Source organism: Eleutherodactylus coqui, chromosome 2 (assembly GCF_035609145.1).
Source record: "Eleutherodactylus coqui strain aEleCoq1 chromosome 2, aEleCoq1.hap1, whole genome shotgun sequence".
NCBI lineage: Eukaryota > Metazoa > Chordata > Amphibia > Anura > Eleutherodactylidae > Eleutherodactylus > Eleutherodactylus coqui.
In genome coordinates, this window is record NC_089838.1 from 135,953,947 (window position 1) to 136,064,828 (window position 110,882).

The following is a 110,882-nucleotide window of genomic DNA, read 5'->3' on the forward strand; positions in this document are numbered from 1 at the left end:
CATCTCATCATGTGATCTTCCTGTTATATTTACAGATGGGGAAATGCTATAGTAATAAATCTGTATATTTGCTTATTCCCTGAGTCATGCAATGATGTTTATTTGCATACACTGAAGAATAATTTTAGCAAATGTTTCACATTTGACCTGCACTAGTTTTATAAATCTTCCCCAATTAATCATGCTAAAACTTTCTACATTACCTACAGCAGAAGAGTATGGTGAGGCGATTGTTGTATTCCAGATTTTAGATAGGCGAGAGTTATATATAATAAAACTCACATGTGCAAATAAGGAAGATGGATTATTCCATCTTTCTTATTTGCACAAATTACCCAGGGGAGCATGCGGGGCCTTATAAGTCTCCTCACTCACTTCCTAGGTGTTTTCACATCCCTTCGGGGTGCTCTCCATGGGGAGAGACAATGCCCTCCCTTTCCTCCGACCCACTCACCCCCTAGTTGTCTCCACACACTTTCTGGGTGCTCTCCTTAAAGAGAGATGACACCCCTCTTGACCCACAAAACTTACATAAGACCATTTAACCACAGAATATCTTCAGTGTTTACAACATCCTTGACAGTTTGCATAAAAAGTATAATTATGCACATTCTATTTTTTTCCAATACAATCTAAATGTTACTCATATTACTCATTTAATGCTAAAAGTACCTGCAGTCTCTGTTCTACAGCCACTGGACTTCACTACAACCATATTTAAAGGGGTTGTCCCGCGCCGAAACGGGTTTTTTTTTTTTTCAACCCCCCCCCCGTTCGGCGCGAGACAACCCCGATGCAGGGACATAAAAAAAAAACGCTCAGCGCTTACCTTAATCCCCGCGCTCCGGTGACTTCTATACTTACCGGCTGAAGATGGCCGCCGGGATCCTCTTCCTCCGTGGACCGCAGCTCTTCTGTGCGGTCCATTGCCGATTCCAGCCTCCTGATTGGCTGGAATCGGCACGTGACAGGGCGGAGCTACACGGAGCCGGCATTCTGCACGAGCGGCCCCATTGAAGATAGCAGAAGACCCAGACTGCGCAAGCGCGGCTAATTTGGCCATTAGAGGCCGGAAATTAGTCGGCACCATGGAGACGAGGACGCCAGCAACGGAGCAGGTAAGTATAAAACTTTTTATAACTTCTGTATGGCTCATAATTAATGCACAATGTACATTACAAAGTGCATTATTATGGCCATACAGAAGTGTATAGACCCACTTGCTGCCGCGGGACAACCCCTTTAACTCATCTTGGATAAACCCTTTACATGACCTTACAGACTGAAATATAAAATGAGTCATCTCTTTTGACTAGCATTGGAGTCATTCCCCTGACCAGTCTTAGGCCTCCTTCCCACGAGCGTGACGGGCTCCGCAGCGTAATATTCCGCTGTGAAGCCCGTCACGGCGCCCCCCAGAGCCCCTATACTTACCTGCGGGAGATAGCGTGAAATCGCTTCCCCGCCCACCGCCGCGCGTCACCGCCCGTCACCGCCCACCACCGCCGCGTCACCGAGCGTGTCACGTGACGCGGCCGGCCGCGTCATTTGGCGTCAGATGACGCGCGGCGGTGGGCGGGAAAGCGTTTTTTCACGCTATCTCCCGCTGGTTACAGCGGGAGATAGCGTGAACGGACGGCTTCCATTGACTGCAATGGAAGCCGTCAGTGCGTACAGCCCGTCCTCACCCGCAGAAAATAGAGCATGCTGCGGGTGAGGACGGGAGAAATCGCGGTGCGTAATTCCGCGGTGGAATTACGCATCGTGAGCATTGTGCTATTAGGTTCAATAGAACCTAATAGCTGCGGGCAACGCAGCGGATTTTCGCCGCGAATTACGCGGCGGAAATCCGTTCGTGGGAAGGAGGCCTTAGTCTTTAGTTTTTCTGTGGTGCAGCCAGCATACCAAGTATCAAGTCATACCTACTTTTATGGGCACAAGTAGGAGGACATTATCACAGATTTTAAAATATTTCTATTTTTATCTAAGTATGCTAACGAGCTGCATATATATTCATTATTCTTTAGGTCTGTCCAGTAATACAGTATACTTGATAATGCAACACTTATTAGGTCCCATGGATGTAAAGCTTCGTTTTATAAAGATCCATATTAGATTGCTATGTAGTATGAGTATCATCAAAGAGAATACTAACATTTACAAAAATATTTGAGTCCAAAGATCTCCGTGCCATTTCTACAATAGTTATTATTCATAATTTTGACACAAAACAAAACACAAGTAATCAGTCATTCACATGTGGAACCTTGTGTATTAGTCAGCGATAATGTTACGGACATTTACTAAAAGTCAGCAGCATCCGGAAACCTGAAATTACATAGTACAGACAATACTACATTCTAATATCTGAAAATAAATGTGCATTGTACAGAAAGGTCTATGCACACTAATGTAGTTGAACAGTATTTTCCCAAAATGGGTCATCTGAATACCATATGTAGCACCCTCAAGCATTAACCATTTACTATGGTATGTTAATATAAACTTTTGAAATGACAGTTCCAGCAAAATAGTTTGGATTAGGCGGCTCACAAATTCAGATTGCAAACAACTGTGATACTACTTTATTTGGATGGATGGAATTGGGATGTTAAAACAGTGCAATATATGAATATTACTATAGCAGGTTTTCGCATGACAGTTTTTGCGTTCAGTGTTTTGGGAGCCAAAACCAGGAGTGGGTCCAAAATATGGAAGAACTGCCAATATTTCCATTTATACTTTCTCTCCACTCCTGGTTTTGGCTCACAAAAAACTGAACTCAAAAACTGTCACGTGAAAACGCCCTTACTATGTTTATTACGGTAGTGGCATTTGTACTATATGAATTGTCCTCGCTTGCCTTCTGCATCCAGCTTTTTACCGCTCTGAGCACCCGGCTGTTATACAGCCGAGCACTCTGAGCAGAGGATGCAGAAGACAAGCGTGGTGTACCCACTTGCCTTCTGCATCCAGCTGTTCCCTGCTCCGAGTGGCCAGCTGTTACACAGCTGAGCTGTCTGAGCGGAGGATGCAGAAGACAAGCGGGATGTCACTGCTTGCTTTCTGTATCCAGCTGTTTCCCGCTCCGAGCGCCTGGCTGTTATAGAGTCGAGCACTCTGAGCGGGGGATGCAGAAGAGAAGCGGTTACCCAGCCGAGCACTCCGTGAGGGGTATGGAGAACAGAGCTGGACCACTCTGTTCTTCATTCCCCGCCTGTCATCAGGGAGAGGGATACAGCTGAATCAATGGTATCAGCTGTATCCCGCTGTGAATCCCTGACAAGACTCATTGTTGTCTTTCAGAACGCTGAAAGACAACGATGAGCGATGGTTTAACAAAAACTGCATGATATCAGTGAAGTTAGACACAACGATTATCACTCAAAAGATAGCTTTGAGCGATTTTTGAGCGATAATCGTTGTGTCTAAATGAGCCTTAAGGCACATTGATGACGAAGCACATAATGATTTCAGATGCTATTCTCTATGATGTCTTGATAGATACAGTAGCTAGATACAAAACAAAGGCACCTATTGATGCGGACTACAAAACAAAGGCACCTATTGATGCTGACTAAAGATAAGTAAGGTAAAGTCACCTGGTGCAAGCACCGAGTCGTGACCGACTCCTAAGGTGATGTCACATCATGACTGTTTTTGTGGGGTGGTTTGCCATTGCCTTCTTCAGTCATCTTTACCTCCAAGCAAGCTGGGTACTCAGCCTTCCATCCTTCTGAAGTCGGTAAAATGAGTCAACCTTGAGCCGGCTAGCTCCCCGCATGGTTCAGGTAGCCAGCTCAAGGTTGACTCAGGCTTCCATCCTTCCCAGCTTTGTAAAATGAGTACTCAGCTTGCTGGGAGTAAAGATTACTGGGGAAGGCAATGGCAAACCACCCCGCAAAAACAGTCTGCGAAGAAAACGTCACGATGTGAAGTCACCCTAGGAGTCAGTCATGACTCTGTGCTTGCACCAGGGGACTTTACCTTACTTTAAAGATACAAGAGAACTTACCAGTAGACCTCAAACTAAGGGCTTCTTCACATGGGCGTGATTTAGTCCCGTTATGTGAAAGTGATAATCACGGCTGCATAACGGGACAAAATGAAACCATTGATTCCAATGTCAGGGCACGGGTCGCATCCTGCTGCGTGAATCTTGCAGTCGGAATCCAACCTGGCCGTAGGCATGAGGCATAAAAGTCTTGTTTCATTTATCTCAGTTTTCAAATACCTTGTCAAAATACCTGCAATATTATATCATGTAGATGATAAAAATGATGTTTTTTTGTGATAACTGTTTTGAATTGTCATACAATTTCACAATGAATTTAAGAATAGGACAATCACAATCTGCTGGACAAATTGCACTGTAGGAAACACAAGCCACATATAAACTATTTTACATTTAGGAGTTTGAATGTTTTGTGCAACCAATACCCTTATGCCGTGTTTAGAGGGAACGATTACCATTCAGAAAAATGTTCACACGTAGAGATGAGCGAGCACCAAAATGCTCGGGTGCTCGTTACTCGGGGCGAAATTATCGCGATGCTCAAGGGTTCGTTTCGAGTAACGAACCCCATTGAAATCAATGGGCGACCCGAGCATTTTTGTATTTCGCCGATGCTCGCTAAGGTTTTCATGTGTGAAAATCTGGGCAATTCAAGAAAGTGATGGGAACGACACAGCAACGGATAGGGCAGGCGAGGGGCTACATGTTGGGCTGCATCTCAAGTTCACAGGTCCCAGTATTAAGCCACAATACCGGCAAGAGTGCCCCCCCCCCTCCCAACAACTTTTACTTCTGAAAAGCCCTCATTAGCATGGCATACCTTAGCTAAGCACCACACTACCTCCAACAAAGCACAATCACTGCCTGCATGACACTCCGCTGCCACTTCTCCTGGGTTACATGCTGCCCAACCCCCCCCCCCCGCACGACAGTGTCCACAGCGTACACCAAATTGTCCCTGCCCAGCCTTCAGCTGCCCTCATGCCACGCCACCCTCATGTCTATTTATAAGTGCGTCTGCCACAGGAAAAGCAGGCACACACTGCAGAGGGTTGGCATGGCTAGGCAGTGACCCCCCCATAAAAGGGGCGGGCCGATAGTCCACAATGCTGTACAGAAGCAATCAGAAATCCAATCCTGTGCCACCTCCATCTGGAGCTGCACACGTGCGCATAGCAATGGGGAACCTATGTGCCACACACTATTCATTCTGTCAAGGTGTCTGCACGCCCCAGTCAGACCGCGGTTTTTTATAAATAGTCACAGGCAGGTACAACTCCGCAATGGAAATTCCGTGTGCACCCACAGCATGGGTGGCTCCCTGGAACCCACCGGCGGTACATAAAAATATCCCATTGCATTGCCCAACACAGCTGAGGTAGTAATGTCGTGCTTAATGCAGGTGGGCTTCGGCCCACACTGCATGCCCCAGTCAGACTGGGGTTCTTTAGAAGTGGACACATGTAGTTACAACTCCCTGTGGACCCACAGCATGGGTGGGTGCCAGGAAGCCACCGGCGGTACATAAATATATCCCATTGCAGTGCCCATCACAGCTGAGGTAGTAATGTCATGTTTAATGCAGGTGGGCTTCGGCCCACACTGCATGCCCCAGTCAGACTGGGGTTCTTTAGAAGTGGACAGATGTAGGTTAAACTCCGTGTGCACCTACAGCATGGGTGGCTCCCTGGAACCCACCGGTGGTACATAAATATATCCCATTGCAGTGCCCTACTCAGCAGAGCTAACGTCAGATACAATACAGGTGGGCTTTGGCCCACACTGCATGCCCCAGTCAGACTGGTAATATGTACCTTAACAGTAACCTCGTTGGTGGTAATGTGGTGGTGACTGCGGACCTAGTAGCGCGGTTTTATGTAGTTGGTTTTCGGAATGTGGCTAGGATTAAGTGGGCCGTGGCGGGGGGATGGTGGTGGTGCTCTCTTGTAGTGTCGTTAAAGGTGAAATTCTTGGACTGCCACCAGACGGACCAATGCAAAGGTATTTGCCAAGAATGTTTTCATTGTTGGAGGAGGAGGGGGATGTTTTGGAGGCACTATGTGTCCTCTCCACATGTCCGTGGTTATATGCACCTTAACAGTAACAGCGTTGGTGGGAAATGGCCTCGCCGCCATCATGTCTTTGTGAAGCCTCTGTTTCCACACCCCAGTGACATACCATTAGCTGCGGTATAGGCAGAGCCCAGAATTATTAACATTTCAGCGGTAGTATTCTGGACAGGCCCCACTAACATATCACTAGCAGCAGTATAGGGGGAGCGCAGTCTTAGTTCCATTTCAGTAATAGTAGCACTCAAGACAAGCCCCAGTAACAATTCCGAAGCAGCAGTTTAGGGAGATAACAGTCTCTTTCACATTTCAGTAGCTGCAGTATAGACAATGCCCCAGTTACATTTATGTAGCAAAAGTGTAGGCCAACCCCGCACACACTTCTATACCATCAGTGCAGGCGAAGAACATAGAAATTACAATGATTACACTGTAGGTGAGGGCCCCAAAAAATTGGTGTAGCAGCAGTACTAATGTACCTCATAAAAAATTGGCCATGCCCAACCAAGATGGCAGGTGAAACCCATTAATTGCTTTGGTTAATGTGGCTTAAGTGGTATCTAAGCCTGGAGGCAGCCCAGTTTCACGAAAAATTGGTTCAAGTTAAAGTTTCATCGCTTGTAAGAGCATTGAAACGTATAAAAATTGTTTGGAAAAATTATATGAGTGAGCCTTGTGGCCCAAAGAAAAATTGCCCGTTCGGCGTGATTACGTGAGGTTTCAGGAGGAGGAGGAGGAGGAATATTATACACAGATTGCTGAAGCAGAAATGTCACCGTTTTGGATGGTGATACAGAACGATGCTTCCATCCGCGGGTGCAGCCTACGTATTGCTTAAGTATCGCTGCTGTCCGCTGGTGGAGAAGAGAAGTCTGGGGAAATCCAGGCTTTGTTCATCTTGATGAGTGTAAGCCTGTCGGCACTGTCAGTTGACAGGCGGGTACGCTTATCCGTGATGATTCCCCCAGCTGCACTAAACACCCTCTCTGACAAGACGCTAGCCGCAGGACAAGCAAGCACCTCCAGGGCATACAGCGCTAGTTCAGGCCACGTGTCCAGCTTCGACACCCAGTAGTTGTAGGGGGCAGAGGCGTCACGGAGGACGGTCGTGCGATCGGCTATGTACTCCCTCACCATCCTTTTACAGTGCTCCCGCCGACTCAGCCTTGACTGGGGAGCGGTGACACAGTCTTGGTGGGGAGCCATAAAGCTGTCCAGGGCCTTAAAGAGTGTGGCACTGCCTGTGCTGAACATGCTGCTCGATCTCCGCACCTCCCCTGCTACCTGGCCCTCGGAACTGCGCCTTCTGCCACTAGCGCTGTCGGAGGGGAATTTTACCATCAGCTCGTCCGCCAGGGTCCTGTGGTATAGCAACACTCTCGAACCCCTTTCCTCTTCGGGAATGAGAGTGGAAAGGTTCTCCTTATACCGTGGGTGGAGCAGTGTGTACACCCAGTAATCCGTAGTGGCCAGAATGCGTGCAACACGAGGGTCACGAGAAAGGCATCCTAACATGAAATCAGCCATGTGTGCCAGGGTACCTGTACGCAACACATGGCTGTCTTCACTAGGAAGATCACTTTCAGGATCCTCCTCCTCCTCCTCCTCCTCCTCCTCAGGCCATACACGCTGAAACGATGACAGGCAAGCAGCATGGGTACCGTCAGCAGTGGGCCAAGCTGTCTCTTCCCCCTCCTCCTCATCCTCCTCATGCTCCTCCTCCACCTCAACGCGCTGAGATATAGACAGGAGAGTGCTCTGACTATCCAGCGACATACTGTCTTCCCCCGCCTCCGTTTTCGAGTGCAAAGCATTTGCCTTTATGCTTTGCAGGGAACTTCTCAAGAGGCATAGCAGAGGAATGGTGACGCTAATGATTGCAGCATCGCCGCTCATCACCTGGGTAGACTCCTCAAACTTTCCAAGGACCTGGCAGATGTCTGCCAACCAGGCCCACTCTTCTGAAAAGAATTGAGGAGGCTGACTCCCACTGCGCCGCCCATGTTGGAGTTGGTATTCCACTATAGCTCTACGCTGCTCATAGAGCCTGGCCAACAGGTGGAGCGTAGAGTTCCACCGTGTGGGCACGTCGCACAGCAGTCGGTGCACTGGCAGATTAAACCGATGTTGCAGGGTGCGCAGGGTGGCGGCGTCCGTGTGGGACTTGCGGAAATGTGCGCAGAGCCGGCGCACCTTTACGAGCAGGTCTAACAAGCGTGGGTAGCTTTTCAGAAAGCGCTGAACCACCAAATTAAAGACGTGGGCCAGGCATGGCACGTGCTTGAGGCTGCCGAGCTGCAGAGCCGCCACCAGGTTACGGCCGTTGTCACACACGACCATGCCCGGTTGGAGGCTCAGCGGCGCAAGCCAACGGTCGGTCTGCTCTGTTAGACCCCGCAGCAGTTCGTGGGCCATGTGCCTCTTCTCTCCTAAGCTGAGTAGTTTCAGCACGGCCTGCTGACGCTTGCCCACCGCTGTGCTACCACGCCACGCGACACCGACTGCTGGCGACATCCTGCTGCTGCTGACACATCTATATTGCGAGACAGAGGTTGAGGAGGAGGAGGAGGAGGAGGAGGGTGCTTTAGTGGAGGAAGCATACACCGCCGAACATACCACCACCGAGCTGGGGCCCGCAATTCTGGGGGTGGGTAGGACGTGAGCGGTCCCAGGCTCTGACTCGGTCCCAGCCTCCACTAAATTCACCCAATGTGCCGTCAGGGAGATGTAGTGGCCCTGCCCGCCTGTGCTTGTCCACGTGTCCGTTGTTAAGTGGACCTTGCCACTAACCGCATTGGTGAGGGTGCGTACAATGTTGCGGGAGACGTGGTCGTGCAGGGCTGGGATGGCACATCGGGAAAAGTAGTGGCGACTGGGAACTGAGTAGCGCGGGGCCGCCGCCGCCATCATACTTTTGAAGGACTCCGTTTCCACAACCCTATACGGCAGCATCTCAAGGCTGATAAATTTCGCTATGTGGACGGTTAATGCTTGAGTGTGCGGGTGCGTGGCGGCGTACTTGCGCTTTCGCTCAAAGACTTGTGCTAGCGACGGCTGGACGGTGCGGTGCGAGACATTGCTGGATGGGGCCGAGGACACCGGAGGTGAGGGTGTGGGTGCAGGCCAGGAGACGGTAGTGCCTGTGTCCTCAGAGGGGGGTTGGATCTCAGTGGCAGGTTGGGGCACAGGGGGAGAGGCAGCGGTGCAAACCGGAGGCGGTGAACGGCCTTCGTCCCACCTTGTGGGGTGCTTGGCCATCATATGTCTGCGCATGGTGGTGGTGGTGAGGCTGTTGGTGGTGGCTCCCCGGCTGATCTTGGCGCGACAAAGGTTGCACACCACTGTTCGTCGGTCGTCAGGCGTCTCGGTGAAAAACTGCCAGACCTTAGAGCACCTCGGCCTCTGCAGGGTGGCATGGCGCGAGGGTGCGCTTTGGGAAACACTTGGTGGATTATTCGGTCTGGCCCTGCCTCTACCCCTGGACACCGCACTGCCTCTTGCAACCTTCCCTGCTGCTGCCCTTGCCTCCCCCTCTGAAGACCTGTCCTGAGTAGGCGTTGCACACCAGGTGGGGTCAGTCACCTCATCGTCCTGCTGCTCTTCCTCCGAATCCTCTGTGCGCTCCTCCATCGCACTTACTGCCCTTACTACTACCTCACTGCAAGACAACTGTGTCTCATCGTCATCGTCCTCCTCACCCACTGAAAGGTCTTGAGACAGTTGCCGGAAGTCCCCAGCCTCATCCCCCGGACCCCGGGAACTTTCCAATGGTTGGGCATCAGTGACGATAAACTCCTCTGGTGGGAGAGGAACCACTGCTGCCCAATCTGAGCAGGGGCCCGAGAACAGTTCCTGGGAGTCTTCCCGCTCCTGAGCATGTGTCATTGTAGTGGAGTGAGGAGGCTGGGAGGAAGGAGGAGCAGCAGACAGAGGATTCGGATTTGCAGCACTGGACGGCGCAGAACTGTGGGTGGACGATAGGTTGCTCGAAGCACTTTCTGCCATCCACGACAGAACCTGCTCACACTGCTCATTTTCTAATAAAGGTCTCCCGCGTGGACCCATTAATTGGGCGATGAATGTGGGGACGCCAGAAACGTGCCTCTCTCCTAATCGCGCAGCAGTCGGCTGCGATACACCTGGATCAGGAGCTCGGCCTGTACCCACACCCTCACTTGGGCCTACGCGTCCTCGGCCGCGTCCACGTCCTCTAGGCCTACTCCTACCCCTCAGCATGCTGTATTACCAGTGATTTCCCAGGCAGGAAATAAATTGGCGCAAGCCTGCAGGCCAAATTGAATATAGTCAGTGGGCCTTCCCTTTAAAAAAAAAAAGGGAAAAATTCTATCAGATAAGAAATGTGTTCCACAGAACTGCAGTGTTATATGAAGTGCAGCAGAGCGGTTATTTTTCCCAGGCGGGAAATAAATTGGCGCAAGCCTGCAGGACAAATAGAATTTTTCCCTTTTTTTTTTTAATGGGAAGGCCCACTGACATATATTATTGATTGAATATAGTCTTCTGGCCCTGCCTACACAATTCTGTCCCTGTAGTATTACTGCAGGGCGCAATGCTCTGCACAGCCGATTTTGCAAAAAAAAAAAATGCAACACTGCTAACAGCAGCCTGCACAGTACTGCACACGGTTAAATGTGGCCCTAAGAAGGACCGTTTGGGTTCTTGAAGCCTACACTCACTCCTAACACTCTCCCTGCCTAACCACCACTTCTGTCCCTGGACTATTACTGCAGGGCGCAATGCTCTGCAGACAGCCGATTTTGAAAAAAAAAAAATTGTGCAACACTGCTAACAGCAGCCTCCACACTACTGCACACGGATAGATGTGGCCCTAAGAAGGACCGTTGGGGTTCTTGAAGCCTACACTCACTCCTAACACTCTCCCTACAGCAGCTCCAACACAATAGCACTTTCCCTCAGCTAACTCACAAGGCATCTGAGGCGAGCCGCGGGAGGGGCCGACTTTTATACTCGGGTGACATCTGATCGCCCCAGCCACTCACAGCAGGGGGGTGGTATAGGGCTTGAACGTCACAGGGGGAAGTTGTAATGCCTTCCCTGTCTTTCAATTGGCCAGAAAAGTGCGCTAACGTCTCAGAGAGGAAAGTGAAAGTAACCCGAACACCGCGTGGTGCTCGTTAAGAGTAACGAGCATCCCGAACACCCTAATATTCGCCCGAGCATCAAGCTCGGACGAGTACGTTCGCTCATCTCGATTCACACGAGCTAAACTGAATGATGATCGTTCAGTTTAAACGCAGCCAACAACTGAAAGACTAATGAGAATTGCGCCCTTCTCGTTCATTATTCAGTTTCAGCCACCATAAAAATGGCTGAACGGTTTGTGCACTTATCATGCAGTTTAAATGCTGAACATTCAGAGTTTCACACAGGAATGTGAAATACTGAACAACGACACCTGCCCAAGCGCGGACGAGCTGGTTATGATGTCACCAGCTTGTTCGCTTGGCCAAACAAAAATCATGAGATTCTCGGCCCGTGTAAAAGGGGCATTATTTAGGCCACTATGAATTAAAATAACTGAACAAAGCTATTGCATTTAGGTTGTTGCTGGAGATGCGCTAAATGTATTTTTTATCACACAATATCCATGTAGTTATGTTTAGAATGGATTGGCAAAACTGTACTGTCAAAAGTCCACTAGGAGTATATAAACCCGTTCTACAGGTGGGATTTGTTAAAATGGGAGTTTCTTGAGGTTATGATAGGCCATTATTCAGATGTTAATTCTGTGACTAAAATCATAATAAGACATAATCATTTACAAACAAGCCATGTACAGATGTATTTTTCTTTAGCTTAACTCTTGGGCCCAATCTCCATAGGCGGATTTGGTTTGCGAAATCCGTGTAGAGCACCCGCACAGAAGATCAGCAATTTAAGCTGCCCTTAGAGAAGCATTGGCGTCCGCAGCTGAATTAAAGCATGCAGATTTGTTTTGCGGATCTTTTGATACGGAAAACAAATCGCAGCATGCTGCATTTAACTGTGGTTCCTGCACGGATAGCTTGCATTGAAGTCAATGGAAGCTGTCCGATCTGCAGCCCGCCCTCAGCATCAATTCCATGGGGAGAGCAGGAGATTTAAAAAGAAAAAATCTGTACTACGCATGTCTGATGGCGAACCATGCGGACCATCCACAGTGCAGATGTCCCGGAAGAATAGAGATCAGTGTACCTGCCGTTTGCAGACACGAATTCACAGGGCCGCGGGCACGGTCAGACTCCGCTGCGGGCTTCTGCATGTGGAATCCAACCCGTCCGTGGACATGAGGACTTAAAGGGGTTGTCCAGCGAAATCAAGTGGGGTTATACACTTCTGTATGGCCATATTAATGCACTTTGGCTCATATTTAATGCACAATGTATATTACAAACAGAAGTTATTCACTTACCTGCTCCGTTGCTAGCGTCCTCGTCTCCATGGTGCCGTCTAATTTCAGCGTCTAATCTCCCGATTAGACGCGCTTGCGCAGTCCGGTCTTCTCCCTTCTGAATGGGGCCGCTCGTGCCGCAGAGCTGCTCCTCGTAGCTCCGCCCCGTCACGTGTGCCGATTCCAGCCAATCAGGAGGCTGGAATCGGTAATGGAACGCACAGAGCCCACGGTGCACCATGGGAGAAGACCTGCGGTCCACCGTGGGTGAAGATCCCGGCGGCCATTTTAGCAAGGTAAGTAAGAAGTCGCCGCAGCGCGGGGATTCGGGTAAGTACTATCCGTTTTTTTTTTTTTTACCGCTGCATCGGGTTTGTCTCGCGCCGAACGGGGGGCCTATTGAAAAAAAAAAAAAAACGTTTCGGCGCGGGACAACCCCTTTAAGGTGACATAATATCATGGTATGCTGTGCTGTCAGGATGGTTTATTTACACTTTTGAATTAGTTCACAATGGGTTTTGTTGTGTTAAGACAAGAGAACAATAGCTTTTTAAAGGGTTAAGATAAGATAACTTTCTGCACTGTTCTATCACAATCAAACTAAGATTTGCTGCATTTGTATTTTGTTCTCCATAAACATATTTCGGAATAAAGCTAAACAGATTTAATATTCTGTGGGATGTTCATTATTACTGTGGATTCTATGTTGACAAAAAGTGTGGATTTAGCATCACTGAACTGCAATGGGGCTAATCCACATGCAAATTAATGGCAGGAATCCAAGTTTCAGCAGTGGATGATCATCAAAGTCCACATTGAAGTAGCCTAGTGCAAATCCTGAAGTATGAACATACCTTTACAGTGCTAATTACTGTATTCCATTTTCTCTTGATTAAAAGAGAATGAATGGGTCATCATATTTTTATTTATGAAATAGTGCTGAACAATATTCTGTGCACAGCAGAGTTCATGTGTTCGAATACAGAGCCTGAAGAACAATCATTGCATTCCAAAGAATCTAGGACCAATAGGACACAATCATGGCACCAGTTTCCCATGGAATTTAGTTTTGGTCAACTTGTGGTCATTGAAAAAAATAATTGGTACTGGTGTATCTTGTCTCCACCAGAAGAATGGGTGCAGACATAGGTTGGCCTGGTTGAGTTGTAAGGGAGGGCTTGTTGACACAGACAACAGAGCTCCCATCTCCCCTGCCAAAGACGCTGCTGTCAGTGTTTCGCCACCCATGTGCCATGCTGACCCCGCTGCTGCTGTGAGTCTCCCATGCCAAACCTGCTGCCTGTGCTCCCTGGGCTCTGTGACTGCCAGCTGCCATCGGTTGTCTATCGGCTCCCTCTGCCCTGCCATCCCCGTTCACATCTCCACTGTCACTCTGCTCCTCCAACCCCCCCCCCACCCGACCCCTGCCATCCTCCGCTCACGGCCCCGCTATCACTGTGTCCCCCAAGCCGTGCCGTGTGATGTAGCCATGCTCCCTCACTCTCCCTTGCCACTGTCCTCCCCTCTATGCTTCTGGCTGCGGTGCCAGTGGCCTCCCAGGCCACCACTGTCAGTCTCTTCTCCAGGTTCCCATGCACCCTCCTCACTCTCCCCCGGTGCTCTGTGCTTCCGGCTGCCACCCACTGTCAGTCTCCCCTCCGGCAACTGCGCTAAGACAGAGAGCGGGCCTGCCTTCTGGGGTGCGACGACAGCATGCCATATTGCAGGGAGGCCAGCGGCAACACAATTACAGCCGGGCCCATTGCCGGGAGGCCAGCAAGGAATCCGTCTCCACTCATTTTTGTGGTGGAGACAAGATACACCAGTACCGAAACAAATACTGCCTATCGATACCTTTCTTAGAGGTAATGTATGCTCACTGGTGGAGAAAGCTAAGCTACCAGTACATTTTACATGTATAGGCCATATCTACCATGGCCTATCTGTATTAGCATCTCTCTACCAGGGCCTGTAGAGGCATGCCTCAATCAGTTGAACCATCTCTATGACAGAACGAAGACTATCATCTCTCCTTAAGGAGATAACTAAAAGGTGATTGAGGAGACTTATAAGGCCGTGCATGCTCCTCTGGGTAATTAAAGCAAATAAGGAAGATGGAATAATACCTCTGCAGCGCCACCTATTGGATGCCAGCATTCCTTCAAACCAATGTCAGACCCCTTAACCCCTTCCCGCTCCAGGGTGTAAGTTTACATCCTGGCAGCGGGTTACTTCCTGCAACAGGGCATAAACTTACGTCCTGGGGATAGCACGAGATCCTCCTGCAACAAAGATGGTGCATCGGAGATGCGCCCCCCGCTGTTAACCCCTTCCCTGACACGATCTATGCAGATTGCGGCATGGGAAAGGTTCGCTCCCTCTGTGAAGTTGCCAGGCTCTCGCGATATAATCGCAGAGAGCCCGGCTGGTTGCTATGGCAACAGAACACCGGATACCGGCGTCCTGTATTGCCATAGCCTGTGATCGCTGTATAAGCGATAAGTCCTGCCATGCCTTATCACAGCGATCATCAGTGCTGTGCCTTAAGTCCCCCAGAGGGACACAAACAGTGTAAAAAAAATTATAAAAATGTACAAAAAAGAAAAATGTAAAAGAAAAATAAAAAAACTCTTTTTTTGTGCTTTTTGTCATATTAGAATAAAAAAAGGTAAAAAAAATTAAAATACCACAGATTTGGTATCATCATGTCCGTAACGATGCGTACAATACATTACACATGCTTTTGACTCCGCACGTATAAAAAGCGTTACGAAAACGCTAAAAAACTGAGGCAAAATACTAATTTTTAGTGTTTTGCCTCCCTAAAAACGCAATAAAAGTGATCAAAAAAGACGTATGTACCCCAAAATGGTAACAATAAACTACAGCTCGTCTATCAAAAAATAAGCCTTTACAGAGCTCCATACATAGAAAAATAAAAAAGTTACAGGAATTAGAATGCAGCAATTTAGAAAAAAAAAGATTTCCAAAAAAAGGGGTTTTATTGCAGAAAAGTGGAAAAACCTAAAAAAGGTACTGGACCGCAGAAAAAAAAGATTGTGTCATTTATGCTGCATGATTAACGCTGTAAAAACAAATCTATGGCAGAATTGATGTGTTTTCTCTCATTGTTATGAAAAAAAAATAAATAAAAGTTTTACAATATAGTCTATGCACCCAAAAAGGGCACCATCAAAAACTACAGTTCACCACGCAAAAAACAAGCCCTTATACGGCCGCGTCGATAGAGAAATAAAAAAGTTATGACTTTTGAAAAATGGAGATGAAAATCCGCCAAAAATCGTTGCGTTCTTAAGCCCAAAAGAGGCCATGTCCTTAAGGGGTTAAAAAAGCCTTTGAATGGATTTCTGGCTTGGTTTTCAAATCCCAATTATTGTTTTAAAGACCTATTAAAAGGGTCTGACATTGATTTGAAGGAATGCTACTATCCAGTAGGTGATGCTGCAGAGATATTGTTTCATCTTCCTTATTTGCATATATTACCAAGAGGAGCATGCATGGCCTTATAAGTCTCCTCACTCACCTCCTAGATGTTATCCTTAAGGGGAGACAATACCCCTCCCGACCCACATCATAGGCCTCTCACTAGCCAAGCCAGAAACTTAATGCACACTGATGAGAGGCAAAAACCTTGAAACAGCTGTCTGTGTATGGATTTCTGGCTTGGTTTTCAATAACCAATCATTGTTTTAAAGACCTGATTAAAGGGTCTAACATTGATTTGAAGACATTTTGCCATCCAATAGGTGGTGCTGCAGAGGTATTGTTCCATCTTCCTTATTTGCAGAAAGAAGACTAGCACAGCTGTATAATGGAACATAGCATACAAGTTACAATGCATGCCTTTAGAGAACGTAGGCAGAGAAAAGAGGAACAAAGTTATAAAGAATCAGTTTAATATCCAAAATAGGTTTGTGCGTTGTAAAAGCAGCTCCTCACTTTATTAAGGCTTTAGAGTTACCAAATTGTTTTTTGACAACCGTGGTGGTCTACATACTTTCTTTCTTTTCATTGTGAAATTCCACTATATCAGTTTCTTTAGTGTTGATATGTTCTAGCAAATGCAACACTTCTTCAGTTGAACTTAGTAGTGTGCTTGTAGATGAGCTGTGTTCTTCTACAGAAGCTTCATTCGCTAAAGACAAAGAAATCGGGATATTTTGTAATGATGTCTTTGGTGGTTGTGCGTTGGTTAGAAAATTTTGTGTTGGGAACACGGTTTCACTCCACCTATGGGAGGATTTCTGCTCTTCTTTAGTAGTCGTTCTTGCTTTTGTTTCTTCTACATTCACTTGTTTCTTTTCTGGAACTTCTTGGTCATTGTCTTTGGAAAGAGGCTCAAGAGGTGACTGTTCAACGTTTTTCTCTTCATACTGACTGTGGTCTGCATTTTCTACTTTATATGTGTAACCAGGTGAACTTGACTGCAGCTTGACATCATTCTGTACTACTTTTTCAGAAGCTGTAGTAACCACAACTTGAGGCACAGGTGAGCTAGGTGTATTGCTATTGTCACCAGAGGGCTGCCTTTCTGATGTGTTTGATCTGCTAGATTCCCGAATAACAGATAGATCTGCCCTAGGTATGCCCAACTTTGCATTTCTATCAGCAGATTCACGTCTTTTAACATGTAATAAGTTGGGTTTTCGAGGAGGTACATCATGGTAACTTCCGATATATGTTGGTTCAACAGGGAAAAACATATTTGATGCATCACTTCCTTGTCGACTGAGTGTAGATCTGTGAGGAGACTCGGGATGTTCATGAACACTTAAAAACCTCTTTACTCTTCTTAAAACAGAAGGTTGTCTTCTGTGTTTTTCTTCATCAAGAAGCCAGTCTTCACGTAGAAAAACAGCGTCAGGAAGTCTACAAAAAGCAAAAGGATGGAAGTTATTTTCTCCTGCATTTTTGGAGATTTTATTACATATGGCCACTGACATGCATATGCTAAGAAAGCAACAGGAGCAAAAGTACGCATGGACAACCTCTCAATCCCTTTCATATTAGAGCTGCCAAAGTGATCAGTTGTTTGCCACAGGTCCAGCTCCCAAGACCTAAGCAAACAGCTGCAGACAGGTTGACATTTGTAGAATGTAGTACTACATGGCAGCCATTCAGATGTGTTACATGGACATCGAACTTGCACCAGGGCAAGAGCCACTACTTGTTAATGACTCTGCTCTCTAGGTAATAGAGATGTGACCTGAGTGAGGGACCCTCCTTTATGACATCAATAAGCTGTAATAGACCCTATGAATAGAGGATGTTGCTGAAGAGTCAAGACACAAATAGAGGCAAAGAGCTGAAGAAGTAAATAGAGAGGGGTCCCCCAGTCAGGATTCTCATGTATTAGCCAGATAGCTCACTTTAGTGGACCTACCATGTTAATGCATTACATGGATAGCACATTGATTTAAATTAGAACTATGTCATGCTTACATTTCAGGTTGGGGGAGCAACAGAGAAAATGAACACCTGTTGCCATGCTTCCCTATAAACTACAGCAGCTCATTGGGGAACCTAGCAGCAAGACAACTTATCATCGGGGGCTACTTTTAACAGAAAGGGGTTGTCCAAAGCAGAAATCAGTATTAATGTACCTTGATGCCACTGGAAGCTGGGGGTTTGACATGAGGAATGCCCCTCTCACACCCCTAGCTCAAGGCAGATAGGTTCTAGCAGCACACTGTGTGGATAGATTGTCCCAGTGATGGAGCCTTAATTAGTCTGAGGGTTACAATACTTCTTAGGCTGACATTATTACCTGTAAATGCTGGCATGTTACAGCTGTAACATGGCACCATTTAGATGTCATAATGTCAGCCTAAGAAGCATAGTAAGTGTCAGCGTAGGCTGCAGCCTCAGTGTTCCGTCCCGGCCGCCTGCTCACCTGTCAGTTTGCTGTGATGCCTCCCTCACGTGCGCCGGCAGTAATCTGTGTTCCGCCGGACAAATTACAGCTGTGTGACCCCACGGCGGTGCACCCATGCGGCCGGCCGCTGAGCTCTTATTTCTGTGCGGCGCCTCATTCCCGCCCAGAGGTGTAATTTGAGGCTCCTGGGCTGCAATCTGTAGCATGCCCCTCATTTACCATTTATAACACTGGTGTCTTTTTTTATATGACAGATGTGCCTTTAGCTCACGGCGAGTGCCTGCTACCTCTGCCCCCTATATAGCTATGCCCTTGCCAATAATGCAATACATTAAAAATCAATTGGGTTTTCCAATATGCTACAACATTGGTGATAGTAGAGGATGACATAGATATTGAAAAAAAACAAACACCTTTCTGCTGCCATGCTGCTCCCCCACTGTGCTTTTACTCAACTGCTGGTTGTTGCCTTCTGCTCCCGTTCTCCATCCACTGCTGCTGGGTCTTTACATCAACATATTGTTGTTTTTCACTCTCATTGTCATTTTTTTCTTGTATTGTTTAACATTGCTATATTGTCTTTTTGTTCTCCATCTTGCTGCATTCTATATGCCTCTTTTCTTCGTTGTACTAATATAGGCATATTCATAAGTTCAGCGCTCCGTTTGTACATTTTCGCTTTTGCATTTCATTTATTCTGGTAGGCTAGGGTAGTGGACTACTTACGGTTGCAGCTACTTGCTATATACTTCTGGCACGGGGTTATACGCTCATATGCCAAAATACATTTTTACAGATACTGGTAAATTGAAACATATCTATGTATTTTTCAACACAAACCCTGGAGACCTTTTTTAGTTAAAGGGTCACTGACCTTTCAAACAACTTTGTGCCAATGGGATACATGGCAAAAGCGCAAATCACTATTTAGCTAAGATAACATTTTTGTGCTGAAACTTTTGTCTAAAGTGATGGCCCCAGGGTCTCCTTTACCTCTAATTTGCTGTACACTGCCTACTGTTAAGTGATGCCTTTCTCTAATAAGGCAGGGAACAGGAAGAGAGGTGGGGTGATGTCTCATGCCACTCATAGAAGTCTATGGGGAGTATGGTGCAGACTGCAGCTAATGGTAGGTGATCTACTGTCTTAGGGCTCCTACCCACTAGCGTTTTTTTAACACTGCGATATCGCTGCGTTTTTTAATGCAAATGTCAATGGGACTTTCTAATGTTAAAATCGCATTGCACAAAAATCACACAGCACAAACTTGTGATTTTTGTGCAATGCGATTTTAACATTAGAAAGTCCAATTGACATTTGCGTTAAAAAACGCAGAGATATTGCAGGGTTAAAAAAAACAAAACTAGTAGGTAGGAGCCCTTACAGCTTCTGAAATCACAACTACACTACTCAATACTGCTATCATCCACAATGCTGTAATTTCTCTGTGTGTGCTACTGAGAGTTAGGGGGCAAAATTAGTTGTTTTCTCTAAATGCAGTCTATTGGAAACATCACAACAGACGTCTCCTCCCACCAGCTCAGCGACAGTTGAAAATTACAGATACAGCCTGAAGGGGGAAAAATTGGAGAAAAATGTAGGATAGTATTCATATAATGGTCAGAAATAGTACTATGTCTCATGTACACATGGCAGCCATTTCTGAAAAGTCAGGTACGCTTTAATTTTGGAGATGGAAGGAATATTTAAAATGAGGATGTGCAATAAATTTTGATAAATATGTAAGTCATAACTGCTACATAGTAATAATGACAGTACAATGAGGGCTCAGTCACACGGGCGCATCAGCGCCCATGTTACTGCAGGAGGAAGACGGCCGTACCTCAAGACAGACGTCTCTCAGCAGCGCCGGGAGAAAGAACATATGACCGGCTTCATTGCCGGTCATGTGTTCTTTCTTCAGCACTGCAGAGAGACGTCCGTCTTGAGGTACGGCCGTCTTCTTCCTGCAGGAAGGGCTAAGTCACACGGGCGCATTGCCGCCTGTGTACGGGTGCAGATGCGCCCGTGTGACTGAGCCCTGATACACATTAAGTAAATGTAGAGTCAAGTAATAATAGTTACCCCATATCAACTGTTGATCCCAAAAATGAAGGAATACAGTAGTCAGCAGCTGCAAGTGTGTATGGTGGGCGTAAATCAGAGTCATTCCAATAGATGTCTCTGTGCAGTTTTGGTAAGTTCATATACATTTCATCTACAGCCAAGAGAGAAACCTACGAACAAGAAATATATACCAGTTCATTTTAGTCAATATATCCATTTATATAACTCTAACCTATTTGACAGTGCTGTACTAGATTGTAATCATTCACAACAGTTCCCAGTAGGACTCACTGTCTAATCTTCCCATCACACACATACATACATACACTAGGACCAATGTGTTTTTTTTCTATGTACCATGATGCCAAAGTACCTGAAAAAAATCATGATCAAATACAGAAGCGTAACTTGAAGTTTCTGGGCCCCAATGCAAAATCTGTAACAGGGCCCCCATCTATAATACTTTATTCATAGTACTGGGCTCCTTATATGGAGAAGAGAGGCCTTATGGGCCCCCCAAGGCTCCTGGGCCTGGGTGCAACTGCATCCTCTGCATCCCCTATAGCAGTGGTCCCCAACTCCAGTCCTCAGGGACCACCAACAGGTCATGTTTTCAGGATATCCTATGGTAAGAACACCTGTGGCAATGTCTCAGGCACTGACAATAATGACATCACCTGTGCAACACTGAGGAAATCCTGAAAACATGACCTGTTGGCGGTCCCTGAGGACTGGAGTTGGGGAACCCTGCCCTATAGTTATGCTAGTGATCAAATACAATGGAAGCAATACAAATTCCATTAAGGTAAGGTTGCCTTCACATCTGCGTTTGAACCTCTGGTAGGACGTTCTGTCCCAGATCTGGCACAAAATACCAGAAGAAATAGGCTGCATGCAGGGCTTTTTCTCCTGGTAAAATGCCGGGCAGCTGAGCGGAAATGGAACCGACCTCATTATAGTCAGTGAGGTCTAATCGGTTCTGTCATAAGACGGAACCGCTCGGCCAGGGGATTCAGCCTTCCTGCTCCCCTAACAGAGCAGGAAAACGGAATCCCCGTTCAGATGTCAAAGCAGCCTAACAGATACAAACAAATCAGAGTCATATATCACTGTATTAAAAATTACATATTTTATTAACACATAAAATCAAAAATATAAAATGTACACAAATACACATTGAGGTATCAAGAGAACTTGAATACTGTAGGCAGTGATATGCATTATAACATGTAGTAAATATTAAGGTGCTATACAACATGATGGGATTACATATAACACCTTGATAGTTCACCCCACTTGAAGTACAATTTAGTTACTTATTTTAGAAAGACAACTGCATCATACAGACAATTAGCCAAAAAAGTGATTAGTGTATAAATAACGTGAGCCAAAGAATGAACGACAAATAAGAATTGTGCGCTTCCCATTCGACGTTCAGTTTCAGCCGGCATAGAAATCATCATCGGCTCGTTGGCTTCTTGTTGCGTTTTAACACTCATCATTCAGTGTTTTATATAGTAATCTGAAACACTGAACAAGAAATTCATGATTCCCAATGATGATTTGTCTAAACAGGCTGCACGTGTGAGAATGAGCTGATGGTGAAGTCATCATCTCGTTTGCTCGGGCAAACGAGAATAGTGAGTTTCTAATTAGGTGTCACAGTCTCTCCTCTTTATGGTCCTTTTACCTGGGACGAGTTGTCGGGCAAACAATGACAGCTCGACCCAGTGATGCCCACTCCTGTGTTGTTACATAAAAGCGAGTAGGCAGGCAGGCGGAATGCAAGCGCAGCGAGCCAAGGAGTGTTCTCCCGCCACCCGCGCCCATTCACAGTAAGCAGACAGTCAAAAGTGAACGACTGCTGTTTACAATGAACGGCTCGTTGTTCAGTTTTCTGCATGCCAAAACTGAATGACTGAATGATTCTAGTTCAGTCACTGCATGCATTTACATAGGATGATTATTATTCAAATTCCCACGGGAGCGCAGGATTCTGAACAAATCTTCCCGTGTAACATGGCCCTTAGTTTAAGAATTGCACTATGTGGACAAAGTGCCTAATGCATAATGTAATTGGTCCTATTTTCAATGCAATGTTTGTGCGCCCATTCAGACGGCACGGGCCCCACGCATATACACAGAGGCCGCAATGCCATTGCCTCCCCTTCCCTCCCCCTCGCCCGCTTACCTCCTCTCTCATTCCCTCCAGCTGTTTTCAATGGGAGTGGGCAGGATGGGGGCGGAGCTAAGCACCCACCACCTTCCCGCAGCTAGCAATAAAAAGAGGCAGAGCGAGGCCCCCTCCCATTGCAAACATCCGGGGGGGGAGCAGAGAGAAGGAGAGAAGAGGGAGGGAGTTTAGCAGTCACCTCCCTTCTCTGGCCGCTGTCATTGGCTCCCTTAGGAGTCCATGCAGTGGCCGACGTATTCCGGCCTGAAAGATAATTCCAGGACTATCTTTCCAGGCCGGCATGAAAGCGCCCGGTGCTATATTGATCCAGTATTGAGGGTCAAGTTTGTGTCCCTTTTTGATGAATTCCATTAACCCCTTCCTGCTCCAGGACGCACATTTAAGTCCTGGAGCGTCTGAGTATGTATGAAGAGAAGTCGCGGGGCGACCTCTCTTCATACAGCGTGGGCAACAGCTGTTTATTACAGCTGACACCTGCAGGCAATAGCTGCAATCGGCCGTACAGCCGATCGCGGCTATTAACTCTTTAAATGCCGCTGTCAATTCTGACAGTGGCATTTAAATCCCCCCCACCCCTGTACGGCCCAACCGTGGTGAAATCGGGGGAGGCATATATTTATTTTTAGCCCCACTTCAGCACTCTTCAGCAAATCCAGCAACCTGATTGGTTCCGATTCACAATTCCAGCAACCTGCTTGGTTGTTTGGCCGTCTATGTGTCATGGCAGCCAGGGGCCTTCTGAAAGGTCCCAGGGCTGCCTTGAGAGACTGCCTGTCAAGCCATCCCCGTGGGGTGGCTTGATAAGCTGCCTGTCAGAATGCAGTATGACGTAATGCTAAAGCAGTACGTCATACTGCAGTAGCGATCCATGCATCGCATGTTGTAGTCCCTCAAGGGGACATAAAAGAAAAGTGGAAAAAAAAAGATCAATAAAGTTTTATTAATTGTTTAAAAGAAAGTAATAAAAGCTAAATCACCCCCTTTTGCCATATCTATAATAAAAAAAATCAAAATCATAAAAGAAAAATACATATTTGGTATCGCCGCGTCCGTAAAAGTCCAAACTATCAAAGTAGTGCATTATTTACCCCACACGGTGAACGTCGTCCGGAAAAAAAAATAAAGAACGCCAAAAATGCACTTTTTCAGCTACCCTGTCTCCCAGAAAAAAAGGCAATAAAAAGCGATCAAAAAGTTGTATGTATTCCGAATTGGTACTAACGAAAACTACATGACATTTCGCAAAAAATGAGCCCTCGCACAACTACGTCAAAGGAAAAATAAAAAAGTTATTATGCGTAGAAGATGGCGACAGAAAATAATTTGAAAAAATTAAATGTCTTTGAAAAAAAAGAGTAGTACACTAAAAAAAAACATACAAGTTTATTATCGTAGCAATTGTACTGACCCATAGAATAAAGTTATCATGTTGTTTTTGTTGCAGTTTGTGCGCCGTAGAAACAAGACGCAGTGAAAGATGGTGGAATGTCGTTTTTTTTTTTCATTTTACTCCACTTATAATGTACTAAAAAACTTTAAAAAAATTCTATGGTATATTAAATAGCACCATTGAATACAACTAATCCCACCAAAAACAAGCCTTTATACAGCGGCGCCAATGGATAAACGAAGGAGTTACGATTTTTTTAAGGGGGGAGGAAAAAACAAAAATGGAAAGAAAAAAAGCGGCCGTGTCATGAAGGGGTTAAGGTATTGTCCATTCTAGATTTATACACAGGATCCCATAGCAGCAGTGAATTTTACAACCCTGACAAGAACTTTCTAAACATTTTTGTGGCTCAAATACAAATTAGGACGAACTAACCTGTAGATTTCTATCTATGCACCAGTTAGTCTCAAAATCATCATCATCTTCACCAAATGGGTTAATGAGTTGTTCAGCCACCTGTATGGAATAGCAAATAAGATGTTTTTTCTTACCTAAAGTTACATTTCTCAGTATGAACTCTACATATTACGCACCAAGTCAGATTTTCCCAGATCCATACACTGCAATTTTATTTGTGGTAAGAAAGCTTTACCTTTAACCATCCTGCATAGAAAAAGAACTGCAGGAGGGTAAATACGGGAATGTAGAGATCCAGATCATGCCCTGCATACGCTTGTTTAGGGTCTAAGAACTGTCGTCCAATTATGCAAGCAACAAAGAATGTATACACTGCTAGTGTTACTACCTGGAAAAGAAACATCAGTTCATGGTAAATCTTTCCAAATTCTCATAATTTATCTGTCAATATTAGAGATGAGCGAGTATACTCGCTAAAGGCAATTGCTCGAGCGAGCATTGCCTTTAGCGAGTATCTCCCCGCTCGAGACGGAAGGTTCAAGTGCCGGCGCGGGGGAGCGGTGAGTAGCGGCAGTCAGCAGGAGGGAGCGGGGGGGGGGGAGAGAGGGAGAGAGAGATCTCCCCTCCGTTCCACCCCGCTTTCCCCCACAGCTCCCTGCCCGCTGCCGGCACCCGAACCTTCAGTCTCGAGCGGGGAGATACTCGCTAAAGGCAATGCTCGCTCAAGCAATTGCCTTTAGCGATTATACTTGCTCATCTCTAGTCATTATTAAAAACATATATGTACCTGTGTATACACCAGAGGAATTCCAACCCAGTCATAACCAAAGAGGAGACCACACCAAGACCTGTAGCGGTTCATCTCCTGAGATGAAAAGTATATTAAGAATCTCCAAGTGAGTGAATACACATTTATACAAATGCATCTAGATGTTCTGAGCAAAAAGAGAGATCACGAGTCTGGAACAAAATACTAAAAGGGGTTCTACGGGTGTAAATTATTGATGGCCTATCCTTAGATTAAGCCATCAGTAGTAGGCCAGCGAGGGTCTGCTACCTGGAATTGCCATGATGTTCCCCAGGCCGGTGTGCTTGTGCACTGAGCCGATTTCTGCATTAATTGGTATTACATGCAAAGTTCCCATTCACTTCAATGAGATCTTGTCCTGTAATAGTAAGCCTGGCCACTGCAGTGGGAATGGTGCTGTTTGCTTCCTACAGAAAACAGCTCAATACATGTGCACTCTTGTCTGGCAAAAATTGATCAGTGGGGGTCCTGGGTAGCAGACCCCGGTATTAGTGTATCTTGACCCCACCAGGAAGCTAGGGGTTTGACAGGAGGAACACCCTTTTACACACCAAGCTCCTGATAGGTGTCAAGGCAGCAAAGCACTAGTAAGGTTATATTATTAGCTGTAAATACTGGCATATTACAACTGTAACATGCCAGTGTCATGGAATATAAAGTGTTAAGTTTCAGAATGTAATAAGTGCATGTTTCTTACCTTGTATTGGACTATTGACCCTTAAATAGAAGACTAAAACCTATGCTTTGTAGTGCCGAGAACTAGGATTTTAAGATAAGAAGCCAACAGACAAATTAAATAAGGCTAAGCTATGTTAACAGAGAAGACACACAACTATTGCAGAAATATTGTCTAATGCAACAGCAATGTCCTGACTTAGGTAATTTCTATGTCTGAGACGGGCCTTAAGAGCTTTGAGACTATTTGGTAGATGTCAATAAGTCTTGTGATCAATAAGTATTTTCACCTTTGTAACAGTAAGCTACGTAACACTAATCTTTGTACCAAGCAACATTTGGATACACCCTCGTCTTTCTGTATAAGAGTTGGCAATGTTGATAATAAAGTAGAATTCATTGAGTTCTCATGGAGAAGTGTCTTGACATAACATGGAGTGATTTCATGCTATTGATAGATAATGCTAGCAAAATCTCCTCATCACGGGCTTCCCTATCTACCAATTTGGCACCTGGCAACGAGGTCATCAGATCGGTACCGGTGTGGTCCGATAACACCAGCATGAACATGTAATAATGTAAGCCAAAGAATAAAAATTAGCGTCTCCCTAAGGTCCCGCGCTAACAGCTGCCGCCCTCACCGCGTGTGCTCCACCGGGTGGACACAGAGCTCTGTGTCTTCCGCTCCCACGCTCACAGCTGCCGCCGTCAGTGGTTGTGCTCCGCAGCCAGGACTGTCAGGTCCCTGCACGCTGCTCCACCGCTGACTGATGCCGCGCTCACGGCTTCTGGTCCGGCCGCGGGACTCTCATATCCCTGCCGCCCGCTCCCCCTGGTGACAGTTGCTGCCATCAGTGCATGTGCTCCGGCATCGGAAAAGCCACATCAGCTGGGGGAAAGTCTGCCACCGTCAGCTCCGCGGCTTCAGAAAAGCCACATCAGCTGGGGAAAGTCTGCCGTCGTCTACTTCTGCACTCTGCGTCCGACGCATACCACTTTCTCTGCACCAAGCCCTGTCACCGGCAGTCCTGGAAAAGCGGTTTGAAGAAGGTTTTTCCTCACTGCTACAACAGTGAGCCGCTGTGTGCCTTGTGCCTCCAGCCTGCTGTGCAGCCAATCAGCATCAGGGGGTGGCACCCCCTGTGAATCTTGACTCCACCAGGACTTCCTGGTGGCGTCAAGATACACTAATACGGCAGACCCCTGCTGATCTACTATTGATGCCCTATTCTGAGGAGAAAAGCTATGCAATCAATTTACAAGTGGACAACCCCATTAATTTTTGTCTTAAGGCCGCTTTTACAGTAGCATTTTTTAGCTGTTCAGCGCAACGGTTGAGACGCCGCAATAAACACTGTAGAACACCTCCATTGAAATCAATTGGGCTTCAAAGACAAGCATTTGAGCCTTCTATCGCCGCGATTTTCTATATCTGCTCTATTTTAGTACGGTTCAACAATTTTTAATGCACCTCATCACCCATTGCATTGAAGGGGTGTGTTAAAAAACACAGTCAAACACGTTTTAAAATTACATTCGAAAACGCTGTCAAACACCATGTTTAAAGATATGGGGGTTTTACAGATGCCTATGTGAGAGCAGCCCAAAAGAACATTCTGACAGTTGTATATCTGGTTCATGCAGCAGTAGAAAATTTTAAAGAAACAAACAATACAAATATCTGCATTCTAGAAATCATTAGATTAGTAGGGCTTCCAGCTAGAATAAAGTTTGATATGAATTTTGTATTTGAGTGAAAAATATTATTAAAAGACATATGAAAAGTAAATAAAAATAATAGAAATAGTAAAGTATAATATATAATATGCATCCTTGTAAAAGCTGGTGCTATAGTGCTGATTGTTAATTAAACGGCAATGAACACAAATGCAAGACAGCACAAAATACAGCAAATTACATGGAACACTTGTGGCTTCCAGTCCTTATATGTATACATATGTCCTTATTGCGCCAATCTTTTATTATGGAATCTAAACCGCAAAATATAATTTCTCTTTAAATTCAGGGTGTCTGATGTATTATATGGAGTGAATTCACAATTTTTTTTGAAATTGTAATATCGTGCAATTGTGTTTCAACCATTAAGACCGTTAATATTTCTGAGGTGCCCCACGGCAAGCCAGACACGAGGCCCGAGCTGAGGAGCGGGCAGGGGTAGAGATGCCACTTGTCACGATGGCTCTACTAGACTCCTCCCCAGAGGGAAGCATGGAACCTCGGCCAAGGCACTGCTAGGCCTCTTCCAGGCAATGCCAGATGGCGGTTACCTGAACAAGTGTAGTGGACTAAATAAGTTGTCACGCGTGACGCCACCATTCCTTCACACCGTTGATTATCCGACAGTAGAATAAAGAGAGTCTACACACAACAGCAGCTGGAGCTGCAGAGTGCCAGAGTAGAGCCACTGCCATCTTCCTGGGTGAGTCCCCTACAGCTCTGCTACACCACTGCACAGCAGAGCCAGCAGCACACACGCCAGAACCACAGGGACATTCCTTGCAAACAGCACACGCTGCATCATAAAAAGGAGACCCGGCTCCCCCATCATCTGCAGGCCCTGTCTGGACACCAGTCACCACACAGCAGGCTCTGAACACCAACTATAATTGGCATTGTTCTCTGACGGCTATTAGTTCTACAAAAGGACTTTATCCAGTATATAGAGAATAAAGCAAAACAATATTCCCCCACAAGTGTTGGGATAAATATCTCAGTCTGTGACACTAACCTCAGATAACATCTGTAGTTCCAGTCCCACCAAAGGATTCAAGGTTTAACTCCATTATAAAACACTGTGTCAGATATATATGGCAGGCTGTCTCTGCTGCCACTTAGTGGCCGGTACCGATACATCAAGAACAAGCTAAACCTACAAGAACGTACTTTTTCCTAAGAAAAGTTGACACTTCACTGAAGCAATTGTCAAATATTATACATATAAAACTCACTTATTGCTCATAATGTATTAAACAAGACACTCTAGTTTCTACAAAGATAATGCCATTTTAAGGCAAAATAGCCACATGCAACAACGTGAAGTGGTCCACACTCGGGAAAGCTAAACCCCACCATACATGCGAATCTGGCTAAAACACCATTTAACTTAAATCGCTACTGACACAATAACCATGAGCCGTATACACTCCAAAGCAGGAAAACACAGCCAGAGCTCACAACAACCAACCAAAAACCCAACAAAGCAGCAGGCGAACTGTATGCCCCTGGATGAATCATCCAACTCTTTGATGGAAGGTCAACAGTCACCCTACAATGCCAAATTAGAAAACTCCAGCCACGATGTTTCAGGAGGCGCAACCCCTACTCTCCCAGAAAGCGATCTGGCCCAAATTCAAATACTACTGCAGAAGGAACTTTCAAAAATTTCCTCCGAAATCACAACTAAACTATCCAACGAATTTCAGGACATTAGCCAGAGAACAATAGCTCTAAAAGACAGAATGGACAACGTCACCATAGTCCTAGACTCCCACGAAAAAGAAATAGAGCAACTCCACGAGGAAATTCTTTTTCTCCACAACAAATTAGAAGATGTGCAAAACAGGGACTGGTAGGAACAATCTATGCATTCGAGGAGTCCCGGAACCTATCAAAGATCTCCAATCGACAGTGACGGCGCTGTTCCAGGAACTTTGCCCTGATATCCTAATTGAATGACTGGAACTTGATAGTTCATAGAGCGTAAAAAAACAAATCCAAACGGTTCCCCTAGAGACATTGTGCTAAAACTTCACTTCCACAGCACGAAAAAGCAACTGATGCGAGCAGCGCGTGCCTCCCACAAGCTGCCATTTCAGAGCTTTGTATACCAGTTGTTCCATGACCTGGCACCTTCGACACTATCTAAAAGGAGAGCCCTCAAGCCACATTTAAAGATCCTGCAATAGGAAAAAAACAATACAAATGGGGCTTCTCATTCAAGCTATTTTTCTCATACCAAGACAAGATGCACAGTACATTATCCCCGGAGGGTGCTCGCCGCTGCTATATGGAGCTACAACTGCAGCAACCGCCACCTCAACCAGGTTCTGCTGCTTCATCACCTACCCCCTCCCATCTCCTAAACCAAAATCTGGATCCAAAGAAAAAAAGCTCAGCAACTTCCAAGAGTATCCCACAGCCTGAAGATCGCAACATCTCAGAAGGTCTCCAAGATAACATGACCTGAGATCTCTTGCTGGCTTTCTTGCCACAGCAGTTGCGAGCATTCCACCTCATCTTGCAAAAAGTAATAACACTCCACAAAATCACTTGAGAAGACTCTATACGAATGAAGGGAACATATTGAAATAGAAGTATTTCTGGCGACCACTGTTCAGTGTAATAACATGATGTTTGTTTGGGCGTTTTTTTTGGGGGGGGGGTGTGTGCATTCTTTTTTCTTTTATTCTTTTCTTCTCTCTTAGCCAGTTAAAGTTGAAAAACAATTGATATTTTGATGTCAAAGCCAGATTAACTCTTGCCTTGATTCCACTCCCCTTCCCTCATGCTCCTCCCCCCCCCACAGGGTCTTCCCCTAACATTAGCCATCAGCAATATAAACCACTCCAAATCTGTGCTGAAGTGGCTTCCTATTTCCAAACCTTTCAGTAGTAATGAATCCTGTATTAGCTAAGACTACTGAGTCAATCCCACCCCTAGACTCCAAGGTTAATATTTTCTGTTGGCCACCTCCTGTTCCTCCCTCTTCCTTTCCCTTTTTCCTTCTCCCCTTTCCCCCGCCACTCTTCCCATGGGGTGGAGGTCCTGAGACAGCTGCCGGGAATAATACACCTCATAACCCCCCATGGATGTAAAAATTCTATCACACAACATACAGGGCTTCAATTCACCACAGAAAAGGTCCAAAGCTTTCAGATTTTATAAAAGTAGACATGCAGATATTGTATCCCTGCAAGAGACCCATTTCTCAACTGATTCAGCACCACGCTACCTATCTCCCCAATACCCTACATTCTGCTCAGCAAAAGCCCTTACCAAAACAAAAGGAGTTACCATTTGTTTCAGCAAATCAGTCCCTTTCACCCACACCTCCACCATTGCAGACCTAGAGGGTCGCTATCTAATATTAACAGGTACAATCCAGGACGTGCCAGTGACTATTGTTTCCTACTACACTCCAAATTCCAGGTAAATACAATATTACACAAAGCTCTTTAAACTAGTGGAAACCAACAAAACGGGCACAGTTATTCTCTGTGGTGATTCGCATTGCATTCTTACCCCGAACCTAGATAGGAACGCTACAACCCCCATTGCCCCAACCCCATTATCCCAACATTCTATTTCACACAACTTTAAATCCCTCCTTTAGCAATATCATCTAGTAGACATGTAGCGGGAACTGAATCCTACCACCAAGGACTTTACACACTTTTCAGCTCCGCACTCCCTATACAGACGAATAGACCACATCCTAACACCCGACACCTTCTTACCGCAAATAGCACAGGCAAAAATTCTCTCGGTCCCATCCTCGGATCATAGCCCAATGTCTGTCACCTGTAACTCTCTAATGTCTAAACCGACAAATGCAACTTGGACTCTAATTGATTCTCTTTTATCAAGTCCCGAGGTTATCTCTTTATTAGTACCACAGCTAGAAGAATATTTCCAGATCAACAGTCAATTTGCTTCTTCTCCCATTTCCCTCTGGGAAGCACATAAAGTAGTGATTCGCGGCCACCTAATTCAAATAGCTGCTCACCGTAAACGGGAACACATGGCACAACAGCTGAAATTAGAACAGGAAGTTTCACAACTTTAAGAGGAGGCTAAAAAACACCCGTCTAAAAATAATCTTCAAAAGTTGTCCTTGGCTAGGGCCGAGCTGGACTTGTGTCTTACTGATGCCATTGAAAAGAAATTACAATGGTCCGCCAGCGATATTATATACTTAACAACAAACCCTCCACACCCCTTGCTCGAAGACTCCGCTCAAACCCTAACATAAGCCCTTTTTTTAAGCTTCGCACAAACCAAAACAAGGTCACTGCAAACCGCAAACCCTCTCACAATATCTCAAGAATTCAAGCAGTTCCTAGCTAAATTATACTCGCAGCCAGGCTCCCTCCCTATAAACCAAATCACTTCTTACCTCCAAGAAATAACTCTGCCTACCGTATATACCGGCGTATAAGACGACTTTTGAACCCCGAAAAATCTGCTCTGCAGTCGGGGGTCGTCTTATGCGCCGGTAATACAAAAAAAAAAAAGTGTAAAAAAAAAAAATTTTATTACTCACCTCCCACGGCGTCCTGTCGCGCTCCGGCAGGATGTCGCTCGCTCCGGCAGGCTGTCGCTCGCTCCTCGTCCCCGCCGCAGCATAGCTTTCTGAATGTGGGGCTTGAAATCCCCGCTTCCAGAAAGCTAATACACACGCCGGCAGCCATGACAGCATTGAATGGCTGTGATTGGCTAAAGCACACGTGGCTTCAGCCAATCACACTATTCAATGACATCATTGAATGGCTGTGATTGGCTGAAGGCGCACGTGTTAGCAATCACACCCATTCAATGATGTCATTGAATAGTGTGATTGGCTGAAGCCACGTGTGCTTTAGCCAATCACAGCCATTCAATGATGTCATGGCTGCCGGCGTGTGTATTAGCTTTCTGGAAGCGGGGATTTCAAGCCCCACATTCAGAAAGCTATGCTGCGCCGAGGAGCCAGCGACAGCCTGCCGGAGCGAGCGACATCCTGCCGGAGCGCGACAGAACGCCGTGGGAGGTGAGTAATAAATTTTTTTTTTTTTTCTCCACTGAATACCGGCGTATAAGGTGACAGTTGGGGGGTCGTCTTATACGCCCCGTCGCCTTATACGCCGGTATATACGGTACTCCTGATGGGACGTTTCTTGCAATGCTCGCATCTGAAATCATCCAAGAGAAAGTAGCTAGTGCCATAAAAACACTAAAAGTCAACAAAAGGCCGGGTCCCGGCGGTTTTTCAGCCCCACACTATAAGAAATTTTCATCTCTTCTGTGTTCCTATTTAGCAGATTATTTTAACGCCATGAGAGAGGGTCACCAGGTTGGTCAAACAGCCCTTTTAGCGGCGATATCTATGATACCTAAACCAGATAGAGACCCTTTGGACAAGCAAAATTATCACCCAATTTCCCTAATAAACGTGGATATAAAACTCCTCACCTCCATCCTAGCAGTGCGCTTAAATACAGCCCTCCCCTCCTTAATCGGTAAGCGACCCACCTCACTCATATCTGCAAAACTAGAGGCATCCCAGCCATGTTACTATCTCTTGACATACACAAAGCTTTTGATACTTTGGGATGGACATACTTATTCTCGGTCCTCAAATATTGGGGGTTTCCTGGTATGTTCCTCACGTGGTTACGGATATTATATGCCCACCCCAGGGCCTTGTGCGATATAGGGGCTTCTGCTCTGAAACCTTCCCAATCCGGCATGAAGAATACCAAAATGCTTGACAAAGTCCTTTGTATAGGACGAAACGTCGCAGCTTGTGTGATTTGCAAATGGAGTTGCTTTTACGATAAAGATGATTATTGGACTTTTATCCATTGAGGACCTCTGAACTCTTCTGTAATACGCTCCATCGGATGCTGCTCTCCCTGACAATTTTCCCAATCCGGCATGGGACTCGACAGGGTTGCCCTCCGTCCCCTTTACTCTTCATCCTCGCCATTGAACCTCTGGCTATTAAACTTCGTAATAATCCTAATATAAAGGGGATTGAGGTCGCATATATCCACCACAAACTCTCAATGTTCACAGACGATTTATTAATTTTCATTTCTTCCCCTCACACCACAATACCCAATCTTATAGCTGAATTGACCAGATTCGGGTCTCTCTCTGGTTTAACAATCAATCAAACAAAATCCAAAGCATTCAACCTTACACTTCCCCCGGAGTCAGTTGCTCTGCTCCAGGCGAACTTTAAGTTTCAATGGGCAATGGGCTCACTGGACTACTTGGGCATCCACCTGACAAAACACATATGCTTCATTATATAGCCAAAATTACATCCCCCTCCTCTGCAAAACAAGGCTACTCCTGGAAAGTTGGAGCCGGTACCACATATCCTGGATTGGGAGAGTTAACGCCCTAAAGATGCTGCTTCTCCCTAAGCTAGTATACTACTATACTAGAGCTCTCCCGCTTCAGGTGCCGGCCCATGCTGAAAATTCTTTAACAGGTGTCCATCCGGTTTGTCTCGAGGTTATTCTGTTCCTAAAGTATCGTGGTCCACCCTGTATAGACACAGAGGGAAAGGAGGGTTGGGCGTTCCTTATTTTTCAAAATACTACCAGGCAGCCCAGGTGGCCCAGATAGCTCTTTTACACTCTGACTCTAATACCCCTCTCTGGATATCCCTAGAGGCAACTTAAACTCACCCCTTTACTATCGACTCCATATTGTGGATACCGCCTAAGTACAGACCTCCAATCACCAATCCCATAACGCGCCACTCTCTTTGCGTTTGGGACTCTATAAAGTGCTCTGGGAATTTGATATCCCCTCACCTGCCTCTTATGGCACTACTGCCGAACCCTATGTTCCCACCAGGTTTGGAAACCCTACAATCATTTAAAAATTGGACAAGAACAGGCCTCACTAAAGTGTACCACTTACTTTCCATAAACAGAATCATGCCATTCCCTACCCTACAAGAAACACTTAGGCCTCATGTCTACAGGGACAGATGCGCAGTGGATCACCCGCACGTGTGATCCGCGCTCCATGGGGATGCATTGGACACCCGCAGGTGATTAAATACCTGCGGATGTCATTTTCCCCTGAGGTGCGGATTGCGTGTGCGGGAAAACACGTGCAGCATGCTCCATTTTAGTGTGGGTCTCCAGCGGGGACAGCTCCCGCAGGCTTCTATTGAAGCCTATGGAAGTCGTCCGGATCCGTGGCACACCCGCAGCTGGATTCCTGCTCTCCGGCGCGGGAGAGCAGGAGTCCAAAAGAAAGAAAGAGTGCACAGCGCATGCGCGGCACGCTACCGGCGTGCCGAGCACATCCGCCGTGCTGAAGAAAGAAGATCCGGCCGCGACAGAGGGCAGATCCGCAGCGTCCGGACAGGTAAGTAATTCTTATTTTTAGGCCTCATGTCCGCGGGAAAGGAGGGACCCGCTGCGGGATTCTGCATGAAGAATCCGCGGTGGGCCTGATTTTCCCCGTGGACATGAGGCCTAAATCTACCGCCTTTAGAAGTGTATAGATACCTACAACTTAAACATTTCACATCCCCTCTCCTTAAGAATACATGCTCTCCAATAACTTTAACTACCTTCGAAAAATACTGCTGTAAATACCCACACTCAAGAGGTCTCATCTCACAAATTTACTCCGGATTGGTGCACTCCTCCTACCGTACACAGTTATCTTACGTCACGCGCTGGGAAAGGGATCTAGGTGAAACTCTTTCTGAAGAGGACTGGACCTAAATATGGGAGTCTACTAACAGTAGTGGCAAAAATATATTAATGTTAGAAACTTCATTTAAGGTGTTACTCCGCTGGTACTTAACCCCTGACCGAATAGCCCATGCAGTACCTGGATACCCTCCCCATTGTTTCCATGGATGCTTGGCGCTGGGAGATATGCTCCACATTTGGTGGTCCTGCCCTCGCGTGCAGAGGTTATGGATTCGAGTGTACTCTCTAATAAACTCAGTTACGGGCCTTAATCTATGCAAAAACCCTTGGGAAGCTTTATTGAACAAACGCATTAAAAATATCCCGCCTGATTCTAGGAAATTAATTTTCTTCTTTTTCTTGGCCACGAAACAAGTTATCGCTCGCTCGTGGCGAAAGGATTCCTTGGATTTTACCGAGGTCAAACGAAGGATGAATGGGCACCGAGTAAATGAAAAACTAACTTCTGTTCTAGCAGATAAACATGGGAAATTCCTGAGAATATAGACCTCATGGCTGGAATACAATTTCCCCCAACAAGACAACAGAATCATGATCTCCCTGTGACAACAACAGTAACAAAAACATTCCTAACAACTCCACTTTACAGTCCGAGGCTGTTTTTAGTGACATACACCACATAGGAAACACCCCCTTATCTCAAGGACCCCTCCTTCCCCTTCCTCTTCCTTCCACTTACCCAAATCCTCCTTTTTTTCGCTTTATACAGTTAGGCCCTGGCCAGGCCGCTAGTTTTCAAGTTGCCTTATATAAACAGTCCAACTGCAAGATTGTTCCGGGATTCAAAGCAGAAGATTTTTCTAGAACATACTTTTTTTGCTATGTTTTTATTTCTCTCTTTCTTCCTTCAATCTGCATAATTATAAGCAACATATGTTTGGTACTAATATGTCTGAAGTATATACCAGAAGATTTATTTTGTATTGTCATTTTACAAATCTTTAATAAAAATGACAGTTTAAAAAAAAAAGAGAGAGTCTATACACACGAATTGAACTTGAAAACTCATCACTGGGACCAGAAATAGGTGTTTCGGGCCACTACATTTCCTGCAGATATTGCATGTAGAAAAAATATCAAATAAATAGAAAATGCCAGCTCTCCTGAATTTTTTCCCAAATCCAACTACAGAACACGGATGGATCCTTGTCAAGACCTCCAAACTTGAAAATATGTTCCAACACTCTAATTTGAAATTTGGGTACAGCGCTCCCTATGTATAATCACAAGAAGCACAATAAATTGCATATACTACTGTGTGTGTGTGTTGCCATTGATACATTTTTAAATGTTGAAACAGCGGGAATGAGCAGAATCTTCAAAAGTTTTACAAGACAAAACAGAAGTTTTACAAGACAAGACAAAACAAAAGAACGGGATCTACATTGCTGCAAGACATATAAAAAAATATTAATTTTAGTTACTGCTCTCCAAATGTGTTTGTTACGTCATTTGATATATGCTGCTATTATTTTTTCTAGTACATGTTTTTTGACGGACCAATGATTATCATGAGATGTGCTATTTTATTTTTTAAGGTGGTGGTTTGTGGTGTTAGGTCAGCCATGACTAAGAACACATCAGTGTGTTTGAAACATGTTGGCATTCTCATTATGACCATGAAGATGTCTTGATGTTTTTAAAGGGATTTTTTTAATACAGTGGATATTTTACAGTACAACTTTCTGAGCTGGATTTTGCTTATTTTCAACTTTGGAGATGTAGAAAAAAATGCCAGACTTGAGTAGATTTAGGGCTCATTCACATGTGAGTATGTGGACCGATTTCCCTGTGTTTGTTTGTGCGTCTTGTATGCATTTTCTTTTTTATGCAGTGCGGTTTATTTTTAAATATATCCCTGTGCTATGTATTTTTCATGTACGCAGAACAACCTTAAGAAGGCCCAATTTATGTCATCTTCTTGTTTCCAATGTTTTCTAGCAGCACGCATATAACCACACATGCATGTAACATCCAAGTACTCTGTTTTTTACGCTCCCATAGACCTTCATGGGTGAGTTTGGTTTATGAATACAGACCAAAATAAGATATACTGCAAATTTTTTTTACATGTAACATCAGTCTGCATAAAAAAACATACGTCTGAATACATCAATTTACTTAAATGAGTCTGTGTTCTGTCTGTATACGGTCAGTAAAAAATACAGACAGCACATGGACAGAAAATACGCCTGAGTGAACGGACCTTTACTATTGAAAATATGCCAGTTTTCTGGCATCATTAGTCCTTAATAGAGATGAGCGAACGCGTTCGTCCGAGCTTGATATTCGTGCGAATATTAGGGTGTTCGGGATGTTCGTTATTCGTGACGAACACCATGCGGTGTTCTGGTTACTTTCACTTCCTTCCCTGAGACGTTAGCGCGCTTTTCTGGCCAATTGAAAGACAGGGAAGGCATTACAACTTCCCCCTGCAACGTTTAAGCCCTATACCACCCCCCTGCTGTGAGTGGCTGGCGAGATCAGGTGTTCGCCTAATATAAAAGTCGGCCCCTCCCGCGGCTCGCCTCAGATGCGGTGTGAGTTAGATGAGGGACAGTGCTGTTTATACCGGAGCTGCTGTAGGGAAAGAATTGGTAGTTAGTGTAGGCTTCAAGACCCCCCAAAGGTCCTTATTAGGGCCACTGATAGCTGTGTGTTGGCTGCTGTTAGAAGTGGGATTTTTTTTTTTCTCAAAGTCGCCTCTGCAGACCGTTGCACCTGGCATTAGGGACAGAAGTGCTGCATAGGCAGGGAGAGTGTTAGGAGTGAGTGTAGCCTTCAAGAACCTCAACGGTCCTTTCTAGGGCCATATTTATCCGTGTGCAGTACTGTCCAGGCTGCTGTTGGCTGTGCTGCATTTTTTTTGGGCTTCTCAAAATCGCCTCTGCAGAGCATTCCACCCTCCATTGATACTGCAGGGAAAGAATTGTATAGGCAGGGCCACAACACAGTTATTATTCATAGAATATACGCAGTGCTGCCTGTTGGTGGGAAAAACCTGAAAACAAATCTATTTGTCCAGCCTCTGTCCGTCCTAACGCCTGTGGACACGTGTGAGCTGCGTGAAAAACATTGCTAAATCATACGCACCCAGCTACGCTTTACTGCTGGCTTCGCCATTTGCTTTCCTTAATTGGGAAAAAAAATACCTGCTCTGCCACAGTTAATAACTCTGCTACCCTCACGTTCTGTGACACATAAGCAGGGACACAGCGCAGTTATTAAACTTCTCAGGTTCATTGAATATACGCAGTGCTGCCTGTTGGTGGGAAAAAACTGAAAAGAAATCTATTTGTCCAGCCTGTGTCCGTCCTTACGCCTGTGGAGACGTGTGAGCTGCGTGAAAAACATTGCTAAATCATACGCAGCCAGCTACGGTTTACTGCTGGGTTCGCCATTTGCTTTCCTTAATTGGGAAAAAAAATACCTGCTCTCCAAGAGTTATAATAACTCTGCTACCCTCACGTTCTGTGACACATAAGCAGGGACACAGCGCAGTTAATAAACTTCTCAGGTTCATTGAATATACGCAGTGCTGCCTGTTGGTGGGAAAAAACTGAAAAGAAATCTATTTGTCCAGCCTGTGTCCGTCCTTACGCCTGTGGAGACGTGTGAGCTGCGTGAAAAACATTGCTAAATCATACGCAGCCAGCTACGGTTTACTGCTGGGTTCGCCATTTGCTTTCCTTAATTGGGAAAAAAAATACCTGCTCTCCAAGAGTTATAATAACTCTGCTACCCTCACGTTCTGTGACACATAAGCAGGGACACAGCGCAGTTATTAAACTTCGCAGGTTCATTGAATATACGCAGTGCTGCCTGTTGGTGGGAAAAAACTGAAAAGAAATCTATTTGTCCAGCCTGTGTCCGTCCTTACGCCTGTGGAGACGTGTGAGCTGCGTGAAAAACATTGCTAAATCATACGCAGCCAGCTACGGTTTACTGCTGGGTTCGCCATTTGCTTTCCTTAATTGGGAAAAAAAATACCTGCTCTCCAAGAGTTATAATAACTCTGCTACCCTCACGTTCTGTGACACATAAGCAGGGACACAGCGCAGTTATTAAACTTCGCAGGTTCATTGAATATACGCAGTGCTGCCTGTTGGTGGGAAAAAACTGAAAAGAAATCTATTTGTCCAGCCTGTGTCCGTCCTTACGCCTGTGGAGACGTGTGAGCTGCGTGAAAAACATTGCTAAATCATACGCAGCCAGCTACGCTTTACTGCTGGCTTCGCCATTTGCTTTCCTTAATTGGGAAAAAAAATACCTGCTCTGCCACAGTTAATAACTCTGCTACCCTCACGTTCTGTGACACATAAGCAGGGACACAGCGCAGTTATTAAACTTCGCAGGTTCATTGAATATACGCAGTGCTGCCTGTTGGTGGGAAAAAACTGAAAAGAAATCTATTTGTCCAGCCTGTGTCCGTCCTTACGCCTGTGGAGACGTGTGAGCTGCGTGAAAAACATTGCTAAATCATACGCAGCCAGCTACGCTTTACTGCTGGCTTCGCCATTTGCTTTCCTTAATTGGGAAAAAAAATACCTGCTCTGCCACAGTTAATAACTCTGCTACCCTCACGTTCTGTGACACATAAGCAGGGACACAGCGCAGTTATTAAACTTCGCAGGTTCATTGAATATACGCAGTGCTGCCTGTTGGTGGGAAAAAACTGAAAAGAAATCTATTTGTCCAGCCTGTGTCCGTCCTTACGCCTGTGGAGACGTGTGAGCTGCGTGAAAAACATTGCTAAATCATACGCAGCCAGCTACGCTTTACTGCTGGCTTCGCCATTTGCTTTCCTTAATTGGGAAAAAAAATACCTGCTCTCCAAGAGTTATAATAACTCTGCTACCCTCACGTTCTGTGACACATAAGCAGGGACACAGCGCAGTTATTAAACTTCGCAGGTTCATTGAATATACGCAGTGCTGCCTGTTGGTGGGAAAAAACTGAAAAGAAATCTATTTGTCCAGCCTGTGTCCGTCCTTACGCCTGTGGAGACGTGTGAGCTGCGTGAAAAACATTGCTAAATCATACGCAGCCAGCTACGCTTTACTGCTGGCTTCGCCATTTGCTTTCCTTAATTGGGAAAAAAAATACCTGCTCTGCCACAGTTAATAACTCTGCTACCCTCACGTTCTGTGACACATAAGCAGGGACACAGCGCAGTTATTAAACTTAGATAATTCATTCACTAGAGGCAGTGGGGCCTTTCGTTTTCCAAAAAGGGCAAAAATTATATTTGGCCTGCAGTCTTGCGCCAATTTATTTCCTGCCTGGGAAATCTAATCACTGGTAATACAGCATGCTGAGGGGTAGGGGTAAGCCTAGAGGACGTGGACGTGGACGTGGCCGAGGACGCGGAGGGCCAAGTGAGGGTGTGGGCACAGGCCAAGCTCCTGATCCAGGTGTGTCGCAGCTGTCTGCTGCGCGATTAGGAGAGAGGCACGTTTCTGGCGTCCCCACATTCATCGCCCAATTAATGGGTCCACGCGGGAGACGGTTATTAGAAAATGAGCAGTGTGAGCAGGTCCTGTCCTGGATGGCAGAAAGTGCTTCGAGCAACCTATCGTCTACCCGCAGTTCTGCGCCGTCCACTGCTGCCAATCCGAATCCTCTGTCTGCTGCTCCTCCTTCCTCCCAGCCTCCTCACTCCACTACAATGACACCTGCTCAGGAGCGGGAACACTCCCAGGAACTGTTCTCGGGCCCCTGCTTAGATTGGGCAGCAGCGGTTCCTCTCCCACCAGAGGAGTTTATCGTCACTGATGCCCAACCATTCGAAAGTTCCCGGGGTCCGGGGGAAGAGGCTGGGGACTTCCGCCAACTGTCTCAACAACTTTCTGTGGGTGAGGAGGACGATGACGATCAGACACAGTTGTCTTGCAGTGAGGTAGTAGTAAGGGCAGTAAGTCCCAGGGAGCAGCGCACAGAGGATTCGGAGGAAGAGCAGCAGGACGATGAGGTGACTGACCCCACCTGGTGTGCAACGCTTACTCAGGAGGACAGGTCTTCAGAGGGGGAGTCAAGGGCATCAGCAGGGCAGGTTGCAAGAGGCAGTGCGGTGGCCAGGGCCAGGGGTAGAGGCAGGGCCAGACCGAATAATCCACCAAGTGTTTCCCAAAGCGCCCCCCCGCGCCATGCCACCCTGCAGAGGCCGAGGTGCTCTAAGGTCTGGCAGTTTTTCACAGAGACGCCTGACGACCGACGAACAGTGGTGTGCAACCTTTGTTGCGCAAAGCTCAGCCGGGGAGCCAACACCAACAGCCTCACCACCACCACCATGCGCAGACATATGATGGCCAAGCACCCCACAAGGTGGGACGAAGGCCGTTCACCGCCTCCGGTTTGCACCCCTGCCTCTCCCCCTGTGCCCCAACCTGCCACTGAGATGCAACCCCCCTCTCAGGACACAGGCACTACCGCCTCATGGCCTGCACCCACACCCTCATCTCCGCTGTCCTCGGCCCCATCCAGCAGTGTAGTTCAGCGCACCGTTCAGCCGTCGCTTGCGCAAGTGTTCGAGCGCAAGCGCAAGTACGCCGCCACGCACCCGCACGCTCAAACGTTAACCGTCCGCATCGCAAAATTCATCAGCCTTGAGATGCTGCCGTATAGGGTTGTGGAAACGGAGTCCTTCAAAAGTATCATGGAGGCGGCGGCCCCGCGCTACTCAGTTCCCAGTCGCCACTACTTTTCCCGATGTGCCGTCCCAGCCCTGCACGACCACGTCTCCCGCAACATTGTGCGCGCCCTCACCAACGCGGTTACTGCCACGGTCCACTTAACTACGGACACGTGGACAAGCACAGGCGGGCAGGGCCACTACATCTCCCTGACGGCACATTGGGTGAATTTAGTGGAGGCTGGGACAGAGTCAGAGCCTGGGACCGCTCACGTCCTACCCACCCCCAGAATTGCGGGCCCCAGCTCGGTGGTGGTATCTGCGGAGGTGTATGCTTCCTCCACTAAAGCACCCTCCTCCTCCTCCTCCTCCTCTGTCTCACAATCAAGATGTGTTAGCAGCAGCATGTCGCCAGCAGTCGGTGTCGCGCGGTGTGGCAGCACAGCGGTGGGCAAGCGTCAGCAGGCCGTGCTGAAACTACTCAGCTTAGGCGATAAGAGGCACACGGCCCACGAACTGCTGCAGGGTCTGACACAGCAGACCGACCGCTGGCTTGCGCCGCTGAGCCTCCAACCGGGCATGGTCGTGTGTGACAACGGCCGTAACCTGGTGGCGGCTCTGCAGCTCGGCAGCCTCACGCACGTGCCATGCCTGGCCCACGTCTTTAATTTGGTGGTTCAGCGGTTTCTGAAAAGCTACCCACGCTTGTCAGACCTGCTCGTAAAGGCGCGCCGGCTCTGCGCACATTTCCGCAAGTCCCACACGGACGCTGCCACCCTGCGCACCCTGCAACATCACTTTAAGCTGCCAGTGCACCGACTGCTGTGCGACGTGCCCACACGGTGGAACTCTACGCTCCACATGTTGGCCAGGCTCTATGAACAGCGTAGAGCTATAGTCGAATACCAACTCCAACATGGGCGGCGCAGTGGGAGTCAGCCTCCTCAATTCCTTTCAGAAGAGTGGGCCTGGTTGGCAGACATCTGCCATGTCCTTGGTAATTTTGAGGAGTCTACCCAGGTGGTGAGCGGCGATGCTACAATCATTAGCGTCACCATTCCTCTGCTATGCATCTTGAGAAATTCCCTGCAAACCATAAAGGCAGCTGCTTTGCGCTCGGAAACGGGGGCGGGGGAAGACAGTATGCCGCTGGATAGTCAGGGCACCCTCCTGTCTATTTCACAGCGCGTACAGGAGGAGGAGGAGGATGAGGAGGAGGGGGAAGAGACAGCTTGGCCCGCTGCTGACGGTACACCGGCTGATTGCCTGTCATCCTTTCAGCGTGTATGGCCTGAGGAGGAGGAGGAGGAGGAGGATCCTGAAAGTGATCTTCCTAGTGAAGACAGCCATGTGTTGCGTACAGGTACCCTGGCACACATGGCTGACTTCATGTTAGGATGCCTTTCTCGTGACCCTCGCGTTGCACGCATTCTGGCCACTACGGATTACTGGGTGTACACACTGCTCGATCCACGGTATAAGGAGAACCTGCCCACTCTGATTCCCGAAGAGGAAAGGGGTTCGAGAGTGTTGCTATACCACAGGACCCTTGCGGACAAGCTGATGGTAAAATTCCCAGCCGACAGCGCTAGTGGCAGAAGGCGCAGTTCCGAGGGCCATGTTGCAGGGGATGTGCGTAGATCGAGCAGCATGTACATCCCAGGCAGTGCAACAGTCTTTAAGGGCCTGGCCAGCTTTATGGCTCCCCACCAAGACTGTGTCACCGCTCCCCAGTCACGGCTGAGTCGGCGGGAGCACTGCAAAAGGATGGTGAGGGAGTACGTAGCGGATCGCACAACCATCCTTGGTGACGCCTCTGCCCCCTACAACTACTGGGTGTCGAAGCTGGACACGTGGCCTGAACTAGCCCTGTATGCCCTTGAGGTGCTTGCTTGTCCTGCGGCTAGCGTGTTGTCGGAGAGGGTGTTTAGTGCGGCTGGGGGAATCATCACCGATAAGCGTAGCCGCTTGTCAACCGACAGTGCCGACAGGCTAACACTCATCAAGATGAACAAAGGCTGGATTTCGCCAGACTTCTGTTCTCCACCAGCGGACAGCAGCGATACGTAAGCAATACGTAGGCTGCACCCGCGGATGGAAGCTACGTTCTCTCTCACCATCCAAAACGGGGACATTTGTGCTTCATCAATCTGTGTCTAATATTCCTCCTCCTCCTCCTCCTGCTCCTCCTCCTGAAACCTCACGTAATCACGCTGAACGGGCAATTTTTCTTAGGGCCACAAGGCTCACTCAAATAATTTTTCAGAACAATTTTTATAAGTTTCAATTAGCTTAAAAGCGTTGGAACTTTAACTTGAACCAATTTTTCGTTACACTGGGCTGCCTCCAGGCCTAGTTACCACTTAAGCCACATTAACCAAAGCGATTAATGGGTTTCACCTGCCCTCTTGGCTAGCCATGGCCAATTTTTGGGATGTACATTAGTACTGTTGATACAGCAATTTTTGTGGGCCCTCGCCTACAGTGTAATCAAATTAATTTTTAGCCCACCTGCATTACAGCTGACGTTACCTCAGCTGTGTTGGGCAATGCAATGGGATATTTCTATGTACCGCCGGTGGCTTCCTGGCACCCACCCAGGCAGTGGGTCCACAGGGAGTTAAACCTACATGTGTCCACTTGTAAAGAACCCCAGTCTGACTGGGGCATGCAGTGTGGGCCGAAGCCCACCTGTATTACGCACGACATTACTACCTCAGCTGTGTTGGGCAATGCAATGGGATATTTTTGTGTACCGCCGGTGGGTTCCAGGGAGCCACCCATGCTGTAGGTGCACACTGAGTTTTTAATACATCTGTACACTTCTAAAGAACCCGTCTGACTGGGGCATGCAGTGTGGGCCGAAGCCCACCTGTATTACGCACGACATTACTACCTCAGCTGTGTTGGGCAATGCAATGGGATATTTCTATGTACCGCCGGTGGCTTCCTGGCACCCACCCAGGCAGTGGGTCCACAGGGAGTTAAACCTACATGTGTCCACTTGTAAAGAACCCCAGTCTGACTGGGGCATGCAGTGTGGGCCGAAGCCCACCTGTATTACGCACGACATTACTACCTCAGCTGTGTTGGGCAATGCAATGGGATATTTTTGTGTACCGCCGGTGGGTTCCAGGGAGCCACCCATGCTGTAGGTGCACACTGAGTTTTTAATACATCTGTACACTTCTAAAGAACCCGTCTGACTGGGGCATGCAGTGTGGGCCGAAGCCCACCTGTATTACGCACGACATTACTACCTCAGCTGTGTTGGGCAATGCAATGGGATATTTTTGTGTACCGCCGGTGGGTTCCAGGGAGCCACCCATGCTGTAGGTGCACACTGAGTTTTTAATACATCTGTACACTTCTAAAGAACCCGTCTGACTGGGGCATGCAGTGTGGGCCGAAGCCCACCTGTATTACGCACGACATTACTACCTCAGCTGTGTTGGGCAATGCAATGGGATATTTTTGTGTACCGCCGGTGGGTTCCAGGGAGCCACCCATGCTGTAGGTGCACACTGAGTTTTTAATACATCTGTACACTTCTAAAGAACCCGTCTGACTGGGGCATGCAGTGTGGGCCGAAGCCCACCTGTATTACGCACGACATTACTACCTCAGCTGTGTTGGGCAATGCAATGGGATATTTCTATGTACCGCCGGTGGCTTCCTGGCACCCACCCAGGCAGTGGGTCCACAGGGAGTTAAACCTACATGTGTCCACTTGTAAAGAACCCCAGTCTGACTGGGGCATGCAGTGTGGGCCGAAGCCCACCTGTATTACGCACGACATTACTACCTCAGCTGTGTTGGGCAATGCAATGGGATATTTTTGTGTACCGCCGGTGGGTTCCAGGGAGCCACCCATGCTGTAGGTGCACACTGAGTTTTTAATACATCTGTACACTTCTAAAGAACCCGTCTGACTGGGGCATGCAGTGTGGGCCGAAGCCCACCTGTATTACGCACGACATTACTACCTCAGCTGTGTTGGGCAATGCAATGGGATATTTCTATGTACCGCCGGTGGCTTCCTGGCACCCACCCAGGCAGTGGGTCCACAGGGAGTTAAACCTACATGTGTCCACTTGTAAAGAACCCCAGTCTGACTGGGGCATGCAGTGTGGGCCGAAGCCCACCTGCATTAAGCACGACATTACTACCTCAGCTGTGTTGGGCAATGCAATGGGATATTTCTGTGTACCGCCGGTGGGTTCCAGGGAGCCACCCATGCTGTGGGTCGACAGGGACTTCACAATAGGGAGTTGTACCTGCCTGTGTCTATGAATTAAAAAGCCCGGTCTGACTGGGGCATGCAGACACCTTGACAGAATGAATAGTGTGTGGCACATAGGTTCCCCATTGCTATGCCCACGTGTGCAGCTCCTGATGGCGGTGGCACAGGATTCTATTTCTCATTGCTTCTGTACAGCATTGTGGGCTATCGCTCCGCCACTTTTAAAGAGGGTCGCTGCCTAGCCGTGCCAACCTCTGCAGTGTATGCCTGAGGTCCCTCGTCATGGCAGACGCAATTCTAAATAGACATGAGCGTGGTGTGGCATGAGGGCAGCTGAAGGCTGCGCAGGGACACTTTGGTGTGCGCTGTGGGGGGGAGGGGGTGCGGTTGGGCAGCATGTAACTCAGGAGAAGTGGCAGTGGAGTGTCATGCAGGCAGTGATTGTGCTTTGTTGGAGGTAGTGTGGTGCTTAGCAAAGGTATGCCATGCTAATGAGGGCTTTTCAGAAGTAAAAGTTGTTGGGAGGGGGGGGGGCCCACTCTTGCCGCTATTGTGGCTTAATAGTGGGACCTGTGAACTTAGGATGCAGCCCAACATGTAGCCCCTCGCCTGCCCTATCCGTCACTGTGTCATTCCCATCACTTTCCTGAATTGCCCAGATTTTCACACATGAAAACCTTAGCGAGCATCGGCGAAATACAAAAATGTTCTGGTCGCCCATTGACTTCAATGGGGTTCGTTGTTCGAAACGAACCCTCGAGCATCACGGGAAGTTCGTTACGAATAACGAACACCCGAACATTTTGGTGTTCGCTCATCTCTAGTCCTTAATGCTTTGCACCAAATACGTACATGATGTATTTCAGATACTTTTGGATACTTCTTTGCTGTGTCCGACAAAAGGGGGCATGACCTAGATGTGTTATCAGTTGCTAATAATTGCACCAAATTGTGGCATAAACAAAGCCAAGTAATAGACAGTCTAAAGATTTGACAGATTTATCATAGCGCAGTGCCACTGTGATGAATCTGTATTTAAAGACTGTCTAGGTTAAGCTTGTTTTGTATGATATTAGACAATATTAGTAAATCTGCCCAAATGTCTCTTGTTTGCCCGATATGCTGCTGTGTCTACTCAGTGTCTTCTGGCTGTTCGGACAGTCAGCTGGTATGCTTACTTCCAGAATCTCACAGCTGTTCATTCGATCATCTCTTGGCGCATGTGTTCTGGCGCTATTCCAGTAGGGCTGGAACTACTTGTGTCAGATTAGTCAGCTTAACGCTGTGCTCTCTCAGTGTCTCCAGGCCGTTCCAGAATGGTGCAAGCTCTCTTTCACTCTCTTTCCTAGTTGGTGATGCAGTCACAGTACTGGATTCAGATGGTAAAGATGTTATAGTGATCTTGTTGCTTCCTTGGTCCACTCATATGTATTATAATGGCAATTCCAATGGTAGAATTGTTGTGAATTCACTCCATATAATTCACCAGAAATCTTGAATTTTAATAATCATATTTTATGGTTTGGAAATTATACTAAGTGATTGGCACAATGACGGCATACATGTGGTATCCACTTACAGGGCCTTGCAATGAACTGGTTTAAGTAACTAAAGGGCCACTCCAGTCAATACACTTTTCCCATCTCTATCCCCCTCATTTGATTGCCTGTCACACTCTGGAGGTTTCCTCTGTATACTGCAGTCAATTTTAAGCAGTGCAGCAGCCCCCTATTTGATGCTTATCAGATACCATATTGATGTTGCCTTTACTTTCACATTAATCCTATAATGCATCAGTACAGCATTATATGATCAGCTACAACCAGTACGTTCACTGCAACACTGCCGTTACCATCTGTATACAACATTCACCTAATAAGCTACAAACCATGAATATACAATCAGGAGGATGAGCTGTGATCTCCTCTACTATAACCATGTGACAGGAGCTTTGTAATCATCATCATTAACTGTGATAGGAGTGTCTGCATCCATCTTCAGGCAATTTCTGTTGTACACGCCGTGAAATAGCATCACACAGGCTAAGAAACTGGCTATGAACTGAACATATAAATCCAAGTAGATCTGAGCTGATCAGAACTGAGATCACATGCCCATCCGAGGAGAAAGAGGCCAGGAGTTTCAGATAGAAAGCAATAACTAAGCAAGGTAACACGAGTTCACTTATTTATACTGGCGGACTAGCTACATAATGAAAAAAAAAAAAGCATCGGTATGGCCCTTTAAATATTACAGTCACCTGAACTGTGATATATGCTGACTTGCATTAGTGCTCGTCATTTGACTAGCGAAAATCACCAGGTTCCAATTTCCCAACATGCACAGGGGCAAAGGCAATTATTGCTAAAAAAAACAAATCGCTCAAATGAGTGAAAATGAATAATAATGGTTCAGTGTAAATGCAGCCAACAATCAAACGATGAACATTAAATTGTTCACTTTAGTTCATTTTATGCAGGCATAAAAATCATCAATGGCTCTATCGCTAATCATTCAGTTGAAACACCGATCGGTCAGTCTTTCCCATTCAGGCATATAGTGAATGTGAATGACTGAACGATTTCTTGTTTGAATGAGCCAACGAAGTATCTGCTGTATGAGCAAGATGCACGGGCGAACTCTGACACTGTTTGTTCTAACGATAAATCGTTTGGTGTAAGCGGACCCTAACAAAAGAGATCACATGTCTTGATAACAATGTTGCTGTTTATTAGAGATATCTATCCATAATGAAGTGCGACATATCAGCAAAATGAGTTGTCTTGAAAACGGCAAGTCATTTTACTAAAATGCTGCTCTTTATTAGGAGTAGATATTGTTGAATAAACAGCAACATAGTTATCAAGACATTTCCTGTGATACTGTGATCTCTTTTGTTGCCCTTCAGGCCCAATGTCCCTGGGCTGTCACTGTGGAAGTGCCGCGAATCCATAGGAAAGCAGGAAATAAAATAAAAAATTGCACTGCGCATGTGTCCGGCACGTCGCTAGCGTGTCCGGACGCATCCACCGTGCTGAAGAAAGAAGATCCAGCCGGGAGAGAGAAGACCCGCTCTGCATCTAGAGAGATAAGAAACTATTTTTCTGTCCATATCCGCTGGCAAGGCTGGAATCCGCTGCGGGACTCAGCAATGGAATCCGTGCGTGCAAGTGGACATTGGGCCTTATTGTTTCTATTATATTGGTTTATTTTTGTGTTTTTCTTTTTCTTATATTTTCTATGATTATAGAGTGCAGGTATTTGTATTGTTTGTTTCAGATTCTGAGGGTATAAAAATTCCAAGGCGCATGTCATCACAACCATACCTGTGGATTCAGTGTGCTCCCGCTTTACCAGCGGAATATTTTTTTGCCAAAAAGAGGAATGGATCCCATTAGAAGACAGTAGCTAGAACGTTCTGTACTTACATTTAACATTATTTGTAGATCAACACTTTCACGAATTCTCCCTTCAGTCCTGGCCTTTGAAGCTAAATTTCCAAACCAAACAACAGGCACCCAATATTTCAGATGCGGAGAGTTAAGGTTTTCAAAGTATTTTCTTTCATCTGATGTCATAAATCCTGTTGAGAAAATAAAAGAACAATTCTATAAAATACTGATGTACTTATACTACTGATCAATGTTTGTTTATTTATTTTACTATTAAGGGGATAGGTTCCATTAGGACATCAAGGTGATGAGGAAAGTTATCAAGGCAGAAGTGACAGCACATGGCAGACAGCTGCTGGAGCGTCCAATGTGATTGTCCTGATGACCCACATCAAACTCAACCTTAAACCCCATTTACACAAGACGATTATCGCTCAAAATTCACTCAAACAGTGTCTTGTAAGGCAATAATTGTTGCGTGTAAATGCTACCATTGTTAGCTTTTCAGCCGAACAATGATTTTATGTGGAGTTTAAAATCCATCCTTACGTCAGGCAGCTGATAGCAGAGACCGCATGCTGTGATTCTCCATGGGAGCACTGATAACATTGTTTTCAGCTGCAGTCCCGCAGCAGAACAAAGGGGCTTTATGCAGATAACACCTGCTGTTCTCTGCATACAGCGAAGGGAGCCTTATTTACATGCAAATGAAGCCAATAAGCTACTACTCGGCATTAGTACCCATTGGCAGCTTATGCAAAATGATCGCTCAAACTGTCATTCTCCCTATCTTTTGAACAAATTTTGAGCGACTGTCTTTGCGTGTAAACAGGGTTTTAGAAACAATCGGTTTTTTTTGCATTCATTGTGGTTATCTGAATCAGCTTTCTTTATTAGGAATACAATACCTTAGGTTAGGTATTGCAATTACTTTTGTATGATTTTAGGCAATTTCCATGTGATTAGTGACTAGGCTATGCATGACCAATCCATTTTTTGCATTTTTTATGTTTGTCAATGGAATTATAGAATCATAGGGTGTGAAGGGACCTCCAGGGTCATGGGGTCCAATGGTATTAGTGTATCTTGACGCCACCAGGAAGTACTGATGGAGCCAAGATTGACAGGGAAGAGGGGGGGTAACGCCCCATGTAGCTGATTGGATGGAGAGCAGGCTGTGCTATAGGTCCTGGAAGGCCACTAAAATTAGCCGAAAAGCACATATCGCAGCCACCCCAGCAGCAGCAGGTTCAAGGGGCTTCCTTGCTTGGAAGGCAGAATGTGGAACCACACATGTGGAGCCGGCGGGTGCACACGCCGGGGACGGGCGACAAGCGGCCCCTGCTGGACTCTTGGTTGTTTTAAATGGCTGCCGCTTGCAGGGAGGCCAGAAGGCCGGCGCCACACACACTTGGAGTCAGAGGCCGCACAGTCCAGGAGCACATGCCGGGGACAGCCGACAAGCATCCACCGCTGGACTCCCGGACCTTTTACATGTGTGCAGCTGCAGTCAGGCCACGGACAGTGTCAGAGCCGGCTGCTGCACAGTCCTGCAGCAGATGCCATGGCCGGCCCAGAAGCGGCTACACCTTCAGTCCCCCACCCGATGTAACTTTGTAATGGGCGCCACTTCTGGGAGGCCAGAGGGCAATCAGCACACACACTCCCTGCCACCGCCCGCAGCGTCCACGACCAGTGCACCGATTACACTGCTGCGCCCAAGGGACCGAACGGCAGCAGAATGGTAACAGAGAGCCATTCCTGCAGGTTGCAGGACCTTTAGCTATTGCGCCAATCGGGAGATAGGGGTGTGAGAGGGGCATTTCCCCTGTCAAGCCCCTAGCTTCCGGTGGTGTCAAGATACACTAATAACGGATCCTATTCCCTGCACAATGCAGGAATCACTACATCATCCATTATCTTGAAAATTAGAGACAATTTAACAGAACTAATGCTATGTTTGGAATCAGCATCTCAAAATGACCCTAAAAAGATGCTAAGAAAAGTGGTAATAAAAGTAGTGCTAACCAGTGTAACTGAATAACAAAATAAAAATCTACCTTTTATCTTAGGTAACCTAAACTACAGGTCAATAACTACTTTGGTGGCTGTATCGGCACTGGATATTTCCATACCTGCTTCTACAACATGGTCCATGGTTGGGAATCTTTTGTAAACTGCAGTGCTAACAGAGCGGAAGATAAGCAAAGATGTAAGATTCACATAACGCATAAGTGTCCTGCGAAGTAATCGTCCATACTCATCTCTTCCATGCACATTGCTAGAGATGAGTAACATAAGTCGGTCAGGCCACGGAAGATTTACAAACTGATTCCACCATCGATTCACTACAAGAGTGACGTAAAAACCTGCATGGAAAAAATTCTCATTTAAAACAGCTTTGGTGTGTGGTTTATGCAGTGCATGTAACTGAAAGTTAATCGTCATGATCGGTATGGTGCATACTGATAGAGGGTCATCTGCAAAACAGTTTACACAAATGCCTCATAGTAATATTAGTGTTATTGTCCATATATGTTATTGTTCAATACGTGTGTTACAAGAGAGCTTTATACAGATGTGGAGTTTTATAACCATGAACGAACAGGCATCCATCTACCGTATCTAGCTATGGCATGTGATATAGAAGTCTCCTGTGACAAGCATATTATACATAAATTTCAATTATAACTACAAAAAACCTGTTCAACTCAAAAAACATTTTTCCCCCCATTAATGAACTAATAACAGGTTTACCTTGTTTATGACTATGTCAAACGTTTCCCTGATATGTTTGCATGCTTAGCAGTTTCGTCAAGGGAGCTGCACCTGCAATTACCAGTGCTGACCACTAGAAGGGGGTCATAGTGATCTACTTCCACCTTGTGTTTTGTCAGTGATAGCAGGCGCCTGAACAGGAGCAGCAGACCCCTGACAATCAACTATTGATCACCTATCCTGAGGACAGGTCATAAAATAAAAATAGCGTGAAAAAAACCTTTAAACCAAAGACTCCAGTCCAGCGAGACGCAGAGATAACAACAGAGCCATTGTGCTCTCTAGATTTCAGTATTCTTGCACAGTTTTCCAATAGCACACAGAAGTATTTATTACACTGGTTCTTTCGGTCAGTTTCAGAGGCTCCCCAGTGAACTCACAGTTGTGCTATGCAGGAAGATCCAGCATAGAAGTCACACAATGCTATTAACTTCTCAGACACAGCAGGTAATTGTTTTATCGCTCTCTGCAGCGAACTACTAAAGGTGTTAAGTCACCCAAGAAGCTGATGGCATATTGCTAGAATATGCCACCAATGTCAAATGTCTGTGGCCTCTGCAATTCAGTACAGCAAACTGGCAGCGGTAAAGGAAAGTAGTAATCTGGCTTTGCAAAGGCTCACAATGACAAACCTGCAACGACTCTGACATCTCCCTAGTTCTTCATACATCCTATAGCTACTTGCATACACAGACTTTTAAAACATGTATATAACAAACTATTAGCACAAGCAAAACAACAAAGCAAAGACATAAAAAACGCTGGACCAGTTTTGTTTTATTTTTTACGAACGAGTCAACAAAAAACCTAAGGCCCAATGTCCACAGGCGGATTTTAATTATAAAATCCGTGCGGGAGATCCACAGCTCTAGAAGCCCATAGGGATGCATTAGCATCCACAGGGCAACTTAATGCATGCGGATGGGATTTTTTTCCCCGGTGTGTGGATTGCACGTGCGGTAAGAAATCGCAGCATGCTCCATTTTCGTGCAGATCCTGCATGGACGGCTTCCATTAAAGTCAATGGAAACCATCCCCACCGCGGCACACCCGCAACTGTCACTGTCACCGTGTGTGCCCGTGGACATGGGGCCTAACAGGTAGGGAACTTATATCAACATTATGGTACTATATGCAGCCAACATGTGAACTGGATTGCTCTCTAGTGGATGATCTTTTAAGGAAAGGATAAAAGTTCCTCCGTGCTCGTTGGGTACCAGTGTATAATCCCAGATGATAAAATTAATACATCTTCATTAAGTGCTCTTCAGAGTTCGTTCCATAGATGTTTGTGTAATTCTGGTGTACTGTATATTGCGCAGTGTGATGAAAAGATGACATAAAATGTGTACTATGCAGTAAAGCCTTTTTTTGTGAAATGATTTGACTTTAAAATTGATAAAATATCTGCGCTCATGTAATTCTTTATTTCAGTCTACCAGGCCATAAGGCTATGCAACCTAAAAGAACCAGAACTGTGCACTAAAATCTGGTAGGTTACCAGTTTTTCATGGCAGGGGCAATAGGGCTTGGGTATTCTCCTATATAGATAATAAACTCCTGATTCTCTTACATGGTCAATATTCTTTGAGAAGGAATGATAACTCACTGATCTTACTGATATTATTTTCTACTTATAAGTTTGTGCCAACTGTGATCTCTAAAATATCATTGATTTGTATCAGACCTCATAATATTCTAGTAACCATTATCTACATATTGTGAGGCCAGGTGCAGGGAGAACAATTTGAAAGAATTTTCTTCTACATGTTTTGTTTCACAGCTATTAGTATTAGTTCATATGTTATCTAGCTTTAAAACATTTACTCTTGGCGCCATAAAAATATGCTACATATCCACCTCATTTAATAACCTTGATCTTTGTTTTGGCAATCCTCTGCTGTCCTATGAACATATAATAATTGACTGTCACAAATGCAGATAAAGGTTTGAACTTTGAAATTAAATACTTTGAGAGGCAAAGTACTGTATATAGGAGAAATTGTTGCTGTGCATACATAATGTACTGTGTACTACGCATAATGTAATGGTAATTATCCTATTATTATTATGGAAAATTGTTAACTGGTTTCATAACCTCTAAAATATCAATCAACCATAATGGAAGATGAAGATTAAGGAAAACTAAGCAGATAACGAATACAGATAAAGCAAGTCCTTACATCTAACAGTCAGAAAGAACTCCTGGAAGTTGTAAATCACTTTCTATGGTGAGGACAGGAGTTTCCTCAGGATTCTTTACAGCACTTTTAGTGTACTCAAAAAATGAGTATGCTGTTTCCGTAACTCGGGAGCCGTGGAAACACCCTAGTTTGCTGTGTTACACTGTTTGCATAACTGCTATTGACTTCTATAGGAGTTACAAAAATCATGTAGCACAGCCTGCTTGGCAGTTTCCACAAATTGCGACCACTGACCACCTCATTCAGCCAGGCCACGGGTAGTGGGGGCCCTGAACTTCAGATAGCTGCAGGTTCTAGAGTTGGGACCTGCACCTAAGGGGATTTTATAGTATATCCTGTGAATATGCCATAAAAGTCCCAGATGGGAATTCCACTTTAATATACCGACAGGATTGCTCATTCAACCTTTTTGCTCCCCAGCTCTGAGGACAGTAGCAGGTAGGTTGTTTGCCCAGGGCCATACACCTGTCAAACTGTAATGCAGTTATCCTAAGGGAAGTTCATGGAAGACACAAATCTCCTGTGGAGCAGAAGGGCTTTATGATGTCGTGCTGTCTGTCCAGTCTCTTAACGGTCCAGTGCACATTTACATTACTCTTCCCACTCCAATTGTCTCCCTGCACTCCCCACCCCCACCCCCCCGCAGTGTTGATGCCTAAACAATTGGTCCATTGGTCCCCTGACAACACCCCAGCTCATATGTTCCTGGTTTTGACCTGTTAGGGTGTGCTGCTGGGATCTGTTGTATATATGGGTTTCCAGCAGCACAGCCCCACAGGTAGGGGTTGATTGAGCTAGCTAGGTTGGATTTCTCCAGCCAGCCAATCCCCCAGGTCTGGTGCTTATATATACCATCACCGAAGGGACAAAAGGTTTCGATAACGACTTATGGAACACCCTGCGAACCCTCCTTTTGCGATTTCCAGAGGACCAGTACACCTTCTGTCCCACCCTGTACGGCTCAGATACAGACAGACTCTTCCCACTATGCAACTGCATACGAGACCCCACCACTTCTAGACTCTTTTGCACTTCCTTCCATCCCCCCTGCAGCACATCGGTGGCGACATCAGCAGCAGGACAGGTAGATGGGGTAGAAAGGGAAGTCAGACCACGGAGACTGAGCGCGATATCAACTGAGCAGAGAGGAAGGGGAGCAAGACGGCTATGGCAGGATGGTCCCCACTGGGTCAGCTCCCCAGTGGCCCAATCGAATTGGGGGTTGTGCAACGCCAGCCACGGCATCCCTAGTACCATGTCTACCGACATTTTCTCCATCACCAGGAATGATAGATCTTCCGAGTGGCGACCCCCCACCGTGAACTGTAACACTGGGGTCCTCCATCGTACCAAGCCTGAAGCAAGAGGGGTAGCATCAATGCTAGTAAAACGAATTGGCGTCTTCAGCGCCACAAATTCAGCCATCAGGGGCCTAAAAAAACGCATGCTTATCAGGTTAGCGGCTGCTCCGGAATCAATAAACGCCTGCCCTGGGCGGGAGAAGTTCCGGAATCTAACCTGGCAAGGTACCAAAAGTTTAGGACGTACCTGTAGTCCTAGGCGATCCTCCCTGCAATCGCCTAGGACTTGGAGTCTTTCTGCCGATTCAGACTGTGGGCGCTGAGGCCTCAGGGGGCAGGTTATCACCCGATGTCCAGCTTTCCCGCAGTAGAGGCAGAGATGATGCAATAAACGAATCTGGCGTCGCTCCTTGGGGTCCAGCGGGTCCATTTCCATAGGCTCAGGAACAGAGACTGGTACGGAAGAGGAGGGAACAGGACAAACGACCTCCCTGACTCTACGGACCTGTCTATCTTGCTTCCCAGCCCTGAGCCTCCTAACTGCCTTTACCGCTAGCTCCATAGCCTCCTTTAAAGACCCGGGAACGGGATGGGAAATCAATAGTTCTTTAACCGCGTCCGAGAGACCCTGCAGAAAAACGTCTTTCAGAGCGCTATCGTTCCATGTAGTATCACCCGCATAGCATCTGAAATTGGAGTAATAATCCTCCACACAAAGCGACCCCTGATGCAATGCCAACAGCCGAGAAACCGCCAACCCCACTCGGTCCGGTTCATCGAAGATACCCCCGAGTTCCTGGAAAAAGGAGTTCACCGACTGCAGGCTGGGGGAGCCCTCGGGAATGGAAAAAGCCCAGGTCTGGGCAGAGCCCCGCAGCAGGGACATTATAAGCCCAATCCTCTGGGCCTCCAACCCGGAAGAACGGGGACGCATCCGAAAAAACAACCGACATGCCTGTTGAAAAACAAAAAACTTGTTCCTCTCCCAGAGAACACCTCGGGAAGAGGCCACTTGGGTTCGGGACTGGTTGAGGCGTCCCGCCCCTGCGACAATGCCCACTGCTCCTGGGCCACCATACGAGCTGACAAATCCTGGATCACCGTCACAAGGGCTTGCAGCTGGTTTGTGAGGGAGCTGATCGCCTCCATGGAAAAAAAAACAGTTTAAAGGGCCAGTTATTATGTTATGGCACTCTGACCCCCCGAGCGCCAGGTGGGGTGCCCTGAACTTCCCGCACCCCACTGTCCCTGCCTACTTGCCTTGGCCCTGGCTAACCCCAGGCGGACAACTGGACGTCGGTCCCTGCGCTGGCTAGGGACCTGGCGACTGACAAGAAGAAACTAACTGATGGGGGACAGAGTGCCGACAGAGAGGCAGATGGAAAAGACCAACAGGACTTACAAGGCAAAGCAAGGCTGGAGGTGGAAACTGACAGGCAAACTAGAAGGAGACTGACTAGCAACTAGCACTGACTGAGACAGGCTGACTAGATGCAAGCAGAACCAATAAATTTGGCAGTGAGCTCAGGTCACTGCCAGCCTTATAAACGAAAGACTCCGCCCCGGGGCGGAGAGTGGGAGGAGCCAGCTCCCCCACTACTGCACAAGAGAGGTGGAGGAGTGCGGGCGGCGCCCTACGGGCGGACACGCCCACGCCGCCACACACCAGCAGCTCCACGTCGCCAGGAGAGCCCCGATGTCAGGGCTTCAGGACGCCGGAGCCGACGCTGGGGTGGCGCGCACCGACCGCGGGACCGTGCGCCGCCCTGCATGGTAACACCAGCAGTCTCTCCACATTGTGCATTAACCCTTGTCCTGAATAACAAAGTGACAGGTCTTGGCCTGCATCGAGGCCACCATGCCACGACGCTGTCACGACCAACAAACCACAACAGCAGGGCTGTCCCTGTTTGGACGATCATCCCACATGCAAGCAGGTTGCATGTGGAAGTTGTCTCGTTAGAGTAGGAACCTGAGAGACAACAAGGACCCATGAAGAGGGCTTGCAGGCTTAAGTATTTTGACCATTATATGAACCAATACCTCGTATCGTATCTATTTACATCTGTTTATGCGTGTGGGTATGCTTGGTCATGTTTTGAGCGCTTGTCAGTCATGTGTAATGTCTGTCCATGAGTTATGTTGCTGTTTCCGAGTTTCGCCAGAATTTTGTCACTTCGTGAGTGCGAATGACATAATATGACCTGTGCTAATTCTGACTATACTGACCTCTGTGCTCTCTGACCATGGCTTTGTATTTTGGATTCTGCTTATTTCTGCTGCCTCCCCTGGTCTATAGCTTGGACCTAATTTACACACCTGTGCTGCCCATCCTGACCTAAGCCTGTCTCTACTACACAACTGTTCAGACCTTCAGGTACAGTGCCTTGGCCCAGTGCAGCAACAGCAACTACACAACTGGGACTACCTGTGTGTGTAATGAAAACCAAGATACAGGTGTGAACACCGGAATGAGTCTTATAACGTACTTATTAGAAGAGGGAAGGGGATTGAATTTAGCAGAGGAAAGGAAGCCAGGGACAGTGCCACCATTACTGTATGGGGCAGTATACAGGATATCACTCCCACAGCTCCTGCAGTATTAATTCAGTCAGAAGGACAGACAACCTCACCTGATAACTGCTAGGCAATGCAAATTCTCTAGAGCAGTGTTCCCCAACTCCAGTCCTCAGAGACCGCCAACAGGTCATGTTTTCAGGATTTCCTCAGTGTTACACAGGTGATGTAATTATTCTCAGTGCCTGACACATTGCCACAGGTGTTCTTACCATAGGATATCCTGAAAACATGACCTGTTGGTGGTCCCTGAGGACTGGAGTTGGGGACCCCTGCTCTAGAGTATAGGTCTCCTACCTGCACTGAATGTTCAGGGGCACTGCATGCTCTTTTGGCTGCAGTATGACAAATCTTCTCTCTTCTCTGCCTTCTGCTGATATGCAGAGGATACCACCAGTCCAATCCCCAGCAGCTTCGACTTATCAGCCGAATAAAATAACAGTTTATCATTGCGGTAGTTGCCCGACACACAGAGCAGCTCCTGTCCAGCAATCGGAGCAATTATGTCAGTTGAATAAACCAGTTGATTGCTGCTGAAAGAGATGCTCTGTGTGTTGGATAGGTTAACCCTCCAACTCTCTAGAGACCCTAAGTCCCTTGCACTCCACTTTCCCTTCTACTAGCCCTGTGCTCTGTAGGGCTGGAATGGGGTCATTTTGTGGCTAAAAAAATCACCAACAGTCACTTGTAACCAGTCGCTGGAGAAAGAGGGAGGACATTTGTCCATTTCTGTCAAATACTCTGATACTGTGGCCAGGCTGGTGAACTTTGAAACAGGTTTACTTTGGCCCTCTCTGAGTTTTGGCACTGGAGTTGTGCTACCTGCTTACATAGGTGTGCATGATGGGCCTTCAAGCTCTGCTGCACCTTAATACACTCTCACAGGACTGAGAGGCTGTTGCTGTTTTTCTGTCAATCTCATTCCATCAGCCCAGGCTCTGGCTGGCTCCCTCTCTGCACGCTTCTCTGCCTTCCTCCTGCTTAGCCTCCCTCTGTGTGACTCTCTTTAGGCCGCTAATCCCACATCCAATTCACGTTGGCCGACACAGGCTACACTTTCTTCCGTAGTCTTTTCAGTAACTATTCCAACAATTTTGGAAGACATTCAGTCTCTCAACTGCAGGGGCGATTTCCTCAAGTTTGACCTCTGAAATTGTCACTCCTGTGGTTGTCCCTCTGGGCCAATTGCTTCGTCTGATTCCCGAACCGAGAGCTCTTCCTCCCTTTCTAGCCAATGTGATTAATCAGGAAACTCTTTTTAAAACAAGCAGTAACACTTCCTTGGAAAATACTTTGTGGTGCTAACTCCCAAGACACACTGTCAATGGCTCATGTAATCGGAGAACAACAAAATGGGTAGCACACACTCCAGGAATGCATGCAAAAGTGAAGGTACATTATTGAACAATTCCAGATGTCAGCAGAATAGCAATGTGTTGGGCAAGGTCCTTTGTCAAGACAAAAAAGTGCATAAAATAATATACTTATAGTCCACGCAAGAATGATACATGGACAGCTTTAGATCTGTGAGGCAGTAGGAACAAGAACCACAGTAATTGCAAGAGAAGGCTACAGATGGTACCTGGCAGCAGCAGGCTGTCAGTTTACACTCACAGAGAGGCTCATACAGATAGCGAGACAGTGGACAGCATTTGCAACTCTGTGACTATCTAACTCACTCTGGGTCCAGTATGCGGTGGACTCTGCAGCAAATACCGCCCCATAGCATGCTATGGAAAAATGGGATTTCATCTCCACAAGCAGAAATCCATTGCTATTTTCCGCTTGCGGAGTAGAAATCGTGGCATGCTGCGATTCTGTGTGGGCTATGCACAGACAGCTTCCATTGAAGCACTGCAGAAGTATCGTGGGATTCGCATCATCGCCTAGCGCCAGCACCTACTGCGCATGCGCGATGAAGAGCCATCCGGCACATCCACAGCAGAGAAAAAAGACAGCGGGCAGGTACCAAGGGGTCACTGGCCAGGCACCAGGTTGACCTCTGCAAGTGAGGTCCGACCCGCCCGTGTGCAGGAGGCCTAAAGGTGAGGATGAGAGACAGTGATTTTATTGTTGTCAGCCAATGCTGTGTGTCCCTCCACTGGTGTCAGAAATGGGAGCGTGGCCATGAACTGCATGTGAGACTGAACAGGTTTCTGTGTCCAGGCTTGCATGCAGAAGCAGGTACTGACTCCAGTCTAGAGTCCATATGGCCTGGTAGTGACAGTTATGTGGAGGATGATGGGGTTTGTTTAAGGGCACAGTGGGGGATGATGGGGATTGTCTGGAGGACTGTGGAGGACGATGTGGGTTGTTAGGAGAACTATGGTGGATGATGGGGGATTGTACGGAGGACAATGGAGGTTGTTTTGAGGACTGGGTATTAGGACTATTAGGTGAAGACTTTGTGCTTGTCTGTTGTATCAGATATCCTGAAAATTATGCACAGATCTTTTTTTTTTTGCTTATCAGCTTCTGTTACTGTTTGTGTCCTTAATGTATGCATAAGACAACTCTATTTCCAATGTAGCCCAGAGATGTCAAAACATACCCTTCTGATCTAGAGGGAGATAGAGACTCAAACAGAGATGCTACTTTTGCTTCTAGTAAGTGTTCTACTATCTCATCCCAGAGCTATAATAACAGCAACACTACACATTAATGCTGTATAATGTCCTCCATGCTGTTGTTGCTTACGTGCATATGAGGGAGATAGAGAAGAGCTTTGTAGGGAAAGACATCATAGCTAATTTTCTGCCAGCCCTAATCTGAGCTCAGGAAAAACTGAAAACAAGAGATGGAGCCTGCAGATGGGGAAAACTGGTAATAAATACAGGATATAAGTCACAATGACCAGAAATAGTGCTATTCTTCATGTAAACGCACACATGACAGCTTACTGTGAAAAGACACCTGAAACAACAATTACAGTTTATTTGTAAGGAGTCCATCACTTCCCTATTTCAGTTTACACATCTATTACATGTTCTTTAAGCCTGTTTTGGATACTTATATTTGCTTATACTACCAACTATTTGGAGTACTTTGTATTTTGTGTGTAGAAAATCCATGCAAAATTGATGTTTAATATCTAAGGTTAGTAGTTTTACAAAAGGTGTTTCATGCACTACCGCACGTGACTTAAAATAGTATGGAACAACCTAATGCACATATTAAAACATAAAAAACTTCATGTTCAGCCAGTTCACACACAGAAAAATTAAGTGTAGAGCTTTCAACTTTGAAAAGTCCTATTCAAAAGTGCTTTATAAGGATAACTTGAATACATTGTTATATCGCATTTAGGGCTTATTCACACGAGCGTATATCGGCTGCCAACATACACTACCATCTGATGCATTGGATTCCAATGCATCAGATCACACAGGCGTATTCCCGCGGCATAAAAGCGCCCATGACTGCTAAACTCCCTCTCCCTTTTCTCATCCTCTCCACCTCTTGCCAGCTGTTTGCAATGGGAGGGGCAGGGCAGAGCTAATCTCCACCCCATCCCACCCCCTCCCATTGCTGGTTGTTGACAAGGGACGGAGAGGGGGCGGGAGCTTAGCACACTAGCTCCTGCCCCGTCCGCCTCCTCCACTTGCAGAGAGCCAGCGAGTGGGAGGAAAGGGGGAAAACAGCTTAGCAGAGCTAAACTCTCTGCCCCCGCCCAACGGCATTGCAGGCTCGGCATATATGTGCTGGGCCCAGGCCGTCTGAATGGGTGTACAAACATTAAATTTGTGCGCCCGTTCACGTGTTTTCACATCACCAGCAGGCGAATGTAAAAACGCAAACGCCCGTGTGATTCGAGCCCAAAGGGGATTTCCAAACCCCCAAAAATGTAGAAAATTGCAGGAAGTACTTAAATAAGAAAATAATTACCTATTCATTCACCCAGTGTTCCAGCATTGCTTTGGTGCTTCCTACCAGTCTTTGTTCCTACCACTGCAGATATGAATTGCCCAACTTCACACATGACTAAGGGCTCCTGTTCACTTGCGTTTTTCTTGCGTGTTTTTTTCACACGATTGTCAATGGTTCTTTCCAATGTTAAAAACGCATCGCAAGTTGGTTCTTTGCAATTTTTGTGCGATGTGTTTTTAACATTAGAAAGTCCCATTGACAATCGTGTGAAGAAACGCAGTGATATCGCATGAAAAAAACGCAGCAATAACGCACAAGAAAAACACAAGTGTGCAGGAGCCCTGATGCAGCCTACAATCGCCTTAGCGTAATTATAGAGAGTAGGTAAATGGTGATAACATGCCTGTCTGCACACATGAGCTCTGTAGCTGATCAATGGCTATATTAAGAGTTGGGTGTGTTATCTCTACAGCACCAGAAAACAAAGACCATCAGGGAGCAGCAGAGAGGCGGCACTGGAACAGTGGGCAAGTTTTTTTCAACATTTAAACTTTTTTTGTATGTACTAATTTCTCTAAAGTTTAGATTTTCATGATAAAGTGGTGACGTAAGCCCCTTTTACACGGAACGACTTTCGGGCAAACAATGCCTGACACTCGTCCCTGCATGTACTAGTTCACATGCTGTTGCACAGGAGCAAGTATCGTTTGCTCGCCTTCCCCCGCCCCTCTCCATTCACTTTAACAGTGGCCGTTCAGTACTCAACGGCTGCTGTTTACACTGAACGATCATCGTTCAGGATTTAATGCAGCTTAAAATTCTGAACGATGATTGTTCAGTGTAAATAGCATCCATTCAGTACTGAACGGCCGCTGTTAAAGTGAATGGAGAGGGGCGGGGGAGAGCGAGGAGTGAAATCTCCTCTGGCCGCCCCGCTGCGAGCCAACAATACTCGCTCCTGTGCAACATCATGGGAGCAAATACATGCGGGGACGAGTGTCAGGCATCGTTTGCCCGACAGTTGCTTTTCAAAGCAGCCAATCAGATTTAATATTGTAAGAGAATGTTAGTTAATTAAAATCGGATTGCTTACTGTGGGCGACACCAGTGTTTTTTCAGCTCGACTTGCTAAACATGTCAGGTACATGCAGCATGCACCACATCCTCGAGGTGCTGTGGGTCATTTCAGCAGTGCCAACCACTTACCTAACACAAAGGTAACTGGGATTTGTTCTGCATATCTGTCACAGTAAAGTGATAGCTTTTCAAAATAACGTTTTTGATCACCTGTAAGAAAAAATCTGCAGCAGAAGTAACAAGATTGTATAACTTCTGAAGCGTGATATTTTAAATCTGCGCTTATTTTGAAAAAGTGATAAGAAAAGCAAACACACATGGACATAATATTCTTTCTTTACAAAATTAATAGTCGCCTCCCAAGATCAAAGCAAATAACTGCAAATTTCAGTTACAAGAGACAACAGTGTTACAAAGGAGCCCATACCAAAATCTAGCCTAGTAAATATAATATACATGCACACATACAGAAAAAAGCACCCGGCACAAAATAACAAAAGGAAAAGCGCTGCATGCTGTGCCTTGTCTACCAGTAAAATGTCGGACAGCTGAGTGGAAACGAAACAGACCCCATTATAGTCAATGGGGTTCGTTCGATGCTATTTGGTTCTGTCAGAGGATGGATCTGTTCAGACAGGGGATTCCCCTTTCCTGCTCCTATAATGAAGCATGAACACAGAAGCCCTAATGTAGATGTGAAAGCAGCCTTTGGGTGCATTGAGACGACCGTTTATCGGCCGGGTATTCACAACGGCCGATATACGGCGTCTCTCTCTGCAGGGGGAGGAGGCTGGAAGAGCCAGGAGCTCTGAGCTCCCGCCCCCTCTCTGCCTCCTCTCCAACCCCTCTCCAGCCCCCTGCACTATTTGCAATGAGGAGGGGCGGGATGGGGCGGAGCTAATTCCCAGAACTTAGCCCCGCCCCTGTCCTGCCTCCTCTCCTTGCAAATAGTGCAGGAGGCTGGAGAGGGGGTGGAGAGGAGGCAGAGAGGGGGCGGGAGCTCAGAGCACTGCTCCTGGCTCTTCCAGCCTCCTCCCCCTGCAGAGAGAGACGCCGTATATCGGCCAGGCGTAAATACCTGGCCGATATACGGTCGTCTGAATGCACCCATAGGTCCAATGCACACAGGCGTATTTGCATTGCAGAATCCGGAGCGGCCGTCTGCCTCTGGATTCCACAGCAAATACTGCTCATAGACATGCTATAGAAAATCACTTTTCCATGTACACGAGTGGAAACCCATTGTGGTTTTCCGCTCGCAGAGGAAAAATCACAGGATGTTCTATTTTGGCGAGGATTCAGCATGGACAGCTTCTATCAGGCCTCATGTCCACGGGGAAAATCAGGCCCGCTACGGATTCTCCATGTAGAATCCGTAGTGGGTCCCTCCTGCCCCGCAGACATGAGGCATGAAAATAATAATTAACTCACCTCTTGCCCGCTCCGGATCTTCCCTTCGCTGCGGCTTCATCTTCTCTCCGTCGCAGCCGGATCTTCTTTCTTCGGCCCAGCGGATGCACAGGGCACGTCGGTTGCGTGCCCCGCGCATGCGCCGGCCCACAGAAAAAAGATCCGGCCGCGACGGAGAGAAGATGAAGCCGCGGCGAAGGGAAGATCGAGAGCAGGTGAGTAAATTCCGATTTTGGTCTCACGCGGATCCGGACGGCTTCCATAGGCTTCAATAGAAGCCTGCGGGAGCCGTCCCCGCGGGAGACCCGCACGAAAATGGAGCATGGTCCAGATTTTTTCATTTTTTGTAGCAAAAAAGAATAAAAATCTAGGGGATTTACACCCGTGTATTTGCGATGCTGTCAGTGGGAGTACAATCAGCTGATCGGTTGGGGTCCCGAACGACGGACCTCACTCGATCAAGTATTTGAGGAAAGGTCATAAATATTATTTGCCCAGTAGACCTCTTTAAGTAAGAATGACACACTGCAAAGAAGACAATTATGCATCTCTAACCTGATAATTTATACCTGATAGAAATATCTTATAGAGAAAAAATTTGCAGTAAATTTGTCAAAAAAATGAAATGGTTTTCAGACATAAATTCGCAGACTTTGGGACCATATTTGGAGGAAAATTTACAACAATTTATGAAGCTGTCAATTACACTTGCAAACCGTATAATCAAATTATGATGAGAGTAAAAATAAATACAGGATGGAGACAACCGTCTGCGGCTCCGGCACGACTGCCCCTTTCCTTTGAGCGGCTCCTCAATGTTTTGGGAAACAGGTGGAGGACATTGTCTCCATTAGAATTGGCCCCCTTGTGATGCTAATGCAGTTTGGTCTCCACTCCTTGAATTCCACTACCTTCCATAGGTCGAGTGTTGAGTTCTACGGATAGTATTCTGTGCATTAGCAGCTCACGGACGAACTGTATTTATGTTGGTAAGTTTTGCATGAATAGACCGATTGATGACGCTTACATGCTGGACTGTCAAGTTTCTAGACCATCAGGCCCTTTGTTTTTTTTTACCTAGTTGATAGGTGATGTTGGTGTGAGAAGTACACCAATTCTGGAGATGGAATGGCCGGCGGAAGGGGTTGGAGGTGCGCCGTTGTTTTTTAACACCATGTGTGCATGTACTGAAAGACTGCATACTTGTTGTTAAATACATTTAACTCAGTCTAATGGTCTAGAAAATTGACATGCTTGTAACACCATCAGCATGGGCACCCTTGAGATGCTAAGGCAGTTTGGACTCCACTTCTTAAAGACCTAAAGTGATACCAATTTCTCCAAACAGGAGTGGACTCTGTGCATTAGCACCTCACGGGCGAATTGAATGCATGGTAATAAGTTTCAAGCAAGAAAACCAAAGCCCAACATTATTTAGAGAGATATTGGTCCTATATTGATGATGTAGTGTTTTAGTATGTTAATTGCATTTTTATATATAGTGAAAAAATGACAGTGCAGATGAGAAGTAAAAATAAATACAGGATGGAGACAACCGTCTGCGGCTCCGGCCCGACTGCCCCTTTCCTTTGAGCGGCTCCTCAATGTTTTGGGAAACAGGTGGAGGACATTGTCTCCATTAGAATTGGCCCCCTTGTGATGCTAATGCAGTTTGGTCTCCACTCCTTGAATTCCACTACCTTCCATAGGTCGAGTGTTGAGTTTTACGGATAGTATTCTGTGCATTAGCAGCTCACGGACGAACTGTATTTATGTTGGTAAGTTTTGCATGAATAGCCCGATTGATGACGCTTACATGCTGGACTGTCAAGTTTCTAGACCATCAGGCCCTTTGTTTTTTTTTACCTAGTTGATAGGTGATGTTGGTGTGAGAAGTACACCAATTCTGGAGATGGAATGGCCGGCGGAAGGGGTTGGAGGTGCGCCGTTGTTTTTTTAACACCATGTGTGCATGTACTGAAAGACTGCATACTTGTTAAATACATTTAACTCAGTCTAATGGTCTAGAAAATTGGCACGCTTGTAACACCAGCAGCACGGGCGCCCTTGTGATGCTGAGTCAGTTTGGACTCCAGTCCTTAAAAACCTAGAGCGATATCAATTTCTCCAAACAGGAGTGGACTCTGTGTGTTAGCGCCTCACGGGCAAAATTAAATGCATATCAATACGTTTTAAGCAAGGAATCCATAGCCCAAAATGCTTTAGAGGGATGTTTGTGCGATATTAATGATGTAGTGCCTTAGTATGTTAATTGTATTTTTATATATAGTGAAGAAATGACAGTGCAGATGAGAAGTAAAAATAAATACAGGATGGAGACAACCGTCTGCAGCTTCGGCCCGACTGCCCCTTTCCTTTGAGCGGCTCCTCAATGTTGTGGAAAACGGGCAGATAACATTGTCTCCATTAGAATTGGCCCCCTTGTGATGCTAATGCAGTTTGGTCTCCACTCCTTGAACTCCACTACCTCCCGAAGGTCGAGTGCTGAGTTCTATGGAGTTTCTGTGCATTAGCACCTCACGGGCGAACTGTAGTTATGTTGGTAAGTTTTGCGTAAACAAACCAGTTGACGCTTGCATGCTGGACTGCCAAATTTTCTTGACCATCAGGCCGTTTGCTATTTTTGACCTAGTTGATAGGTGATGTTGGTGTGACAAGTACACCAATTCTGGAGATGGAATAGGCGGCAGAAGGGGTTGAAGGTGCGCCGTTGTTTTTTAACACCCTGTGTGCATGTACTGCAAGACTGCATACTTGTTGTTACAAGCATGTCAATTTTCTGGACCATTAGACTGAGTTAAATGTATTTAACACCATCAGCATGGGCGCCCTTGTGATGCTGAGGCAGTTTGGACTCCACTCCTTAAAGACCTAGAGTGATACCCATTTCCCCGAACAGGAGTGGACTCTGTGCGTTAGCACCTCACGGGCGAATTGAATGCATGTCAATACGTTTCAAGCAGGGAAACCATAGCCCCAAATTTTTAGAGAGATGATTGCATTGGAATATATATAGGCAAGAAATTATTTATTCAAATGCTCATAAGATCTGGAAGCTTATACAAATATTGTTAAATTAAAATAATAATCGAGCCCCAGCCGGCCAATCACAGACGGCGCTTGATGAGCCAATCCCAGCCACTCAGTGAAGTCATTCACTAAGTGGCTGTGATTGCCTCATTGAGTGCCGGCTGTGATTGGCCAGCTTGGGCCCGATTAGCCAATCACACATGCGCTTTGCTGGAGGCAGGGTATTCAAAGCCCCATCACCAGGAAGAAGCTTAGCTGTGAGACGGGAAGGACACAGTTTACCACAGCGATGTCGAGGAACATCGGGAGGCAACGGGACGCCACAGACCAGGCGAGTATAAGGCCCCCCAAAAATAAGACACTGTGCCCTTTTTTGAGACAAAAAATTAATATAAGACAGTGTCTTATTTATGGGGAAACACTGCATTAAATTGGGCTCACTAATCTTTTAAAAAAGACATGGCTTTGTTTTTCCAAAAATAGTCCCACACCAACACTATTCATTGTGTCTGGTTTTACTGCTCAGCTCCATCATAGTGAATATCACAAAACCTGTGGACAGGTGTGGTACCGTTTTGCAGTACGGATAAATGTTTTTGGCAGAAAATAGCCATGGTTTTCTTATTCAACCCTTTAAACTGCTGGTGTGTAATGGTTTGTAGCATGAGAATGCAGAAGAAAAATTGGTGAAATTTAGAAAATCTGCTGTGCAAATCAGCAGGAATATTGATGTTTCCTGCCTGGTTTACTTAAGTGTTAATTGTACTTACACTTTATGTATTTTCAGATTAATAGTTTTTTTCACATTTTCAAATAATAAAAATGTCAAGCCTGTGGACAGTTCTGCATGACTCTCAGCCTTGTCCCCTGATCCCAGTTATCTACTTCCTGCCTTCTGGTTCTGACCCCACTTCTATTCCTGATTAAGCTCATTATAAAAGCCTGACCCTGCCACTGCACCAGCGTGTGATCCACTCGCCATTGATCAAGTTCCACTTCTGCCTGCTCCTCTACCATTCAGCTGAGACCTTCTGATATGGACCCCTGGCTTCCCTCCTGAAAACGCGAACCGCCTCCTCTATTTCTACTGCAAACAAGACCTTCTGTTGCTGTCTTCTGGCTCGTCCCTGACTACTCTCTCCAGACCTGTGGTTACTACACCTGAGGCATTATAACATATTGCAAAATTATATATCACGGTCTTAAGAAGCATATAACTTTCACTTTGAATAATTGTAATACTTTTTTAAGAGGCTTTGGGGTGCGTATATGTATAATCAGCAGAGGAAAGACACATTTGCGGAGAACAGAAGTTGTTCAGAAGGGGATGCAGTGCACAGAGATCAGCAAGTGAGTGCAACGTTATAGAAGGGAAAACATTTTTAGAACAGACATGCTAATTACATTGGATCAGCATTCCTCATCAAAATATTTTTTTCTATTTCAATGACTAAAAATCGTGCCACAATGCAGTTGCTATCTTTTTTTCTCCATATAATACTAGAAACCGCCACGGCATTGTTCCCAGCATACACTTTCTCACACAGAGCCAGGAGTAATACAAGTCATGTGCGGACATTTAGGAATGGCTGACACATGACTGTCACTCCTGAAGATGAATTATGCCAGTAACGACAGTTGACATAGCTTGGGAATGCCACTGGGAGCGCTGGGTCAGCAGGAAACGTTATACGATCAGTGCGATGAAGCTACAGTAACACGTGCTCTCTAGTTGTGAAGGAAAAGTATACAAGCAGATGAATACTATATCAGACAAATGATGGGAAATAAGGACCCACTCTTATCTCTGTTATTACCAAATATATGATCAAGTAGTTTTCTAGAGTCGCAACAAACCACTGCAAATAAGTCCTCTGAGAACTCTCACTTAAATGTCCACAGTTCTGACATACATTGCTCATATCTAGCTGTTCGTGTAATTTGACAACTAAGACATATGGAAAAGCATACTACTCTGGTATGCTTACACAGCACTGTGGGCCAGAATTCCTATAACAGTGGTCAAAAGTCCAAAAAATGAAGTTTCAAAAATGGCGCTCATAACTGTGTTAATAAAGATGAGGGAATAGTCTGTTCTGATGGGTAGAGTCAGTTTTTTTTCCGATCACCACCCGTCTGATGCAATCGTTTCAAGTCGCATCTTGTTCTTATATTTCTGATTGTGAATTTGCTGTTTTTATTCTTCGTTTTGCATGATCTCTGTGTAATATGGTTATTTATGTTTTATATAAGAAGTGATTACTGATAATAGTTAATTAAGGGATAGATTTCAGAATTCTGTTCATTAGTTTGCTGTTAAAATGATCTGTTTTTAAAAATAGGGGGTAAGTGGACCTAAAAATAAGAGCTCTTTCAGTATGGATATTTGTTTTTCCACTAGACCTACAAATTAGTCTGGACTAGTCCGCGTTATATTTTTTATTAAAATAACCATTCATATGGATAGAAAATGATACTGTAATTTATTTTTGCTGATGCTTGCATAATACCGAGTTACAATATACTTTCTCAGATAATGACGAGTGTTCAAATGTACCAAATAATGTACCAAATGTGTATTTGTCTGCGCCGCACAGTACTGAACATTAAGCATTGTAGAATTTTTCGTAATATATTTATATATAAGATTATAACATAACTAGATCTGGAAGATTATTTAGTTAATAAGGCATTAACGCTCCAAATCCATTAACCCCTTCCCTCCCATTGACATAAGGGTACGTCATGGGAGCGGGGTACTTCCCGCAAAATTACGTACCCTTACGTCATAGGGATAGCGCGAGATCATAGTAGATCTCGCGCTATCCTGCAGTGGGAGCTGTCACTAGTATCCGGCCTCCCGCTGCGACAGCGGGGGTGCATTGGGGATGCGCCCCCTGCTGTTAACCCCTTGCCTGCCGCGATCTAAGTAGACCGCGGTAGGGAAAGGGTTCATAGAGGGAGCGCGCTCCCTCTGTGACTTTAGCCGTCTATCGTGATGTAATCGCAGAGAGCCTGGCTGGTTGCTATGGCAGCAGGACGCCAGATACCGGCGTCCTGTATTGCCATTGCCTATGATCGCTGTAATAAGCGATAAGGCATGGCAGGAGAGAAGTCCTGCAATGCCTTATTACAGCGATTATCGGTGTTATGCTGTTAATCCCTCAGAGGGACACAGATGGTGTAAAAAAAATCAAAATAAATGTACAAAAAAAAGAAAGAAAAAAAATGTTAAAAAACGCTTTTTTTATGCTTTTTCTCATATTAGCATTAAAAAAATCCCACATGTTTGGTATCATTAAGTCCGTAAAAACTCATACAATAAATCAAGCATGCTTTTTATCCAGCACGGCAAAAAGTTTTAAACAAAAACCCTAAAAAACTGAGGCAAAATGCTATTTTTTAGCATTTTGCCTCCCAAAAAACGCAATAAAAGTGATCAAAAAACGTATGTACCCCAAAATGGTACCGATAAAAACTACAGCTCGTCTCGCAGAAAATAAGCCCTCACAGAGCTCCGTCCATGGAAAAATAAAAAAGTTATAGGACTTTGAATGCAGCGATTTTAGAAAGAAAAATTTTTTTCCAAAAAAGGGGGTTTTATTGTGGAAAAGTGGAACAACCTAAAAAAATATAAGAATTTTGGTATCATTGTAACCGTACCGACCCGCAGAAAAAAATATAGTGTGTCATTTATGCTGCATAATTAACGCTTTAAAAATTTTTTAAAACCAAGGCGGAATTGATGGGTTTTCTCTCCCTATGATCATAAAAAGAATAATAAAAGTTTTACAATATAGTCTATGTACCCAAAAATGGTACCAATAAAACCTACAGTTCGCCACGCAAAAAAACAAGCCCTTATACGGCCGCGTCGACTGAAAAATAAAAAAGTTATGACTTTTGAAAAATTGAGATGAAAAAGTACCAAAAATCGTTTGGTCCTCAACGCCAAAATAGGCCATGCCATTAAGAGGTTAAAATCCATAAAACATTTTAAATACCGTATATACTTGAGTATAAGTCGAGATTTTCAGCCCAAAAAAATGGACTGAAGATCTCCCCTTGACTTATACTCAAGTCAGTCAGACCTGTCACTGAAATCATCAGCATCAGCAGCAGAATCCGAAATAGAAAGAGAGCTCAGATGATGATTAGGCTATATTCATAACGTTATATATTACATTATTACAGCTATGAACAATACAGAAATTAATTAATAAACATTTTATTTCAAATAATAAGTTAATTTTGACAATATTTGTTTTTTCACTAAAAAATTATATAGGCTAATAACAAATTTATTCTTTTGACCGCGTTTATATAGGAATTCTGGCCGGCCAGCTGCCCAGCATGCGGCCATATCGCCGATTATCGTAACAAACTAATCAGATTCTTCTTCGGCATCCCCGAATTAGCAAAACTACCAATTTTGACCATTAAATTCGTAAATTTCACTGTTGTCCAACTTTTAAGATATGCTGGCCCACCGTGCACAGTTCTGATTTGTCCTAAGGAAATCCACAGGGGATTTTGTAGATCATCAGTGGCAGAAATCATAAATACTGAAATTCTGATTTCTGCCTTTGATTCGCCAGTGAATCCACATATTATCCCCGATATAAGAGTATGGCCCGCGTACCTAAATTTTCTATATTGCGTATGATTGCGGCGGCTCGCCGTCGGTTATGCAGAGCATGTTTTTTTTTTTCTTTTTTTACTGTTAATTGGATATGGGCTGCAAGTTAGATGGCCTCCATTGACTTCAATGGAGGCTGTCCATGTGGAATCCACGGCAAAATAGAGAACTCTGCCATTTTTCCTCCACTCGCGGAATACGCAATTCATATCCGTGAGTGTGAGAGAAAAAGCGATTTTACACGATTTACAATGCCTGCGCTTTGCCACGGACCTTCCTCACGGATTCCGATCGAGATTTTGCAATTGGAATCTACCCGTTTGAATCCGGCTGAAGTAGACATGGCGGAATCACAGCAGAATTTTCCACAGTGAATTCTACCTCAAAAAATCATGTCAAAATCAGTGTTTTTTTCTTCACAGATCTGCACACAGATTTTGCCCTGTCAATGGTTCGTTTGCAAGTCAGAATTCTGCGTGCAGGGCAAAATACGCATGAAGATCCATGCCAAAAACTGCAGAAGAAATCTGCGGATTGTGACCTGGTTTTTTGAGGCAGAATTCGTTATGGAAAATGCTGCTATGATTCCTCCGCGTGCACATACCCTAATTAGGGATTTTCCGCACAGAACCTGTGGTAATAATGAACATATTGCGTATCTTAAAATCTATAGTGATTTTTTTCATGCAGAGAATGACCACCCATACATATTCTCAAGTCCCGAGTGTCTGGGCTTCATTTTACAGGGCTGTGAAAACATGTTGGTCCTGTAGAATAAAGCTGCAGGGTCAGGGAGTGTGACAGCTTGGACACTGGGGACTGAAGTGTGTGGTCTCCGGTCACCTGATCACCGTTATTTACCGGATAATGGTGATCATGTGAAGGCTAAAAAAAGATTAAAAAGTTAAAGTTTCATCTTTCTGTGAGGGGAGATGAAACTTTTTACCTAAGGCCTCTGGTGATGTTCCCTGATGTGATGTTGCTCCACGGACCTTTCCCCTGCTTCTGTGCATGCACCCGCTGGAAAAATGAGCAGAAGCTGGAGAGGGCCCGGGAAATTCAAAATCTCCTTGCTCCCGGCTACCAAAGGTAGTTGAGAGCCTGAAGTAGTGACCGGAGGCCCCAGTGAGTGGTCCCCACTCACGTGATTGTCTTTATCCAATAGTCTAAAAAGGTGCTGATCTACCTTATTCAGATCCCTACCTCTAATGCCTACCTAATTTACAAGAAGCCACCCTTTCCTGCAGTTCCAGGAGCAGCTTGTTGAACGGCTTCTGTGTGAGACCACTGAAGCTCAGCAAGTTTACAAGTCTTAGGAGGTGCAAAGGCTCACAGAGGACCACTTTTAACACTCCACCCCTGTCACTGTGGTCAAGAAAAGTGTTGGGTTGGTAATGTGTCCATCCCAACCAGGCCTCTGTAATTACCCCTGTTTTGAGACATAACACACAATTTTACATTATTACTTTTATCTAAGATTTAGGGAATGCCAAAGGGGTGGGGGATTCTTTGTAAGGAGTATTTTTTTTTTTCTGCACAAGTATGTAATGGGGCCTGGAATTTATTAAGTTGCGCCCTGAAGCCAATAGATGTTCCCTCCATTATAGGCATGAAGCCCTTTTACATGCAAAGATGATTACTCAAACTGCCAAAAGATTGAAAGATTTAGGAGTGTGTTTAGGCGATTGTTAGTGTATCTGAGCAAACATCTGGCCAACACATTCCACTGTTCTCCTTGAGTAAATACTGCACTAATTGAGCATGCAAAGCAAAACCAAACCATTACTGGCTGCTGGAAACACTCAACCAACTGCATTCAAACTGAAAGAATTTCCAGCGATCAAACAATGGATTTTATGCCAGCCTAAAAACCTTGCCTAGTTTTAATTGAACGAATAGTGCACGACTGCCAGCATTTACATGTAACGATTATCACTCATTTTCAGCCATTTGAACGAATTTTGAGCAATAATCATTGCGAGTAAAAGGATCTTTACCCATGTGTCCTGTAAGTAGATTGGGGCTACAATGGGGGTATTACTGAATATAGAAGAACCAGTGCTAGTACACTGCTCTGTATTGACAAGAGAGGAGAACCCCAAAACAGTACTGCCCACAGATAGGTCACCCTTCCTTTTCGGGCATTCTCTCATTTGGCTGATACGAGCAAATCTATATTAATTTTCTGATGGAGCACTGTATTAAAAATAACTATTCATCCGCCCACTGTGTATTTTCAAAGAGTACCAATACCCTCCCTGTGCTGCCTCTAAAGCATCTCATCCCACAAGTACCATATTCTGTACTGGCAAGGGGCAAGAACTTTAAAACAGTGCTGTCAACAAATGGGTCACTCTTCCTTTTGTCAGAATCTCTGGTTTGGCTGGCATGAAGCTAATTTGTGAACAACATAATAGAGTCACCTTGGCTCTATAACTGTGACTGATGGGCATTGCTCATTTAGCAAGTATTTTGTAATCATAACATATTTACTTCATTAAAAGGGGTTTACAAGCACAAAATGGAAATTCTGAGAATGCTGAAATCTAACAGAAACGATTGTCCTATCCTAGTACTCATCCTAGGACTAATAAATAAAGATTGATATCGAACATACAGATCCCTCAATTTTTTTGTCCTGTTATTCAGATGAATCATAATTGAAAAATACCTGATATAGTGATGTGCTGATTAAAATATGACAGCAGTGAGAGAAAAGGGAAATATGGTATATATGCATCACTATTTTTTTGTAAGGTTGAAGATGGGGGGGGGGGGGGGGTGATGCCTCTGTGTTGATATAGACGTAGTTTGGATAGTGACCTATAAAGCATGTGCGGCCCCAGTATGGGTAACAGTGTTATGTTCATTTGGTTATAGCAGTATACATGGATAGGCATATGATTGGGGTGAACGTTTATTCTTTTATACATGGATGCATATAATGTTTAGATATATGCATGCCGATTGGCATCTTATATTCTATTTATTTTTGCATATTATGGTCAACAAGTGGATAATGAGGGCCAGTATATATATCTAACATACGTGTCAACTTCTAGTGACCTACTGACTTGTGTCTATTCTGGTTAGTAAGGTGATGGGTACATACGGTAGATATACTAATATACATCAATAAGCCTGCATCTATACATTACAATGTATAATAATGAGCCTGCTAGTTTTGGCTGATAGGGTTGGAAAATCTGAGGCTATGGTACAGTGCTGTGTTGTTCATGCTGGTATCTGCACATGCAAATTTGGGATGAGCTAAATAACTATACACAATGCGTTACTGGGAGATCTGATATCGCGCTGGCTAGAAGAAAACCCGCGCATGCGCGGTGAACAGTAGGTGACGCTCAGCCAGAGGCGTAACTTGAAGCTCCTGGGCCCCAATGCAAAACCTGTAACAAGGCCCCCAACTATAATGCTTTATTTATAGTACTGGGCTTCCTACATGGAGAAGAGAGGCCTCTTGGGAACCCCATGGCTCCTCAGCCTGGGTGCTACAGCATCCCCTGCATTGCCTATAGTTACGCCAGTGCGCTCAGCATTGCTGGGCAACCTGGTGACTAAGCATCGCGGTTATAGAGAGAAGAACCCGCGCATGCGCTGTGAACTAGACACACTATACATCATTGGAAAGTATGATAATGTAAGATGCTGATGGATAGTGGATGGAGCTGGTATATGGAGGTATCACAGTTGATCGTCTATTCTCTTATTTGGTATTGAGGTATGTTTGTAATGTTATTTATGTGTATCCACTGCACCTGTGTAATTGGTGGAGTGTTGATCACAGCTGATGCACTGATGTCTTTTAACATGATTGGTTTATTCTGTATCTTTTTTGTATATTTGGTATACATTGTCAATATCACTTTAAGCTTGACAAAGATCCCCTTGGGGTCGAAACGTAGCATTTTCTGCTATGGATATGGAGGAATAAAAACTTGGACATTATTTGCACCATTTGATGCTGCCACAGATTCTTCTTTATATTTTGTCATGTGATCAGGGATGGAGCATGTAACTCACTCATTCCATATGAAAGACCTATGATGACACCACCATCATGCTCCGCCCCTGATCACATGATGGTGACGCTCATCCCGAGTGATTTACATGCTCTGCCCCTGATCACGATTGTGATGTCATCAAATGTCCTTCATCCTTCATTGACGTCAGACGCCAGGAGCAGCGGCACGAGACGGAGGCACGAGCGGGGAGCTGAAGGGGACAGTGGAGCAGCGGAGCAGCTCAGCAGCCGAAGCAGGTGCGGGGGCAGCGGCAGCCGAAGCAGGTGCGGGGGCAGCGGCAGCCGAAGCAGGTGCGGGGGCAGGAGTGACCAGTGTGACCGGAGCGCAGCAGCCGGCGCCAAGAGGCCACTAGGAGTTCAGCGGAGCAGCTGAGACAGGAGGGCAGAGTGAGCGGCCGCCGGGACAGCGGGTGACGTCACCAGGAGGAGCGGAGGAGTGGAGGAGCTGATAAGTATCTACCTCTCTGTGTGTTTGTGAGCTGTGTGTCTTCTGTGTATCTGGTTAGTTGTGTCTTCTGTGTGTGTGTGTATCTGGGGGTCTAAGTGTTTGTGAGGGGGGGGGGGGAAATTTTTGACTGGTTGCGCATAAGTGTCAGCGGGTAAGAGGTTGCGCGAGAGGGGCAGCGGGTGAGGGGTTGCAGCAGCGGGTGAGGGGTTGCAGCAGCGGGTGAGGGGTTGCGGCAGCGGGTGAGGGGTTGCGGCAGCGGGTGAGGGGTTGCGGCAGCGGGTGAGGGGTTGCGGCAGCGGGTGAGGGGTTGCGACAGCGGGTCAGCGGTTGCGACAGCTGGACAGCGGTTGCGACAGCGGGACAGCGGTTGCGACAGCGGGACAGCGGTTGCGACAGCGGGACAGCGGTTGCGACAGCGGGACAGCGGTTGCGGCAGCGGGTCAGCGGTTGCGGCAGCGGGTCAGCGGGTGCGGCAGCGGGTCAGCGGTTGCGGCAGCGGGACAACGGTTGCGGCAGCGGGACAGCGGTTGCGGCAGCGTGTGAGCGGAGTGTGAGCAAGTCTATATTCACTACTTCAACAAGTAAATTGTAGATCCCCATTAGGATGAGCTCCATGCCTGGCAATGTCATCCAGTGTGCTACTTGTGCAATGTATGCGGTCCTTGATCAGCCGATCGAGGGTGCATACTGTTGCGCAAGATGCATGCACGTCGCACATTTAGAAGCCCAAATTCTGGATCTAAATGAGCAACTGGCAACACTGAGAGCCATTGACATCATGGAAAGGAGTTTGGTGCTCACTGAGCAGGCACTCGCTGGGGTAGAGGCGGGGGCGGATGGTAGTACGGAAAAGCAGGGGGAGCAGGCAGTCAGCTGGGTGACAGAAAGAAGGAGGGATAGAGGGAAGAGAACCAGGGAGGCTAGTCCTGAACTGGCACAACCCAACAAATTTGCAAGATTGGCAGATGAGGGGGATGCCATTACAGAGCCAGCACCGCTGCAGCACGACACGCCCTCTGAACGCCAGGGGGATGACTGCTCCAGTGAGACGGGGACGGGGAGCGCAGGGCAGGCTAGACAGGTTCTAGTGGTGGGGGACTCAATTATTAGGGGGACAGAGAGGGCAATCTGCCATAAAGACCGGGATCGTCGAACGGTGTGTTGTCTTCCTGGCGCTCGAGTTCGACACATCGCGGATCGGATTGACAGATTACTGGGAGGGGCTGGTGAGGATCCAGCAGTCATGGTGCACGTTGGCACCAATTAACAAGTTAGAGGTCAATGGAGGGCCCTCAAAAATGATTTCAGGGACTTAGGGTCCAAGCTCAGGGCGAGGACCTCCAGGGTAGTTTTCTCAGAAATACTACCTGTACCTAAAGCCACACTAGAAAGGCAGCAGGACCTTAGGGAGGTAAACAAGTGGCTCCGGAGTTGGTGTAAGAAGGAGGGATTTGGGTTCCTGGAGAACTGGGCTGACTTTGCGGTCGGCTACAGGCTCTACCGTAGGGACGGGCTGCATCTTAATGGGGAGGGTGCAGCTGTGCTGGGGGAAAAGATGGCTAGAAGGCTGGAGGAGTGTTTAAACTAGGGACTGGGGGGGAGGGTAAAATGAGAAATAGTGGGGTAGCCAGTGTAATTAGCGATCTGGGTCCAAGCAAAGGGAATGGGGGACGAGCAGGGGGTGGGGTTAGTACAGTTAGAACTGATAGATCGGCCATAAGTACGCATAGCAACAAAACAAATTTAAAAAACAAAAAAAATGATATAAATTGTATGATCACGAATGCACGAAGTCTGATCGGTAAAGTGGGCGAGCTTGAAGCAAGAATGACTGATGAAAATTATGATATAGTCGGAATTACTGAAACATGGCTTGATGATAAGTGCGATTGGGCGGTGAATTTGCAGGGGTACAATCTCTTCAGAAGAGACCGAAGGAACCAGAAAGGGGGAGGGGTATGTCTGTACGTCAAATCGAACTTGAAGCCGAGGCTACGGGAGGATATAGGGGTAGGAGACGAACAGGTGGAATCTCTGTGGGTAGAAATACAGGGAGGAAAAAATAACAAAATCCTGATAGGGGTCTTCTATCGACCACCAAAAGCAACAGAAGAAACTGAAGACTTACTACTAAGGCAGATAGAAGAGGTGTCAAAACGAAATGAAGTAATTATCATGGGGGACTTTAATTACCCAGATATAACATGGGAGAACGAAACCTGCAAATCTCACAGGGGTGATAGGTTCTTGAGAGTAATTAAAGACAATTACCTGAACCAACTTGTGCAGGAACCAACAAGAGGGAGAGCCATTCTGGACCTAGTACTAACTAACAAACCAGAACGTATAAAGGGGGTGCAGGTTGAGGGGCACTTGGGGAACAGCGACCACAATATAATCAACTTCCAGCTGTCAATCAATAGGAAGCCTTATCAGGGAGAGACAAAGAAACTAAACTTTAGTAAAGCAAAATTTGATGAGCTTAGAACTACTATCGGTAACATTAATTGGGACAACATCCTCAAAAATATCAGTACGGAGGAAAAATGGGAAAAGTTCAAAAGGATCCTAATCGCCTCATGTGAGCAGTTCATTCCCTTTAAAAATAAAAGAAACTCAGCTAAAAGGAAACCAATGTGGCTCGACAAGACGATACGAGGGGCAATAAACGAAAAGAAGAAAGCGTTCAAACTACTAAAGCAACAAGGCAGCGAAGAAGCGCTAAAATTATACAGGGAAAAAAACAAAATATGCAAAGATACGATCAAAACTGCCAAGGAGGAAGCAGAAAGGCGGATCGCAAAAGAGAGCAGAAACAACCCGAAGCTATTTTTCAACTACATAAACAGCAAAAGGATTTGCAGGGAGAGCGCTGGCCCTTTAAAAAACAATGCAGGAGAAATCATTGATGATGACGAAGGGAAAGCAAATCTACTAAACAGTTTCTTCTCAAGTGTGTTCACCAAAGAAAAGGAAATGCCACACGAGATGCAGGGGAATAAAACGAACCCCTCACAAAATATCTCATACCTAACGCAGGAGGAGGTGCGGAAGCGTCTAAAGAAAACTAAAATTGATAAATCACCGGGCCCAGATGGATTACACCCAAGGATACTAAAGGAACTAAGTGACGAGATAGCTAGGCCGCTATACCTAATATTTCTAGACACTATCAAGACCGGAATAGTACCATTGGACTGGCGCATTGCCAACGTGGTTCCAATTTACAAAAAAGGGAGCAAAAGTGAGCCTGGTAACTACAGGCCAGTAAGTCTCACTTCAGTAACGGGAAAAATTTTCGAGGGGATTCTGAGAGACGCCATCGATGAGTACCTCAAGGAGATTAAGGGAATAACTCCTCACCAGCATGGATTCATGAAGGGTCGCTCATGTCAGACAAATCTGATCAGTTTCTACGATGAAGTAAGCTCTAAGCTGGACCAGGGAGAATCTATTGATCTTGTATATCTGGACTTCTCTAAAGCCTTTGACACCGTGCCACATAATAGGCTAGTATACAAAATGAGGCAGCTCGGACTGGGCGAAAACGTGTGTAAGTGGGTAAAAAATTGGCTCAACGATAGAAAGCAGAGGGTGGTAATAAATGGTTCGTACTCTGATTGGACCACAGTCGCTAGCGGGGTGCCACAGGGTTCAGTATTAGGCCCCACTCTGTTCAACATATTTATTAATGACCTGATAGAGGGGCTGCACAGCAAAATATCAATATTTGCAGATGACACAAAATTATACAATATAATTAATGCAACGGAAGACAATGTGCGGCTACAAACGGACCTGGATAAGATGGGGGCTTGGGCAGAAAAATGGCAAATGAAGTTCAATGTTGAAAAATGTAAGACTATGCACATGGGCAGGAGAAACGGATGTCACAAATACTCACTTAATGGGGTGCCACTAGGGAAAAGTGATATGGAAAAGGATCTGGGGGTATTAGTGGATAATAGACTAAACTGGAGTAACCAATGCCAGTCAGCCGCTGCAAAGGCAAATAAAGTCTTGGGGTGCATCAAAAGAGGTATAGGGGCGAAGGACGAGAACATTATCCTTCCATTATATAAGGCACTTGTCAGACCTCACATGGAATACTGCGTACAATTCTGGACACCGGTGCTCAGGAAAGATGTCACAGTGCTTGAGGGGGTTCAAAGAAGAGCGACTAAACTAATACATGGAATGACGGGACTGGAATCCCCCGAGAGGTTATCAATATTGGGACTATTTACTCTAGAAAAAAGAAGGTTAAGAGGCGACCAAATAACCATGTATAAGTACATGAGGGGACAACACATGGATCTCTCCCGTGATCTGTTTACACCCAGGACCACGAAGGTAACAAGAGGACATCCGCTACGATTAGAGGAAAGTAGGTTTCATCACCAACACAGAAAGGGGTTCTTTACTGTAAGAGCAGTTAGACTGTGGAACTCTCTACCGGAGGAAGTGGTGATGGCAAAATCCATAGAGGAGTTTAAAAGGGGACTTGATGTCTTTCTGGAGAAGGATATTACAGGATATAAATATTAGGTTAAGTGTCAATCCTGGTATATAGGCAGGTAGGAACTATTAGGGGTTGATCCAAGGAACAGTCTGATTGCCATTAGGGAGTCGGGAAGGAATTTTTCCCCCAAAAGGGCTAATTGGCTCTGGCCTTGGGTTTTTTTGCCTTCCTCTGGATCAACACAGTAGGATAGACAGGCTGGACTAGATGGACAATGTCTTCATTCGGCCTTACATACTATGTTACTATGTTACTATCCTGAGTGAGTTACATGCTCCGCCCCTGATCACATGACAGTGATGTCATCACAGGTCCTGTAAGCACATGGCTGCTGTCCAGCTAGGTGTTTGTTAGTATGCCATAGCAACTGAGGCCGTGGGGGTTTGTAGGGGATGGAATAGTAATGAACACCTACAACAGCTGTGTGCTTACAAGACCTGAGATAATAATAATAATAATAAACTTTATTTGTATAGCGCCAACATATTCCGCAGCGCTTACATAGACGGGGGATACAGAAAGACAAAAGTACAAACATTACAGAACCACGGTTACATAGTAATCAATTGATGGAAACATTAGGGGTGAGGGTCCTGCTCCAACGAGCTTACATACTACAAGTAATGGGGTGATACAGAAGGTAAAGGGGCTGGAGATGTGCACTGTATGGCGAGGTGGAGAGTGAGGGGTGATATACACATAGACAATGGTCAGACATTTAGCCGTGTGACGGCAGAAACAGTATGACTGCAGGAGCCGTTTATGATGGCTAGCAGGGATTGCAGTCAGTAGGTCAGGGAGCATGTTATCAGGCAGAGTACAGAGGGGTTCGTTTAGGGAATTCGGTATGCCTCCCTGAAGAGGTGCGTTTTTAGAGCACGTCTGAAGTTCTGCGAGTCTTGGATTGCTCGGGTAGCCTTTGATAGTGCGTTCCAGAGGACCGGTGCTGCTCTGGAGAAGTCTTGGAGGCGGGAATGAGAAGTTTGAATTAAAGGGGCGCTCAGTCTGGTTTCGTTAGCAGAGCGGAGAGCCCGGGCTGGGTGATGGATTGAGATGAGGGAGGCGATATAGGGGGGCGCTGCACTGTGGAGGGCTTTGTGGATGAAGGTGGCGAGTTTAAATTGAATTTTGTATTTAACCGGCAGCTAGTGCAGTGACCGGCACAGGGCAGAGGCGTCCGAGTATCGGCTGGACAGGAAGATGAGCCTGGCTGCCGCATTCAGGATGGATTGGAGAGGGTAGAGTCTGGTGCAGGGGAGGCCGATCAGTAACGAGTTGCAATAATCGAGCCGGGAGTGGATGAGGGCAACAGTAAGCGTTTTTAGCGTGTCCACAGTGAGAAAAGAGCGGATTCTTGCGATGTTCTTGAGGTGCAGCTGACATGTTTGGGCCAGAGATTGGATGTAGGGGGTAAAAGAGAGATCAGAATCAAATATGACTCCAAGGCAGCGGGCATGTTGTCTAGGAGTTATGGTGGCGCCACACACTGAGATGGAGATGTCAGGATGAGGTCGGTTAGTGGAGGGTGGAAATACCAGCAGGTCAGTTTTAGAGAGGTTTAATTTTAGGTAGAGAGAGGACATGGTGTTAGAGACAGCGGACAGACAGTTAGTGATGTTTTGGAGTAAAGGTGCAGAGATGTCACGGGAAGAGGTGTATAGCTGGGTGTCATCAGCATACAGGTGGTATTGGAGGCCAAATCTCCTGATGGTTTGTCCAATAGGGGCTGTGTAGATAGAGAAAAGAAGGGGGCCGAGGACAGAGCCCTGGGGGACCCCAACAGCAAGGGGGAAGAGGAGGGGAGGTAGAGCCAGCAAAGGAGACACTGAAAGAGCGGTCAGATAGGTAGGAAGAGAACCAGGAGAGGGCAGTATCCTTTAGGCCAATGGAGCATAGCATACTGAGGAGGAGTTTGTGGTCAACAGTGTCAAATGCTGCGGAGAGGTCGAGGAGGATCAGTAGGGAGTAATGGCCCCCGATTTGGCTGTCAGTAGGTCATTGGATACCCTTGTAAGGGCAGTTTCTGTCGAGTGTTGAGATCGAAAGCCAGACTGTAGGGGGTCTAGGAGAGAGTGCTCTGATAGGTAGCTTACAAGGCGGGAGTAAACCAGCCGTTCTAGTAGTTTGGAGATGAAAGGGAGGTTTGAGATGGGTCGGTAGTTGGCAGCATCAGTCGCGTCCAGAGTCGGCTTCTTTAGCAGTGGGGATATGATGGCGTGTTTGAAAGAAGAGGGAAAGATGCCAGAGGTCAGAGAGAGGTTGAATATAGTGGTGAGATGGGAGATGACCACTGGGGAGAAGGAACGGAGGAGGTGTGAGGGGAGGGGGTCGCTAGCGCAGGTGGTGGGGCGAGCAGAGAAGAGCAATTTGGAGACTTCTTCCTCTGTCGCTGGTCTGAGTACAGACAGTGAGCAGGAGCTAGATGCAGTGCTGACAAAACTAGGGTCAGGGCTAGTCTGGGGTTGGGAAGTTATTTCCTGACGGATGTCATCAATTTTCTTTTTGAAGTAAGCAGCCAGCTCTTCGGCACTGAGATCCGTCACCGGGGGCTGTGGTTTAGGGCTGAGAAGGGAGTGAAAAGTATCAAAGAGCCGTTTAGGGTTGTGGGATAGTGAGGAGACTAGAGAGGTGAAATAGACTTGTTTGGCATGGTGGAGGGCAAGGTTGTAGGTTCTGAGCATGAATTTGTAGTGGAGGAAGTCTGCGGACGTTTGCGATTTCCTCCACAGCCGTTCAGCACTTCTAGAGCACCGCCGGATAAAGCGCGTTTGAGGCGTGAGCCAGGGTTGCCCCGTTCTACATCAGATAGCTCGGGTCCTGGGGGGGCGCCGCTTCATCCAGGGCATGTTTGAGAGCGGTGTTGTAGTGAGCAGCAGCCAGGTTGGGGCAGGTAAGGAGAGAGATGGGGGACAGAGAGAACTGTAGGGATTCAGCAAAGTTCTGGGTGTGAATGGCCTTAAGGTTCCTGTAGGTACCGTAGGTAGGTGGGTCTAGAGAGATGTTAGGGAGCGTGACTGAGAAAGAGAGGAGGTTATGATCCGAGAGCGGGAGAGGGGAGTTAGTGAAGTTGGAAGCAGAGCAGAGCCGGAGGAAGACCAGATCCAGAGTATTGCCATCCCTGTGAGTGGGAGAGGCTGTGAGTTGAGAGAGACCAAGGGAGGAGGTGAGTGAAAGAAGCTGAGAGGCAGATGGGGAGTTGGGGTCATTAGTGGGGATGTTAAAATCACCTAAGATGAGGGTTGGAATTTCACAGGATAGGAAGTGGGGGAGCCAGGCAGCAAAGTGGTCCAAAAACAGGCGAGCTGCACCTGGGGGGCGATAAATAACTGCTACTCGCATGGACAGCGGGCAGAAAAGCCGTAGCATATGTACTTCAAATGATGGAAAAGTGAGTGAGGGTACAGGGGGGATGACCTGGTAGGTGCATTTTGGGGAGAGAAGAGCACCTACTCCTCCGCCACGCCTGTCATCTGGTCTCGTGGTATGGGAGAACTGCAGGCCATTGTAGGACAGTGCAGCAGGGGAGGCAGTGTCAGACTGCTGTATCCATGATGTTACTGTCATGTGATCAGTCACCTATGTGGGAGGAGTCCAGAGTCACATGATCAGGGGTTGATCAGTGTGTGTGCAGACTCTGCTGTGCTGCTTTTGATCCCTGTTGTATGAAGAATGTATGTAGCAAAGCTGTATGTGATGTACATGTAGCAGAGCTGTGTGTGTAACATGCATGTAACAGAGCTGTGTGTGTGTGTAACGTGCATGTAGCAGAGCTGTGTGGCGTGCTGTGCCACCAGAAACACTGGTACTATAATTTCCTAATAATTACTAGTCATTTTGTAATAATCAGAGTACAAAAACCATGTATGCATTATAAGTATTTGGAGAATAAAGTATTAGCATTTAAAAAAAAAAATAGAAAAGCAGCTGTTTTATGCTGCAACTACGTATTATCCCTATATGCAACTTCAAAGTAATTGTAATTTATGTTGTCACTTAGTTCATTATGACCTAGGTTAAATTACATATAAGGCATGAAGCATTAGGCAGCTGATAAGTAGAGATGCCTTGGCTAAAGAGCACTAACAGAAATCTTCCAAATATTTAAGTTAATCTGTTTTTTTCCCTAATACTGATGTTCTTGATCATTTTTCATTAAAGGTTACCAGACCACCAACAACGAACAGATGCAATGTAAACTGTATGAAAAAAGACTCTGAACAAAGATTATATTTTTAAACAACGTGAATTGTTGCTGTGTTTTGCAGTTTAGGTTCACCCTTATTCAATTAGGCTGGTCTCACACGACCAGATTTAAATTGCGGATTCTGCGAGCCTTTGATCCGTGGTTTAATCAGATTCATTGACTTAAACAGTTCCACTCACATTAGTGCGTCAGAATTGTGTAATGCACTCGCCGAAAATAGAACGCAGCATGTTCTTATTTACTTTGGATATCCGCGACATAGAGCCCATTGTTCTCTATGGTCGTGGATATACCTGCAGCCCAAATGCAATTACGGGCCAGAGAGAGAACACTATTACTAACTGGGTCTTAGAGGGGATTACTAATTGGACCACAGAAGGGGACAAGAATGAATTGCAAAGTGTATCGAACACAAGATATAAGGCAAAGAGGCTAAATGATAAATAATATTGACCAAATACTTCCTGCTTTTCCATAATGATATATAATTCTATTTTCAGTACTAAATATATGGTTTCCACGCAGACCTTTTTTACAAATTTACCTATTTTACATGTATTGCTGCATTTACAGTTCTGATGTTTTATAGTGGAATCAGACAACAGCTTGTTAGAAGACACATCTCTGACAACTTATGGCCCATTTACACGCAAAGATAATCATTCAAAAGTTGGGTTTTGAGCAATTGTTTTGCATAAACTACTAAAGGACATTAATGTCCATTAACAGCTTATCACCTTAATATGCATGTAAATGAGCCTCTGGGATCTGTATGTAGAGAACAGCAGGTGGTCTGTACTCTGCATTCAGCTCCTTTATTCTGCCATGGGCTTTCTGCTGAATACAATGTAATCAGCAGCTCCCATGAACAGCAAACACAGCATGCAGTCTGTGTTATCTTCTTTCCAGCTGAATGATGGATTTTATGCTCATGTCAGTGTATTGCGTCAGGCAGCGAATGAGCGCGCTGTAAGGGAAGAAGCCGTCTGTGAAATAGAACGGCTTTGCTTCACAGTGCCTGGGGATGATTGCAGCATATGAGCAGGGAGTGTTATTGCAAATAAAGTATATCTAATGGAGACCCTTCATACACTGTTATACACAACAGTACAGTCATATCTGCATCTTATCTGTGGAGAATGGGTGCAGACACCTCTGAATGCAGCGCCCTCTACTGTTATACAGCTAAGTGAAGACTGTTTTCTCAGCCCTATCGTCATCTATCTGCATAAAAAAAAAGAAAAATGTACATTTAAAGACGAAAAAAGCTCTTTAAGCTTCTGTAATGCAATGCTCTCTACAGCACTGCATTTTGACAAAGTAATGCCTCCTGTATCAGACTACTGTAAGTTCTGGTTCCGATAGCACAGTTTTAAATGCACATATTTTGCCTAAATCATACTTTGTATTGTATGCAATGTTGGACTGGCTCAAAGTACAAGAGGATCATTTAGTGGGCTCAAGTTTTGACACAATAATGGACCTGAAAGATTAAGCAGAAGATAATTTTATGGCTTGAAAGATATGGTCTGCACATGGTCGGACCATGCTCACCCACGGCTGCCGATGGCCAAAAGAATCTGCTGGTGACTCAGGTGGGTATTGGCTGGCCATATGCATTCAACCAACTAGAGGGAACACCAGTGGTCCGGCTGCACAGTCTGCACTGACTTTCGGTGGTGACAGTGCTGGATCGGGGAGCCGGGGTAGGTATAAGAAATACAAAGCCGAACTCCAGGGAACCTGCCATATGAGGACCATAACTAAGTTTATGGTGCTCACACCTGTTGATAGGTCATTTTAAATCTGTGCAGGGGATTTGGAGCACTGTATGAGCCCACAAAGCTCTGAATGCTATACAGTAAGTACATGGCCGTTTTCTGTGATTGGCTATACAGTAAATTAAAATTAATCAGCGCAGATATTTAAATTTATAAAAAAAACAGTGTATAAAGTCAGCATATGCAGGACAGTAGTGAAGTTGGATTTGTGTGGGAAATTAGTGCTCAAACCCCTATTGTGGCATATATAGAAATTCATAGTTTTTTTTTGCAAGGCTTTCATAAACAAGGAAACTAGTACTACTACACTGCAAGATATACCAGAAGCACATGCATTTGCAAACAAATACAAATTTTGTTAATCCCCCATAGTATGCAAGATACATTTCGTTGATTATCCCATGCAGCTCATGGCAATATAGGATATAAAAATCATCCCAATCAGCACCCATTGCTTTCAACAGTTCACTTTATGTATATACAAAAGATAATCATTTCAGATTGTTATTCTGTACAGAAATGATGGCTAGTGGCATGTAGAATCCTGTCTAGAATATCATGCAAATGACATTTGCGTAAAAAATTTCCATGCAAGGCCCTTTTTTTGTACAATGCAAAATCCATCTTTGTTTAAATATAAGCATATGTATATACAGCACTGCATGTACAGTGTGCATGTAATTATGAAGAAGTAATTATTACCTGTATATAACACTCAATGCGGTGTATAAACTGATGAACAACAGGAACTCTCTGTAGAGCAATTTGTAAATGCTACCTCTCCACTTGAGCAGCAGTCGATGAAACCCAAAAAATGTGGCATTAGCTACTTTACTAGAGTAAGTGACTGTCATCTTCTTGTTACTTTCCTCCTGAAACACAGAATAAACTTTTCTATAGCAGTGGATAAACAATACAGATATGTAGCAGCCTGACCCAACCATGAGACAAGGAATGTGTTCTACCCTAGAAGAGCTCAGGCGTTTGTAGGCACCACTACAATCACATGTCACAGCTCTACTGTAATGGAGCCAAGCTAAAATTATTTAACAAAATATATATAATGATAATTATTAGAGATGAGTATACTCGCTAAAGCACATTACTCGAGCGAATAGTGCCTTAGCCGAGTATCTCCCCGCTCGTCTCTAAATATTCGGGGGCCGGCAGCGGGCGGGGAGGCGTGGGGGAGAGCGGGGAGGTACGGAGGGGAGCTCTCTCTCTCCCTCCCCCCCCCCCCCCGCTCCCCGCCGCAACTCACCTGTCACCCCACCGGCCCCGAATCTTTAGAGACGAGGGGAGAGATACTCGGCTAAGGCACTACTCGCTCATCTCTGTTAATTAGCCCTTGTAGGTACTGACTTACATACCATTTTTTATTGCCCTGACTGTACAGTAACTGTAAAGAGACTGTCACCGTCTTTTTTCACTCCTCTTTGAGGGTGGTTCAACGTGGTGACAGGCATGCTGGTTATAGTGATATGTCTGCTGTATGGATCTCTTCAGTAATCTTGGAGAAACTTGCCTTTTATCATTAGCAGCAAATGCACAGAGGACTACCTGGAATAGTCCTGGATATTCATGAGCTGCAGGCCAGCTACACCCACCCTGCCAGTCCTATTACTGTGCATATTCAGAGAACTGCCAATCATTGGCTGGAGGGCGGAGTGGGTGTGGCTAGCCTTTAGCTCAATAATATGTAGGACTACTTCTGTGCATGTGCTGCTACTAATAAAATGTAAATTTCTCCAAATCTACTGCACAGATCTACGCAGCAGACATATCACTGCAATCAGCGTGACCGGCACTACCTTATGGCACTCTCAGTGAGTGCTGCAAAGAGATAGTCACACAAAGTTATAATATGAAGATGTATAGTGCCTTTTACAGCACTCTATTACGGAGTATAGTTCAATAATATGAGATGCAACTGAACATGCCACTAAACGGAATCCAACAGAAGTACTTATACTTCTGTATGGCATGATATGAAATCGGAGACATACAGAAATACAGTAAGGCCCCCTTCACTTCTGTGGATGCTATACAATGGCTCTGTACAATTCCAGAGCTAGGTGGAAATGATGGCTAGTGGTAGTGGCATGTGGCATTAACCTCTTTCTGGCAGCTGGGACTTGAAATACTGGTGGTACAAATGAATATGCTCCTTCAACCCTACATATTAATGTAAGTGACGATGCTAGGTCTACACAAGAGTGCACAGCTAAGTCATTGTCACAGGTAACATCTTGTTTTCTAAATAGAGATTCCCCTTCATTTGGCTTTATGAAAAATCATGAAGTAAACGTGACATCTGAATTATTTTTTTTTCTGTGTGGAGACATATTACAGTTTAGCCAGTTTCATATCTACATTGGAACCTCTGGCTGGAGGTTCAGTTGTACATCCTGTCCGTGTGCTGTCCGATGTGCGGGAGACCACTCATTGACACATGCTAGTCTTGTCTCAAAATCGGACAAGAATAGGATAAGAAAATTATATTGAAAACTTGTCCATGTTCCTGTACCCTTAATTTACATGCTGTGGATTTAAAATCTGCTGTTAATTTACACAGCAGAGTTTTCCCTCAGCCTGGGGATGGCATTTTTAAACTTCAAACCTGTTGAGTAAGTAAATAAGACACTCCCCGAATATTAGCCCTAGCGCCTCCTTTGGGGCAAAAAAATCATATAAGACCCTGTCTTATTTTCGGGAAAACGCTGTATGTTACTATGTACCTCAATTTGATTTATTTAGCACACACTTTACATAACGCAGTGTAGAAAAAAAAAAGTTCACCATCTAAACTTTGACATAAAATTCTTTCCTAACGAGGTATAGGCCTTTTGCCTGATACCCCAAAACAGTTTGTACCAGAATGTCATGCTTGAGGCCATTGGCACAGCCTGTCCTTTCTCAGACTGGGCGCAATTGTGGGAAGGGCTCACCTGTCTCTTACAGGGCTCTTCCACCTGGCTGATAATGGTACCAATAGAAACTACAGGATGTCCCACAAAATCAAGCTTTTACACAACTATGTCAATGGAAAAATTAAAAAAAAGTTATGGCTGTCAGAAGATGGTGGCAGGAAATATTTTTTCTCCCAAAGATAATTTATTTTTTACAAGTAGTACAGCAAAAAAAAACTACATAAATTTGGTATTGTTGTAATCTTACTGACTGTCATTTTTGCCCCCCAAAAGGTTTTGTTTTTTATTTCACTCCACTTATAAGTTTTTTAAAGTACATTATATGACACATAAAATAATAGCGCTGAAAAACACAACTTGTCCTGCAAAAAACAAACCCTCAGAAAGGTACGTCAATGAATAAATATTTTGACGCATGTGACAACCCAACACCTAGCAGGTCCGGCAGCATGCCTGCAACTCGTGAGGCTTGGTAGCCCATGTTTCCCTTTTGGAGTCTTTGACAGTAGGAATTCCTACTGTCAAAGTTGCATCGCACTGCACGAAAACTGCAAAAGACTAGTTATAATCTAAGCCCTAATATAATATAAACCCTATAATCTAAGTTATAATCTAAGCCCTGGCTGCAGGGAAAATTTAAAAAAAATACACATACATCAAGTGCTCTGTGAAGCTGCTGCAGCTTCTTCTCGGTCTCCGGCACGGTTTCTCCTCATCATGTTCTGCCCGTGGATTGAAAAATGCCCCCGCCTTCTGGAAGCGCTGGCTGTGATTGGCCAAGCATCAGCCAATCACAGACAGTGCTCAATGAGTGGCTGTGATTGAACCAATCACAGCCATTCCTCGAATACTGGCTGTGATTGGCTAAGCGTCAGCCAGTCACAGCCAGCTCTTTCAGGAGGTGGAGATTTTTCAATCCCCAGCCAGAAGATAATAAAGAGAAATAGTGCTGGGGACAGAGAGGAAGCTGCAGCGGTGCCCCAAGCAGTGCGGGAGAGGTGATATATACTTTTTTTTTTTTTTCCTCAGCTACGGCTTATTTTTGAATGACAGCTGAACGCTGCCTTTGATTGGATGAGCGCTGTGACCAATCACAGGCAGCACTCTGCTGTCATTCAATGGCTGAGCGCTACCTGTGATTGGCTGAGCACTCAGGCAATGACACCAGTGGTTTCTGGGGGAGGGGATTTTTCAATCCCCAGCCTCCAGAAGACAGAATAAGACTGCCGGGGCCGGACAGAAAAGCCAGACGGCTCTTCTAGGGGAGTATAATTTTTTTTTTATACTTTTTTTTTTGCTACTTTTTATACTTTATTGCTAGTGGGTGGCCACCCTGACTGCACTACAACACAACTATCTGCATCTGCAGCATATTCTTCCTGGCTCTGACAGGTCTTTGTTTCTTTCCCCACTTGTCTGATGCTGCTTGTAATTGCGTTCGTACAGGATAGTCAAAGTTTTGTCTGCAGAGTCAACTTGTTCCTCCAAGACTTTTAAACCCAGCTCAAGCTTTTCTCTAGCTACTACAGCTAGTGATGTGGCTTCCTTTCATTCTCAAGCTCTACTTCCACATCTTTTACTTGTTTGAAAAGTTGTTTCCTCTAATTTTCTCTCTGGTCATCACATCCCTAGAAACCTCTTTTAAATTGAGTGCTCACGGTTCGCATGTTAACTACAAAGTGCAATCTGGCACATTCTGTAACTTGTAATTCACCTTTAAGTTCGTCAGAGCCTTCATTTGTTCTACTTGCTGTTTGAACACACTCTTAGACTTTTCTAGCTCCTGTACATTCTTTGCGGCATCGTCCTTGTAGCTAATTACCAAGTCTTTCACTTCAGTGTGCAATTGCTAGTTGATGATTATGATTATCCATTCAGTCGCATCAGACCGTCGGTCACTCCATGGATCAATGTTCTCCATGCATTTCTGTTTCTTCAAAGCCATGAAAGACAGAAATTGCGAGTTAAAGCTTTCTAATTCCACCCTGAACCCTATCACCCTGAACAACTTATCTTCTATCATTGCCCTTTGCTTTAGGGCCTCATCCACCTTTTTTTTCTAGCCATCCTAACCCTTCATCTGGAAGGCTTTCTGCTGGTGTTTCCTCAACTCTCTATCTGTTCCTTCTGTCTGAACTGGTTTTTTTCTGCAAACTGCTTATGTTTCTCCATTTCAGCCTCTGCCAGCTGACTGACCTTGAGGGCTGCTTGCTCGGCCTGGGTTCTCTCAGCAACTTTTAATTCGGGATTGGATTTATCAACAGAGGCCTTTTCACAAGTCCTTTTCAAACTTCCTATCTTTTCTTTAATACTTGTCTTCGCCTTCAAGGCAATCTCAGGGTTTGTCTTCAATCATGTGGCCTCAGTCATTGTAGCCAGCCTTTTGTTCAAGTTTCTTCCTGCATCTGGACTCTGTTGTATGACTTCTTCTTGTCAATAGCTTTTGCTTCTTGCAAGAAAACACAACCTGGCAGCTTCATAGCTTTCTTTTCTAACTGCAGCTTAAGCTTTGTATTTGCAGGGCAAGACTGTGCTTTTGCTTCGACTTTGGCATTCTAAAGAATCTCTATTTCAGCGTGCACCTTGATAATTTCTTCCTCACGTTTTCTTCTGAGTGCAACTGTGGTGAAAGCTGAGCTTTCTCCCACCTGGCTGCTAAAAAGTGACACTCAAATAGCTGCTTTACTACCTTGAATATATGGCAGAAAGACTGATAAACAGAGTGACAACTTGGGGGAAAGTTAGCTCACGAGCCTGCCATCTGTGGATAATCTACCTGAACACATAAAGTGTCCCTAACTCTATGACTCTAAGGCCTCCTTCACACAGGCGACAAAATCACGTTGCTACAATGCTACAAATCGCATGTATGTGAAGCCTATGCTTTCCTATGGGTTCCTTCACACATGTAAGGTTTTGTAGCATGCAACAACCCGACACAAAAACCTTGCGGGTCCGGTGATATGCACGTGACTCGTGAGGTTATGTAGCCCATGTTTCCCTATGAAGCCTTCTTCTCTTTTGCATCGCATGAAAATGCGATTTTCTTGCGGTATGATGCGACTTTGACAGTAGGAAATCCTACTGTCAAAGTCTAATCTAAGCCCTAGCTGCAGAAAAAAAAACACATATATCACCTTATAAGGGCTCTCTGATGCCGCCGCAGCTTCTCCCCGAGTACCGGCAATGTTTCTCTTCATCATCTTCTGGCTGGGGAATAAAAAATCCCCGCCTCCTGGAAGCGCTGGCTGTGATTGGCTGATGCTTAGCCAATCACAGCCAGTGCTTGATGAATGGCTGTGATTGAATCAATATTTTCAGTGTTCATTTCTGAAGGCGGAGCTGAACAACATAAAGCTACTGGAACCCCAGGCACAGAGGTGAATAGTCATAAATAGTAAACTATCTCATGTTTTCTTGTCGTAGATGTGATTGTTCCCAGCAAGAGAAACCATGTAATCTTGTAGATATGATACCTTTTAATGGCTAAAGGCCCCTTTACACCAGCAGATGATCACTCAAAAATCGCTCAAACCACAGTTTGAGTGACAGCTTTGAGCGATCATTTTGCATAAAGTATTAAGTAGCTACTCAGCTACTTAAGTACCAATTAGGTGTGCAAATGAAGCCTTCCCTGAATGCAGTTAATAGCCCAAGGCTATTATCTGTGCTCAGATCCTTTGTTCTCCATGGGGAAACAATGCTATCAGCACTCCCCGTGGAGAACGTCTGATAAGAGTGAACAGGGACTTTTAGGTTAGCTTGCATTTAATGATCAGCTAGCAGTGCCCGAAAAGCGGACGATGGGCACACGTTTACACGCACTGATTATCACTAAAACGATCGCCGATTTTTTTAGCAATCATCGGCTGGTGTTAATGGGCCTTAACACGGAACCAAACCTTTATTTTCATTATTCTTGCCTTAACAAACTATTAAGGTGTATATTTAACCAATGAAAAAAACAGCCATTATTGAATTATTTTAATTTAAATAGCTCTATGGTAATAATGAAATATTGTGGAGTGGCAAGAAGGCTAATATCTATATATCCAAATGCAAGAGAGAGAATGGTATGATTTTAACAAGAAACTTTCCATATTATACACACAAAACTGTCTAATGGTATCCTTAAAAGAACCTTCTAACTCTTTCTATGCCAAAAGTGCATTGGCAGGTTCAGAAATAGAGATGAGCATATTCGCTAAGGCAAACTACTCGAGCGAGTAGTGCCTTATACGAGTACCTGCCCGATCGTCTCTAAAGATTCGGCTGCCGGCGGGGGGCGGGGAGCGGCGGGGGAGAGCGAGGAGGAACGGAGGGGAGAACTCTCTCTCACTCTCTCCCCCCCCCCCCCCCCCCGCTACCCCCTGCTCACTCCCGCAACTCACTGCTCACCCGCGTCGGCAGCCGAATCTTTGGAGACGAGCGAGCAGGTACTCGAATAAGGCACTACTCGCTCGAGTAGTTTGCCTTAGCGAGTATACTCGCTCATCTCTATTCAGAAACCTCCTGAAAAAGTCAATTATTGGCCTTTTTCACATAAGTGAAAAACAGGAAATAAAAAAAATTGACAGCTGCAGCTAAGGGTACTTTTACATGTAACAAAAAAATCGTTAACCTGAGTGAACAATGACGCAGTTTGCTCTTTCATTTGGGCGGTAAATTTCATCTCACAGCTAAATCTTTTTTTTTTTTGCTTTATATGATTGTTGAGTCTACTGTACAAGTGAATGAGAACAACTCAATGGCCAGTGTTTAAACCGAACAGTTAGCGAACGAGCTAACGATGATTTTTATGCTTGCATAAAATAAACAATAAGCGAAGGAATTATCGTTCAATCATGGGCCGTGTTTACACTGAACGATCATTGTGCAAATTCGTACGATCCAGTGATTTTTTTTAAACAATAATTGTTCCATGTAAAAGCACCTAAGCAAAAACTAGCAAAAAATGGATATATTCCAAATAAATGAGTAATTATCTTATCACCTCATATATTTATAACACAATTGTTTTTCCTCTCTTTTATTGTCTATGGGGTTGTTCTACAAATAGAAAATGTTTTCCTTGATTTATTATGTTAGTTCTATTACAGATATTAAATTGCACTAGAAAAAATGTTCCTGCTACTTAAAGGTCAAGTTGGCCCCTTGAAGGTTATAGTCTGACAGCACGTTATTTACCTTTTACAAGAGTGTATGGTTTCCTCGTTAATGTCAGGTACATCTATTATAGCCATATAGTATATTCAAGATACATTTTGGGAATTACATTTAGTTCTTGTAGTAATTTTATTATTTCATTAAGTCGAAATTTTACTTAAGATCTTCCAGAAAGCTATTTCTAAGGATATTATAGTATTGTCGCGGGATAAAGCTTTGCTAAGGGCTTGTTAGACTTGGGTTGTAGCAATGTTGAGTAGTAGAAAAATAAACTGGAGTTACTGAATATGTTATATAAATATATAATGGCTAATGATTAAAAACTATTGAATGAGTAGAGAGGACAAGGACTATACATAGCATTTCTTGTTAGATGGCAAAGTAATACAGTATTGATGTTCTCAAAATATTGATAGGTATTGAGAAGATTTGGTGACCAACCTGGTATATGAATCAGAACAATATCCTCAATGAGTGCTTTGGACGAAGACGGATTGTGATGAAGTTCAGAAATTGGTACAGTCCCAGTTGCCTGCAGCTGGTAATGGTTTCTCTTCTCAAACAGCAGAGGAGTCCCTGGAGATGAGCCTGTTGAGCATAGGAGGGAAGGGAATCTTCTCCACTTGTAGCCTGTTTGTGCCAACATACACTCTGTCTGTTACATCACAGACTGTTCCATGGCACGAAAACAACCAGCAGCTGCTGAACTTGCTCTCTCTCTCAATCTATATTTATAAATCCACCTGCCCTTTAAAGAATGAAGTAATCTTTGGAGACATCTAGATGTCACTAAAGCCTCACAGATAGCCAGTCTATGCAGAGTGTTCCCAAGTGAGCAGATTGTTAAGGAATCTGAGTGTTTTTCTAAATTCATGGACTACCTGGGAATGTATAGCTTGTAGAATATGGGTGGTAAAAATGCATTGTTAATAAAGTTAAGCATATACTTCCCACTTAATAAACTACTAGTAATTCTTAGGATATTATAGTACCAGTGTTTTTGGTGGCACAATGCACCACACAGCTGTGCTACATGGTACATCCGTTATGATCCCCACACATCCCACACACAGCTCTACTACATGCATACTGATTCAATCACATCATGCACACACAGCTGTGGTACATCCATGCTGATTTCCAGACATCACCAGTTCAGCAGACTGCTGGATTCAGTGATCAGCCCCTGGTCATGTGATTTCTGACTCCACCCACACAGGTAATCACATGACGGTGATGTCATTAGAGGTCCTGGTGGCTGCTGTCGGCTTATCCAGTATACAGTACTTTCTACCAAACTGCACAATGGCTCCTCCCACAGCAGGGACATCACCGCAGGTCCTTCAGCCCACCAGATCTCTGTGGTGTTGGCAGGTCGGTGTCTGTCAGGACCGCTGAGTTGTGTCTGAGATAATAACGGCTTAGTTGTATTCTTATTTTGTTATTTTTGTGCTCCCCTTTCAAGAGCCCTAACTTTGCTGTTCTTCAGTCGGTCAGGCTTTGTGTTTTATATATGTTGTAGGACCTGTGATGACGTCACCTGGGGTAGAGCGATGGTGTCACCAGGGGTGGAGCATGAGAAGCAATCACACACATACATACATATAACGGACAAGTGGTCAGTAGTAGTTTGATATACCTATTGTGGCAGGTAAATCATGAACTATAGTAGTAATTCAGAGTAAACTCTGATGGAGGCTAAAAAAATGATAGCTCCCTATCATAAATGATAGAAATCCTCCTATTACATTGTCTACATTGGCATGTAATGAGCACATTAGGGCACATTTATGAAAGTTTTTATGCCAGTTTCCAGCGTTCCTACTTTTCTCATTCATTTTTATGCTGGCCCTGTCACTTTTAAAAAAAAACGGCCATGGTTTATTGGGAGGGCTTCATTGCTGCCCTGATCAACACATTCATATTTAATTTACGCCAGAAACTCGAGTCAATTATACCAGAAATGTACATCAGGTCAGACCTGGCGTACATTTCTGTCTAGGCTTCTGGTGATGTGCCATATATATAGATTGGCTTGCACCTACTCATGGATTCAGTGCACCATGCAACCGGGGAAGTTGTACTAAGCCCAGTGCAGGAAATGCCAGTCTTAGTAAATTTCCCCCATTGAATGTGAACACGCACTATAGTTGACCATTTTTGTCTCAACTGAAAGACTGACTCACTAATAAAATGCATAAGATTCCTGAGTGTGTCAGTGCAAATCCATTAAAGGAGATGTCCCGCGCCGAAACGGTTTTTTTTTTTTTTAAACCCCCCCCCCCGTTCGGCGCGAGACAACCCCGATGCAGGGGTTAAAAAAACCACCCGCACAGCGCTTACCTGAATCCCGGCGGTCCGGTGACTTCAATACTTACCGCTGAAGATGGCCGCCGGGATCCTCTATCTTCGTGGACCGCAGCTCTTCTGTGCGGTCCACTGCCGATTCCAGCCTCCTGATTGGCTGGAATCGGCACGTGACGGGGCGGAGCTACACGGAGCTACACGGAGCCCCATAGAGAACAGCAGAAGACCCGAACTGCGCAAGCGCGGCTAATTTGGCCATCGGAGGGCGAAAATTAGTCGGCACCATGGAGACGAGGACGCCAGCAACGGAGCAGGTAAGTATAAAACTTTTTATAACTTCTGTATGGCTCATAATTAATGCACAATGTATATTACAAAGTGCATTATTATGGCCATACAGAAGTGTATAACCCCACTTGCTGCCTCGGGACATCTCCTTTAACAGATCAATGTACTGTATGTTCAAATAAGGTCTTCTAACTAGGAACTCATTCACACGGGCGTATGCAATTTCAGGGCTAATTTAGACGACCGTATATCGGCTCGGTTTTCACGCGAGGCGAGACGGGGGCGGAGCTAAGTACTGACACTTAGCTCCACCCCTGCCCCACCCCTCCCATTGCAAATAGTGGCGAGGGACGGGGAAGGGGCAGGAGCTCAGTTCCTGCTCCTGGCTCTTCCAATCCCCCCCCCTGCAGACAAGGACACCGTATATCGGCTCGGCATGAAAACCGAGCCGATATACGGTCGTCTAAATAAGCCCTTAGTCTGAAAAATACACAGATTTTATATGTGCATATTTGGTTTGTATGCATTTTTTCATGCGTTGTGACTACTTGGGGGTTTTGAACTCACGGTAATGCCATCTGTCCTCCACCTAGTTGGCTGGTCGCACCTTAGTAACCCGCGTGCAGGCCAGAATTTGTGGTAAAACTCAGGAAGTCCATTTATTTTGGTAAAATTAATGACAGAATAATAGAAACTGCGTACTGTTTATGATAAACCTCCTTGCCTGTCTGGCAGTTAAATAACACAGGTTATCTCGCACTAGCTATATCAGGCCTAGTGCTTCAAACACAAAGTCCATCACATTTGTTACTTAAGCAGGGTGTCATCCTGGAGGCCGTCAACCCCTGTTAGGGTCGTGGCTTCCTGCCACCATTAGCTTGTCTCACACAGGATCTGTCCCAGGAAGTAGTCTCTCTCTCAGGGACTCCAACTCTCTGGCTTTCAGCAGCAGGGCTTTCTGTAGGGCAGGAGGTTTTAGCTCTTCCAACCCCACCTACACATGCGCTCCCTGACTAATGAGCTGCAGTCTGTGGGCTCTACAGCCCTCTGCAGGTACTGCCACTCTACAGCATATTTACAGTTTTTGTCATGTATGCAAAAAAGGCAAGAAGGTCCAATTGATGTCACTATTTTTTAACCACTGTCTCCTGCAAACCTGCATTAAAATGCAGTCAATACGTATGCAACCGCATATTGGCCGTGTTATTACACTATCCCATAGACTTTAACAGGCGATTTAGGTCTCTGATACGAACCAAAATGGGGCGATCTGCAATCTTTTTTTTTTTTAAGTCCACAAAATACGCACATAAAAATGCACATCTGAATAACCCAATACAAACCATGTTGCGCATAGCAACCAATCACAGCGCAGCTTTAATTTTACCTCAGAAGTATACTATATGGCAACCAATCACAGCGCAGCTTTAATTTTACCTCAGCAGTATAATATATGGCAACCAATCACAGCACAGCTTTCCTTTTACCTCAGAAGTGTAACGAATAGCAACCAATCACAGCGCAGCGTTCATTTTACCTCAGCAGTATAATATATGGCAACCAATCAAAGCACAGCTTTCATTTTACCTTAGAATTGTAATGAATAGCAACCAATCACGGTGCAGCGTTCATTTTACCTCAGCAGTCTGATATATGGCAATCAATCACAGCACAGCTTTAACTTTACCTCAGCAGTACAGTGAATAGCAATTAATCACAGCGCAGCTTTCATTTTACCTCAGAAGTGTAACGAATAGCAACCAATCACAGTGCAGCTTTCATTTTATTTCAGAAGTGTAACGAATAGCAACCAATCACAGCGCAGCTTTCATTTTACCTCAGCAGTATAAGAAATATCAACCAATCACAGCACAGCTTTCATTTTACCTCAGAAGTGTAACGAATAGCAACCAATAACAGCGCAGCATTCATTTTACCTCAGCAGAATAAGAAATAGCAACCAATCACAATACAGCTTTCATTTTACCACAGAAGTGTAACTAATAGTAACCAATCACCGCGCAGCTTTTATTTTACCTCAGCAGTATAATGAATAGCAACCAATCACAGCACAGCTTTCATTTTATCCCAGCAGTGTAACAAATAGCAACCAATCACAGCGCAGCTTTAACTTTACCTCAGCAGTATATTGAATAGCAACCAATCACAGTGCAGCTTTCATTTTACCTCAGCAGTATAATGAATAATAACCAATCACAACACAGCATTCATTTTACCTCAGCAGTATAAGAAATATCAACCAATCACAGCACAGCTTTCATTTTAGCTCAGAAGTGTAACGAATAGCAACCAATCACAGCGCAGCTTTCATTTTAACTAAGCAGTATAATGAATAGCAACCAATCACAGCACAGCTTTCATTTTACCTCAGCAGTATAAGGAATAACAACCAATCACAGCACAGCTTTCATTTTATCCCAGCAGTGTAACGAATAGCAACCAATCACAGTGCAGCTTTTATTTTACCTCAGCAGCATAAGAAATAGCAACCAATCACAGCAAAGCATTCATTTTACCTCAGCAGTATAAGGAATAACAACCAATCACAGCACAGCTTTCATTTTACCTCAGAAGTGTAAAAAATAGCAACCAATCACAGCGCAGCTTTAACTTTACCTCAGCAGTATATTGAATAACAACTAGAGATGAGCGAGCACCAAAATGCTCGGGTGCTCGTTACTCGGGACGAAATTTTCGCAATGCTCGAGGGTTCGTTTCGAGTAACGAACCCCATTGAAGTCAATGGGCGACCCGAGCATTTTTGTATTTCGCCGATGCTCGCTAAGGTTTCCATGTGTGAAAATCGGGGCAATTCAAGAAAGTGATGGGAACGACACAGCAACGGATAGGGCAGGCGAGGGGCTACATGTTGGGCTGCATCTCAAGTTCACAGGTCCCACTATTAAGCCACAATAGCGGCAAGAGTGGGCCCCCCCCCCTCCCAACAACTTTTACTTCTGAAAAGCCCTCATTAGCAATGCATACCTTAGCTAAGCACCACACTACCTCCAACAAAGCACAATCACTGCCTGCATGACACTCTGCTGCCACTTCTCCTGGGTTACATGTTGCCCAACCCACCTCCCCCCTGCACGACGCAGTGTCCACAGCGCACACCAAACTGTCCCTGCGCAGCCTTCAGCTGCCCTCATGCCACACCACCCTCATGTCTATTTATAAGTGCGTCTGCCATGAGGAGGAACTGCAGGCACACACTGCAGAGGGTTGGCATGGCTAGGCAGCGACCCTCTTTAAAAGTGGTGGGGCGATAGCCCACAATGCTGTACAGAAGCAATGAGAAATATAATCCTGTGCCACCGCCATCAGGAGCTGCACACGTGGGCATAGCAATGGGGAACCTATGTGCCACACACTATTCATTCTGTCAAGGTGTCTGCATGCCCCAGTCAGACTGGTAATATGTACCTTAACAGTAACCGCGTTGGTGGTAATGTGGTGGTGACTGTGGACCCAGTAGCGCGGTTGTATTTTGTTGGTTTTCGGAATGTGGCCAGGATTAAGTTGGCCGTGGCGGGGGATGTTTTTGAGGCACTACGTGTCCTCTCCACGTGTCCGTGGTTATATGCACCTTAACAGTAACCGCGTTGGTGGTAATGTGGTGGTGACTGCGGACCTAGCAGCGCGGTTTTATTTTGTTGGTTTTCGGAATGTGGCCAGGATTAAGTGGGCCGTGGCGGGGGGATGGTGGGGGGGGCTCTCTTGTTGTGTCGGTAAAGGTGAAATTCTTGGACTGCCACCAGACGAACCAATGCAAAGGCATTTGCCAAGAATGTTTTCATTGTTGGAGGAGGAGGGGGATGTTTTTGAGGCACTACGTGTCCTCTCCACGTGTCCGTGGTTATATGCACCTTAACAGTAACCGCGTTGGTGGGAAATGGCCTCGCCGCCATCATGTCTTTGGGAAGCCTCTGTTTCCACACCCCAGAGACATACCATTAGCAGCGGTATAGGCAGAGCCCATAATTCGTAACATTTCAGCCGTAGCATTAGGACAGGCCCCACTAACATATCACTAGCAGCATTATAGGGGGAGCACAGTATTAGTTCCATTTCAGTAATAGTAGCACTCAAGACAGGCCCCAGTAACAATTCCGAAGCAGCAGTATAGTGGGAGCGCAGTCTTCGTTCCATTTCAGTAATAGTAGCACTCAAGACAGGCCCCAGTAACAATTCCGAAGCAGCAGTATAGTGGGAGCGCAGTCTACGTTCCATTTCAGTAATAGTAGCACTCAAGACAGGCCCCAGTAACAATTCCGAAGCAGCAGTATAGGAGGAGCATAGTCTAAGTTCCATTTAAGTAATAGTAGCAGCCTACACAGGCCCCAGGAACAATTCCGAAGCAGCAGTATAGTGGGAGCGCAGTCTTAGTTCCATTTCAGTAGCTGCAGTATAGCCAAGGCCCAAGTTACATTTATGTAGCTAAAGTGTAGGCCAACCCCACACACCTTTCTGTACCATGAGTGCAGGCGAAGAACATAAAAATTGCTATGATTACACTGTAGGTGAGGGCCCAAAAAAATTGGTGTACCAACAGTACTAATGTACCTCAGTAAAAATTGGCCATGCCCAACCAAGATGGCAGGTGAAACCCATTAATCGCTTTGGTTAATGTGGCTTAAGTGGTAACTAGGCCTGGAGGCAGCCCAGTTTAACGAAAAATTGTTTCAAGTTAAAGTTTCAACGCTTTTAAGAGCATTGAAACGTATAAAAAATTTTTAGAAAAATTATATGATTGAGCCTTGTGGCCCTAAGAAAAATTGCCCGTTCACCGTGATTACGTGAGGTTTCAGGAGGAGGAGCAGGAGGAGGAGGAATATTATACACAGATTGATGAAGCAGAAATGTCCCCGTTTTAGATGGTGAGAGAGAACGATGCTTCCATCTGCGGGTGCAGCCTACGTATTGCTTAGGTATCGTTGCTGTCTGCTGGTGGAGAAGAGAAGTCTGGGGAAATCCAGGCTTTGTTCATCTTGATGAGTGTTAGCTTGTCGGCACTGTCGGTTGACAGGCGGGTACGCTTATCTGTGATGATTCCCCCAGCCGCACTAAACACCCTCTCCGACAAGACGCTAGCCGCAGGACAAGCAAGCACCTCCAGGGCATACAGCGCTAGTTCAGGCCACGTGTCCAGCTTCGACACCCAGTAGTTGTAGGTGGCAGAGGCATCACGGAGGACGGTCGTGCGATTGGCTACATACTCCCTCACCATCCTTTTACAGTGCTCCCGCCGACTCAGCCTTGACTGGGGAGCGGTGACACAGTCTTGCTGGGGAGCCATAAAGCTGTCCAGGCCCTTAAAGACTGTTGCACTGCCTGGGTTGTACATGCTGCTCGATCTCCGCACCTCCCCTGCTACCTGGCCCTCGGAACTGCGCCTTCTGCCACTAGCGCTGTCGGATGGGAATTTTACCATCAGCTTGTCCGCCAGGGTCCTGTGGTATAGCAACACTCTCGAACCCCTTTCCTCTTCGGGAATGAGAGTGGGAAGGTTCTCCTTATAGCGTGGGTCGAGCAGTGTGTACACCCAGTAATCCGTAGTGGCCAGAATGCGTGTAACGCGAGGGTCACGAGAAAGGCATCCTAACATGAAGTCAGCCATGTGTGCCAGGGTACCTGTACGCAACACATGGCTGTCCGCACTAGGAAGATCACTTTCAGGATCCTCCTCCTCCTCCTCCTCAGGCCATACACGCTGAAATGATGACAGGCAAGCAGCATGGGTACCGTCAGCAGTGGGCCAAGCTGTCTCTTCCCCCTCCTTCTCATCCTCCTCATGCTCCTCCTCCTCCTCCTGAACGTGCTGAGATATAGACAGGAGGGTGCTCTGACTATCCAGCGACATACTGTCTTCCCGCGGCTCTGTTTCCGAGCGCAAAAGCGGCTGCCTTTATGGTTTGCAGGGAACTTCTCAAGATGCATAGCAGAGGAATGGTGACGCTAATGATTGCAGCATCGCCGCTCACCACCTGGGTAGACTGCTCAAAGTTTCGAAGGACCTGGCAGATGTCTGCCAACCAGGCCCACTCTTCTGAAAATAATTGAGGAGGCTGACTCCCACTGCGCCGCCCATGTTGGAGTTGGTATTCCACTATAGCTCTACGCTGCTCATAGAGCCTGGCCAACATGTGGAGCGTAGAGTTCCACCGTGTGGGCACGTCGCACAGCAGTCGGTGCACTGGCAGATTAAACAGATGTTGCAGTGTCCGCAGGGTGGCAGCGTCCGTGTGGGACTTGCGGAAATGTGCGCAGAGCCGGCGCACCTTTACGAGCAGGTCTGACAAGCGTGGGTTGCTTTTCAGAAAGCGCTGAACCACCAAATTAAAGACGTGGGCCAGGCATGGCACGTCGTGAGGCTGCCGAGCTGCAGAGCCGCCACCAGGTTACGGCCGTTGTCACACACGACCATGCCCGGTTGGAGGCTCAGCGGCGCAAGCCAGCGGTCGGTCTGCTGTGTCAGACCCTGCAGCAGTTCGTGGGCCGTGTGCCTCTTATCTCCTAAGCTGAGTAGTTTCAGCACGGCCTGCTGACGCTTGCCCACCGCTGTGCTGCCACGCCGCGCGACACCGACTGCTGGCGATGTGCTGCTGCTGACACATCTTGATTGCGAGACAGAGGTTGCGGAGGAGGAGGAGGAGTAGGGTGCTTTAGTGGAGGAAGCATACACCGCCGCAGATACCAGCACCGAGCTGGGGCCCGCAATTCTGGGGGTGGGTAGGACGTGAGCGGTCCCAGGCTCTGACTCTGTCCCAGCCTCCACTAAATTCACCCAATGTGCCGTCAGGGAGATGTAGTGGCCCTGGCCGCCTGTGCTTGTCCACGTGTCCGTTGTTAAGTGGACCTTGGCAGTAACCGCGTTGGTGAGGGCGCGTACAATGTTGCGGGAGACGTGGTCGTGCAGGGCTGGGACGGCACATCGGGAAAAGTAGTGGCGACTGGGAACTGAGTAGCGCGGGGCCGCCGCCTCCATCATACTTTTGAAGGACTCCGTTTCCACAACCCTATACGGCAGCATCTCAAGGCTGATAAATTTGGCTATGTGAACGGTTAACGCTTGAGCGTGCGGGTGCGTGGCGGCGTACTTGCGCTTGCGCTCAAACACTTGCGCTAGCGACGGCTGGACGGTGCGGTGCGAGACATTGGTGGATGGGGCCGAGGACAGCAGAGGTGAGGGTGTGGGTGCAGGCCAGGAGACGGTAGTGCCTGTGTCCTTTAGAGCGGGGTTGGATCTCAGTGGCAGGTTGGGGCACAGGGGGAGAGGCAGCGGTGCAAACCGGAGGCGGTAAACGGCCTTCGTCCCACCTTGTGGGGTGCTTGGCCATCATATGTCTGCGCATGCTGGTGGTGGTGAGGCTGTTGGTGGTGGCTCCCCGGCTGATCTTGGCGCGACAAAGGTTGCACACCACTGTTCGTCGGTCGTCAGGCGTCTCGGTGAAAAACTGCCAGACCTTAGAGCACCTCGGCCTCTGCAGGGTGGCATGGCGCGAGGGTGTGCTTTGGGAAACAGTTGGTGGATTATTTGGTCTGGCCCTGCCTCTACCCCTGGACACCGCACTGCCTCTTGCAACCTGCCCTGCTGCTGCCCGTGCCTCCCCCTCTGAAGACCTGTCCTGTGTAGGCGTTGCACACCAGGTGGGGTCAGTCACCTCATCGTCCTGCTGCTCTTCCTCCGAATCCTCTGTGCGCTCCTCCCTCGGACTTACTGCCCTTACTACTACCTCACTGCAAGACAACTGTGTCTCATCGTCATCGTCCTCCTCACCCACTGAAAGGTCTTGAGACAGTTGCCGGAAGTCCCCAGCCTCATCCCCCGGACCCCGGGAACTTTCCAATGGTTGGGCATCAGTGACGATAAACTCCTCTGGTGGGAGAGGAACCACTGCTGCCCAATCTGAGCAGGGGCCCGAGAACAGTTCCTGGGAGTCTGCCCGCTCCTGAGCATGTGTCATTGTAGTGGAGTGAGGAGGCTGGGAGATAGGAGGAGTAGCAGCCAGAGGATTTGGATTTGCAGCACTGGACGGCGCAGAACTGTGGGTGGATGATAGCTTGCTCGAAGCACTTTCTGCCATCCACGACAGGACCTGCTCACACTGCTCATTTTCTAATAAAGGTCTCCCGCGTGGACCCATTAATTGGGCGATGAATGTGGGGACGCCAGAAACGTGCCTCTCTCCTAATCGCGCAGCAGTCGGCTGCGATACACCTTGATCAGGAGCTCGCCCTGTGCCCACACCCTCACTTGGGCCTACGCGTCCTCGGCCACGTCCACGTCCACGTCCTCTAGGCTTACCCCTACCCCTCAGCATGCTGTATTACCAGTGATTTCCCAGGCAGGAAATAAATTGGCGCAAGCCTGCAGGACAAATAGAATGTTTCCCTTTTTGGGAAACGGAGGGCCCACTGACTATATTCAATCAGATAAGATATGTGTTGCACAGAAATGCAGTTATATGAAGTGCAGTAGAGCGGTTACTTTTCACAGGCAGCAAATAAATTGGCGCAAGCCTGCAGGACAAATAGAATGTTTCCCTTTTTGGGAAACGGAGGGCCCACTGACTATATTCAATCAGATAAGATATGTGTTGCACAGAAATGCAGTTATATGAAGTGCAGCAGAGCGGTTACTTTTCACAGGCAGCAAATAAATTGGCGCAAGCCTGCAGGACAAATAGAATGTTTCCCTTTTTGGGAAACGGAGGGCTCACTGACTATATTCAATCAGATAAGATATGTGTTGCACAGAAATGCAGTTATATGAAGTGCAGCAGAGCGGTTACTTTTCCCAGGCAGCAAATAAATTGGAGCAAGCCTGCAGGACAAATAGAATGTTTCCCTTTTTGGGAAACGGAGGGCCCACTGACTATATTCAATCAGATAAGATATGTGTTGCACAGAAATGCAGTTATATGAAGTGCAGCACAGCGGAGACTTTTCACAGGCAGCAAATAAATTGGCGCAAGCCTGCAGGACAAATAGAATGTTTCCCTTTTTGGGAAACGGAGGGCCCACTGACTATATTCAATCAGATAAGATATGTGTTGCACAGAAATGCAGTTATATGAAGTGCAGCACAGCGGAGACTTTTCACAGGCAGCAAATAAATTGGCGCAAGCCTGCAGGACAAATAGAATGTTTCCCTTTTTGGGAAACGGAGGGCCCACTGACTATATTCAATCAGATAAGATATGTGTTGCACAGAAATGCAGTTATATGAAGTGCAGCACAGCGGTTACTTTTCCCAGGCAGGAAATAAATTGGCGCAAGACTGCAGGACAAATACAATTTTTCCCTTTTTGGGAAACGGAGGGCCCACTGACTATATTCAATCAATAATATATGTCTTCTGGCCCTGCCTACACAATTCTCTCCCTGTAGTATTACTGCAAGGCGCAATGCTCTGCAGACAGCCGATTTTGAAAAGAAAAAAATATGCAACACTGCTAACAGCAGCCTGCACAGTACTGCACACGGATAGATGTGGCCCTAAGAAGGACCGTTGGGGTTCTTGAAGCCTACACTCACTCCTAACACTCTCCCTACCTAAGCACCACTTCTGTCCCTGTAGTATTACTGCAAGGCGCAATGCTCTGCAGACTGCCGATTTTGAAAAAAAAAAAATTTGTGCAACACTGCTAACAGCACCCTCCACAGTACTGCACACGGATAGATGTGGCCCTGAGAAGGACCGTTGGGGTTCTTGAAGCCTACACTCACTCCTAACACTCTCCCTACAGCAGCTCCGGCACCAGCAGCACTTTCCCTCAGCTAACTCACAAGGCATCTGAGGCGAGCCGCGGGAGGGGCCGACTTTTATACTCGGGTGACATCTGATCGCCCCAGCCACTCACAGCAGGGGGGTGGTATAGGGCTTGAACGTCACAGGGGGAAGTTGTAATGCCTTCCCTGTCTTTCAATTGGCCAGAAAAGCGCGCTAACGTCTCAGAGAGGAAACTGAAAATAACCGGAACACCGCGTGGTGCTCGTTAAGAGTAACGAGCATCCCGAACACCCTAATATTCGCATGAATATCAAGCTCGGACGAGTACGTTCGCTCATCTCTAATAACAACCAATCACAGCACAGCTTTAATTTTACGTCAGCAGTATAATGAATAGCAACCAATCACAACACAGCATTCATTTTACCTGTGCACTATAAGAAAGAGCAACCAATCACAGCAAAGCTTTCATTTAACCTCAGCAGTATAAGGAATAACAACCAATCACAGCACAGCTTTCATTTTATCCCAGCAGTGTAACAAATAGCAACCAATCACAGCGCAGCTTTAACTTTAACTTAGCAGTATATTGAATACCAACCAATCTCAGCGCAGCTTTCATTTTACCTCAGCAGTATTAGAAATAGCAACTAATCACAGCACAGCTTTCATTTTACCTCAGCAGTATAAAAAAAGCAACCAATCACAGTACAGCTTTCATTTTACCTCAGCAGCACAAGAAATAGCAACCAATCACAGCAAAGCTTTCATTTTACCTCAGCAGTATAAGGAATAACAGCCAATCACAACACAGCATTCATTTTACCTGTGCACTATAAGAAAGAGCAACCAATCACAGCAAAGCTTTCATTTAACCTCAGCAGTATAAGGAATAACAACCAATCACAGCACAGCTTTCATTTTATCCCAGCAGTGTAACAAATAGCAACCAATCACAGCGCAGCTTTAACTTTAACTTAGCAGTATATTGAATACCAACCAATCTCAGCGCAGCTTTCATTTTACCTCAGCAGTATTAGAAATAGCAACTAATCACAGCACAGCTTTCATTTTACCTCAGCAGTATAAAAAAAGCAACCAATCACAGTACAGCTTTCATTTTACCTCAGCAGCACAAGAAATAGCAACCAATCACAGCAAAGCTTTCATTTTACCTCAGCAGTATAAGGAATAACAGCCAATCACAGCAAAGCTTTCATTTTACCTCAGCAGTATAAGGAATAACAACCAATCACAGCAAAGCTTTCATTTTACCACAGCAGTGTAATGAATAGCAACCAATCACAGTACTGCTTTCATTTTACCTCAGCAGTGTAACGAATAGCAACCAATCACAGAACAGCTTTCATCTTACCTCAGTAGTATAAGAAATAGCAACCAATCACAGAGCAGCTTTCATTTTATCTCAGAAGAATTAGAAATAGCAACCAATCACAGCGCAGCTTTTATTTCACCCCAGCAGTGTAACGAATAGCAACCAATCACAGCGTAGCTTTCCTTTTATCTCAGCAGTGTAACAAATAGCAACCAATCACAGAGCAGATTTCATTTTATCTCAGAAGAATTAGAAATAGCAAACAATCACAGCGCAGCTTTCATTTCACCCCAGCAGTGTAACGAAGAGCAACCAATCACAGCGCAGCTTTCATTTTATCTTAGCAGTGTAATGAATAGCAACCAATCACAACACAGCATTCATTTTACCTGTGCACTATAAGAAAGAGCAACCAATCACAGCAAAGCTTTCATTTTACCTCAGCAGTATAAGGAATAACAACCAATCACAGCACAGCTTTCATTTTATCCCAGCAGTGTAACAAATAGCAACCAATCACAGCGCAGCTTTAACTTTACCTCAGCAGTATATTGAATAGCAACCAATCACAGCGCAGCTTTCATTTTACCTCAGCAATATTAGAAATAGCAACCACTCACAGCAAAGCTTTCATTTTACCTCAGCAGCACAAGAAATAGCAACCAATCACAGCGCAGCTTTCATTTTACCTCAGCAGCACAAGAAATAGCAACCAATCACAGCAAAGCTTTCATTTTACTTCAGCAGCACAAGAAATAGCAACCAATCACAGCACAGCTTTCATTTTACCTCAGCAGCACAAGAAATAGCAACCAATCACAGCAAAGCTTTCATTTTACCTCAGCAGTATAAGGAATAACAACCAATCACAGCACAGCTTTCATTTTACCTCAGCAGCACATGAAATAGCAACCAATCACAGCAAAGCTTTCATTTTACCTCAGCAGTATAAGGAATAACAACCAATCACAGCAAAGCTTTCATGTTGCCTCAGCAGTATAAGGAATAGCAACCAATCACAGCACAGCTTTCATTTTACCTCAGCAGTGTAACAAATAGCAACCAATCACAGCACAGCTTTAACTTTACCTCAGCAGTATATTGAATAGCAACCAATCACAGCGCAGCTTTCATTTTACGTCAGCAGTATTAGAAATAGCAACCACTCACAGCAAAGCTTTCATTTTACCTGAGCAGTATATTCAATACCAACCAATCACAGCGCAGCTTTCATTTTACCTCAGCAGCACAAGAAATAGCAACCAATCACAGCAAAGCTTTCATTTTACCTCAGCAGTATAAGGAATAACAACCAATCACAGCACAGCTTTCATTTTACCTCAGCAGTGTAACAAATAGCAACCAATCACAGCACAGCTTTAACTTTACCTCAGCAGTATATTGAATAGCAACCAATCACAGCGCAGCTTTCATTTTACGTCAGCAGTATTAGAAATAGCAACCACTCACAGCAAAGCTTTCATTTTACCTGAGCAGTATATTCAATACCAACCAATC

The 110,882-nt window shown here is 45.8% G+C and overlaps 1 protein-coding gene across 5 annotated transcripts; it reads right to left on the reverse strand.

Annotated features, from left to right (window-relative positions):
* Nucleotides 1–16,022: 16,022 nt before the first annotated feature.
* Nucleotides 16,023–96,328, reverse strand: LOC136611781 (bestrophin-3-like). 5 transcript variants are annotated; one of them, XM_066591629.1, is made up of 10 exons: nucleotides 96,118–96,328; nucleotides 88,283–88,452; nucleotides 63,613–63,707; nucleotides 51,815–52,048; nucleotides 49,716–49,870; nucleotides 25,248–25,325; nucleotides 24,696–24,848; nucleotides 24,479–24,559; nucleotides 20,478–20,629; nucleotides 16,023–17,386 (listed from the first exon to the last, which is right to left on the reverse strand). In XM_066591629.1, the coding sequence occupies exons 2-10, from the start codon at nucleotides 88,432–88,434 to the stop codon at nucleotides 16,507–16,509; spliced, it is 1,980 nt and encodes a 659-aa protein (XP_066447726.1). In that variant the 5' UTR covers nucleotides 88,435–88,452; nucleotides 96,118–96,328; the 3' UTR covers nucleotides 16,023–16,506. The 5 variants fall into 5 exon arrangements, with proteins under 5 accessions (XP_066447726.1, XP_066447727.1, XP_066447728.1 ...); XM_066591630.1 differs by lacking the exon at nucleotides 51,815–52,048; XM_066591631.1 differs by lacking the exons at nucleotides 63,613–63,707; nucleotides 96,118–96,328 and having other exon boundaries at nucleotides 88,283–88,352.
* Between the last annotated feature and the right edge of the window lie 14,554 nt (nucleotides 96,329–110,882).

Bases quoted from the DNA above. Each gene is read 5' to 3' on its own strand.
- LOC136611781 (XM_066591629.1), bottom strand. From the start codon at position 88,434: ATGACAGTCACTTACTCTAGTAAAGTAGCTAATGCCACATTTTTTGGG. The intron at 24,849-25,247 runs GTACATATATGT...TTTCTTTTCCAG, and splicing joins TTCCTCTGGTGTATACACAG to GTAGTAACACTAGCAGTGTA. The intron at 20,630-24,478 runs GTTAGTTCGTCC...TCTTGTTCGTAG, and splicing joins GCATAGATAGAAATCTACAG to GTTTCTCTCTTGGCTGTAGA.